This window comes from Pinus tabuliformis, chromosome 7, assembly GCF_031772625.1.
Source record: "Pinus tabuliformis cultivar Carrire ecotype Pingquan chromosome 7, CPIR1, whole genome shotgun sequence".
Classification (NCBI taxonomy): Eukaryota; Viridiplantae; Streptophyta; class Pinopsida; order Pinales; family Pinaceae; genus Pinus; species Pinus tabuliformis.
Window position 1 is genome coordinate 1554551881 of NC_142293.1, and position 144179 is coordinate 1554696059.

General features: G+C 36.1%; 1 protein-coding gene and 1 pseudogene across 1 annotated transcript; both read right to left on the minus strand.

Moving 5' to 3' along the window:
• Positions 1 to 1494: 1494 nt before the first annotated feature.
• Positions 1495 to 101755, minus strand: LOC149253873 (putative methyltransferase PMT21; annotated as a pseudogene).
• Positions 101756 to 101789: 34 nt separating this feature from the next.
• Positions 101790 to 106906, minus strand: LOC149253874 (uncharacterized). The gene is made up of 4 exons (XM_089454612.1): positions 105067 to 106906; positions 104728 to 104970; positions 104427 to 104487; positions 101790 to 103125 (listed from the first exon to the last, which is right to left on the minus strand). Exons 1-4 carry the CDS (start codon positions 106904 to 106906, stop codon positions 101790 to 101792), a joined length of 3480 nt encoding a protein of 1159 aa, XP_089310738.1.
• Between the last annotated feature and the right edge of the window lie 37273 nt (positions 106907 to 144179).

A 144179-nucleotide genomic window follows, 5' to 3' on the forward strand; every position in this document is an offset into this window, starting at 1 on the left:
AGGACTACCACTCTTGGTGGAGAGCTTATCTAACTTCACGCTCAGATGCACTTTACCTATTCTTGTATGCTACATTCTACTTATTCACCAATATGGATATTACAAACCTTGTCTTTGGTATTTTGTACTTCGACTACATGACAATGATCTCATATGCTTTCTTTGTATCGACAAGTACAATTGGTTTCTACACATGCATCTTGTTTTTACACACCATTAATTATGCTTTAGTGAATATTGAATGAAGTTACATGTTATATCCAAATTTTCCTCAAGGCTCAAATTTGCATTTGAGCATAATCAAGTGGTAGAATGCTAGATGTGTGTTCTTTGCTCTAGTGTTTAGGAAGATAGAATAGTAATTTTGTTGTGCTAGCTAGAGGAGATATCTCAGTGGATATCATGAATATCACATATTAGTTGGGCATTCGGAGTTCATAATGTCAGATATGCATATCGACATATTTGAAAACCTATAAAGACTAACAATCAATGAAATTTGAAAAACTATGAGATTAATAAATTGAAGGCATGGAGATATTTTTATGGAGTTTGTCAAGGTATTCTTGGAAAATATGGAGGATGATGCAATATATTGGAGACAACCATGTTATTTATTTAAAGGGAGTAGTTGGGGTTGATACTAATAAGAAAGTAGAGATATTTTTACTTTTTGATGCTAAAAATTGTTCTTGAAAGAGGTATAAAATTTCTTCAGATAAATGATAATTCCATGTTCATTGTAGAATGGGAAAATGGTAATTACAAGGTTACTTCTATGGCTATGAGTATATGTATTCAAGAGGTCAAAATTAAGGGCATAAGATTTGATCTTTCTAAAGAGCCTCAGACTACCAAGGAGATGAAAATATCGTGTGTGGAAGACGAAATTCATCCCTCTCGGATAACTCTCTTAGTTCTTGCCTCCCTTTACCCTGAAAATCACCTTAGGCTTCATACTCTACTCATGCAAATCCATTTCCTATAGCTATCTAGGCATTACAATGCTCCAATAAGTACTTTCATGGCCTGCTATGTTTACAGTGCATCAGTGGGAATTTTTTTGTATCATACGACACAAGGAATGAAAGTAATAAAATATTTATAAAACATCAGAGTGCAAAGGCTTTTGGCATTACAAAGTAATTCCCTCATGAAAACTAAAAATGTAAATAAAACCTAACTACCCACCTTACAACCTTAAGATAAAAAGAAAGGATTCGATTCAATATAGTAGTTCTAATATTAAGTATTATGCCTCCTAAATACTAGGGGAATAAATAACTTGGCATCCTGGGGAAATGAAGTGGATCACTAAATTTAAATGACATGATATATATTGGCTAGAAAATGCATCCTATCAAAAGATACCTTCATGTCCAAGAACTCACTCCGATGCAAGATCGATTGGCATATAATAGGAATGGGAGACTTGGAATTTTAAGGTTTTATTTATCATTCAAAAGAAGATTTTGAAGACCTCCAATCCTTTTTCTAAAAAATGAGAATTTTTTCATCCCTATTCTTAGCATCCTTAGTGTCCCTCTGGTAGCAATTGCATCTCATGTCTATGGATAGATTCTTTACAAGATTCACAAAATGGGTGATTGACACATTATGACATAACCAACAAGTCTTAATATACTATCAATTTCCAACAACACATATTTCATCTCACTTCTATTACACAAAATACACATAATCAATAATCAAGTATGTACTTTTTCCTCATTCAAGGTTATCAGGATTAAAAAACAACATTTAGCACCACTTGATAGAAAAATTTGTACCTACCTATGACTTTCTTCACCAAAAAATCCTTGAACATGTAGGAGATCATATGTTCTTGGAAAGGTTAAAAATGCCTCATAGCTTAACAACACAATCTCAAGTATTACCGAAGATAGTGGTGTTGAGCACACTTGATTTCCTAGTCAAACCATCAAGAGAAAGCACATTAATAATCATTATATGTACCAATTAGTCCTTTGTCATAAAAAACATTCAAGCAATTTAGACCATAGGAGGAAACCACATTCATGACCCACAGACGATCATCTATCAATGCTGCAGCAAAACCCCCATAAAGAGTATACATATCAATAACATTTCTTATTTTATTTGTTCCAATATCAGGTACCAATGACTTGTAATGGTTAACGCGTGCCACCCATTGAGTTGTATCCTTTCTAAAAGCACCATCACTTCCCCCAGAAAATGTATGGACCCACTTTGGGGCTACCTTCAAATGTTGTGGCCACTTTGGAGTCTGTCCTACTCCTAACTTCTTGAAGTTGGGATTTGGTTTTACTATACAAGACCACATGGGAACATACCAGGAAGCATCTGGTTCAATGTTTTCATCACATTCATAGTGTCAAGTATTTTTTCATGGGTAGTGTAGCAACCATTGTCCAGATATTTCTTCCACACAATAATGTCATATTTTTTATTGTGTAGTTTATAGCAGATCTTGTTCAAAATACCTTTAAGGGCATGATAGTTAGCCTTTTGCTTCTCTATAGTTGTGTTCCATGCATGGAATCTATTTTCATAGTTTACTGGTGGTCCAGATAGGACCCAGAAGCCTCTTGGTCACAATACTCAATCTATCTCCATAAGGTAGGCTCCACGTGCATAAGAAAAACTTCACTCAACCACTAGGTACCAAGCTCCCATAAAAACTAATGAATTAAATAGAAATAAAGGAGAATGTTGATAGAATGAAACTAATTTAAACACCTTAGTTGGATCATGTTGCCTATGTCTTCTAGGGAAATTATTTTTTCATAAAATCACTCTCTTACTAAATCAGTGAACAAACCCCACTAAAATAAACATGAATATCAATCTGAAATGATTCGTACCCATAACATTTGATTGAATTGAAATAAATACTAAAAATGAAATACATAAATGAAATTAAAACAATTGTAAGTAATTCAATTAAATATATAGTATGGGTTTAATGGCTAAGAACATGTGTTTTTTTCCATAAAAAAAATCACTACTTCAAATCCAAAGAAATAGAGTATGTACAACTTCCTAAACTATAACAATCAAATTAAAAGTGAATATGAAAATGTCCATTTATTAAATAAGGAAAAGGGAATGAAATATTTTTCTTTTGGGAAAGTATTGAAGAATAAGAAAAAGAAACTGATTGGGAGTTGCGTGGAAGTCCCCTACACTTAGTTACAGTAGCACTTATACTCTTTCCACTAGTTATTCATATTGTTTGTGTAATAAGAACGAAACTATATTTTTTTTACGGAGTAATGATTTTCAATTTTTTGTCCTCACTTTATCCATGTTAATTTGGGTACTTCTAAGCCATTACACAATCTAGAACACAATGAAAATTTAGAAGGTATCACCAAACAAACCAAATTTTGTCCATGGAATGAGACATCTACAATAGTGATCCATTTAAAATGCATTGAATGGATAAGGAAGTTGTTGTGTAGAGATGATACCCATCATTGTAGGAATACCGCGTTCAAGTGCAAATTGCACTTGCACTTCATGATTATCTCTAGGCCCCAGTGACATTGTAATAATTTCACGATCAAGCAAATCACCACCCTAACTTGCAACCAGGATAGAAAGTATTCTCTTGTATAAAGAAGAAAATTTATACTTATACATTAGATCTCACAAGTCATATTCAAATAACATAACTATGAACATTTACATTAAATAACTTATTTTAATCTTTATCATGTAAGATATAGAAATCTACATATCATAGTAAGCAATGGAAATTACAGATAGATTAATGAATACTCGATGTAGGGCTATCTGAGAATAAACTTCTAGAAAAGACTTGTAATTCTACAATTGTTCTTTGTTAAGTACCATGTTAGCATGTTCACTAAGGACTAATTGTATAAATCCACCTTGTCACAACTAGTAGGAGGGAAGAAAAATGTCTCTCTAATAGAATGTTTACTATTAAACTCATCTCAAGAGTAGGTTTAGATGTTATGAAAAGTAAAGTGATGCATAGAAAAATAAATTTAGATTAGTCACTATTAATCGTCTTGCATCTAACATGAAATTTTTTGTTAGCTTTCTTTTGATAATATGGATGTCTCATATCTGAGGTATAGTGAACATCATAAGGTGGATCAACCATGTGCATTGATGGTGTATCCCATGAGTTTAACCTGACTCTAGATTCCTTTTTGATGTTTATGGAGTACACTTCCTTCATAACTTAACTATTTCGTGTGATCGACAATATAAATTTAGAAAGGTGTCAAAGACTAGATTTGTTTTGGTAAAACTATTGACACTAGTCATAATCTTACCCACCCCACATCCAATATCAAGAATAGTTTGGACTATACCATATTTGATCCTTGGGATCCACTCTTCCATATGATCAACATATTCACCAACTCCATTGGGAAACATTGTACCTCCACCCAGGAAGAGGAATTTGTGCCCTTCTTTCCTCAATCAATGTTGATTTTATTTTTCATTATTGATCCATTCATAGGGGACATTACTATGCCAATAAAAACATGTAAGAAGCAGTTAGTCCGGAAACAATGCCAACTTATTATCATAGATCATCTACAACATTTGGATGAAATAATATGCAGTTACCATTGCTTTTGAACTTCAATACTTTTATCCTTTTTGTAATAGTGATGGAAGAAACAATAAAGACGGATCAAGTATGCAGTTGTACCAACACTCATCCTTGCTATTTGGCCATATAATAAGTATCTTGTAGCCTTCTGGTGGAGGGATTAATCATTTTAATCTTTCATAAAGTGGGGGTTAATGTCGCTCCCTAAATGAAGTATTGTGAGCATCAAACTTTCTCCATCTTTGGAAAAGTGAGAGTCAAACCATTTCAGTAGATTGAAATTGAATGACATAACTTATAAGGCATACAAAAAAAACCAAGAAAACAATTTCACTACAAAGTAACAAGGGAAAATAAGCTTAAACTTTTTTCAATAGCAAGGTTTTGCCATTTAAAAGTCATTAGGAAGATCTACCAAGCAATTCACTAGACCCTGGCTCAGAAAGAAAGGGATTAATGCCCACAAATGAGCAAAATAGGTTGATGGGACTAGAAAGTACAACACATTATAATATATAGAGTAAAATAAGTCGTGTGCATCATGTGTGCCTAGCAAGGGAAAACCTAATTAATTCATCCAATGTGGTTGATGGGTAACAAACAAGCAGTTGTGAGATCTAACAACTCACAAACATTAAGTCATTTAATAAATTCACCAAGAAGTACAAACTTTGTACTATTGCAATATCAAATTCAAAAAAAACCACGTATCCAAGGTAATGAAACGACATGAATTTACTATAACTGGGTGAGTATATTCTAGGTTGCTAGGCACTTGTGATGATTTCAAAGGCTAAGAAAAAGAAGATGCAACTAGAGGATTATTTACTAGCAAATCTGCTAATGAATCTTGTGTATGGAGAAGTTGTTTCTTGTTTACAATGTATGTAACCAATTCCATTGCATTGACTCAATACTATATGCCTACTTAAAATAATTCCAACATGCCCATTGCTCTGTGCTAAGAAATACAACAAACAAATTGTATTTCAATATGTGTTTACTTTTCCAATCTTTGTAAGTGTTCAACAACAAAGTTATCCGTAATTAGTTCACTCAGCAGCTCTGTAATATAATAGTTCTACATAGGTCTACACTGGGCACTTGCTAATGCATATTAGTGCCAACCTGTACCAAACTATTCCAAGATGATACTCACTCCACAAATTTGAAAGGACATGTTACAATCTGCAAGAACAAGTTGTGTGCTAACACTGCATTCCTTCTAAGCTCAAACCTTCAATTAGACTTGATTTTTCATCACCATGACGTAATAAATGTTGCTACATATCAAGGACCCTCTTTTCTATTGAATACGATAGCCTGATTATGAGAGAAATCTTTTATTTCCCTTTGAACCTATAATATAGGGTACAAAAGATGAATTTCGTTGCATTGCCATGTCCATTTTAACTATAAAAAGAAAAATGTTGCATTTAATACCTGTTTTCCTAGGAAACCATTACATTGGATCCTAGAGGAGTTTCTCATGTGTGATGGCATATCAATAAAATTGCGATCCTGACGTAAATCATATTTATCATCAAGGGATTCCTTCCATAGGACTCCCCTTGTATTCTAGATTCTAGAATATATATGCCAATCCATGTGCAAATTGTTATATAATTGACCCATTTCTATATGCTACATTCTCTTTCTTCACCAAGATGGAGATTACAAACCTTGTCTCTAGTATTCTCTACTTCGGCTACATAGAAATTATCTCATATGCTTTCTTTGTATTGACATGTACAATTTATTTCTACACATGCTTCTAGTTTATACGGACCATTTATGCTTCAGTGAAGATTGACTGAAGCCATATGTTGTAGCTAGAATTTGCTCAAGTCTCAAATTTTCATTTGAGCATAATCATTTGGTAGAATGCTAGATTTGTGTTATTTTCTCTAGTGTTTAGGAAAATAGAATAGAAATTTTGTTATGCTAGCAATATGATATATCTAAGTGGGTATCATGAATATCACATATTATTTGGATATCATTAGTTCATCATGTCAGATATGCATATCGAGGTATTTGAAAACCTATAAAGATGAACAACCAAAGAAATTTGAAAACCTATGAGATTGATAAATTGATGGCGTGGAGCTATTTTGATGGAGTTTATCAAAGTATCCTTGGAAAATATGGAGGAGAAGGAAATATAATTATTGGAGACAACCATGTTGTTTCGTTAAAGGTAGTATTCGAGGTTGATACTAACAACAGAATAGAGGTATTTGCACATTGTTGATGCTAAAAATTGTTGTTGAAAGAGGTGTAAAATTTCTTTGGATAAAGGATGATTCCAAGTTCATTGTAGAATGCGAAAATGGTAATTACAGAGTCACTTCTAGGGCTATGAGTAGATGTAGTCAGGAGCTCCAAATGAAGGGCATAAGATTTGATCTATCTAGAGAGCCTCAAACTACCAAGAAGATGAAAAGCTCCAGTGTGGAAGACCAAATCCATTGCTCCCATATGGTGCTCTCAGTTCTTCCTTCCTTTTACCTTGACAATCACTTCAGGCTTCATACTCTACGCATGCAAGTCCATTTCCTATAGCTCTTTAGGCATTACAATCCTCTAGTAATTAATTTCATGACCTTCTCTATTTCCAACGCATCACTGGGCATATGTTTGTACTACTCTCAATATCAGATTCATAACAAACCACAAATATGAGGTCATGAAACAAAATGAATTTAATATAACCCGGTGAGTATGTTCCAGGTTTCTAGGCACTTGTGATGATTTCAAAGGCTAAGAAAAAATATGCAACTAGAGGATTATTCATTAGAAAATCTACTAACAAATATTGTGTATAGAGAAGTTGTTGTTTGTTTAGAATGTATGTAACCACTTCCATTGCATTGTCTTAATCCTATATCCCTACTTAAAATAATGCCAACACACCCTTTCCTCTATGGTTATAAATACAACAAACAAATTTCAATTCAATATATGTTTACTTTACCAATCTTTGCAAGTTTTCAATAGCAAAGTTATCTGTAATTACTTCATTCGACATCTCTGTAATATAATAATTCTACATAGGTCTCCATTGGGCACTTGTTGATGCATATTAGTGCCAACTTGTACTACAATATTCCGTGAGGATACTCACTCCATATATCTGAAAGGACATGTTACAATCTGTAAGTACAAGATGTGTGTTAACACTGCATTCTATCTAAGATCAAACCTTCAATCACACTTGTTTTTGTCATCACCATGACATAATAAATGTTGGCACATATCAAGGACCCTTCTTCCTATTGAATATGATATCATGATTATGAGAGAAAGCTTCGATTTCCCTTTGAAACGGTAAGACAGGCTACAAAAGATGAGTTGCATTGTCTTTCCAAGGCCATTTGAACTGTAAAAATAAAAATGTTGTAGTGAATACCTTTTTTTCATTTGAAAACATCACATTGGATCCTATACAAGTTTCTCATGTGTGATGGAATATAAATAAAAGTGTAATCCTATGATTGATGTCAGCGGCAAGAAGCTCTAAAGCGAGGTTGTTTGTGCCAGATTCAAGCTTTCCCACATTAATTTGTGCTTGTATTGATTCGATCTCTTGCACCATCCCATCATAAATTCTAAATCCTAATCCTCCATACCAGAAACATAAATTCACCCTTAAGTCACAAGAAAATTACCTTCAAAGTGCCAACATAAAACATTGTTTTGAATATGTCTTGAACCATTCCATGAAAACATACAAGAAAATTGGGTTGAATGGATTTTAAATTCAAAGAATTTAATCTTGTATTGTTGAAAATAGCCATTCAAAATTCATTACACAGTTTCTTGTGTCTAGTGCTTTATGAAAATCCTAATCATAGAGATTTCGAACCCTGTTTGAATAATTATCAAATAGTGATCTCAAAATATTCAAGCCCTAATTATTGATTTTTCCCATGTACAGAAAAATTACCCGTAGTAGCTCCCTCTTGGAAGAGAAACTTATGGAACAATTAGGTTTCTCCCCAGTTGTCCCTGCCAAGCTTTGAGGGATCAACCCATATGGAGATGAATTTATCAAACATGAATATTACGAAACCCAAAGGGTTTCTCGAGCAATCAAATGTGGGATCCCAATGGTGATTTCTTTAATGTCTAGTAGAAAAATAGCCTACGCAGTTTTGAACTGTTGTACTGTTTAAACAATTTTAATGTTTAGCTTTAAAGAAAATTTGGCTCCAAACATTCATTAGCATTGCATAGAAAAACTAGAATTTTTACATGTATGCATGGTTTGATCTGTTATTTACAATAATTAGAAAATTCTATCACCAAACCTCTGAATTGGTTTTCTCAATAGAAATTTTTTGCCCGCCTCTTTTTGGAGAGAGAATGATGACTAGCTGTGGTGAACTAGTTTATTATTTTATTTTATTTATAATCAAAAAATTATAAATATATATATAGCTATATATATATATATATATATATATATATATATATATATATATATATATATATATATATATATATATATATATATATATATATATATATATATATATATATATATATATATAGATATATTTAAATTTATTATAAACAATTAAGTTATTTTGTTTTTTATTTGTAGAAATTGAATATTTATTTTTATTTTAATATAATGAAAATATTTAATTTTATAGGTTAGACTATATTTATATGGTTCATTATCTCCAAATATCTTGGTTTGTAAATTTTGGCTTCAAGTAGCCAAGAAACATGGAAGGAGGTGACCTCTTTGTAAGAGTTCAAAATGGGAAGGGCACATAAGGTCTAATATAAAGATATAAATCCAAGGACCTTCCTCATAAAAAGGGCTAGACATGTGTTGAAATAATGTAGATAATGACTCATCCATTTCTTGAAAATGACAATTAAGCATTCGTTCAGTCTCATAGTAAATTGGGCATCTAGAGATGAGATGATTCTCTAACTCTATATTGTGTATATGACAAAGCTCGTAGATTTTATTGAGATGCGGAAGATCATGATGATTATATGTTCCAACTCAACACTAATGTAAACCCACTCTGAACCCACCAAGGGTGATATGAAAGGTAGAAAACAATGTTATTGTATGTAAGTGGGTTAAGCAATAAGGCCACCTCCATTTGCAGGTATTCTTAATAATTAATCAACACTTGTCCTTGTACGTATTGTTCATAATGTATTTGACCCAACTGTAAGCCCATTCCCATTTTGGATAATGTGTCAACCTTTGAATTTAATTCCCTATGAATTTAGAGAAGTATTTAAAGAACTATAATCATAGATCCACACACTCTACTCATCCAATGGTCCATTAAAAAAATATTTAAGGAAGTATAATCTTTCAATCAATCTATAACGACCTTTGAAGCCAATATAAATAGTAATTTTAGATTGTTGAAGTGACACAACTGAAATGACTAACATAAATGACTGGTTTGTATTATTATAGTACTTGTAAGGTAGTCATATTTTTATTCCTTGACTAAATTAGTCATGTATTGTTGTATTACTTATTATCTAGTCATATATTTTAACTCGGGGCTAAATTAGTCATTTTTGTTAGTTGATTTTAGTTGATCTTTTAAGAATGCTCATTTTGGTAGTATTTCACTTGGAAAAGATGTGGTGACTAACGATTTTAGTCACCTAGTCACTAATTTCATCATTTTCTGCTAGTTCATGAGAATCCAATAATTAGAATTTAAATCTATAGTCATAAGTCTCAAGTTTCAACATATTACCTTACAATGGGAGTTAATATAAGTTTTCCTAGAGCAAGGACTATTAGCTATCAAGGCCATGGACTTACAGCTACCACTGATTTAAACTTTTCTATTCTCCTTCCCTTCTCATGTCAACAATTTTGAGTAATTATAATTGATGGTACATGTGAGGTGATCCAATACATGATTCAACTTACTCCGTCTCCATTTACCAATTAAGACTAAGGTGTGTATTTAATTGTGAAAGGGAGAAATAGAAATATAAAATCATATATCATTAGCCTGCAACCTTTCAAGTAAATATAGGGCTCTTAATAATGCAAAAGGGTTAATTATTTGATCTAATTCTCTTCTTGTCATGTCTCACCAATGATTTAGTAAGGATACTTTACATTGTTCAAGTAACTCACTTCATATGAAAGAAATTTCTTTAATTGCGTTCTATTTCTTAGGTGCAACTGTATTTTTAAATGTTTTAATTAGCAACTTAGAATATCTCTCCTAATCATATTCATTTAGCCACATATTTCAAGGTTTCATGCCTCTTGTTATCAAGCATGTTATGGTACTTATATGTGAGGAGGCTTTTGTACTATTATCAAGGAGTAACTTTTTATTTCCTTTAGACATAATGGATTCTAGATTTCCACATTAAGAGACCTAGATTGAAACTTTTGCAACAAGAAATTGATGATTTTATTAAGAATAATGAAACTCAAGTGGAGACATTACACAAGAGTTTGTTTTTGGTTGTAAACATTTATATGTATTTTCATATTGTGGCATTAAATCAAGTTAATCATCTCATATATCTCATTCTTTTCCTTATTCTCAAGTTTTATACAAGTTTACTTATATGTACATTTATATTATAACTATAGGTCTCTAAATAAGTATTTTATTCTATTACCTAAATATTGCATGAAAGAAAAGAGAGATAAAGAGATGTTGTAGTTAAAAGATGGATAGTTTTTGTTCATCATAGGGGAAGGAAGAAAGTTGTATATTTTGAAATTGAAATTTCTATGGTTTTGTTTGAGTAGTTGTTGCTCAAGCAAGAAAAGTGAAAAATAGGGCCAAGGAATCTGCTGTGACATTTCTTAGATTCCAAAGGTGAGAGGTCCGCAAAAATGGTATGTTCACTATTTTGTATTTTAGTTTGAGTGGATATGATATATATACATTGAAAAAAAAAATGACTCACTTTTCTTGCTAGAGTTGCAAGTCTTCTATGTTTCAATCATTGTGTAGATTTAATGTTGGCTATTTTATTCTATGTTGTCAATATTATAGACTTTTTTAAATTCATTTCTCCTAAACCAATAATAGGTTATATAAGGAAACATGCACTAAACATCATGCCTGATAAGTAGGTTGATATTCTATGTAACTTTTGTACAAGGTTAAATCTAGGAACAAAGTAATGAAAATGTTTGGTTGGAAGAATAAATATAATTGGTAATTTATTGTTCTTATTTATTTTATTGACTTTTCAGTTCATGTCCTGTGTAATTTTTTTATTTTATTTTCATTTTTTTTTACTAGTGACAATGCTTCCCTCATTGCATATGTTAATTTTTGTTGTCCCTAGGTTACAACTTACATTCAAGCAAAACAGAAAGGCATTCTTTAGAACTCTAGGTTATCCATCACTTGGATTCTTTAGAGGTTTGATGTTTTTCTAACATTTTTATAGTGATTGTCAACAACAATAGTTGCATGGGTTCGTTGTCAAAAAATGTATGTTTAATCCAAATTCTATAATTAGAAATGATAACTATTATTCGTTCATAGGGATATATCCTCAGCATGGTAAAATTCATAGAGAAAGTGAAGAAGGAAACAAAAAATACCCAATATGATATACCTTATTTCTCTCATAGAAGAAATTTATGACATGGAGAGCCAATCAATTTAGCAAATGGTGTCTCACCTAGTGTAATATTTAAATTTTTAATTAGTTGTCTACATATTATGTTGATTGACAATGATTTTCTATACTAAACCTATATATTTGTGTTTTTTTGTATGTATTATGTACACCGTTAAATTGTTTATCTGTTTAAAAAATACAAGTGAAAAATGTTTTTATCTAGGCTAAAAGTTATTTGTAATAAGATCAATCATAAAACAAAACAACTTGTTTTCGAACTATTGCTTTGTTTCCTAGTCATATATTGCTAAAAATATGTGGCCATTTTTTTTTCATTCAAATAACAAACTCTTCACTTCTTTTACTTTTATCAACCCAAACTTGTTTCAACCTTAAACTATACATTGAAGGTGAAATATAATACACTCTTTGATAGTGCTAAAGACAATGAAACCAAATCCTAGAGAAGGCCAAAGGACTGTGAGATACTTACTAAGCACATGGAAATTATAACTTATCTTTTTGGGTAAATGGATCAAGTATGACCTTAGGGAGTTGTATAGTGTTAAAGGTTGCAAACCTCTAGCCCCCACCTTCTCCTCTACATTTCTTGGATTTCCCTTATACATCAAAGCCCTATCATGAAATTTCAAAGTAGATTTTGTCTAGTGAATTCTTTCAAATATATGTGCTCAACATGTGTAAGATGGTTATTATTTTCTATTTTCCCAATAACTTCACATTCAAATTTAGATAAAAACTCAACATTTCCCGATATACTTTCATTCAAACATTCAAATTTGTGTAGGAATACTGAAGCCTACTAAAAACTAATGAATATTTAGTATTTACCCTTATCTTTGAAGCCATGATTCTTTTTTATATTTTCTAGGTCATTGAATCTCATGGATTTTGAATCCAGGAGTTTCTATGGGTTTCATTGCATTTTCGAGTAAAGGTCTTCACTTTTCCTAACTTTCTACTATTTCAAGTGAAGGATCACAAGCCAATTAGTTATCTACTCGTTCTAATTATTCAATCTACTCACATTATTATTGAAGTATGCTAAATACTTGTGAATATTTTCTCTCATGTTTGAAATTTTGATATAATTTTGTTTTTTGCTTGTTCATTAAATCTCTTGGATTTTGAGTCCAATAGTTTCAATTTTCCTTTTTCGTTCAAGGTATTCTCTTTCACCAACTTTCCACATTTCTAAGTTAAGGTTCTCAACCATATTAAATAACAATTATATCGTTATTTCATCTTATATACTTTTGCTTCCTCAAATCCTTATTTTATTCAATTAACATCACTTTATGAGTTGTTGAGCTACTTTCCTTAACATCCATCTATGGGTTGAAGAGTTGTGAGTTTCTTAGTCAACTAGAATTGGAAATTTCTACAAGGATGTAATCTCTATTGAAAATTGGAGCTAAAGTGGTTATGCTAAAACTTTTATCCTATGTAAGGATGGCAGCTTCTATAACTTCTCTACTAGGTTTTACACATTTTTTATGCATTAATGCAATTCAAGAAGGAAAAATCCACTTTAACCTATTTTATTTCTACATTTTCCTGATATCACCTCTTTTCAAAACAATAAAACTCCCTCTATTGGAGGGATTGAGATTCTTGTTACTCATGTTAATCATATCTTCTTGCTCTCTTTGATCTCTTTATCACTTCCATAAAGTTAAGATACCATATACAACCTAACCCCCTCATGTGTTGCATGTTCATCATGTTAGAATGATGGACAGATTCTTCATACATGTTAGATGTGTCTTGGGTAGGACTCCTGAATGATGCATGTATGAATCACATGAATAGTGTATTCTAACATACCAGACATATTTAGAATGGAGAAGTGACCTATGGACTGAAAATATTAATTAATGAGGGATCCTACCTTAAATTCAACAAAAACAAATTCAAGAAAAACTTAGCAGAGTGTGCAGACAATATCTTTGAGATTTATTGCATTATGTTCATCTATGTCTATATGAAATTCCTTCTTAAAAGCATCAAAATATGGTTCTCGAAGAGCTTGGTCTAACCCCGAGTTATTGCCTCAAATAATTGGTTGGTATGTTGTTGGGGAGTGAAGAGAATGAAGAGTCTTTTGATTTTTAGATTACGATTGAAACACTGATAATTCATAAAAGGGAGTTTTAGAAGATGTTCATTCAGGATTTTTCCAAGAAAGTTTATTATAATTGGTTATAGAGAAAACTTTGTGTTTAATACACTTTCATAGTGGTCTTGGGCAATAGCCAATAATAATAATCTTCACTTACCAGTTTCAATTGGATTGTCTTGATGAGAATCAATTTTTTGTAGAAATTGTTCTTTAGCCATGCCAACGAAATTAGGCATTTCCTTGGAAAATATATGTTTTTTTCTTCTATTTTCCTTGGAGATTCTATGATGAAGTAATAATTTATTGGTATTCCTATGCCACACCTTCTTAAACCATGTAAAATCAAAAGGCTTTTAAAGGCACCATGCGTAGAAAATTGGGAATTTCCTTGGAAATAGATGTTGTATTCTTCTAATATTCCTTGGAGATTGTACTATGAAGTCATAATATATTAGTATTCCTATGCCCCACCTTCTTAAACCATGAAAAATTACAAATTTTCTAGAAGGTCATGGGAGAGAGTTTGTTGCTAGCCTCTATTTCTGAAAAAGAATATTTTTCATTAAAAATTGCTTCATATCATATTCTCAATTACAGTGGCTTGTCCACTTTCTCTATATTGTTTTTTCCTTAAAGCTCGTTGATTTTTTTTCTTTTCAAATGGTATATGCCATTCATTGTTTTTCTTACATTTTCCATTGGAGCTATCCTTGGATGGGTTATTGTTAAAATAATCAAGACTCCAAAATATTTAAATCGCATAGTTGTTACAAACTGTTGTGGAGGCATGTGTACTTATACCTATTCCGTTGTGATGTTTTGAGCATTTATAGTATAGCTTGTGCAATTTAGAGGTATGTGTACTTATACATGTTTTGTTGTACAATTTTGAACATTTATATTATAGCTTGTGTAGTTTTGAATATTTATAGTATAGCTGATTTTAGAAGTAACATAAGGAAAGAAAATGGAGAAACTAAATGCATGTTCTGGTCATATAAAAACTAGGTTAAAAAACAGGTTGATCTTTGGTCTATTGATGCAATGCTATTTTTATTTCAAAAATAAATTGTTGTGTTATATTCATTCATCTGTGAAACAACAAATACCGTGAATCTTAACCCACATTAAGTTATCTTTGTTAATTACTTTTCAGAGATAGTTTAGTTTAAGGATAAATATGTTACATTTTTAAATTAACAATGCTAAATTTTGAAACAAAAGAAACTGCATCCTAAATAACATTGTCAAATTCTAATTGTATATAGGAAACATGGGAAATCATCTTATCATCATTGTTCCTGCATTATGTCAAGAATGGGAAAGTCCTTTTAGATATCCTAGCATTTGCAAACTAAATGGGACAACAGATGGTTTTCTTTCTATGGTGGTATGATTGTTACTATTTTTTGGAATTTAAACATAGCATTGGCAGGGCTTCTTATGATTAGTGACCCAAATATGATCATTTACATCCTCCAAATTATGTTCATATTTTGTAGATGATAAATCCAAGAAGGGTGTATCTCTTTGTTATTTTCTGATTGTTTCAAATTAGCTTTCCAAATTGGTAGTATTTTCACATGGACTCATACCTACAATCTTATAGGATCAGCAATCCCAATTAATTAATTAAAGGAATTAGAAAATGGGATTCATAAGAATATTACAAATATTGCTTATTTAAATGTTTGAGAAACATTTAAACTTTTGTAGAGAATAAAAATTTCCAATAGTGCCAAGTTCTGGAGGAGATTATCCCTTTGATCAGCCAAAGGAAAATGGCATGGTAAGGATTTCATTTCCATTCACGAATTTCAATCAAGAGGTTGGCATATGAAATCTATTTGATTCAGAATTCTTCTAGCACTTTTTGAAGTCATCTTGATGACTTTGCAACATCTTCACAATGAAGGTGGGTTGTATATCCATTGCAATCTCACCATATATTCTTATTTACAAACTCTTGATCACCTTCACATTGAGCATCTACCATGGTTTAAAATATTTTAATTTGAAAGTGCTTGTGTCCGTGAACAAAATTTACTTGAGTGAGAATTTTTTTGTTCGAGTTGAAACTTTCCTTCAATGTGAGAATGGTCCCATCACATCACTTGGAAGTTTTTCTCATGTATACAATTTTTTGAGTAAGGAGTCGTTGTACTAAGAATGGATATATGGTATTCGAGGAGGATTATCTTCGTATGTGTCATTTCCAACTTCATTGAATTCAATTAAGGAGAAAAGAAAGATGTTAACAATGGTTTGTTAGATTTTGTTGTTGATAAGAAAATATATAATCCAATAGGAATAATAGATAGTAACCTTTGTAGTTTTGACATTATGTTCTGAAGGATATTTGATTTAATATTGATTTTTTCTGGATCATATTAACTGAAATTTATTGTTTTTTTCTTGTAGGTAGTATTGTAAGCCTCTCGTGAAAATCCAAGTTGTTTTGAAGCCTTTTTCGAAAAAGGTAAACACTACATGAAGAAACTGAAAATCTAATTCTTGAGTTAAAAGAACCTCCCATCATTATTGTGGTAAGTCGTTCATATATCACACTAGTAGAAAATGATGAAATTAGTGACTAGGTGACTAAAAACATTAGTCACCACAACTTTTCCAAGTGAAATAGTACAAAAAATTAACAATATTAAGAGACCCAACTAAAAACGACTAACATAAATTACTATTTTAGTCACCAGTTAAAATATATGACTAGCTAATAAGTAATACTACTAAAAATGACTAACATAAATGACTAATTTAGTCTAGGAAGGAAAATATGACTACCTAACAAAAACTACAATAACATGAATTAGTCATTTATGTTAGTCATTTTAATTGTGTCACTTCGACAATCTAAACTTACATGTCATAGGGGATTCAAAGGTTGTTTTAGATTGGGTGAAAGGTTATACTTCCTTGTACACTTCTTTATTGTATCGAAGGATGATTAAAATTATGGAGCTTATTAGAATCTTTAGGGTCTTATCATTGGATCACATTCATAGGGAATCAAATTCAAAGGTTGACAAATTATCGAAAAGGGAAGTGGGACAACACCTCCTTTTGCAACACAAAATGACCACCTATATATGTTGCAACAACCTTTCCAACTTCTTTAGTTGGTTGCACACATATTTCACATTTCTTATTTGTCTTGCAAAGTGGTAGCGCTGAGGAGAGGGTATGCACTTTGATTAAAGAATGTTCACATAGTACCACTATCAAATCTCCTCCGTGCAACTTCCATGATGATAAATGGATGACATTTGAATGTTACAAATGTGTAAGTATTCCATATCCAACTTTTTTTTCTTCATTGTCCTTAGTAACAATGACAAGTTTGAATATTTCCTTTATTTATCATCGCAAACACATAACTCTTTGTTGTCCCAAACATAGTTAATATTGTTGGTGTATGATCTCTTAATTATGGAATGGTCTCTTGATGATGTTAAAGAACTCTCAATCTCCAATGCTCATGAATACGATGAATGAATGATCTAATGCCATACTTGTATAGACAATTTATGATACATTTTCTATTTTTTATGTGCCATTGTATATATGCTTTACTATCATCTCATGCTATATGGTTAATTGAGCAAGCTTTATCTTTCATTTTTCAAGTATAATGTGGTTGCATGAATAAGAATAGTTTTGTAATTAAAATCATTCAATGTTTGATAATAATTCATGGTTTGTTTGACTATTTGCACACTTATCCCTCACCTTTTACTTTGAGAGTGAGTAGTGTCAAATCACTAGTCCTCATTAAGGAACTTCCTTTCATTACTCAATGACCTAGCTTAGCTCGATATTTTAGGATTCCCCCTAGATAATAATATGCTTCTTGTAGTCTAAAGAGTGATAGAAGGCCACCAAGCTAGATAAGAATATACTTCTTGTAGTCTAAAGAGTAAGAGAATGCCACCAAGGTGACATTGGGTGACATGCTTGATGGGTGGGCTTAAGACTTTTTTTTCTATGAGATTGTTTGAGTGGAGATACATTTTAGAAAATGCTTCCAAGAAAATTAGTTTCCTTTATTTCCATCATCTAAACTACTTCCAATAAAATCATGTGTTTTTAATAAAATCTAATTTTAATAAATAATTAATTCAATAAAATTTAAAAAATAAGATTATTATTATTGTCGTTATTTTTTTGTAAATGAGAGAATAGACAACTATAGCATGTTTGTACTTAAGGATCGATTCTATCCACTACCACAATCACCTCCAAGTGCACCCACATTGCCTCACACGTGCCACACTGAGCTAATAAAAGTTTAAACCAATAACATCATAAGAAATGCATTAACAACCCATTCTATCATCAACTAATATACACCATGGGAAAAATTAAAAATAGCTTTTAATATTAAAGAATATAGCCAATTTATTTTATTTGAAAATCAATTTTAACATCTAATTTGAGGAAAATCCGTAAAGTAAAATTTAACGTGAAAAATGTTAAGCAAAATAAAGTTGGGGTGAATTATAAAAATTAAAATAAGTAAAGTGAAATAGAAAATTAATAATTATAATTATAATTAATAATTCAATCATATTACTCCTAATTTACCAAGTGTCGGAGGCATAAAATCTCTTCATATACAAACCTTTTTTAAAGTGAAAAGAGATTTGATCCCCTCTGCCCTTGGTAAATCCAAAATTTATAAGATCTAAAATTAAGATAGAATCAAGCTAGTTTTATATCAATTTATGTAATTGAAAGTAAATAATTATTATTTTAATAAAAAGTTACTTTCAAAAATATTTGTAATTTCCTCAATTTTAAAATAAAGCTAGCCTAGTTCCATCTTAACTCTAGATCTATCAAGTGACGAGAGGGATCACATCTCTTGAGGTACAAACCTGTTTTTTGAGTGAAAAACTTGAGGAAAGGTTTGTACATCGAGAGATTTGATCCCTCTCATTGCTTGATAGATCCAGAGTTAACATGGATCTAGGTTGGTTTCAGTCATGAGCGACCAAAGAAAATCTAACGAACATATGATTAATTTTATCAATAATATGTAACTTCATCTAATATTAATATAATCATTTTAAATATGCTAATATGTCTCAGATTAATGTGTATATTGTAATATTAAATTTTCTTAGTTGCCTTAGTTTGTTGTGATGATAATAACTTTAATGATGAAAAATGATGAAAAAAAATTTGAATGTAAAGGGACAATGTAATAGTGTTGAATGATAGAAAATGCGAATAATAAAAATATAGTTAATTACAAATAGTCTTCATTGTGGTTAATCTAAAACTATTTTCTTCTATTATTCTTATTGTCACCCTTTTTACTTTTGTCATATTTTTATATTGATTTTCATATTTTCACATCGATTATATGAAAAGCATAGGTTAAACCATAAACCATTTAAATCTTTAGCTCAATCTATTGTAGTAAATATCATTCCTTGTCTCTCCTTCTCTCCAATATTAACAGGTTGAATTACTATAACACAAAAATCAATGTAGATTGTAAGTAAATTTTTCTTCTTACATTGAAATCAATGCACAATGTTAATCCAATCGCTTTAAAATTAATGTACTATCATACATACAATTACATCAAAACAAAAATCAACATTTACATTGAAATTAATGAATCTAATGCAAGCAATTAAATAATATTAGAAAACAACATTTACACTCAAATTACTACATCTAATGAAAGAAATCAAATAAGATTAGAAATCAACATTTACACTCAAATCAATGCATCTGCTGCAGGTAAGAAAATTGGATTGTAAACCAACATCTACACTGAAATTAATGCACCTAGTGCAAGTAAGGAAATAGGATTATAAAGCAACATCTAGACTAAAATCAATGCATCTAGTGCAAGCAATCAAATAGGATTAGAAATCACCATCTACAATGAAAGCAATGCATTTAGTGCAAGCAATCAAATAAGATTAGAAATCACCATCTACATTGAAGTCAATGCATGTAGTGCAAGCAATCAAACATTATTAGAAATCAACATCTACATTGAAATAAAGGCATCTAGTGCAAGCAATCAAATAGGAATAGAAATCACCATCTACATTGAAATCAATGCATTTAGTGCAAGAAATCAAATAGCATTAGAAATCAACATATACACTAAAATAAATGCATCTAGTGCAAGAAATCAAATTGGATTAGAAATCACTATCTACACTGAAATCAATGTATCTAGTGCAAGAGATATTCTTCCCTCTCCCCCACCCCCCACATATATATATATATCTCCCTCCATCTCTCCTTATTTTTCACTCTAACTCAACCCCCCAAACACGCATGCTATTTCACTTCATATCTATCAATCGCTTTATCCCTCCCTCCCTCTCTCCATCTCTCTCTTCTTTCCTCTTTTCACTTTCCATCTATATCTCTATCTCCACTTGCCTCTCTATATCACTGCCAAAACATACACTCTATTTCTTCAATCTATCTACCTATCCCTCTCTCCTACTCTCCATCTCTCCCTCTCTCTTCCCCTTCTCTCCCTCTCCCTCATTTCTATCTCTCTTCCCTACTTATTTCCTCTCTCCCTCTCTCTCCATCCTCTTTATCACTCCCTCTCTCTCTCTCCACCTTTCTCTCTATATTTATTTCTCCTTACCTCTCTCTCTCTCTCCCCCTCCAACTCCATCTCTCTTTCCCTCCCTCACTCCACTCTCTCACATCATCTCTTCCTTCCTTTCCTTCTCTCTCTCTCTCTCTCTTACTCTTCAACCTCCAACTCTGTTACTATATCCCTCTCTCTCTCTCCTTCTCTTCCCCATTCACTCCATCTATCCTTATTTGTCTTTATCTCAACCCAAAACATACACACTCTCTCTCCATCTCTCCATTGTTACTCCCTCTCTCTCTCCACTTCTCACTCTTTATGTATTTCTTCTTCCCTACCTCTCCCCCCCTCCAACTCCATCTCCCTATCCATCCCTCTCTCCTCCTCTATCCTTCCCTCTTTCCTCCTCTCTCTCATACTTCCTCTTTATCTCTTTCTCTCCTACCTCCCTCTCTCTTCCCCCATCACTCACTCACTCAATCTCTCTCTCTCTCTCTCTCTTCCCTCTAATCCTCTCTCTTACCCCATCACTCTCCTTCTCTCTCTCAAGTATTGTGTCTCATTGTTTCTCTCTCTCACTCTCTCACTCTCTCTATCTCTCTCTACCCTCTTTCTCTACCTATGTTACTATATCCCTCCCTCTCCCCTTCGGTCTCCTTCTCTCCCCCTTCTGTCTATCTCTCCTTATTTATCTCTTCATCTCACCCCTAAACATACACTCTTTCTCTCCATCTCTCCCTTGTTAGTCCCTCTCTCTCTCCACTTCTCACTCTCTATGTCTTTCTTCTTCCCTCCCTTTCTCCCCCTCCAACTCCATATATCTATCCCTCCCTCTCTCCTCCTCTCTCTCATCCTTCCTCAATTGCCCTTTCTCTCCTACGTTTATCTCTCTTCCCCTCTATCTCTCCCCCTTTCTCTCTCTCTCCCCCTCTCTCTCTCTCTGCCCTCCAATACTTTCACTATCTCCCACCCACTCTCCTCTCTCTTCCTCATCCATATTTGTGTCTCCCTCTCCCTCGTTTACCCTTCTCTACCTCTCTCTCCTTTTATTCCTCCTCTCCCCTCTCCTTTAGTTTATCTCCATCTCTCCCTTGTCACTCCCTCTATCTCTCCACATCTATAACTTTATGTCTTTGTTATTACGTCATATATATATAGAGTTAAAATATACCATGATGTATTAATATATATTATAATATAACAAATTTAGTATTGGATTAAAACAAAGTTATTATATTTAATAATAATAATAATCTTTTAATATTAATATTATGGCTAATACTATTTTTTGCATGGTATTAATAATAATTTGGCCCATGGTATTTTTCCCATAGGGTTAACCTAAATAAAGCCTTTTTTTTTAGTGTTAGTAAGTGAAGAGGTTTATGGAGCAAATATAAAAAGAGGTTTTATTTATTTACCATACCTCTTGTTTATTTATATTTTTATTTATTTGTCATATTTCTTTTATTTACAATGGTATTTGGCCCCTATGCTTGGTATATAATTAGATGTTGATTTATAATCTTATTTGATATGTTTTTATTTATTTACCATACACCTTTATACACCTTTTATTTTTATTTGTTTATCATACCTCTTTGATAAATATGGTAATTGGCCCATGGCATTAATAATTGTGTCCCATGGGTTCCACCTAAATAAAACCTATTTTTTTTATTTTTCATAAATATAAGGAGGTTAATGGAGTAAAGATCAATGGATTAAAGATAAAAAAGAGGTTTTATTTATTTACCATCCTTCTAGTTTATTTAATTTTTTTTTTATTTACCATACCTTTGGAGTAAATATAAAAAAAAAGTCTTATTTATTTACGATACTTCTGATTTATTTATATTTTTATTTATTTACCATAGCTTCTTTTTTTTACTATTCATAAACCTCTTTATATTTTAAATTCATGTTGTGTTTATACATAATAATAATTAGATTGATTTTTAAATAGGGGCTACATTAGATTAAGAATGTTAAATGTTAAATATTACATTTACATTTACATTTAAGTTTACATGTTTACATTTTTACGCGAGATATACCCCATGGGCACAATAGTTATTTTATTTTTAATCTGGAATTACAAATAACTTTTAAAACTACATATAAATAACCAAACACAATTTTATATTAATTGAAATAAAATAAATTTCAATTAATTGAAAGTTAAAATAATATTATTTGAATGAAAAGTTTCCTTCTATTTTCAAAGAGAGTAAAGAGATTTGTAATTATTTTATTTAAACTTTGAATTACAAATAACTTAATAATTTAATAATTTAAACTGCCTTAAATTTGGGGTTTTGGTTAATTTTTCCCTAAAGTATAGGGGTTATATATCATCTTCCCTTGACAATAGGCAATGTAAAGGCATTGTTTTACATCTGGCACTGTTTTTGCCATACTAACACCTATCCAAATCTCCAAATATCTGGGAGGCTAAAACTGATCCAGATCGTGTAGCTGGATCTTCAGTGGATCCATGTGTTTGGTGCCCCTGAAAATTGACATCTCAACCATTGTGATTTTAGATTCTATCGGCATTGAACTACCGACAAGTAGTTGGGAACTAGAGAAAGAGAGGTGCAGTGGGCTGTTGAAACCTTGAAAAAAAACTAGTAGGTTTTTAGATTCGAAGTTCCTTGTAATGGAGACATGGTGGGTGCTTCAAATGTTAGTTACATGTCTGGCAGTTTGAACCTCTACCAACGGATCAATGGATGTCGAGGTTTCATCGAAATTCAATCTTTCACAAAGTTGAGGAAACCTTTGGATCCGATGCTCGATTACTCTCACATTGTTGTTGAGCTAAATCAAATATTTAGCTTGCAGAATGATTGATCTAATGGTTACACACTATGGCAAGGGTCAATTATCTTGCTTCTTGGTCAATCCCTAGATCTGGTGAATAACTCTTAACAAAGTGTGAAAAAACATTTCATAATTAATTTTAGATTTTCTCGAGTATTTCCGTATTAATTTTTATTATTATGAGATTATGATTTTCATCTATACCTGTAAGATGACATTGGATGGTTCCAAACATAGATTTGACATTTTTAAATATTTAAATCATATTTATTTTAATTTTTTTGGAGGTTATCTACATTATTTATTTCTCTTGGGAGATCAGATCTTCTATATATGTCTTCAAAACTTGGACCCAACAAACCATTATCCTTTTTCCCTTAAATGTGTTATTTTTTTTGGTTGAAATCAAATTACAGATATCGTCAGAAATGGTTGTGAATGAAACTTTAGCATCCATGGCCAAACATGCAGGAAAGCATGGCTTAAATGGTTATCAAGTTGCTTCTTCGGTAGTAAATTCCATAAAAATTCAAGAATTTTTAAAAATAATATTTGAACATTTTAATTGTAATCCCTACATTGATTGCAAACGAAACCCAATATTGTTGAAGCAATTGACCTGCATTAATACTATGGGGAATTATGGGCAGGCTTTGGACACAGCGGTTAGTTCACCAAACAGCGTAAGTTGTAACAATACTCTGTGTTTTTACTCGAAATTTTTATGAATATAAGCGGAATTTTAAAAGTTAAAAATTTACTCATGTAAATTTTACTTTGCATATAATTTCTTCATATAATCTTTGTTCAAGCAGTAGATTCGTTATTTAATCTAAAGAATTATTGATTTACCATAATTATAAAAAAAATACATAAAATGAATCATTCCAAACTAATAGTCATATTGCAGATAGCGGGGTTATCAAGATCATCTACAAAATATATGTTACAACAATTGAAGCACCTGGAAAAGATTTACGATCCATATGCATTCTACGAAGGAAAGTGAATTATGTGCAATGGAGATGAAATAGAAATTTATTGGCCTTGTATTGTTTTAAACATTTTAATGGGTAATCAAGCAGAATACATAATAATTTTTAAATATATTTGGGAAAATTTGATGCAATTCTGAAAAATTGTTTCAAGCGCTCTCTGAAGATGAAGGAAATTTCAAATTTGATGTGAAGATGAACGAGACAGTTTCAGATTTGATGTTAAGATTGAAAAAAATACAACGGAAATATTCATATTCCCTTACTTGGTGAATATCTCTTAAATGGGTGATTATGTATGAGTGGATCACAATGGTTGCAATTGCCATGAAGAAATCAATTTTAACTTCAATGGGTTCACTATTTCTGGGAGAGTGATGGGGGTTGTTGGAGCAAAAAGTTATCTAGATATAAATGGAGGTCATGCCAATGTGAACATTGAACTCATTTCCACCAGCAATGATCTCATTAATTATGTGTTTACATCACAGGGAGGCAGTTACACATTTACAAATATTACTCCAAGGAAATATAGGTTGGTTTCTTCCCATCATGAATACATAAACTTCATCAATCCTCGAGCAATATACAAATATCAGGTCATATCAAATCCCCTTACATTTTTTTCATAAAGGAAAGGTCATGATATTTTTCTCTCTTTGCCTTCATTTGATACACAGAATAAGTTTGGAGATTCATTAAAGATGAGTGTCCAGAGGACACATTAGCCCCCCATGAAATCAAATGTGAAGAAGTGGAAAGAGCGGGCTCTGGTAGCCAATTGTTAAACAGAGGAAGAAGATACAAGGTCATACCTAATGTCAATCCTAGCTAGGCTGGCGCTACGCATGAGGTACAGTGATTGAGGTTTATAGAGCATAATTTCTATAATATTCTCTTTCAAATACATGATTCTCATGTTCTCTTAACAATTTTCCAAGAGGCTCTCTAGAGATGGAGTTGGGCTTTGGAAATCTAGTAGTAGATGACATATTTTATGTCCCAAGTTATGATATGGATGGCTTATTTTTTTCTCAGGGTAACCGTGCTTTATGTGTTCATGTATACCTTTATTCAGATGATGTCCATGAGGTGAAGTTCCCTCAAAGAAGCTCCTAGGAAATATCAAGCGCTTTACCATGCAATATCTGATGCATATGGGAAATTTGCTTTTAATTTTATTCCATGTGGAAAATAAAGGTTGTTGCCATTTTACAAGGGTGAGAATACAATATTTGATGTTTCACCTCCATCTATAGACGTTTTTGTTGAGTACAATCATGTTAATATATCTCATCCATTCAGGTCACATGTTTCTTAGTTGGAGGACTTGTGGTGACTTCTAAAGGAGTCCGTTTTGAAGGTTTTAAGATATTAGTTGATGGATGAGAAAGAGCTACGACAAATGTCCAGGGATATTACAAACCTAATCATGCAACATCGTCACACTACAAAATCAAGGCTGAGAAGGATCACTTCAAGTTTAGCATTTTGGAGAATTTCATGGTTGTGCCAAACATGGCTTTAATCCCAGAGATAGAAGCAACACATTATAATATTTGTGGTTCCATAAAATTAGTGACAAATGGATATTATGGAAAGCGTTAAGTTGGCTTGACACATGTCCTAGACAATGTTAAGCCTCAACTAAGGAGGATTTATGATATGGGAAACCTTTGCTTCGAGGTTCAACCATGTTAATATTGAATATCCCCACTGACCAGAACAACATAACATGATTCTGGTCTTCAATTTTCACCACGACATATTGATGTCAGAGTAACTAGACCAATGTTTAGCATTGAATTTATAAAGGCCCTTGTTGATATCTGTGGATCGGTGATATGCAAGGAAGGATGTGACTCCTCAGTTTCTATATCACTTACTTCTCTAGTTGTTGAACTCTAGGTTCAGAGAATCTTAACTCTTTATATTTAAAAAATGAGAGCAGTGACTTCATATTTGAGAAAGTCCTACCTGGTGCATTGGGTATTGAGGTAAAACATGGACCTTCATCTAATTTGTTAGATTGGGATGATGACTGGTGTTGGGAGAGAAAAGTTGTTGATGTCAATGTTGGTGTTTCTGATCATTCAGAGTTAGTGTTTATCCAAAAAGGCTATTGGTTTCGTATTATGTCTACTCATCCTATGGCTTCTTACATTCTAAATCCAAACAAAAAACCAATCAATTTGTTGATTGAGAAAGGATGGTAGCAAATCTGCTTAGAAGCTTCTCCTATGCACATGCTTCATTTCTTGAACTTGTGCATTTTCTTTGGAGTGTTTGCGTTAGAATTCAATGTATTGAACCATAAGCCTATATATTTGACTCGTGAAAAATATATATTGAGTGGTGAAATACATGTTGATTCAAGTTCTTATCCCAAAGAAAATGAGTTGTCTCAAAGCATTATTGTCGACATATGGCAAAAGGAGGGTGCATTTATAGATATGATCAATAATGTCAAACTTGTTTCAAGTGCTAATGGACCAAGCAACATTATTGTATATTAATACACTCACTGGGTCAATCTTGAAGATGAAATGGTCTTTGTTCTAAGAGATAAAAGGAATTCTAGTGAGAAAAATAGTTATGAAAAGGTCTTGTTTTATCCAGGAAGTTGGCATGTTGTTGTTAAAACTGATGGGTTCCAACCTGATATTCCTTCTTATGTGGGGTGGCTAGGAAAGTACATTCAGGGTCAGTGTTGTTAGCAATACCAGGTGTTGACATTAAAATAATTGCTGAAAATGGCAATAGCAATGGCCTTCTGAAAACGGGTGACTTGGTCCTTCAAACTTCGATAGGATCAGATGGCCTATTTTTGTGTGGTCCTTTGTATGATGGTATTGAGTACTATGTTGAAGCTTCCAAGGGATATCCTTTAAAATCACTTGCATAGGACCCCTTTTGAATCTTAGTTGTATGCTCATCCAATTTGATCGGACGCCCCACTCGACTAGCCAAACCATAAAGAATATTTGATCATTAGTATTCGACCTTCTATGCACTCCCTATGTTTATGGTCCTCAGTAGAGGAATCACTGAATTCACGTCAAACAACTGCTAGATATGGACAAAACCTCTTCAATCACATTGCTTAAAACTACAACCATGTAAGTTTGGATTTTACTATTACTTTCAATGCTTTACAATGAAACCAGTGTAAATGCAGGTTGTATGTGGATAAAATATAAACCACTGTAAATGTATGTTGTCTCGTATGTGTATGTAGGGGCATACATGATAAAATATTTGAGAGTGAATGGGATATTGTTTCAAGAGCTTTCATGCTCTATCTTGAAACTTAATAAGCAACATGGAAGTGATTTGACTGTACTGGAAATGGACTCATATCCCTATAATGCATACAATTTATTTGTGGACATATTGATTGAGATGATGGGGAGCTTTAACTTATTAAAGGATTTGGTCATATGTGTTGTGCCTTTGCTTAAAGAAATATGTGTCTTCTCAATTTGTTCTTCGAGAGGCTTCCTAATCTCCAATGTTTGTTAATGGGTGACAACTTTATCTTGGTAAAAACATAATCTTTTATTTTATTTTACATGTTCAACGAACAACATGTTTCAATGTTTAATAATGTTTGCATTTTCTACTTAGTTGTCAGGTATAACATAAAAATAAAAATTATACAAAGAATATATTGATGTAGCTTAGGTTGACTATTATGTTTTGGTTCATTATTATGTCATGTTTGTAGATTCAATATATCTAATAGATATGAAACAAAAATAAGTAACGGCTTTGTTTCATATCTATTTGTTAATCAAAATCTACACTACCTAAATTAAAAAAGTAACCTGCTATAAGATGTGAAAAGATCATAAAATTATTCCATGTTTTCTTTCCATGATGTTCATAATGAATATTCATGTCTTTTACCTCGTAAATGAGTGCAGAGTTGGCTTATTCTAATTTTGAAATGCAAGGCAAGAACTTTCAAAATATCCCATACCTCAACGTCTCAGATCCCCACTCTCTCATCTCCATATATATAGGTTTATGTAGACATAACTGAATTCCATGATAGGGAAATCAGTGTATTAGGTTGCTTCCTTCAGAGCACCCCTACTCTAGAGATTATAGAACTTCATTTAATTGACGACTTGAATTATGACGATCCACGATATGTAAAGTTTTTGGAGGAAGTGATGTATATGAATAGAGTTTCAAAGCAAGCAAGGACATTGGTATGAGAATATTCTTTTTAAATACACGCTTCAAAATCTTTAAACCATTGACCATTAAAAAGGCTTTCGGGCTTCATTCTCTTTTATTTTTTCTTTATGGAAGGGTATGACCAATACAGGTTGTATGTGGATACGAGGATGAATTCTACCATGGATATGAGGATGTGGAAACTAGTGGAATGACCTACATGGTATTGGGTAACATCAAGTATGGAAGCGGATGGCAGTCTCATGGAGTGGGTGTGCGACATTTTGCCCCATTTTCATTTTGTTTATCATTCATTGTTTACATTGGTTCTAATAGTCAGTTTTAATTATTTATCTTTTTATTATTTATATCATTAACATTCCATGTTTACCAGGCAAGGTAACATCTTTGGTTGCTTTAGATGAGCAGCCTTTAGGATTAGGATTTTCCCAATCAGTTTTGAACATTTGTCCAATATGTCTTGTTGATTTTGGATTGTCATTGCGGGTTATCACTTTAATTTTTATATGGTTTGATGTTTGATTGACAGCGAAATTCCATGCTTTTATAAATTATTTGTATGTTAACTTTTAAAAGTATTTAAGAAATTTGTCTTCAGTAGCCACACTTCAAACAATGGATTTCACACTACTAGGTTTAAGGTTAGGGTTATGTATTTGGTTAAAATTTCCCAAGATTTATATCATATCTCAAGTGTCAGGTTTGGGTTATTTATTTGGTAAAAAGTCCCCAAGATTTGTATCATATCTCAGCCTTTTGAAATTCATACATTCATGCCATTTGAATGTAACACATCACAACAAGGATGATTCCTATTAATCTCACCAACTCTGTTACTATGCTTCATGAATCATAATTCAAAGGGACTCTGAATTTAGTTCTTTCCCTTGACTGAACAATATTAAGAAAAATCCTCTCATTCAAACTCAACCACAAGCCATACTCAAAATTTTGACATGTGAATAGCATTGGCTCGGCGGCAAGTTTGACACTGAAGTCCTTGCAAGTTAGACAACACTGTCCATTTTTTTTTAAATTTATCATATCCTTAAATTGTTATTCCTTGGACTCCTTCATTAAAGAAAAGAACATTGTATGATCTTGATAATTGGTCTATCAAAATGTGGATGGGCGAAATATGAGTTAAGGAGTAGAGAAACAAATTTTCCATGACATTACCTAGGATATTTTAAACTTTTTTGGGCACATCACGTGACACTACCATCACGACACCAACATTTTTTGGTAAAGTTCCACAGTAAGAGACATCCACTGATTCACGTTCCACAACCCGTGACCATAAGGATGATTCTTCCTGAACATTTTTCCTAGATGATGATAATGACATATAGTCCTTATCATCATATAGTATGGATTTTCTTTCTTCACCCATGCTCCACCTTCCCCCTACCAATTGTATATAAGCATCAGTTTCTCTTGCATGCTTCCGTATAATTGCAAACTTATACCCATACCTGAAATCCTCATCTTGATCTTGGTTCTTATGCTTTTCTTCTTCTTCTAAGCTAAGAAATTAGAAAAACATTACCTCCCTACCACCACAAATAGATAAACCATTTTTCCTACACTATATTTCAAGCTCCACAAGAGGAATACTAAAAAATTCTCGAGCTGTTGCTCGCTCTCCAATCACCATAGATAAATCTTGATTTGGACCATATCCATATTTTATGTCTGTAAGATTGGATTCAGAGCTATCAAGGTCCTTCAATGGTGGGGCATCTTTTCATATTGAATGAAAGGGAGGGGCACCTTAATTTCCAAACCGAAGAAAGGTAACTCTCCATCCATTCACATAATCATATGGAAAGGAGAAACCAATCTGACCAAACTTGGAGAACTTTCGTCACTCTCTCCTGTAAGGACGTCATAATATAAATGTAAAAAAATTCACAAAAAGATTCATACAATCATTACACTAATTATGATATTTTTTTTAAGAGTAAAAATGACTAGTCGCCTTGATAATTCATGACCAATAAGGTACTTGATCTTAATACATGATCTATTTTCATCATTACTATCCTCAACATGTTCTATTATTTAGAGTAAATTTTCATGAATTTGCAGGTGTTTTTTTCCACATTTCTATTTTTATATCCCATACAATTGGAATCCTGCTACATTTGGCCTCCTCTACTTCCCTAGGCTACATGTGTTAAAGAGGGTACAAAACACTAATGATATATTCTTTTGCCAAAAGTTCTTCTCATTTTTTGGATGAATTCTATGGAAATTTCGTTCATGCCAATTATGTTGCAGGGAATAATGTTGCATTATTATTTTTTATCATCTCTTGTTTATGAGTTAGCATGCTTCTATTGTACTAGTTCATTATGACTATGTCATGTAAAGATCAAGTTGAGTGGGTTTTACATTTGATTTCCACTGTAGTCAACAACTGAATATAAAAGTTTTGTTTTAGGTTGAATGATGGGACAACACACTTTTATTTCCACTAGTGCTCTCCTTTTCATATACTATCACAAGTGCACAAATACAAACTCGCTTTTCTTTTTACATGGATAAGGAAATTATGATAGCTTTGTATTTTGTAGTGACAAAAATAACTATGTATTCGAGCTAGACATTGAGCCCTTAAATTCATCATTTCCTTACCCAACATGACCATCTACTATTGGTAACAGAGTTCAATCTCTGAACCAACATTTGTCTTCAATACTATTTCATGATGAAGAAAGAACACAACCATTGTTGGATTTCCTTCGAGCACACAAATACCAAAGCCATGTAATTTTTCTTTCCTTGGTTAATATATTGCATCATTGTGTTTGATAGTTAATTCATTATTATTCTATGCCAATAAATCTCTATCAAATAGCATAGAAGGATGACCTGACTGTTTTAGAGATATATAATGTGAATTAATTAAAAATTCACAAGGTTATTTCGATTCTCATCTTTATATTTCACTTCTTTAGAGAAAAATATATATTTAAATACCAGCTCAACTCAAAACAAACTAAAATAGAGAATCCTAGTTATGAAGATGTTCCTCTCTCCATACCTTATAATGACATTATTTTTTTGAATTACACTTGAAGTTCATTGATAATAACCTGGATTTATATATTTCTTTTAGCACCAAATTGAAATCATGGTAAAAATATGAATATCGCATTAAATATGACTTAAAGATGATTAAAAGAATATCACATTTAGTTTGAGCATCTGGCTGAGTAATTTCTGAGGTGTGATGTTTTATTAGAGGCATTGTTTGTTTATTTGTTTTGGTTAGAAAATGGTTTTCTCTTGCTTTTATGTGACTCTCAATTTATCATATCTAGCACGTTGAGAAAAGGGAAAGAATAATGTGTGACATTTATCTTGAAGAAATTGACGTTGATTGAAAGGATAAAGAGTTTAACCAAGCTATAATCCACTTTGGTAAAGGTAGAGGGACATCTTAAAAAGTTACCTAAGAATACATCATATACATAGTTTGAACATAAGTAATATATGAATTTTTCATTTGCAGATATGTTCTTTTTTCTATCCAAGATATCACAACAAGACAAATATTGATATTGTAGAAATTGTTAGAGGACCTCATTGAGGTAAATTTTTCTCATGTTCTACTTGATTGATATATTCTCATGACATGAAGGCTTTAAATATCAATTACTATGTTACCAAAACAAATTATATTCAATGTTTATACATATAAAAGATAAAAACAAATGTCAATTTCTTCATTTGAATGTTACCTGACTCTTTTCTGGGCAGGTTACATGAATTGTGACTGGAAAAAGGATGGGGAGACAATATCGAGATCATGTCTTGGATATGATTCATTTTTTGTTGGAGATCCTTTTGGCACTTCATCCATCAACTTTGTAAATGTTTCTAGTAATTATTCCTATGGTTCCTAATGTTGTGATTCTTTCACCTCATGGTAATTTTGGGCAAGCAAATGTTTTAGGAATGTGTGACAATATATCAATGGAAACGTAAACAATTTTTTTATAATTGCAATGTCCATTCCATGATATCCTCTCTTTACTGTTTGACTGTATTTTGAATGTTTATTTTGATCCTTTTTTGTATTTTAACTATGAAAGTGAAATTACTTGGTATTATGTTTGTTTAAACAACAACCAAAGCTTGAAGATGAAATTAATATTACACGATATTGATTGAAATCCTTTTAACTATTTTGTATTGAAACATTTTCATGATTATTATAAAAGTTTACTTTCATGTTGTTATTTGAGAACATGTTTTTTATATACTTGACCAATTTCATGCATTAGAAAACAAATTGTTGTTGCGAATAAACTGACAAGGATTAGACATCACACCTCAAATTATTTGTTTTAACAAGTTATATACAGCTTGAGCTTTTTAGAATGTAACTTAGTTGGCATGATTGTGCATAAGCTTTCCCTGAAGGTTGAATACTAAGTTACTAAGGTGTTCTTTTCTATGGTGACATTAATTTGTTTATACAGGTCATCTATCCACACAGTGGCCACTATCACTCAACTAAGGAAAACTTGTTCGAGTTTCTTGCTCTTATGGGGGAGAATGGCTTTAACATTGTTGATGTTGAGGTATATGTAATAGAAATCCTTTATAGTCTACTTTCATTTTTATTCTATTGTACATCATGTTTAATGTCTTACACTCTGCACTCTAGGTTCTTTTGTTTTTAGGAAAAGAACTCAGTATTGATGGTAAGCAACAAGATTTGAGGAAATAGGAGAACACTAACACTCGAGTGACAAATGCAAAAAGGGAGAGAAGATAACTAGTCTAGTGGTAGCCTTAAAGCTAATATCCCGCATAAGACACACACATAGAGAATGATGTTCAGGCCTTCATAGTCGGTGAATTCACTGGCAATGACTTGACAACACAATGATAATGTTTTATAGTGATGAAACAACATTTCATGTGTAAATTGTAGTCCATCCAATGTTTAGTTGGAATGTCATATTGTAATACTCGACATTTAATATGATACAATTTATGTGGTTGAAATTATTTATAGTTGCACTTGATATTTTTTAGTATTTTAACTAATATATGTAATTTTGAATATTCATATTAGATGAACCAATTCACATTGTATGATGTTTTTTTTAATTTAGTCACAAAATCATACTAATTAATCTATGTTGGTTAATAATAAACACATAAAATCAATCTAAAACTACTAAATTAATAGTTTATATTGATTAATGACGAACACAAATAAAATGAATATACTACTAAATTAGTAGTTTATATTGATTAATGATGAACACAAATAAAATGAATATATGACTAAATTAGTTGTTTATAATGATTATTAATGAAAATAAATGAAGTGAATATAAATTACTAAATTAGTCGTTTATATAATGAATATGAAACTACCAAAAAATATAAATGACTACAGCAAATGATTAGTTTTTCATTACAAATGACAACTAAATTTTGCATATATAGAACTATTAGTAGCTAATCTACAATATCTTATAACACAACAAAAATTTAGTCATATTTCTTAGGTTATTAATTCGTTTCAAACAACGACTAAAATTTTCATATATATTACTATTAGTAGCTAATATACACTATCTTATAACAGGACCAACATTTTAGTCATATTTCTTTGGTCATTAATTGGTTTTCTTAGATGATCATATAATAATATATTTTGTTGTATATTTGGTTATTAATTGTGGCAATTAATGGCTAAATCAATAACTAAATTTATGACGAAATTTATGACTAAATATACTGCTAGATAATAAAATTGAGACAGTGAATTAATGACTAAGCCAAAAATGACTAAAAGTTGGTCGTGTTATAAGACATTATAAATTAGCTACTATTGGTCACTGACTGAAAAATAATCATTTATATTATGCAAATTTTAGTCGTTGTTTTGGTAACTAATTAGCCATTTTGTACCAGTGTCAACGTGGATGGTTTTTTCCTTACATATTTTTTGTTTTGTTTTGTGAGAACTACACATAAACTTGTAAAAGAGTTGCTTGAAAATTGACTATGTTTATCCTAAGTTGTTAGATGGAGTAACATCTCAAATAAAAGCAAGTAGACTCAAAATATGAAATGGGAATGTTGAAACCAATCTTCCACCAAATTTTCATGTTGTGAGGATGCAGGAGTGTGAAAACACATCCCGGGGATGTGTGGAAACACCTAGGAACATCATAAGGGATGTTAGGTCCCCAACATAGGGTACCTCACATAAAATATTAAATAATTAATATTTAAATATATGAAAAATTAAGAATAAATCATTGAAATCTTATCTCATAAACATGTGTCTAACCATCTTAAACCCATATGTAATAACCACCAAGAAGGATCAACATAAATAGAAACATAATTCCCTTCCTAATTGAAGGATTAGGGGCTAAGCTAGAAATATGTTGGATCTATCTGGATTTATGGACTTAAATGTTTTTTAATTTAATTTATTAAAATTATAGATGTGACACTTTCTCTCAGAATATGGATGATGTTGATGGTCCTTGCTACTCTAGGTACAATAACAATGAACAAATAACATACATCATCACATGAACCATAATAAATCATAAACTATATATATAATGATGTAACTAATTATGATTCACAGATTATCTATCACTATTTTATTTCTTATTATATTTATAAAGTTTAGAAGATGTAGATCTTTTTCTTAAGATAACTAATATATGAACATGCCCATTAAGAAATGGGCATCAATTTCTTATGATAATTCCCCAAAAGACTTCACCGTATCCACCAATTGCATGAAGAGCAACCTTAAGCATGTCACTCTCTGAATCAAAATCATTTACATTCGCTAGGATACTCATTGGCATGCCAAACAACTCATGTTGTCTCATTCAGTGCCCTCTCATTTACCTATGCATTAAATAGCATGAAGAATTAATGAAAAGCCATGGGAATGTCACTAACTAAATTAGAATCATTTTTTTCTCAAAAACGCTAACTATGCATTAGGTTTCCATTTGTTTTATTTTTTTCTATTTTTGCTTTTTTTGTGGGTGAAAAGGGAGCATTGGATTGTATTATTTTTTTATGTTGGGAAATGCCCACCTTACCACCTTTAGAGTAAAAAACCCTAGAAGCATGGGCATAATGTTACCTACCATCTAAAATGCACCCCTCTATAAAACTAGCTAAAGCAATTTTACGGGGTTGGGGGAATGCAAACTAGGGACAAGAATGCGCACTAGTCCCTACTCTTGAATCACTATTAAAAAAGAAAAAAATAGTTGATAATAAAACAAATCTAAATGATAATAAAGTAAAATGAGAATATTTTATAGACTTAAAAAATCTAGGCTACCAACAAATTAAAACACATAAAAGATGAAGGAAGCCATTATTTCACTTCTTTTTATTTGGTGACCCAATATTAAGCATTCTATTTTAAAGAAGAAATAAAGCAGGAATTTTCCCAGAGAGTATTCTTATCAATAGTGAGCAGTGTGTGAGTTTGTCAAGGAGAACCAATTTTTTCTTAAGGAGCGGGCATTTTCCAACAGTTGGTCATTTTTTTTCACTTTATTAATTTTTATCCAACATTTTCTCATAATTTCGTTTTTAATTTAAATTACCTCATGAATCAACCATGGAAGGCCTAAGGATGCAATGCAAGAATTCCATGATGATGAGAATAATGTTACTAAAAGTGGAACATCTTCCATAATCCCTTAAAGTTCAGTTCCTTCATCAAACACTAAAGGCACTTCTTCTACGAAGAGATGTTTGATAGATGCACTTGCGGATATGTTTGATATCAAGGGTTTGGTGGGTGTTCATGTTGCTATAGCAAGGTTTTTATTTGCATGCTATATCCCATTCGGTGTATCCCATTCCACATGGTATGATAAAAGGGTCTTTGTCATTGAAGATGGTTTTGTAGGGTATAAAACACATCTATGAAAGGCTTTCCATAGTCTTGATCAACAAGAACATAGCATGCATTAAAAAGTTTATGGACCCTTTGGAGGTGTCATGAATAACTAATGGATTTTCTATTGTGAAGTTTGGATAAACACCTGAAATCATCCACTTTTGAACATCATTCTATCTTTAATATATTTCCTCTATCCTTTTAGGGAAACCATTTGTTCAAGGAAAAGAAAACATTCTTTGTTCTCAAAGGACTAGTTATTTAAAACCATTGATGAGAAGGGGCCATCTGATTTTGTGAAAATGATTACAAAGAAAATGCGCCTTAGCAAAGTTGTAATGTTGATAGTCCAAAATCAATACATGCATCATTTTATTTTCTCATGTATTTAATAATGCCTAGAGGAGATCAAAAAAACAACTTGGATGTTCAAGTTAATTGAATATGGTTAAATATTCAGATGTTTATATATAAACATCACCAATAACATGTCATTTTCCAAAAAATTGATAAGGTGGGGTTGCTTAAGCTAACCTATACTAGATTGTTTCATAATAGATTATTCAACAATGGCTATGCGAGTTAAAGGGGATTTATGTATAACTGTCATCAATGAAAAGTGGGAATTTAGGCATTTTAATTAAGGTGTGGCATAATATTTTTAATGGTTATTTTTAGGATGATGTTAAATTTGTAGTTTATTTAATTGAACCACTATCTGATATCACCACTACATGGAAACAAATAGATGATATTTAGGATATATATACGAAACCATTAGTTGTTTGAGAGAATTAATTCCATCACCAATAAGATAGATCCTAACTTATACCCATGATTAGAGTGATGTATAAATGGGCATAAAAAAATTCATCACACTTCTTGTTATGGCATGTTACCTTGAATCCAAAATATCACATTGAGGAAAGAAGGTCCCCTTTCAAAAAAATAAATACGGGTAATGGAGGGATTCCTCACTATAATGAGTAAAGTTGATTGTAATGAGAGGAGACATCTATCATCCAATATTAGTTTTTAGAACTTCTATGTGGACAAGGTAAGGTTGGCACAAAGGAGGTTAAGTATAATATGTTAGTCTGCATAGATTGAATAGATTAGTGTGCACTTCGTAGAAGATATATCCCAAAATATTAAAATATTTTCTATATGATTGCTATCACAAGTAACTGGGTCCTCGGCCATATGATAGGAATTGTACTTGGTGTTTTTCACTCAATGAAGAGAAAACTATTGGATCAAAGATGCAAGAAAATCCAGTGTACAAAAACAATGCCCTTCAACTCACTTCTTGGAAAGGCCTCTGGCACTATGAAGGTGCTACTAAAAGTTGGGATTAATTTATGGTGAAACATCAATCTATTATAGCATTTGTTACCCATAGAACTTGATGTAATTGGGTTCTAGATATATAGGCTTCAAATAAAAGTTGATTCATGTATTTGTGTTCTAGTATGATATTTTATTTGTTATTATAGGATGCAGAATTTATCATTGGAGCAATCCCATGAGCAAAGGCTTAACTTGTTGGTGTATATTCTCCTCTTTATTTATTTACCAGGGCATGCATCTCTATGAGCAATCTTTAGTAGTCCATCTTATGTAATGTTTAATTTTATTTTTATAATAATAAGTGAACATTATAGCTGTTAATTGTTATTGGTCATGGTTGAATGTATGTTTTTTTAAAGCATGAGCATTCAGTTCGTGAATCAACTTACTTTTCTTTTTCCCAACTTTTTTTATAGCCTATTTGCCTCTAACTATTTTAGAATTTAGTGATATTTGGTTGTCGAGAACCAATATGAAATGCTAGAAGCAAGTATTTACATAACTAAATTTATTATTTTCTTTGTATATCTAGTGTAGATATGGAACCATCCCATGCATCACCCTTGTATTTGGACAAAATTTAGTCAAAGGGAGCCTATATTTATCTTGAAGATTTCTCTACTCATAATGTAGAATTTATGTTTAGCCTAGATGTGAAATCTTTTGATTTTACTGATCTTAATAATGTGTTATGCTTAATAGTAATATATATTCTTTTACTTTTGATTTTCAAATGATGTATAATCCAACGCATGGTTACCTTTGCAGGTTTAAATTCTTCAAATCTAGGACCCGTGATTATTGACTAGTTATCCGTGTGAAATCTTGTATTACTTCCATTGATTGGAATATTCATAGGTAATGGGGCGACAAATGCAAAAACAGAGAGAAAATAGAAATGGTCTAATGATACCCTTAAAGTAAATATCTCACATGAGACATACACATACAAATTGATCATGAAGTCTATAGAGTTGGTGAATTCACCTACAATGTTTTGGCAAACAAATGATAATGTTTTGAAGTGACGAAAAAATATTTCGCATGTAAATTTTAGTCCAAGCTATATTAAATTGGAAACTCATATTGTAATATTTGACATTTCATATAATATAGTTTGTGGTTGAACTTATTTATAGTTGTACCTGATATTGTTTAGTATTGTAATTAACATATGTAGCTTTATGTTTTCATATTAGATGAACATACACATTCTATGACATGTTTTTAATTTAGTGAAAAAATCATACTAATTAATTTATGGTGATTAAAATAAATCTAAAACTATTGAATTAGTAGTTTATATTGATTAATGATGAACACAAATAAAATGAATATATACTGACTAAATTAGTCATTTATAATGATTATTAATGAAAGTAAATAAAATGAATATAAACTATTAAATTTGTTGTTTATATAATGAATATGAAACTATAAAAAAAAAATACTATTATAAATGATAAATTTGTGATTACAAATGACAACAAATTTTGCATATATACAACCATTAATAGCTAATTTACAGTATCTTATAACATGACTGAAATTTGGACATATTTCCTTGGTCACTAATTGGTTTCTTTGGTATCTTATAACGCGACCAAAATTTTGGTCATATATATTTGGTCATTAATTGGTTTTATCGGGTGATCATGTAGTACTATATTTTGTTGTGTATTTGGTCATTAATTGTGACAATTAATGACTAAATCAATGACTAAATGTATGACAAAATATACTACTAGATGATAAAATTGAGATCACCAATTAATGATTAAACTAGATATGACTAAAAGTTGGTCGCATTCTAAGATACTGTACATTAGCGACTATTAGTCACCGATTGAAAAATGGTCGTTTATATGCAATTTTTTGTGATTTTTTAGTAACTAATAAGCCATTTTGTACTAGTGCTGGGAATATTAACCATTATGTTAATAAAACAAATGGATTGATATTATAAACCCAACGGAATAATAAGCCCAGCATATTATTCCTAAAAATGCAGGGGATTATAAGCCCAATGGACTAATATTAAACTGAGGGGATTAATATTATAATCCCAAGGTATCTAGAGCCTTAGGAAAACATTATAAACCCTAAAATAAATATGGTTGACCATGGATGGTCTTCATAATGAGACAATCTTTGTCACAATTCGATGTTGCGTCATGATTGACCATGATTAAAAACCCAATGGATTTACATTAATCCCTTGGATTAATATTTTAAACCCTATGAATAATATTATACCCTAGGAATATGAATTCAAACTGAGAGATTGATATTATAAACCCAAGGGAATAGTAAGCCCAAGGGATTAATATTAAAAACCAAAGGGATTATATACCCAAGGGAATAATATTAAACCCAAGGGATTAATATTATAAACCCAAGGTATATAAACCTTAAGAGAATGATTATAAACCATAAAATAAAAATGGTTTACCATCGTTTACCATGGTTGATGTACATATTGAGGCAATTTTACTCACAATTTGAAATTGGACCATGGTTGATCATATTTGATTTTAATAATGAGACAATATTAATCACAATGTGATACTGGACTATGGGTGACCATGGATGACCATGATTATAAACCCAAGGGATTTATATTAAACCCTAGGATTAATATTGTAAACCCTATAAATAATATTATATTCTAGGAATATGAACCCTTAAATAAATAGACCCAATGGATTGATATTATAAACCTAAGGAATAGTAAACCCAAGGGATTATAAACCTAAGGTATACAAATCCTAAGAGGAATATTAGAAACCATAAAATACACATGGTTGATATACATATTGAGACAATCTTTGCCACAATTTGACATTGGAACATGGTTGACCATGGTTGGCCATCTTTGATTTTCATATTCAGACAATATTAGTCACAATGTGACGCTAGACCATGGTTGACCATGATTATAAACCTAAGGGATTTATATTGAACCAAATAATTAATATTGTAAACCCTATGATAATATTATACCTTAGGAATATGAAACCTTAGATTTATAAACCCAAGGGATTGATATTATAAATCCAAGGGATTATTACTAAATACCTAAGGGATTAATTCTAAAAATAAAAGATATTATAAACCCACGTGAATAATATTAAGGCCAAATGATTAATATTATAAACCCAAGGTATATAAACTCTAAGATAAATATTATAAACCTAAACTAAACATGGTTGACCATAGTTGACCATGGTTGACAATGGTTGATTTTCATATTGAGACAATCTTTCTCACAACGTGATGTTAGACCATGGTTGACCATAATTAACCATGGTTGATCTTGGTTGAGCTTGGTCAACCATGGTCAATCACCGATTGAAACAAACTATTTAGATAGAAAGCTAAAAGGAATCCATGGTTGATCATTTGTTACCATGGTTGATCTTCGTTAAGCTTGGTAGATCATGGTTGATAATCATTGATCATCATTGATCTCAGTTAAGCATTCTAACTATGTTGATATTTGATGACCTTGGTTGATCATGGTCTTCATTAACCATTATGGTTGTTTATAGATGATCATGTTTGACCATTACCATAAACCTTGGTTAACCATGCTTGAACAAGGCTCACCATATCTAACCAATTTAACCATGATGATATTTCTTTAATATGGTTGACCATGGTTGATCATGTTCGACCATGGATGACCTTAATTAAGTTTGGTTTACCATTTTAACCATAATGATTTTTGATTACCTTGGTTCGCCATGGTTGAAAATCATATATTATGATTGCTCATCATTGCTCATGGGTCACCATGGTTGACCATTATGGTTCACTATGGTTAAACAACATTGACCATGGGTGACTATGGAAGGTTGACGATGATTGACCATGGAAAACCATTCTAACCATGTTCGATAAATAAGCCTTATTGATCATGGTTGACCTTGGGTGAGCATGGTTGATTATGGTTTACCATGGTTAACCATATTATGTTCTAATAATATTATAATTCGAATAATATCAACACAAATATCAATATTAACATTATATTATCTTTTTAATAGCAAAACATATGAAATGTTACTAATAATGCTATTAATAGCATCAATACTAATATGAAGTATGTAATGTAATGTTGCAACAATGTTTGTCACATTGCAACATTCATAATATTTTTGTAAAAATTGTGACATCATAATATTAGGAGTAAGGTTGACCATTAGTGACCATATTGACCATACTCTAAATATTCACAATGTTAATAGTAGGGTTGGACCATTATTGACCATTATTAAGTGTTATCAATAATGTTAATAAATGTTACTAATAGTAGGGTTGACCATTATTAACCATTATTAAATGTTACTAATAATGTTATTAACAACATCAATATAATAATATCTCATAAAATCTCATGTGACTGATGATGATGATGATGGTTAACATCCACTGAGACCAAACTTTGGTCTATCAGACCTAAAGAAATGAATTATTTAGTTTGATTTAGGATTTTATTCCTATTCTCAAAAAACTTAAAGAGAAGCCTCCCGAGCTCACTATAATTTTGACAACGTAAAAGGCTAGGAAGGTCAGTATTGCAACAAAGATTTTGAAACTAAGATCTAATGTGGTTGTACGCAGGGCACCCTAAGAGGAAGTGATTTTCATCCTCGATGTTCGTATTCTCATAGAGATGGCAGAACCTTTCCATCCATGGTGTTTTAGGAACTGCCCAATGACCCGTTTCACTGTGGAGCTCACGGGAGTTCGTTCTAATCTTGGCTACTAATTTAATGTCATAATTAAATATTAATATTATATTTAAAAAGTTAATAATATGAAGTAGAACAATAAATTATTTATTAGTAAATTAAAATTTAATTAAAATACTTATATAATAATGTTTTGATTATTACATCAATATACTAATTATTATTTCAAGTCACGAAAATATTATATTTAAAATTAAATTAAATTTATTAAAAGTTACATTTATTAAATTAAATTATTATTTATAATATATATTTAATAATTATTTCATTAAAATTAATGAAATTAAAATTTATAACCCTAATGTTGATGGGGTCTTGGATAAACTCCAGGGTGTTTTATAAAGATATTCCTTGATTTGAAGTCACCTAATCAATTCAATTCCCTGCTCTTATCCAGGTGATATATTGAACATCATGAAAACACAGTCTCACTAATCTTATAATAATAAAATAAAAAATAAAACCCAAATAACATCAGTAAATTAGAAATAATAAAATACCATATACTAATTTAATTTCTGACTATATATATATATATATATATATATATATATATATATATATATATATATATATAATTTACCTAATAATAATATAATAATTAATTAATGCATGTCGCTGTGGTTTGTTGGTGATACATGGGAGTTATGATGGGGAGGTCATGGGTTCAAACCGACTCTCTCCCATCGCATTTTCCTTTTGGAGGCTAGTTGGAAAACCCTAAAACGATCCAACTCGTAATCGAGTTCTGTCCTACTGAAAGCCGAAGGGGACCCTCGTCCTCCCCTCCCTCCTAAGATTGATGTCTTCAAACATCTAATAGCCTCCTACAAAAAGAAGAAAGCAAACCTGTTATAGCTCCAAATCTCACTCTTATGGTTTGTGATGCTGCACTCATGGCCTAGGGCAACCCCTCCTTCCAGACCTAGTCCTAAAATTTAAAAAACAGTGTTTTATCCCTTATATGCGACATTGCCCTGAGTTAAACGCGTGTATACGCGGGTCTGTGTATACCCAACCCGCGTATATGTATTAAAACACTTAAAAAAATATAAAACTCCTTATTTTCGGGTGGAGATCGCGGGTTTTACCTGCTGATTACCTGTTAGTGCCCGTGGCCGAACTGTTCCCAACCAACTCCCAACTAAAAAACTACTTTGGGAGAGGTATAAAAAGACCTCAAAGGGAAGGCCTAAGGGAGGAGAGAAGAGAGAGAAAGGTTATTATGCTGAGATTTTTCCCCTGACTAGGTCTGAAGTCCCTTGTGCCTTCTGCACTTCCCCCATTTGTACAGGAAACTCTTGTTTCCTTGTGTGTTGATGTTCATCCATTACTTGTGACATCATGGAGAGCGTCATGGAAGGAGTTTGTTAAAGGCTTGAGGCTGGAATGGATACGGAAGGAAGCTTTGCTTGGAGCCTCCTGAAGGTGACTCAGGTGAAATCATTCCTTTTTATGTACTTTATTTATCTATAATAAAAGAAACACATGTCTTGGTTCCCGAAATGAATCCTCTTTATGTTAATGATATTCATGTCTAGAATTCATATGTAGATGGTTGTTTGGATTTCATAACTAACTACCTTTATTTATAACATGAAGATGGTTTCTTTATAAGGTGTTGTCCATATACCACTGTGTTCTTTGGAATTGGTTGTTTTGCAGGACAAAAGAGAAGAAGGGAACTCCAAGAAGGGTTTGGACCCTAAGGGCCTTCTCAAACGTAGGACCTAAGGTATGTACCCTTTACAATAGAATTTGCTTATAATAGCATAATGGCTGTGTGAATGTGTGCTTCTTCGAATAGACAACTTTCAGTCTGCTAGGGTTTCAACCCAAAAAGCCCTAGGGGAGCATTTCCCTCCAACAGAATTGGCGACTCCACTGGGGACAACACTCTTGTTGTTCCTATTTTGGGTGTTTTTCAATCCAATCAGGGCTCAACTACCAGTTTGTTTGCTGTTGCTGTCTAGTCTGTTTTTGAACTTTAAGTTTTGCCAGTTTCTTCAGTTTGTTTTTTATTTTTCTTGAAACCTTTTATATACGTTGTTTTTCTTAGTTACAGAGGCGTATGTACGCATGTTTCTTTAAGTGAACTCGTGTATATGTAGGTTTCCATAGTTACAGTAGAATATACACGCACTCTGTACGTAAGTACAGTCACGTATATCTTGCAATTTTCAAGATTTGTAAATCTTTTTGTCTCTGAAGGTCTGTCTCGTAGTTTGAGTTAGTCTGAAATAGTCATTTTCCAATATCAGTTATTTGTTTTACAACGAGAATCTTGTTCCAAATTCTATCTGATTATAAGAAGTATTGCTCTTATTTTTTGTTGATTGCAAGCGTCATCATTTTTTGCTAAAGCACGCAAGATTTCTTGCTAGGAATCTTGGCTGCTCTACTTCATCAGGGTAGGAAGATTGATCTCAATCTTTGTGTTAACCTTGCTTTTGGTGACTTTTTGTTTTCCTGACAAAAACTGCTTTTTGTGACCATCCACTTCTTTGTTTCATGAAAGTTGTTGATTGACACTTTCTTGGAATTTGTCTTTTTGATCTTTTTGGTTTTCATTGCCAGAGCTTTAATTGCTGCTTTTGATTGTTAAGAACGCTTTTAAACACATTTATTTTTGTTGAGTTTTCATCCATTGAGTGGTGTCAATTCGCAAAAGTATTTGTTGCCTATTCTTCAATCACAAGTTTCAGTGTTGTTGAGAGCATTTTTGAAAAGACTCTTTTGTTGTTGCTTTTGAAGAAAATCTTTTGAAAAACTTAGTTTTGCTTTCTTGAACTTGGTTTTCATTTGGTTTCCTTTTAGTGAGTGAAAGTGATTTATGTTTGTCTTAGAACTTGCTTTTTGTGTTTAGACGAAATAAATTGTAGCATCTCATATTCCATCTAGACATTTTAAATGGCAAGATAAAGATTGATAAGCAAGCAACTTTCATTTTTTGCTTTTAGAGTAGTTTTGAATCTTGCATCGGCATATATTTGTTGCATTAGGATAGATTTGCATACCTTTTTAGGCATACATAGAGCTGTTAACTTTTGTGAGTGTGAAGCATGAATTAACGAAAAGAAAAGAAAAATTTGCTTTATTAGAAGTTCCTCTGAACCCTATAGAAATTTCTCTTCATCGAAAAAATGAAAAAGTGCATGTCCATGCAGTTAAGTTTTTATTAATTTATTTTGCGTCAAAAAACACAACTAGTTTCACTTCCATTACCTTGTGACTTAAAGAACAACATATTTTAAAATCAAGCGCTAACTAAAATTCACTAGAACTTTTTGTTTAAGTCAGTTACACCAATAAGTTTAGGATTTTAGGGCCTTGGACTAGGCGAGTGGAGAGTTAACTCTCCAAGGCCATTTAAACATCAAATGTAGGAGTCTAAATAAAGAGAGAAAATTCAATAGCGTTAGGAAGACCAGGAAAGCTTTGGATCTAGGACTTAAGCACGAGGGTCTATGAAGAAAGGGAAGAGAGATACCCCCTCTCCTACTTGTCCGAACTTACCTCACGACTGTTTCGCCTGGCTTCTGTGACGAGTTGGTATCCATAGGTTCTACTCCTAGGGATCTACACAGGTGGCTGTGGAGGGGAATCCCGTGGCACCTGAGGTCGACGTTGCATCACTCTCGATAGTACTACTGGAGGGCACCCTTGCGAAGCTTGGGGGCTTGCATCAGTGCAAGATGTTGTTAGGAGGTTAGTGTAACTTCCTCTGATACCTTCGCTGATAGGACTGGGCACTCATCATCCCAGACTATCTTCGAAAGGCCCCTTATTTCACTTTCTTGTATTTTGGCGTCCGGTCCTAATCACCCAGAGTGGAAATACTTGGAAGTTGTTTGACTGGCTGTTATCTTTAGGGACTTTATAGTGTGTGCTCTGTGCTCTTAGTTGGCCTAGCTTTCAATTTTTTGAGTCTTTAGTTACATCATAAAAAAAAATTCAAAGTGGCTAACCGATCTCCCAGACAGTCTCGAAGACTTCATGGTCTTTCACCACCAAGTTTAGAGCCTTCTCCTAGAAGGTGCAGAGGTAATACTACCGGTGGGTTTCGTCCCACGCCGGTTGACGCATCGGGGATTGATCCTCCTCTCGGGGGCATTAGTGTTCAAGCAAGGCCTGGCACTTCTGAACAAGAGAGGTACACTCCAGTTCCTTCTCGAGTTCTCTTTCAAGCGGAGAATAACATAGAGGTAGAAGAATTCTCAGAGTCGTTAGAGGCTCTGAATTCTCCACTACCATCTAGTCATATAGACGTATTACAATACGTTGGGACTTCGACGCATAGACCATCAAGTCTAGGTTACACTACGCACTTACCATCGATGACCACTACTAGAAGCATGGCTTCTACAAGTGCTACGACTATGCAAATTCCAACATCGGTGCAAGGGGGGGGAACGATTTCCATCTCCTCTGCTTCCTTGTTTGGATATTTTTCTAGCACATCTTTAGTTGGGTCTACCTCCATTCCGTCCACGAGTGGAAATGCCTAAACCAATGCTTTTGGTACAGGATTCTTTCCATTTGGCACCCACTCACAGGGTATTCCATCGGTTCCGTTTAGTGCCGCTACGTCCATGATGGGCAGATCGGCTTCATTCCAGGGTTTTCCTTTCGGAAGTGGTCATATACCACATTCCAAACTGATGATAGGATCCATGCCTTTTTCTTCTGTAGGTCAAAGCAGTAATCTTTTCAAAGGTTGGACTAACCCTAGGGTTAGTGGCACGGGAACTGGGAATCCGTTTATCGGCCAACATGGGAATAGGCCATACTCCACGGTTAGTTCGTTTCAAAGTATTCCTCCCCTAGCTTTGGCTTGGAATCCTTATCAGGGGTTATCAACTCCTTATAATCCTTTAGGAGGAAACTTTGCTGGTTATGGAGGTTTTGCGGCTAGAGTTGGTCAAACTTCGAATTTTGCTAGATCACAAGGCTTGCCTTTTGGTTCAGCCAGTTCTACGGGTTACTTCGGGCAACCTGGTGCCTCCCAAAATCCAGGACAATCTTTTTAGAACTTTGGGAGTTCTACCTAGTCTGGGTGGAATCCCCAAGGTCCTCCTAGGCTTCCATTTCTGGCAACATTGAACTTGCCAGATCTCACTAAGTTAACAAATGACCCAATCAAATATAATTCGGCCTAGCCTCCGGTCCCAACCAAACTCCCTTCGGACATTCCAAAATTCGAAGGGAAGAGTGGTGAGGACCCAGGCAACCATGTAACCACATTCCATTTGTGGTGCTCATCTAACCCCCTTATCGATGACTCGATCAGGTTGAGAATTTTTCAAAGCACCTTGACTGGTAATGTGGCAAAATGGTATATAGAGTTGCCAGGGGGTAGCTTCACATCTTTCGCTGACTTAGCCAATATTTTCTTAAATCGTTTCCAGTTGCCTGTCAGCTATGATGCCGGAACTAAACTTCTGGCAACTTTTCGTCAGGATAAGGCAACTCACATTTCTGACCATATTCAGGAATGGAGATGGAGAAAGAGGCTCATTAAATTTGAAATGCCTTTGGAGTACCGTCTCAAGTGGTTTTTGAAATCTTTACAACCCGAGATCTCCAAGGATTTATTCTTGGGAGCAAGCCATTTTTATGGCCCAGCAATTAGAATTGATCTACTCTCAGTCTCGGATCCTACAAAAATACTTGCAAGATGCTCCTGGGTCTAACGGTGACGTAGCTAAGTCGAAGCCAGGTCCGCACGCAGATGGTATCGTCGGGTCAGCAGACACAACTACCGTGAACTTGTTGAACCAATTGCAGCAGTTGTCCTTACAAACTGCTTCTAACAACGAAGTCACATCGTCTAATCCCCCCGCTTCCCAAACTTCTTCAATTAATGCTGTCCAATCTGATAACCCCAAAGGAAATCAAAATTCCAATGGGAAAAAGAAAGGACAAGGTAAGAAAAAGAACCAGGATAGGAATCCTGATGCAAATAAGTCTGGCAACAACGCTGGTGGTGGTAGAAATGAGTCTAGAAGGAAAGTTAAGTTTCCATGCAAGTTGTGCAGTGGAGACCATTTAACTCATCTCTGCCCTAAGATTGAAGACGCTCAGCGCTTGTTAGGACAGCAAGGGACTTCTAGTTCTCAGGCTGTGTTAACTAACCCTTTTCCCCAAGGGCAGCAACTTCTTGCTGGCGCAAGTTCAAATCCTAGTACCTCCGCAGGGGGCAACCAGGAAGCGGAAAAATCATCGAATGTTTTTATGATGGGTTCTAACACCCATGTGGCTACTCGGTCACGTGATTATGGTGAAGGTGAAACTTCCAAGGGTAAATTAGTTCCGAAACTAACAACCCACTTCATATTGAGCGACCTTCTGTTGAGACTATACCACAGGTACTAAAAGGTTCCGCTAAATGTGAGACTATCAACCCTAATATTAGGGCAGCCCAGAATTACTCCATTGTTGAGGATCTGGCTCAGATTCCATGTGCTATGTTCGCTTTAGAGGTTCTCCAGTCATGTCCTTCTCAAATAAGTGCTTTGCTATCGGTAATGGGGGCAGTGGATCTAAGTAATTCCTTAGCTCTCACTTTTGATATGAATAATGTCAAAAAGAGACTTCCTCATCACATGGCTTTCCAGATAAAGTCTACCTACCAGAAAAAAAAAATATTTTTCGGGTGGTTATAGATGAGGGAGCTTCCACGTGTGTCATGTCTATGTCATGCTGGAATGCCATTGGATCACCGTCAGTTGTTCCTTCACCTACCCTATTAACACCATTTGATGGTCATTCTCATAGGCCATACTGGATTATCCTGGCCTTTCCTATATGTGTTGGAGGAAAGGTCGTTAATATCGAAGTAGAGGTCATAGATGCTAAACTAGACTATAATCTCCTATTAGGAAGGAACTGGGTATACGAAATGGAAGCCGTTGTTTCGACTCTGTTTCATGTTGTTTGCTTTCCTCATGAAGGGAAAATCATTAAGGTTGACCAATTGGACTATTCTCCAGTTGATCCTCGAGCAACTTCTGACTCTACTGTTCCCTTAGTCGATAATTCTCATCTACCTATTGAGAATTTAGGAATCGGGATGTACTCTTCATTAATGGGTACGTCTGATCTCCCCCTTCCTACGGCTAGAATAGATACAATTTCATCCTCCAGGGACCCTTTACGGAGAGAGTTTGTTCAAACTCATTATTTTTCGGATCCTGGAACCTTAGTTTCATCTGTGACCACACTAGATGACGATAAGGCAGGTGAAATAGAATCTCTTGTGTCTGCAGTAGAGCTTAGATGTGAATCTATCGATAACTCTGCAGATAACCATTATACTACTTCCTCTGGGAAAGAGATAGATGGTGATGTGGCTTATTTTCGGACCCTTGATTCCACCTCTGCATCAGATTGCTCAGATATTGTTTTTCCATCGGACGAAGCAATATTCGAAGCAATGATGGCTGTAGATCAACCTTTGGATGATCTACATCGTCGGTCATGTTTTCATTCCCCTGTGCATAAAGTTGAATCTCGGTCCTCCAGTTCGACTAGCAATGTTTGTACGACCCCTTTGGCTCCAACACAGTTATTCGCCAAAGGAAGTATTTTGATTGGTTCGATAATTGTACCTATAAACATCTCTAGGAGTAAGGTGGCGGAGCCCCTTGACGGGCTCTACCTCAGGAAGTGCTTTGCTTAACTTTGCCCAAGCAATGGCTTCTTTGTACTTTATGTATATTTTTACATATATCATCGAGAGTTTTTTAATATCATCACTTTTTGGTCTGCTGTGACAAGTGTTGATGGATGACTTGATCTATTTTGGGCTCGCTGATGGTACTAGTTGGCACACTCGGAATCTTGCTTCCGCAGCTTGGGTACTCTATTATCCAACTGGTCAATTGATGGCATCAAGAGGTGTATGTATCGGTCCTGCTTCAAACAATATAGTCGAGTATACTTCCATTATTAATTTATTATTTGAGGCAATCTCTCACGGGATTGACTCGTTGGTAGTGTATCCTGATTCTCAATTGATAGTGTCTTAATTAAATAACATTTATCGGGTAAGAGATCCATCTTTATATCGCCAGTATTTAAGGGTGAGGTTGTTGCAAAGATCATTTACTTATATTAATTATTTGCATATTCCAGGATCTCATAATTGATTAGCTGATTCTATTGATAATCAAGCATTAGACTGGCACATCAATCATTCATCACAATAAAATCAAGCATCAAAAAGTCAAACTGTATATATATATATATATATATATATATATATATATATATATATCATAAAGCATCTCGAGTGTACATATGTTTGTCCAAAAATATACAAAATTTGGACTCAAATTCCCATAATCATGTTCGGCGTATCTAACACCTCGGCTCAGGATGAGCGGCTAAATAGGTAACTATAGCATTGGCCACACGCCAAAAAGTGCGAACCTAGTCACGTGGCATGCCAACCACATGACGTTGCATATCCTCAAGAAGGTCCTCTATGGCGGCCATTGGTACTCGGCAGCTCAGTCTTGCCAAGTGTCACTGGACGTTGTTTAGAGTTCGTTCTGTATCAGTAGCCACCTCTTAGGCTCCTCGGCCACGCCATCCATGCCGTGGGAACCTGTTATGAAACCAGCTCAAGAAAAGATAGAAAATATAGATCAACGCCTTAGAATTCAGCCTCTTCGATGGGGCAACCTCCTTTACATTACATAAATGAACAATTCTTGGATGATACAAATGAAAATACCTCCTTTCTATATATAGGATTCTAAGGGGTCATAACATAATCAGAGCCGACATAACAATAACAATGTAAGGGCACAATAGTAACAATAGTGGGCTTCTATGGGGAACAAGAGTAACAATATGGGCACTACATGGGTACATCAATATAATAAGCGGGTTGTACTAATAACAATAAGGGGTTACACTAGTAGTATAGGGGCCTAACATGCCCCTCTCCTTCAAAAAGCGTTGTCCTCAACGCTTGAGTAGTTCTTATTGCTTCTGTATAAAATTCTTGTCCTCCCATGTGGAATCTTTAGCAGGTAGGTTCTTCCACTTGATGAGATACTCTAAAATTGATCGATTTCATAGCTGTCGGGTTCTTGTTTCTATGACTACTCCAGGTTCCAATATGATTTTTTCCTTCTTCTTCAATTTCTGGCAATATTGTTTGAATTGGGATCTTTTGCAACTTTTGAATAAGTGGCCATACTTCTTTGTCCTTCTTCCATTCATCCCTTACTTCGTTTATCCAATCTGGTTGGATAATAGAAATAGCACAAAACAATGCTTCCACATCCTCATCCTTGAAGAGTATTCCCATTCGGTAAGGTCGCCATTTTTTAAGTGCATGTAGTATTGCCAACATTTCATTCTCATAAATAGCTTGCTTTAGATGTAGCAGTAAAAATATCCAATCGCCTACATTGAAACATTTTTCACTATGATGTTGATCTACCTGTTGTTTCATTTGATTTTGTACCAAGGTGGCGTTATCATTTAAAAGTTGGAGAACTTGTTGTTGATGCTCGATGTGATCTTTCACTGCTTGAACCTTTTTCTTCTTGATATGTCCTTCTATATTTAGAGTTTGAGGCGTGGTAATTTCTTCCAATCGTTTACAATATATGGTCGGATTCATTTCTTGATGCTCGATGTGATTTTTCACTTCTTAAACATTTTTCTTCTTGATATGTCCTTCTATCTTGATAGTTTGAGGAGTGGTAATTCTGACCAGTGAATTACAAGATATGGTTGGATTCATTTCTACTTTCTTGATGTGATCTTTCACTTCTTGCACCTTTTTCTTCTTGATATTTCCTTCTATCTTGAGTTTGAGGAGTGGTCATTCTTGCCAATAGTTTACAAGATATGTTTTGATTCATTTCTTCTTTCTCTGGGGCCGGGTCTTGGCATATATCCTTTTCTTTTGATGTTTCTTGATCCTTTTCTTCCTCCTCTTCATACTCTATGTAAAATAATTTCTTCTCTGCACACTTATGACCTTTAGTGCATTTGCTATCACAATTGTAACAAAGCCCTTTTTCTCTTTTTTCTTCCAATTGTTGTGGTGTAACCCTTATAGGTTGTGGAAGGCTAGAAGAAACAACACGTCCATCTTTATAGTTGTGAGGGGTAGACTTCCTTGGTTCCGTAATTTTACTTTCAAATATGTCACAAATCCTTTTTACTCTTTCTAATTGTTGTGGTGTTGCTTTAAAGAAGGTGTTGCTCTTTGTATCCTCATAATGTGTTATCATTTCCTCCGTGATAATTGACCACGTAACAAGTTGTTTACGAGAACAAAGCCCTTTATACCATAAAAATTGATCGGTTTCTAAATATGAAGATGCAATACATACCTTTTGTAACAGTCGTACACAATGTAGATCAAGATATTGCTCCATATGAAGTATCCAATTTACCGGATCCTTGCCATCAAACTTCCTCATCTTGATTTTTCTTGATTTTAGGACCTCGACCTTGAAATGATTGTAACTCTGTACTTTTAGATATTTAAGTTCTGAAATTTCCACCTATAGTAGCCCTTTATGTCCTCTTTCCAATGCCACCAGTCTGATCTAAATTTGATTGTCCAAGAAAGAGTTATGCACAATCTTCCAAGATGACCCGATTATAGACCTTTCCAGAAGAGAGAACTTGTATGAAGTGCCACGTGTCAATTTTTCGACCTTTGGATTTGAAACATGCATACAAGAAACTACAGTCCGTCCTCTTTCTATACCTTCTTACAAAATTTCAATCCGATCCCCAGAGTGAAAGTTATGACGATTTTCCCCAGGTCACCTGTTTTGAATGTAATTTAGGAGTCTTCAAAAATACCAAATTCCTCAGATCATATGTCCACAAATATCACATGAAAAGCTCTGAAATTTGGACCCAAGGTCCAGCACGATTTCTTCTCAAATGGGTTTTTTTTGCGACTTCTGAAACTTTATAGAAAAAAAGTTATAGCCAAAATTCCATGATGACCTGTTTGGAGCAGCGAAACCCTAGAATCCAAAGATCAGATACCAAATGTTATGAAACCAGCTCAATAAAAGATAGAAAATATAGATCAACGCCTTAAAATTCAGCCTCTTCGAGGGGGCAACCTCCTTTGCATTACATAAATGAACAATTCTTGGATGATACGAATGAAAATACCTCCTTTCTATATATAGGAGTCTAAGGGGTCATAACATAATCGGAGCCGACATAACAATAATAATATAAGGGCACAATAGTAACAATAGTGGGCTTCTATGGGGCACAAGAGTAACAATATGGGCACTACATGGGTACATCAATATAATAAGTGGGTTGTACTAATAACAATAAGGGGTTACACTAGTAGTATAGGGGCCTAATAGAACCCATCTAGTCGTACCAGCCCAATGTCTTGAACATCATCATCATATCAGTCATTTGAATCTCATCAAAAATGTTTTTCAAAATGCATCATTATATTTGAAAAATCCAAAAAAATCATAAAATCAAAAAAAAATTACCAATCTCGCCCCATGCTGCGTTCGGTGGTAACACTAGATCAGGATATCCTCGGAAATCCAACCCAGCATAGGGGTAGTCATCCACAGCAATGATCTGCTAATCCCACCAGGTGAAGAAATGATCGTCGAAGGCAGTCCTTGGGACCTCCCCAACCCCCAGACGTTTCATCAGATTGGTCCACCGGCCCATTCGTGGATCGCGTGGGGTGCTGATGGAAACTGCTACCCTGGAGCGGAGTGCGGGATAGAAGTGAGCTGGCTCTTCATATTTGCCAGAAGAGGAGTACACCAGTCAAACACAGTAGTGAGATAGTCAATTGCCACGCTCATGGTGACCCGTGACGCCTGATGCAGAGAGGATGATCCATTCACTCGAGCTATGGTAAACAGGATTATCCTAAGTGACAAACTTGCCACATGTGTGATGGAAATCTATTTCCCAACCTTCTTGGGATGTCTCGGGCAGTATATCTGTACATAGTCCTCTATCATGAGGCTAGTCCTCTATCCACTTCTACCTTGAGCGGCATCTGATCGATCATAAAGGCTTCCTCCTCGACGTCCCAATAATCAATGAGAATCTCAAGCAGACGCGTGTTCGCTTACATATTTCGCAGTTTGAAAAATTTAAGCGAACCGTATCCCCATAGGGCATCTAATGCTTCTGGAATGTTCATAACTTCATTATCTACCGCTGTGTGCTCTCTTTCAGGCCACGTGACAGGCATTCTGAAAAAAAAAATGATTTGTAACCATTAGTTTTTGTTTAAAAATGGTTTGCGGCATATACGCGGGTCCCTGTACACACAGTCGCATATAGGGCCCGCGTGTACGCGGGTTTCATATTACCAACCCACGTATATGCCGCGGGGAAATTTTTGACAAAAATTCGACGGTGAAACATTAATCAAAAATCTTAAAACCAGTCACAATCAATTGCAAGCTAAGTATAAGAGTTACCTGGAGGTCTTTGACAAATTTGAACGGTTGAATCTGGCTGTGGGAAGTTTGCTCCTTTTGCTGCAAATCCTTTGCTCTCAAACTCAAATGCTAAAAATGGTGAGTCCAAAATGCTTTTTATAAGTTTTGAAAATGCAAATTTTTTTCAAAATTCTATTTTGTTTAGCCTCATGTGAATTTTAAATTGGGAGCTTGGAATGTCGAGAATGGTTTGTTTTTCAGGACATTTTGGACGTTTTTCAGTTTCGAGACGATCCCATGACTGCTAACCCGTCATGGCAGGTATCGTTTTCTCACTGGCATATAGGTTAGGAACACCATTTTTCCGTTGCATTATGCATACTAGCCTCCATTTGACCAATACATCTGCCATAGGGTCGATCCCATCGTGTTATGGTTCATAAGCCATCTTCACTCACCGATTCTTTAAATCATGACACGATGGTAGAGCCATCATTTACATGGGCATCGTAGTTAGCACCTCACTGACATTTGTTGCCCATGCTGCTCCGATTTCAGTAGGCTCGGGAGTCCTCTGTAGTCCTGCCATGACTTATGCATTGAAGACTCATTCCTCTTAGCTTCTCCGCTTTGTTCTGGCCTTATACCCTAGAGACTCCTTTGTGTTGAGTTGTACTACTGCATTGCATGTTGACCACTTGCACCTTTTGGCCTAGAGCCCACTTCACTTGGACTCGTGTTTAAGCCAACGTTTGACCATGACGTCTGCAAAATCAACCTTGCATACCTTTGACTTCTGTAGCTTGACACACCTTGACCCATGGAAGGAACATACCTTTGAGTGTCACTGACCAGTTTTCACCTCCCTGCATTGAGCATAGGAACGTTCCATTCCCAGGAACTAGATCATCTGTTTCACTGACACTCGTTCTTTCCACTGTACCATAGCATTCTTTTATTCTTTTTCCGACTTAATAGAAAAAGACAAAAAAATTAAATATTCCAAAAAGAGCGGGAACGGGACAGTATTTCCATTTATTGTTGGCAGCTAGAGCCAGTCGTGTCGCCCTTGAACAAAGCACTCAGAACAAAGTCTCCTCCGTATGGGTGGGATTTAGTTTGACTTAGGTATGCCTTAACCTTGTTATTGAGTCAGTTCTGCCCCGATTGGTTATCTCTTGTAATCATATGGAGGGTTCGTTCGTGCCTCCTGCATGGCGAACTTATACAGAGTCATCATATGCTACCACATAGTCACATTGAGTCGTGCTTTCGTTCAAGGGGAGTTAGCCTGAGTTGGCCTCTCTGCGGTGTCTCTTGACTCATTTTTCAGTCGGCCATCCCTAGTTGTCAGTGTCATGTCTATCATCGCATCAACTATATTGGTCCCTTACTTGTGTCGGTTTGAGAAGGTCCCCATTGACTTCTTGCTGGCAGGTCTTGTCCTTATCAACGACGACATCTTGCTCCGAGGACAGGCCTAGAGCCGCACCCTGGCCCTATTTTCATTATTGATAGGTCACCTTGTGCTTAGCATCAATCAGTATCATGGGTCTTTGACTGAGTGGTTTCCCTTGTGTTCGACATCAGCTTAAATTATCACACATTGGGATTCGTCCAGTACCTTGGTTTCCATTTGACCCTATTGGTGGATACCTCGCCTCTGTGTCAGCTTTCATTATTGGTTGGTTCAGAGGGTTTCTGTCGTGCGCTAGCCACATCTTGTGTACGCCGGAAACGTACTTCAGTTGGGTTACTACATCTTTTTCGTCCGATTCCTTCCACATTATTGTCCTACGGGTTACACTCATGCTAGATTGATGAAGGATGCCTTAATGCCTTCCTTCTAGCGGATCTTTCCCTATCGACTCCGACTCATTGCTCTGGGGCAAAGATTTAGAGTCCATTTGGAAGTACCTTGGGGTTTGCAGTCATTAGTGGCAGATCCTTCGTTATCGACAGTGGGAAACCATCATTGTCTCCTGATCGATAGATTCTTACAAGTGTTCGACTCCAGCTCATCTATTCACACTTGTTAGATTGTACTGGGTACCTTGACGCTCATTATCATTATCGGTGAGTAGTCTCACGTTTGTTAACGGTATACATGAATGACCGATAATCAAACGATTTCTCACATGGTCAACTTCAGATCATTTATTCCCATGGTGTAGAAATGTACCACAGCGGTCGGTGAATACCTCAGGTTGTTTCAGCATTCATTGGTTCACTTGACAGTTGCTCCTATTGCTGCTAGTTGATACCACTCCACTTTATATGTTGCAGTCAGTCATGGCAACATTCTATATGCTGGCACCTGAGTTTGCAGTGTAGTACCATCCTATTCCATCATGTTCAGTTGGTACCTTTTGGGATTAGTCTTTGATACCAGTGATCTGTTGCATCTTTCAACATCATTGACAGTCTTATATGTGATATTTAGACATGTACTTGTTCATTATGATCAGATGATCCATTATGTATCTTTCAGTCATTTATACTTGTATACTTAGTGGATCCACTTGTACTTGATATGCAGACATGCTTTACTTTTTCTGAGCATGGGTATGCCCACCTCAGACAGTGTTTCTTTCTGATCTCCTTTGGTGGCTTGGCAGGCTGAATTCTGGTGACGTCCTCCTCAGTTTTTGATAGACTTCCTTTCCATGTACTCGCATAATATATTTCGGCCATCATGTACCCCTTCTGACCTCATATATTAGGGGGCATCTGTTATAGCTCCAAATCTCACTCTTATGGTTTGTGATGCTGCACTCATGGCCTAGGGAAATCCCTCCTTCCAGACCTAGTCCTAAAATTTAAAAAACAGTGTTTTATCCCTTATACGCGACATTGCCCTGTATACGCAGGTCTGTGTATACCCAACCCACGTATATGTATTAAAACACTTTAAAAAATATAAAACTCCTTATTTTCGTGCGGAGATCGTGGGTTTTACCTGCTGATTACCTATTAGTGCCCGTGGCCCAACTGTTCCCAACCAACTCCCTACTAAAAAACTACTTTGGGAGAGGTATAAAAAGACCTCAAAGGGAAGGCCTAAGGGAGGAGAGAAGAGAGAGAAAGGTTATTATGCTGAGATTTTTCCCCTGACCAGGTCTGAAGTCCCTTGTTCCTTCTGCACCTCCCCCATTTCTACAGGAAACTCTTGTTTCCTTTTGTGTTGATGTTCATCCAGTACTTGTGAGATCATGGAGAGAGTCATGGAAGGAGTTTGTTAAAGGCTTGAGGCTGGAATGGATCCAGAAGGAAGCTTTGCTTGGAGCCTGCTGAAAGTGACTTAAGTGAAATCATTCCTTTTTATGTACTTTATTTGTCTATAATAAAAGAAACACATGTCTTGGTTCCCGAAATGAATCCTCTTTATGTTAATGATATTCATGTTTAGAATTCATATGTAGATGGTTGTTTGGATTTCATAACTAACTACCTTTATTTATAACATGAAGATGGTTTCTTTATAAGGTTTTGTCCATATACTACTGTGTTCTTTGGATTTGGTTGTTTTGCAGGACAAAAGAGAAGAAGGGAACTCCAAGAAGGGTTTGGACCCTAAGGGCCTTCTCAAATGTAAGACCTAAGGTACGTACCCTTTACAATAGAATTTTCTTATAATAGCATAATGGCTGTGTGAATGTGTGCTTCTTTGAATAAACAACTTTCAGTCTGCTAAGGTTTCAACCCAAAAATCCCTAGGGGAGCATTTCCCTCCATCAAAACCTGAATCAATAGAATTTTGTTAAAATATTCGAAACCATCCCCTCCGTTGAACTGCCTGCAGAACGCCCATGCCGGACTGCGATGATCCTAGCAGAACGCTGGCTCATTGGTCAATTTACGGGCCTCTATCCCTCTCCCAAAGCTAGGTATGGATGGGTCCACTGAAACTAGAGGCCTCTTGTCTCTGAAGGAACCCAAAATCATCTGGTAAACAAAGGCTATTATGTCTTTGTCTTCGATTCAGTAGAAGATCGAGACCTTATTTTCCAAAACAATCCTTATTTCATGGGCCCCCAAGGGCTCTACTTGAATAAATGGATGCCGGACTTTGATCCTTCCCAGGATATTCCTTCAGCTGTTCCTATCTAGGTAAGGTTACTCCACCTCCCTCTTCATTGCTGGAACCCGGAATCTATGGAAACAATCAAGAACAAACTAGGAAAATATATTGATGGGGCTGAAAGGAGAGAAAAATATTCGTGTGCCAGAATATGTCTTGAATTCAACTTGGAGATAGGGTTGCCTGAGGTGATCAAGTTAACCCTAGCTAGCTGGTCTCACATATAGGAACTTGATTATGAACAGCTCCCCTTCAAGTGCTGACACTGTCATGGCTATGGCCATTTCACTCGAAATTGCAAGAAGAAAATGGAGGAATAACCTGGAAAAGAGAAGGGCGAACAATGGACAAAAGCCTGAAAAGCAGGCTCATCCAAGCAGACCAATAGAGCGAAAGGGAAAGGAGGGACTACAGAGACTCGAGGACCCTCTCCTGGGAAGAGACTACCTGAAGTTCAAGTCACAGCAAATGCCACCACTTCAACGAACCCTTTTACTGTTCTAAACCCTCCAGAAGATCAAAACCACCCAAAACTTGAAGAGGGAGAGGTGAAGATGTATATTGAATAGATAGCAGATGCAGACATAAACTCAGGATCTCAGGAACAAACTGGAGTAGCCACTTCAGAAATCCCTTATCTAGATGCAACCCTGCAAGAAACCCATGGCTCTCCAGTAAGTTCCATATCCCCACTTTCTTATGCAGAAATGATCAAAAAGAAAAAGTTAATAGACAACCCTCGTTCTTCTGAAGAAGACTCTTTTGAGCGATTCACAAAAAAGGAAGGAAGGAAGTCCCGTAAGGAGATGAGAGAAGAAGAGGTGTAGAGATTAAAGATGCAGGGTAGACAATCCATAATTGAAATGTCATTAGGCAGAAACACAACGGCCCGACCCATAAAGGGAGGGCCTACTCCTTCCTTCCCTAGTAAATAATGAAATTTGTCTCTTGGAATTGCAAGGGTTTGGGGAATCCATTGAAATCTGAAGCAGTAAAAGATCTATCAAGAATGGAACCCTCAGATATCCTTCTGCTCCAAGAGACAAAGATAGAAGAGGATGTTCTTTTATCCTTAAGTCGAACCAACTAGAAAAATAACTGAGGAAAAACGGTCATCCCCTGACGTACGTTAGGGGGTCTTGCAACCTTATGGTCAGAGGATATGTTTCAGCTGAGAAGCTCCTTTGCAACCCAACACTGGATATACAGAGAACTCCTACATCTTCCAAGTACAGTTTCTTTGGCTCTCTTCAATCTTTATGTCCCTATTAATTTCTTGGAAAAGAAGGATTGTTGGAATTCTCTCTCAAAATTCCTAGAAATCTACACTCCCCTAAACATCATACTGGTGGGGGATCTTAACATCACATTAGACCCGAAAGAGAAAAAAGGTGGAGTTCGTGATAAATATCCCTTCCATGTCTTGGTGGAGTCTCTGATTCTTTCTTGGGACCTCCTTGACCCCAAACCTAAGAAAGGTCGTTATACCTAGACCAACAACAGAGTTGGTAATGCTAACATTCCTGCCCGACTACATCGGTTCCTAGTTCAAAGTTCATTGATGGAGGGGAAGCATTTAATTTCTTCAAAAATTTTGCACAAGATAACATCTGACCATAACCCCATCTCGGTGCTGCTAGAAAAAGAGGAAGACTTAGGCCCTATTCCCTTGAGATTCAGTCCTCTTTGGGTAGCCAGAGAGGGCTTAATGGACATAGTAGCTCAAGCTTGGTCGTAACCAGTTGAAGGATCCCCTAGCTTTGTGTGGGAGCAGAAACTGAAGTACACAAACTATGCCTTAAAAACCTAGGCAAAAAAAAAACCTCTCCACTCCAATGAGCAATAGATAAAAGATTGTGCAGGCATTAGCCGAGATCCTACTAGGCATGGAAGAAATTGAAACCACCAAAGCTTAGCTGCTCAACGAACAGAACGCCCAGATCAACTCTTTTCTCTCCTTCTGCTAGGAAGAGGAGTACTAGCGCCTTAAGTTTTGCATCCTCTAGTTGCATGTTGGAGATAGAAACACATCATTCTTTCATAGACAATGCAGAGCTCGTCTCTCTCGGAATTACATCTTGGAAATATCCACCAGGGAGGGGGAAGTCATCAAAGGACAACCTCTTTTAAAACAGACTACCACATCTCATTTTCAGCAACTGTTTCAGGAGGATGGTTCTTCTAATGATGATCTGGCCTCTGACTTCTTGTCAAACATCCCTTCACTTGTCACTACAAATTTAAATGCTGGGTTATTGAAACCTTTTACTGAAAAGGAGATAGTTGAAGGCATATGGTCAATGGAGCCAGATAAAGCCCCTGGGCTAGATGGCTTCACCATCCATTTCTACAGAGCTTGCTGGAACGTAATAAAACTCGATCTACTCTGAATAATAAAATCCTTCCAAAAGAAAGCCAAAGTGGGAGGGTGCACCAACTCCACCTTCCTTTCCTTAATCCTAAAAGAAGTTAACCCAGAGACTTTCGACATGTTCCAGCCTATCCCTCTCTACAATGCCTCGTACAAGATTCTAGCCAAACTCTTAGCCAACAGACTCAAGCCATTGTTAGGGAATCCGATATCCCCCTTTTAGGGCGCGTTTGTCAAAGGAAGGCATCTCATCGACAATGTGATCCAAGTGCAAGAATCCCTCCACTCTAACCACAATCGAAAGGAAAAAGGCATGCTCATCAATTTGGATATGTCAAATTCTTTTGAACGAGTTAAACTTTCATTCCTCTACAAAATCCTTCTCTCTTTTGGGTTTAATTCTGAGTTTTTCAACTTGATAAAAGCCTGCACAAATAGACCTTGGATAGCGCCCCTGGTCAACGACAGACCTGTTGATTTCTTCCAAGCTTCAAGAGGGCTCCGCCAAGCGTGCCCATTGTCACCCTTTCTTTATATCCTGTTGGCAGAATCCCTAAGCAGAAAGCTTACAGTTGAAAGGGAAGTAGGCTCTATCTTAGGCATTAAGGCAGCAAGAGGTGTGGATCTTAAAAATCATGCCCTCTTTGCAGATGACTCTCTCCTCTTGGGAGGGGCCTCGATTAAGATAGCAAGGCCTTTCAATAAAATTCTTCAACATTTTTGCTTAATTACAGGAGCCCTGATCAACAAAAGAAAAAGTGTTGTCTATGGATGGAATGTAGATCATCCAACTATTCTTCGAATCGCTCGCTCCTTGGGATTCCCTGGGTATGAAAAATGGGAAAAGATCAAATACCTAGGCCTTCCCTTAACCTTGGGACCAAGCCCTCCCTTCCTCTGGATCGAAGTAATCAGCAAGATAAAAGCAAAAATAGCTTACTAGGGAGGCTAATGGACAACAAAGGCTGGGAAGCTAGTTCTGATAAAAGTAGTCCTCTCAGCCCTCCCCATCTTCCAGTCTTCGCTCCTATTAGTGCCCAAGTCTATCACAGAACAGATCTCCAAACTCCTTCGTTATTTTCTATGGAACGGGGGAAAGGGAAACTAGAGCAAGTTACAACTGGTAAGATGGGATATCCTCAAAAGACCACTCCAGGAAGGTGGCCTACAGATTTGGGATCCAGGCCTGGCAAATCTGGCTCTTGGTGAAAAAATCATATGGTAGTTGTATGCAGACAAAAAACATCCTGTCATCAAGATCCTCTTGAAGAAATACCTAAAGGGAGGCTCCATGAGAAATCGTAAGATCCTGTCATGCGGAAAGAGTCAATTTTGCGGACAAAACCGACCTCCCTAGAAGCTAAGGCTTTCTAGTGACAAACAAGACAAGTAAACACTACCTTTCTCTAAATATGCATTTAGAATACAAGTAATCAGGTGTTTATAACATACCTTTAGTCCAACGCTTTGTAGTAGTCCAGCCTCGCCGATCCGGATGAGCTCCTCCTTCTCTTTGAAACCTGCATTCACTAACAAGCCAAAAGATTACATAGCACCTGAATAACCTATAAAATAAAACATATTCATCATACAGACCAAGGAGTATATGAAACAAATCATGAATAACAATCTATTGAGAAAAATGAGTTTATTTGTATTAAGTGGAAACAAAAGAAACCATTAGAACCTGAGCCTTGGTGTTGTGCAGGTCCCTCCTAGGGTCCAGCAAGAGTTCTCCTTTACTTTGATCAGCTCACCCACTTCCAAATAAAGCTAAGAAAGGATGGGAATCTCTCCTCTCAAGCTCTATAAGGGAGTCCTAATCCTAGCAGCATCTACCCTTATGAATGTCCAGCTTTCAACCTCCTCTCCCTCTGGCCCAATGCCTGTATTTATAGTGCTTTAGAGGAAGTTAATCAGGTCCACCATCAATGGGATAAGCCCCTCTTTGAATGGGATAGCTCCCCTCTTGATGGGATAAGTTCCTCTTTCATAGGGATACATGAACCATCTGGAGGCGCTCAATACACGTCAAACAAACTTCTAGAATGCTCTAGAATCGACCACAAGTAACTTTTTTGAAGTAAAACTCGCGCCTTTTGACCTTTACAGGGGTACGCACCTAGCCCTTTACAAACAGAGCGTACAAGTATGCAGATATTGTGAACTTGGGATGCATACACGCAGGTAAGGTTAAGAGAAACTGCGTAACCAGAGTTAATTGACTTTTTAAGGACTTTCTCTCTTTCTTGGAGTTTGACATGAGGAGCAGAGGTATAAGACTTGCCAAGGAGGATAGTATGGCTGTTGATGGAGCCATACTAACTTCAAATAGTCATGGTGACAAATTTTACTTGCCAAGGAGGATAGTATGGCTGTTGATGGAGCCATACTAACTGCAAATAGTCATGGTGACAAATTTTAGTGTAACAAATTTCCCCCTAAAGTGCGAAGCCTGTAGTAGATTAGGGTTTCATATCATCTAGGAAGGGTGAAGTACTTTATCGTTTCAAGGATTATCTTGTGGAGAGCCCAGTCAGAACCTGCAAATATTCAACACAAAATACATATGTAAGATCATATCATCACTGAGGTAGGCATTCCCATACTCAGATTGAAAACTTTAACTAACAAACTAACTACTGCTCTGATACAGGAATGATTTTGTAGTACATCATAATCATAGACTTGTGTAGACACAGTATGGACGCAGCCATCTGTTTATGATTAGGCTACTGTATAATGAATACAAAACTCCTCGCAGCCTGGATGGTGGAAACTAGATCCAGGGTCTTCATCTCTACTTCCCGAAATAATACGATTCTATCCATGCGAATAAATGAGTTGATGTCGAACATGGTAGAAACCACTTGATTACCAGTCGATGATGTAAACTGTTAACAAGTGTGAGAGAGACCACCAGTGATGTCAATGGTTCTCAAAGTACCCAGTACAATCCATGAGATGTGAATGAATGAGTTGATGTCGAACATTTCACGGAATCCTTTGATCGAAAGTCAATGATGTAAACCGTCGTCAAAGGCGGGAAACCTGCCATTGATGCATGCAGATTTCAAGGTACTCACGATTTCTAGGTCATCTTTCTAGATAATGTGCTGATGTTGATAGAAAGCGACCCGTTGCAGGCAAGCCCACAACACGAAATCATAGATCAAGTTGAAGAAATGTAGCTGTAAGGACTAACTCAGGGATGGTCCAGATGGATGACGGGTATTTTGCAGATGAATGGTTTATTTACAGTGACCTCTTGAACACATAACGACACAACAGATGGCTTGGTGACATTTGACCCAAAGTTAATACCCGGTTGAAGACTTTCAATGTAGTTTGATCAACTATTAGGCAAAGGATTTCCCAACCCAGGTGAATGAAAAGTGTCATGTTCAAGAGTGGTGATAAGGTTTCTTCTGAGACAAAGGATAACAAATAGGCTCATTTTTCTCTCTTTTCCCCAACCATTTCTGGCAAGTACCTCTTTATTTTTTACAAGCTTGAGGAGGATAACATATGCTTGATTATAAGATCATCCTTCAGATGAGTCCAACTTAGTTTTAGATTCGAACTCTAAGAAGGAGTGGTCCGTTCCTGTTTGTAATCGAACAGGTCCTTTACTGTGAAATTTTAATGAGTCCAGTATAGGAGAAACTCAACGTTTTTCAATTTTAGAGAGTTGAACAAAATTAAGAAGACTCCAGAGCTGACCTTTTTCATAAATTTGTGTCTCCCAAGCCCGAAAAATTATAAAATAATACTTGAGAGAATCGCTTGATCTTTTACGACCAAAGAGTACTTTCATAATTAGTGTCTTTGACCTGAAAAGTAAAAAGCGATCAAGGACACATCGTTTTATTTCCAATATCGAATTTGAAACGACAAAAATCCGGCAATCTTTTCATGTTTTTATGGTCAGAAAAGGGCTGTAAGAGGACCGTCTTTTAATTCCGTTTTAACGAGTGTAAAAGAAACGCTCGGCAATCTTTTCATGTTTTAGGAGTCAGAAAAGGGCTTAAAGATGACTCTAAGGTTTCACTTTTTCGTAAGTTTTAACGAGTTCGAAAAAATGATAAAAATGTACTCATGGTTTTCACTTTTTCGTAAGTTTTAATGACTTTGAAAAAATGATAAAAATGTACTCATATGGCCGACTTTCAATTTAATTTACGAGCAGGAAAAGACGGAAAGAACTCGGCATTTTCATTTGTTTTACGAGAGTGAAAGATAGCAAAATAATCTCGATATTTTCATGAGTTTAACGAGTCTTGAAAATAACTAAAATTGACTCGAGATAGGTTTCATTTTTACAAAAGCTTGAAACAGAGAAAAACTATGCGTCAAAGTAGTTTCATTTTTACACAAGCTTGAAACAGAGAGAAAACTGTGCTTGATGACCCCTAAGCATAACTGCTAGAGCGCATGCCCCCGAGCTTCATTTCATTCAACCTGTTGGATGAACTGAAGGTTGAGTTACGAGATCATTTGAAAGACTCGACCTAAAACTGTAAGAAAATTATGCAAAAAACTGAAATAACTAACCTAAATATACAACTTAACATTTATGAGATCTAGTCAAACTCTCGCCTCAAGTAGAGGAGGATTTTTTTCATTTTTCAACGAGCTTAACATAGGAAAAGAACTATGCTCGGATTGAGTTTCATGTTTACGCAAGCTTGAAACAAAAACTATGCTTGTTATAAGTTCACATGCCCCCAGCACAATGACGCAAAAGGAGGGACATGCCCCCCAAGCTTCATTGCATTCAATGAGGTGGATGGAATGAAGCTTTACTTTCAAGATCTTGGAAAGACTTGTGGGAGTTGTTTCATTTTTTAGTGAGGTTGACACAAGAAAAGAACTATCCTCAAAACCCTTGTTTCATTTTTTAAACGAGCTTGACACAAGATAAGGAACTATGCTCATAACTACTCTCTACAATCTACCTAACAAAAAACTTTACTCTAAAAACCTTGATTCATTTTTTAACGAGCTTGACACAAGACAAGGAACTATGCTGATGACTCCTTGTTTCTATTTTTTAACGAGCTTGACACAAGACAAGGAACTATGCTCTAAAATCCTTGTTTCATTTTTTAATGAGCTTGACACAAGACAAGGAACTATGCTCATAACTACTCTCTACAATCTACCTACTTAACCTACCTTTGTTTCATTTTTTAACGAGCTTGACACAAGACAAGGAACTATGCTCAAGACTCCTTGTTTCATTTTTTAACGAGCTTGACACAAGACAAGGAACTATGCTCAAGACTCCTTGTTTCATTTTTTAACGAGCTTGACACAAGACAAGGAACTATGCTCCAGAAGTTCGCATGCCCCCAGCATAATGATGCAAAGCGAGGTACATGCCTCCCAAGCTTCGTTGCATTCAACCAGGTGGATGGAATGAAGGTTTACTTTCAAGATTTAACTTGAAAAGGGAGGTTTTTCATTTTTTAAGGAGGTTGACACAAGAAAAGAACTGTCCTCAAACCTGATTCATTTTTTAACGTGGTTGACTCAGTAACAGGAACTATCCTCTGACCAACTGATTCATTTTTTAACGAGGTTGACACAGGAAAAGAACTGTCCTCATACTCACTGATTCATTTTTTAACGAGGTCGACACAGTAAAAGGAACTTTCCTCACAGCAGCCTATTTCATTTTTTAACGAGGTTGATATAGGAAAAAACTATCCTCACAGTAACCTGTTTCATTTTTTAACGAGGTTGATACAGGAAAAAAACTATCCTCGCACTCACTGATTCGTTTTTTAACGAGGTTGACACAGTAAAAGGAACTTTCCTCGAAACTCACTGATCATGGCTTTCAACTGGAAGAAAGACATGTCAATGGACACACCTTGATCATGGCTTCCAAAAGGTCTTCATCAGAAGGAAGAATAGTTCTTTGGAAGGAACACATGTCAAGGTACTCAAAAGGGATAAGAACATCATGTTCAAGTAATCCCATAGAATTTTCCATGTCAATTACCGGATCTAAATCAAAGGAAGATGAGCAAATAGTGAGAGGCTCACTTACATCAGTAACTGAAAACATGGGACCAGTTGCCACATAATTAACTCGTGGCGGGGTAGATACCACTTGAGAATCAGGAACATTTAGGGCTGTCATATTAGCAAGACTAGGGAACGAAAGCTGGTCTACAGTCACAATATTTCCATTGTGAGGGAAAGACATCACGCGAAAGAGTGTCGATACGACAGCTTTCATTGCATAAACATAGTCTCGCCCAAGGAGTAAATTCAAATCCAAGGGACCTCGAACTACCATAAGGTCAATACAGACAGTTTTACCTTCCAAGGTAATGGAAAACTTAGGAAGGATCCCTAAAGGTTCATTAATGGTTCTGTTAAAAGCTTTCAGATTCTGCGTAATAGGCGCAAGCTGAGGGGAACCCAAAGCTTTCCAAACAGTTGAGGATAAAATACTAACAGAAGCACCTTCATCTACCTGAGTACGATGTATGTCCCTACCACCAGCCTTGACAATGATTTGGAAAGGGATGGAGGAAGGAAGACGAGGTTCTGTCACTCTATTCCAATCAAAGGAAAAGACCTCAGTACTTGGAGGGGGTTCTGTAGAAACAGGTGAAATGCCCCCCGCGTAGAAGAATCTGATGTAACAAAAAGAACCTGAGCGGTATGAAGTTCACTCTCTAAATGGAAAGTGGGATCAACCAAATGTGAAATTGAATCGACCACTTGATCAACTAACGGCTCATCAACCTGAGTGACATGAGTTTCACTCTCCAATGGAAGAGTGTGATCGACTGTACTTGAATTTAGATCAATCACTCCGTCAGTTGACGGTAGGTTGGGAGAAAATTTACGGTAACCAGTTGGAAATTCTTGCTGTGGAAGAGTAAGTTTTTCCAACAATGTTGAGGCTTCATCCATGTGAGGGCAAATGTGAGTTTGATGACTCCCTTTGCATAACTTACAAGGAAACCTAACTTTATCCTTTTTCCCAGGAACCTGACTATCACTGGTTGATGGATCAATAGAAAGTTGATGTGATTTTTCTGACCATACTTCCAAGACCTTTGGAATACCAGGACAATTGATAAGGAAATGGTCACCCTTATAAAGCCTGCAAGGGTATTTGGGTTTACGATGCATGTCAGACTTTTCCTCAACACAACTAACACTTACATTCGTGGTTAGTTGGTTGACTTCTTTCGTATCTTGCTTCTTCTTCTTCTTCTTCTTCTTCCCTTTCTTCTTCTTCTTAGCCTCCTGGTTACTAGCATCAAGGCTTTTACCAGGAGAAGAGGAAGAAATGGAGGAAGAAAAATTAGGCGAAGAAGGTAAAGGGTCAACAGAAGGTTGGTGATGTTGAGATGGTGAACTCTGTTGAGGTGAAGCATTCGGTTGAGGTGAAACAATTGGAGTATTTGGGGCCAACGAAGTTGAAAATAACCATATTGGTAATCCTATTGTAAATCCAGGTAATGACAAAGTAGCCATATAAGGAGGACCAACATTTCCAAAGTAAGGAAGAGTACTAGGATTCTCGTTAGGAGGGGTTCCTAGGTTGGTAAATTCCGGAACATTTGCCATTATATTCAACTTCAGTGAATTTTATTAACAATTTTTAAAACTAAAATTAACAATTCACAATTCACACCTAACAATTAAAATTCACAATTCACACCTATGGTCTCTAAAAGTAAAAACAAACAAATTAACATGCGCTATCAAATCTAGGAGTCAAACCACACACAAACAGTAGCCTTCCGAACCGAAAACACTAGTTGGTGATGAAATCCAACATCGCAGAATTCAGTACAGAAGTGGCGGGTGGAACAGTTACCCCGGCAACCTTCTTAATGAATAGACTGGACCAAGTTCCTCCACTTTAACCGTCTCGAGTGAATTGAACCCTCCAGAAAATCCAAGTGAGTCTAGCCGACGTCTGCTCCAGGTACAGTGGGATCTTCCCTCCACCATCACCTTGGGTAGAACCCTAAAGATAATGGTCACTAAGGTCACCAAAAACAACAAATATACCTGGGGGAACAGTCTACGATCCGATAGCACGCAAGGGCAGAGTATCAAGCTCAATCCCCTTGCCAGCTCCTTGACAATAATCTAAGGTTTACTGACAAGTGACCCCAGGCTCCTCGACAATGGTTAATCCAAGGTTTACCATTTGTAGTACGTGCGTATCTGGCGTCGTTCCCAATGAAGGAGGATTGATCCCCTCACTAGTTCGGACACGATCTCGTGCTTCTCCTTTAAGAGGAGCTTTCCCAGAGCATAAATGTAACAGTTGGATTTATCCTACCACAAGATGAGCTACTTGTTTGGTTTTGCTGTCTTGGAGAGTTAATTACTCTCCGACTCCAAGACACTAGCCTAAGCTATGTTGGTGTTTCAGAGCCCTAGAAATGTAGAAATTACTAGATGAATTTTAATTAAGCGCTGTGTTATTAAGGCTGTTATTACTCAAAGGGGTAAATGGATATGAAACCAATGGTGTTATGACCCGACTCAAAACTGAATGCAATCGAATATGATAATGTAATTCTTTCAACTCGATGAATCCTAACTAAAGTAAGGAGAGAGTTTCCATTCACTTCCAACAATGCAAAAAATTGATCACTAAGAGAAAATATAACAAATTCTCTAATGCACTAATTCCATCAAGAAAAACTAATGCAAATCAATTCCAAACCATTTTTTTTATTTTTATTTTTGTGTAAATTCAAATCAAAGAAAGCTGATCTAAATCTATGATTGATTTTTCAGAATGTAAACTATGCAATGGTAATCTAAGCACAATTAACTTGAAAAGTATGCAAATGTAATCTATGCACATTTTTCATTCATATTCCGAAAATGAGAATTCTAATTATGCAAATGTGATCTATGCAAGAGAATTCTCAAACACAAGACGATTCTAATGTAATCTAAGAATCAATCAAGTGCAAGTCGAGAAAATTGGGTGAGAGTTCCAAAGATCAAAAAATAAAAACACTCAAAGGCGATTAACACTCACACAATTTAGCACCCCCCCCCCGGCGAATGAGGGGGAAATTTTTTTGCAAAAACAAAAGCAAAAAGATGCAAAATTGTGAAAAGACTGATACAAACCTCCAAGTAATGACCAAAGGAAATCAAATTAAGAATTTATCAAAAAAGAGACTCAAAACACCCAATTGATAAAAGCTTAAAGCAGGAATGCCAATGAAATTAGCCAAGATGAAAGCTTCTGACAGGTGAACAGTGGATCTAGGCAGCAAAAATAAGCTATAAACAAAATCTAATAGGAGAAAAAGGAAAAAATGGAATTTTCTAAGCTTTTGACAGGGGTACGCAGGCAGCCTGTTTGCATAGGTGCGGCCACGCTCTGTGTACACAGCAAAAGTGCGTACAGTTACGCACTATGCTTAACGCAGAGGGTGCTATTGCTCTCAAAATCAAGAAAAATAAAATCTAACTTAACCCTAAGCTATTCCACCCAAATTCACAGTCAATCAGCCAAAAACCAGAAAGAAATCGACTTTTCTCAAATCAAAGTATCAATCAAAATAGAAATCAATCAAATCCATGGAATCCCCAGCGGAGTCGCCATTTTGTCATGCGGAAAGAGTCAATTTTGCGGACAAAACCGACCTCCCTAGAAGCTAAGGCTTTCTAGTGACAAACAAGAGAAGTAAACACTACCTTTCTCTAAATATGCATTTAGAATACAAGTAATCAGGTGTTTATAACATACCTTTAGTCCAACACTTTGTAGTAGTCCAGCCTCGCCGATCCGGATGAGCTCCTCCTTCTCTTTGAAACCTGCATTCACTAACAAGCCAAAAGATTACATAGCACCTGAATAACTTATAAAATAAAACATACTTATCATACAGACCAAGGAGTATATGAAACAAATCATGAATAACAATCTGTTGAGAAAAATGAGTTTATTTGTATTAAGTGGAAACAAAAGAAACCATTAGAACCTGAGCCTTGGTGTTGTGCAGGTCCCTCCTAGGGTCCAGCAAGAGTTCTCCTTTACTTTAATCAGCTCACCCACTTCCAAATAAAGCTAAGAAAGGATGGGAATCTCTCCTCTCAAGCTCTATAGGGGAGTCTTAATCCCAGCAGCATCTACCCTTAGGAATGTTCAGCTTTCAACCTCCCCTCCCTCTGGCCCAATGCCTGTATTTATATTGTTTTAGAGGAAGTTAATCAGGTTCACCATCAATGGGATAATCCCCTCTTTGAATGGGATAGCTCCCCTCTTGATGGGTTAAGTTCCTCTTTCATAGGGATACATGAACCATCTGGAAGCGCTCAATACATGTCAAACAAACTTCTAGAATGCTCTAGAATCGACCACAAGTAACTTTTTTGAAGTAAAACTCCCGCGTTTTGACCTTTACAGGGGTACGCACCCACCCCTTTACAGACAAAGCGTACAAGTACGCAGATATTGTGAACTTGGGATGCGTACATGTAGGTAAGGTTAAGAGAAACTGAGTAACCAGAGTTAATTGACTTTTTAAGGACTTTCTCTCTTTCTTGGAGTTTGACATGAGGAGCAGAGGTATAAGACTTGCCAAGGAGGATAGTATGGCTGTTGATAGAGCCATACTGACTACAAATAGTCATGGTGACAAATTTTACTTGCCAAGGAGGATAGTATGGTTGTTGATGGAGCTATACTAACTGCAAATAGTCATGGTGACAAATTTTAGTGTAACAGATCCGCTCCAACAAGAACAACAATTTGGAATTTAAGCAAAAGATGCATCGATCACCTACAGCAGCATCTATAAAGAATCTCGGGCAATGGTCAGGTAACCTTAATGTGGGAGGATTCTATTCAAGGGAATGCCCCTTTGGCCTCCCTAAATTCCTGCAACAAGCTAAAGATCTTGCTTGTGAACAAAGGACTCCTCCGTCTTGCAGACATTTGCTCTTGGGACAACAAAGGGAACTGGGCATGATGGACTATTCCAGGGGTCCCAGAACCTCTTTAGGCTAAAAAAAACTTTTTGTATACATCTCTCTCTAGTCTCACCCCTATCCACCACTCATCCAAGGACAAATGGGGTGGGGAAGAACATGTATTTACACAACAGCTCAAGGTTTCTCCTCTTTACAATCTACTCAAGCCCCTTCTCTGACACCAAAGCTTTGGAAATCAGTTTGGTCCCCCTTTATCCTTCCAAAGGTGAATATCTTCAAATGGTTACTCATGCATAAAAAAGCGCTAACAAGTAAAAATCTGAACAAATGAGGGTTCCACGGCCCCTTTAGATGCTGCTTATGCAACTCTGTTATCGAAACCTTTGATCACTTACTGGTTGACTGTGATTTCACACAAGCTGTCTGGAAGTTGGTCCTTCATAGTCTTAGTGCCCCCTCCCCCTCCCAGACAACTGTCGTTTCTCTTTACATCTCCTAGGAAGACCAAAATCCTGAAAGAAAAGGCTAAAAACGCAGTCTAGAACAATATCTGGCAAGCTTTTCCAAAATGTCTTTGGTGGAAAGTGTGGTTGGCTAGAAACGATTGCATGTGGCAGCCAAAGTGAAAGCCCTCTTGCTGGAAATTACAGGAAAATCAGCACTCTGGCTTCCACTTTACCTTCAGAAGCTTCCGCATGGTTGGGTTCCTACTCAACAAGAGAGAGGAACAATTCAATCAGCAAACTGCTGAATGCCCCTTCTTGGCGCTTGTGACTCACTGAAGGTTACTTTCACACGTGATGGTGGGGGACCTCAAAAACCATGATCTTCTTTGATGGAGCATCCAAAGGTAACCTAGGAACTATAGGTGGAGGGGGTTTGATTCTTTCCCCGAATAGATCAAGTGAAACCGGCTTTAGTTGGGGCCTAGGCACTAGCTCGAACAATCAAGTGGAGAGTTACAGTCTCTTAAAATCTTTTCATATTGCGAAGGAGATTGGTTACAAAATAATTCAAATTTTCAGAGACTCGGAGCTTTTGATTAAACTTTTGAACTCTGAAGATCATTTTCGCATCCCTGCATTAAACAAAACTCTGCAACGAATCTGAAACACTTTGAAAGATTTTGACACAGTTGACTCTTACCACATTCTATGGGACTTAAACAAGCAAGCAGACTCTCTAGGAAATAAAGGATGTATGCTACCTCAAGGAAACCTTAGTCTCAATGGAGGACCCTGCATGCATCATCTTCTTCCTTAACCAAGCTACAGCAGGCAGATATGTAGTCATTGGCCTCATCACTTAGATTGAGCGTTGTACTGGGAAACTTTAAAAAAACTCAGTCACGGAGGAGACCTTTAGTTTAGGGCTCCCTGGAGGGGTGACAATCTTCCAGCCATCTGCATTGTGCAAATCTCTAGCCTCCAACCTCTCTCACCCTCTAGCAACCATTCCCGCCTCTTCACCTTCCCCCCATCATCGCCTCTCTCCCCTATCAGCCACACTCAGAATACCAAGCAACAAGCAGAAGGAACAACAAGCAGAATGATCAGCAAGCAGTCATAGCCAATAGAAAGAACAACAAGCAGAAGGAACAATGCAACAACAAAAGGAACAACACAACAACAGATGGAACAACAACCATAAGGAACAACAAAATAATAGAAGGAACAGCCACAGCCAACAGAAGGAACAACAAGCAGAAGAAACAACAAACAATAGAAGGAACAACAACTAGAAGGAACAGTCGTAGCCAACAGAAGAAATAGCAAGCAGAAGGAACAACATAACAATAGAAGGAACATCAAGCAAAAGGAACAACACAACAACAAAAGGAACAACAATCAGAAGGAACAACCGTAGCAAGCAGAAGGAACAGCACAACAACGAAAGGAATAGCAAGAAACCTAAGGGGAAAAGGAAGGAAGTAAACCAAATGGAATTCAAGACAAGAAGAATCAACCCCCTCAGGAGTAGCGAGGCCACAAATCATGAAAAAATACGAGAGAATCAATGTTATGTAAATTTGTCTTACTAGTAGGACAATACGTTAGACAGTGTACAAGAATAGCTATAGAAATCTATGAATTTTTTAATATAAGCACAGGAGAAGGGACTGCGTTCCCAGCGCATTCTCACAGCTTAGTTTCCATTTATGCTACAGTTGATTGTAATAGAAACTTGCTCCATCACATCTCTTGGTAATATAACCACTATAGGTTCTAATAATAATTAATTGAAACTGAAATGAAAGAAAACCCTCACATTTAGTGAAAGGAAAAGCATTGACATCACAATTTTCATGGCTTCCAAATGTTCATCGAAATAGATAATCATTGGTCAAACCCTAAAACTTAAATTTTAAGATATTTTTTTTTTAAGTTCTTTTTAATCAAGTGAAAAGGCCAATGCTCCTCAATACTTAGTGTAAACTCTACATTTATCCTTTTACGCTTTTATTTCTCATCTTTTAATTATCTTCCTTCTCCGGTTTTCTTGAAAATATAATCTCCTATATAGATTTACAGTGTGAATGTAAGTGTTAAAGGTTGAGCATGTAAGAGTTAAATGTTGAGAATGCTTAACACGCAATTTATTATTTTTGGGTGTGAAAGTAAGAGTTTAATGTTGAGAATGCTTAAGACACAGTTCATTATTTTTGGAATCGCTTACAGGTAATGGGGCAATTTCTCGTCTCCCAGATCTAAATGTTTAACAGTGAGAATGATGGAGCACGAATAGGACGTGTAGTATAACCTTTGCCGAAAACAAATCAATACCCCTTCATATAAAAACTTAATAATTAAACATTGAAATTGATATTTAAATTCAATTAAAAAATTTTGTCAATCTTAAATAATTTTGGCTGTAATAACTCTTGTATTTTTAACTCAGTATTAACTCGGTATTAAAGTTAGATGATAATAAAACATTGTTTGAATTCTAAATTTGAGCTTTTATTCAAAAGTTTCAGTAACTAGTTAACATGAAGTTAAATTACATTATAATAAAATTTAGAGTATTCTTCACCGTGAATTATTTAGATAATAATACAACATTATATGCAGGTAAATAGTTTTGAAAAATTATTTATTATTGAATATAAAATTAATATACATTATAATTAATTTTTTCAAATTTATTGTGAAAGGAAATTTAATATAGTTTTCTTGAAAAAATAATCTCCAATATCAAATCACATTTGAATGTATGATTTAACATGGAGAATGTTTAAGATACAATTTATTATTTTTGGGATTGCTAACCAGTGATGGGGCAATTTCTCATAGCCCAGATGTAAATGTTTAACCGTGGATTAAGTGCGCGGTCAACTAAATTTTCTGTTTACTACGTGGATATTTGTTTATTATGCTGAACATAGAAGATATATTACAAGTGCAACTCTGTTGATGATATGTTCATGCTTTAGGCAATGCAGAACAACGTCTGACTCACACAAAAGTTGCGTGACTATTATTTTCGTAGAGGTTGAGTGTTATCTTGAATGATAGTAGTATACCCCAGGTTCCTTCATCGTTAGGAAACAGCAGAATGTTCAACCAAAAAATCAAGCATTTTATCAGGTAGCCGAATTTAAACACAGAGACAGGTTCGGGTTCATAAGAGTTGTGGTATTTTATGCATGTAATAATGTTCAGTCTTTTGAGCATAGCAATTTGGGCCATACTTTGTGGTATTTTATCCGTGTAATAATGTTCAATCATTTGAGCATAGCAAATTGGGCCATACTTTGCAGCAATCATACTCTCGTGAAATCTGCAGTAGCCGGAACTATTCCGAAGTGAGGAATTCGATGTCCACTGCTCATGCAGCGCAAGAAGCACCATGATCTAACCCCAAGCACCATGATCTAACCTGCGTTTATAGTAAGGTGGCCATTGGGCACGTGAGAAGCCTATCCATTCAAATTTATTATATGTATTGCAGTAGTGGATTGTGCTGGGAGTAACACTTACCTCCATGTAATGTGTAGCTTTCATTGTGAGTTACCAAGTGTCATAGAAGTTGTTTATTTCTATGTAATGAGTTGGAGTCATGATTTAGATGTGTAGAATGTGTTATGTTATATATATTTGTACGTGCAGTGATTAATAATTATGTCAAATGTCATTTGCTGTGTGCAATAAATGGCTCTTTCATCTCTCTCTATTTTCTAACATGTATCACAGCAATGAGTGGCTTGGTTCCCTTACCTGAAGCTGGGGAGATGTGAGAGGAGTGTTATTGATCCTCTGTTAAATTAAATTAGAATAGGAGATTTGTTCGAGAATCTAATTCCAGCCACGTTTTAGGTGTCAAAACTATCCCTCCAAGTGTCTTAGTTTAGTTTCAATTAGTCCAGTTAAGTTTTGCTGGAGTCATTTATAACTGATGTTTCCAATATAATCTTATTTAACTGATTACTAATATGAGAGGAGAACCTAAGCTCCATCATTTTGTTCTCTTCAATTTTTGTGATGATATAAGAGCTTAGACTGCGTGATACTTCTTCAAAGCAAGAGAAGAAAAGATAAGCTAGTTTGCATAAGACTGATAAGCTAATTTGCATAATACTACCTCATAGAGAAACAATGTGAGCAAACAGAGAGAAGCAAAAAGAATAGGTGAACTTGAATTAAAAATCTTTGAGAGAGCAACAAAAGTTTGAAGAAGCCTGTACCCAGAAACAGCAACTAGAGAGTCAATTCTGAAGAAAAAAGATGACATTTCACTGTAACGCTTAACACATCTGAGAAGTTAATTCACCCTCCTTATTAATGCAGCCCAGAAATTCATCAGATTTGTTAAGCATTACTAACCCCTCAGAGAAGGGTTAAGAGTCGCGTCATAGTAAAACGATCCAGTTTTTTGATTGAAAAGTCAAAGTTCACGAGTCATTTCAAAACAAAGTTTATGCATTTCTTTTAGGAAATTTTGAAGTTTTTGGAAGCGTGTGATTTAAATTCTTTTAAAAAGCCAGGTTGCTTTGTTATATTTTAAAAAGGAGGATTAGAAAAAAGGGTATGTTATATTTTGTTATATTTTTTTATAAAAGCTCTAGAAGAATAAGAGATTATTTTTTAAGAATAAGGTGTTTGATTCAATATTTTTATAAAAAGAAGGGAGCTGCATTTTTTTTTATGGTTGAAAAACGAGATTTAAAAAGTAAGGGTATTTTTCTAATAGATTCAGCGCATTGTGATGCTTTTCTAAAAGCTTGTGTGACATAAAAAAAACGAGATTTAAAAAGTAAGGGTATTTTTCTAATAGATTCAGCGCATTGTGATGCTTTTTTAAAAGCTTGTGTGAGATAGTCATTTTTGTGAAAATTTATAGACCCGTGTGTTTGTGGAAGAAAACTTTTTTTATTGCAGTTAGATGTGATGTTTACAATTTGTTTTGCTTGTTGAGTCTTAGTGAGCCAACACTCAACAAATGGGAAAAGACAAGAGGCTAAGAAGGTCAAAGGGACAACACTTGATGTTTGAGGTCTTTTTAGATATGGAAGTGAAGAGGCAAAATGATGCCCTTTTGTTGACATGCATAAAATAACTTTTAGATGATAGCATTCTTCCCTTGATTTCAAATCCCAAGATAGCCAAAGAAGCCTCGGATACCCTTAAGAGGAGTTTTGGTGTAAGGAGGAGCATTGAAGTTGAAGATGAAGGTGGAGTTTTGGTGTAAGTAGGAGAATTGAAGTTGAAGAAGAAGGTGGATCTATAGCATCACATCTACATCGAGATGAAAAGTTTGTTGAATCCCAGCTCAGTGACAAGTGGGTGATGTCTGAAGAAATCACAGAAGCAAGATAGAAGGAGCATGTGGATGCTCATGAAACCCACTGAGCACAACTGCAAGTGGATGAAAATTTGGTAAAACCAGCAAGAGATCTTACTCATGAAAGTTTGCTAAATCCTACAAGAGAGCTTGCTAATGAAGATTTCATAAAACGAGCAACAGAGCTTGTTGATCAAAGTTTGGTAAATCTAGCAACAGAGCGTGTTGATGAAGATTTTGTAAAACGAGCAACAGAGCTTGCTGATGAAAGTTTGGTGAATTTAGCAACAAAGCTCCTGAAGATAATGAAACTACCATTGAAGCAGTAAATGTTATGGTCAATCCAACAATTAATAATACTGATGTAAATTTTGGTGAAGTGTTGTTGGCTAATGATGAATGGTTGCAGGGGATGCAACAAAAACAACATATTGACATGATGTTATTTGGTGAGATAATCCCACTTGAATCTGAAGACCAAGTGGAAGACAACATGTTTGCAGCACCACAAATTACTACAGAAGTCAAAGAGATAGAGAGAGAGAGAGACACACAAACAAAGACATAGGCAGAATGAGAGAAGGAAGCACAACACAAGGAACATAACCAATGTGGTTTTGCAAATATTTGTAAACTTACTATTCGAGTGTGCAAGTACGTAGAATGATGTTGAAGAACAATTAAATTTCGTTAAAGCATGGCTTGCAACACCATGTCTAGATGAAGTCTGCATAGGAAATGCAGAAATGAATGTTGAAGACATCATGCATGATGAAGATATTAATGAAATTTTCAGTTATTGCAGTCCTGAAGAAATATTATTTTATTATAATACTATGTTGCACCATATTGATGATGAAAAGAGCACTACAGAAGATAATATGTGGCAACAACCCACATACAAGTAAATTTTTGAAGAAGTATAGGATATGCTTAAACAACCTCAAAGAATGGAAGACCTACACCAAGAAATGAAGAGAATGATGTTTGAAGGATACAACAAAGAGAAAAATTTGAAACAAGTTAGACGCTATAGAATCTGGAAGAAGAAAAAAAAATGTAGTTGAAGTCAATTTTTTTAAATTGTAAGCCTAGCTGAGAGAGACAAGCAGGCATCTTAGTCTAAATTTTTATGTGGTTGTAATTAAGGGGAGTGTTGGAGAATCTAATTGCAACCACCAGTTAGGTGTAAAAACCATCCCTCCAAGTGTTTTAATTCAATTTCACTTAGTCCAGTTTAAGTCGAATCTTACTCCAGACATTTATTACTGATGTTTCCAATGTAATCTTATTTAGCTGAATCTTAATATTGAGAAGAGAAGTCCTCTGCTCCATCTTTCTATTCTCTTCAATTTTTGTCAAGATTGTGGTGTGTGAAGTGTTCGTCTAAATAAACTTTTTTCTTGTGTGATCTATGGATTTGTGTGATTAGTTATCTACATCTGCACCTCTTCATAAATTGTTATGGTGTCCCATGGAATTAATTGGTTTGGCCTTATCATGAGAGAAAATATTCAAGTGTCGTTTCATCTGTTTAGTTTTAGAAGCATAATATCCTCTGGTCCCCTTTATTAGTGAAAGCTAGGCTCCACTTTACATTTCTGAATGATGAAACCTGACCATGGTGAAATGTGATTCCTGCGTTGTCGCCAGGAATCACAATATTCTCGATGAGGCGAAGGGGCAGAGAAGAGCGTTGTCACTGCTACATATGTTTTATTCAGATCTTGGAGAACGCAAGGTATCCATCTTCGATTCCACATGGAGATTTCATATGTGAATTGATAGCAGGGAAAACACTGTATCTAACGTAGTTCATAGAGACCATATAAAGTCATCCTCTATGATTGCGGTTGAGCTTCTCGAACAATTTGTAGATATGGATAAAACATCAACACACAATGCGACCAAGTCATTGGATTTGGTTATTTCAATTTCAAATTTTTTGCAAACACGTCCCGACTGGCACACTATTTTCATCTCCCTTTGCGAGCATGCAGTTAATCCTCATGCTTTAATTTTCATTGCCAAAGAACTCCGAATAGAAGTTTCTACCCTACACCAAAATCAAGACCAATCTTAAGTAGGGAGTATACGTTGAAGAGTTTAATGGTTGCTATGGGCTGTAGTTTGTTATAGAGAGATGGTGGATTTGTTATATATTTAGTCAGGAAGGATCGGTGAAAGAGACAAATTTTTCTCATAAGAGGGCCACTTTCTCCTTTAGAAATCAACTATCTTTCTCTGCTGATAAATTCATATCTGAATTTTATTATCATTTCTTAGAGATCTAACATCAACAGAGGAAAAGTTTCGTTCTTAGGGACCGAGTCTATTCTTATGTGTAGAAATTGTCTTTGTGAGTAAAGGGTGCCAAATTCAAATTTGCCAATTGGATCGTTTTGCTGAGATTTAAGTATTTACATTGGGCTAGAAGTTCCAAAATCCATTTCAACTGTTAAATCAAAATTGATTGGAGGTAGAGATCTCTATTTCAAGTGCTATTGCAGACTTCTATTGGAGGTCGAGATATTAATGGTGATATGAATATAAGATTGATTGTGTGTTTGTTTATAAGTTTGTCATGTAAGTTGTAGTATGTTCTGATGTTATAATGTGAAAAATCAAATGAAGAACCAATCATAGAATATACTAAAATATTTTCAAATTGGTGGTTCTGGACGCAAACAATTACATAAGAACATATCACTAATTTGATTTTTACGCCGTAAGGCGTTTCCCTCTGAGAAACACTCCCCTGAAATGCTACTCTATCACCTTTAACACCCTTTAATCAATTGTTAGACGATTAAAAAAAAATTAACGATTAGATCTCATCACCACCACAACTGCTTCAACTATCCAGCGCATAGTGCATGAACCCTAACCCCACCACCACAACTGCTTCAAATGTTAAGATCATGAACCCTAACTCCCTGAACTATGAGCCTAAAACCCCATAGACACAGCCCATTTTCTGAACGCTTCCCCTTTTTTCTGGCTAAAGCTGGCCACATGAAAAAGAATGTGGAGAAGAGATGGCAGTAGACCCAGCCCATTTTCTCAACGCTTCCCCTTTTCTCTGCATAAAGCTGGACACATGAAAAAGAATGTGGAGAAGAGATGCCATTATTGCCTGAATGGACACAACCAGTGGTGGTTGCCTTCTTTACCTGCGCAGGAATGCCGGTAGTAGCAGAATATTTTTCTTATGTAATGCCATATTTTGAAACATGCCCTTTAAAATTATTGGGAGTTTGATTTCAATGGTGGCATTCCTCCCATAGACTCGTTTTGGAAACCCATACATTTTTTCTTTTCAAACTGTAGAATGAACTTTTTGTTGATGGCATCTGTGCCCAAAGGGAATTCTACCCTTCTGATCAAGGTATCATTCCATCATTTTCCTTTCAATTTTTTCAATTGAGCATGCCCATTTCTATTTTATCAATTTCATGGAGATATGTGTGCGGTGATATTGATTGTTTTTTGTAGAGAGGGGCTGAGCAGCAAATTGAATCCCCATAGCGAACAATTGCAGTTGTGGGTCGATCCATTCATGGGGACTTGGACGAAGAGATTGATGGATTGCATCGTAAGGTTTCCCAACTCAAAAATGTAGGCCATGCATCCCATATTTGTTAACCCTCGTTTGTCTACAAACCCCAATAAAGGGATCCTATACTGAGTTCTGTGATGAAATTGCTCTGTACTTTTCGAAATAGTTTGTGAAGGTAATCTTGGCCTTTTGTATTATTTTCATCAACTTCGAGATAGCTCAGAAGATAGAGTCAGAGGCTATGTTCCAATATGGGTTTCTCAATGAGCTGGTAAGGATGAATTCTCTGAATATTTCCTTTTCTTGAAAATGATGGTCAAACTTATCAAAAATGTAATAATATCCCAAATATAGGATCACCATCTCAGGAATTTAGGGCAAACTATGAAAGAAAAAGAATGAAAAGAGAGGACAACCTCATGCTCAAAATTTTAATCGATAAACTGTCTGCAGGTTAACATATCAGAACAAAACTTACAAGGCAGTAGTTTGATGAAATATCTATTTTCTTCCTTTTTAGAAATTATTTTGATAAACACACCTTAGGGTCGAGATTTCACCACATAACACAAACTTTCTTCTGCTTAGGTGCTAGGCCTGATGGGTTTCTGTTCTACTAGAGTTGCACAGGGCTTACACTGTCCCTTACCCATTTTTGACATGCCATTCAGGTGGGGCAAACGAGAGCAAGAAATAAAATCCCAATGGATGGCTTAATTTTTACATTTGGGCTACCTATTTTTTGGTTAAATCCCATGTAAAATGGAATGTGGTGTACATTATTGTTTCAGTGATAGAAAATTGAAGCATATTTTGAGACATTATGAAAATAATGTAGGACTGTATTCATGGTCTCAACAATTAGTTTTTAATTTTGATAGAAATGTGAAACATCGTTGTTGGATTACTGCGTCAAACAAAAGCATATCATTTGAGGCTTTTCAATTTAATTTGTGTGAAATGCCAGATTTTTGTTTGGAATTTGGAATTCAGTAACTTATTTTTGTAGGGAAGAGAAGTCGCATTCAGTAACTTATTTTTGTAGGGAAGAGAATTCTCTCAAAAAATTCAAAACAAAACAGAGATCTATTTCCAAATTATGTTTGAGAGTTCGTAAATTACAAAACTAAGTATATTTTTAGTATATATTTTTTACCAGAAAGGATTGATATCAGAACCCTTTATTTACATATTATTTATATAATAATTTCATTTTTATTGCTTAAGCAATTGTCCTCTCTTTCATTATAAAAATAAATTGAAGGAAACCTGCAAATTGTCCTATGTATCTTAAGAATTTTCATGTGAAACTTGTTAGAGTCGGTCTTGAGCCCTCCATCAGCGATCAAAACTCTTTGCATTTGCATATGTAGGTGTCTCATCAGTGTCAATTTTTTTGCATCCCATTAGGCATGCAATAACCCTGATGGAGGAGCTGGTATATTTTTCCCCTCTTGGCATTGCTAGCTCAGGTCATTTCAGTCATTAAGCTCTCTCAAAGCTTGTCTTGTCTTGTCTTGAGGTCAATTTCCTAGGTCTAGGGTTTTGGTCAAAAATGTCTACAAGGTCATGTTTTGAAGGTCAATAAGTGCTCAGCAAGCCAGAGGGATGATTGTAAAGATATTTATTCGAGATTTTTTATCCTGTACAGTTAATTTTCACCTTGGATTTAAAAACTCTGTTTTTAAAGCCAAGGTCATTTTTCAAATGTTTGTAAAAAGTGATGAAATTTAAAAAGACTTCAGTGGACAATATGCAACCCTGGTCCCCTTGGCAAGATCCCTCAGATGATCTACCTGCAAAAAGAATCAAGTCAAAGCACTAAATGAGTCAATTTCAGGACAAAGGAAACCAAAAAGTCAATTTTATAAAGTGTCAAAGAGAAACATTAGAAAGTGGGTTTGAACATGAAATTTTTTCAAATGAAACTTATAAAAACTCAATCTCCCTCCTTTCACTCTCATTGTGCATCCAAGACACTTGCAAGAGAAGTTTGAGTGAGTAATAGAGTGAAAGGAGCGAAAGCAGAGCAAGTTCGGGCGAGTGACAGGCGCGCGACCCGTGAGGTGCGCGCGACCCGTCAGAGGGTTCTCTGCAGTGCAAATTTTCAATGGGCGCGACCCGTCAAGCTGTCTCCCTTCAAACGTATTTCAAATTTGCTCAAACGCCCTCCAAGCCATCAAATCGCTTGAGGTAGGTTCTCTAAGCTTGGAATGATTGCTGGTTATGGTTGATGGATATTATGAATGTGTTTTTAATGATCAAAATGTTCAAGAGCAAGACCTCCATATGGTTGTATGTTACATTGTAAAAGAGTGCTAGGGTTTAGTGCTGTTTCATGGTTTTTTTTCCCTTGTAATTATTTTCCTCATTCCCATTTCATTTTCCCTATATTTCCATGTCAATTTCCCTTATAAATTTGTAAAGAAAATAAACCCTACCCCTTTTCCCTTTAAAAAACAAAAAAAATCACATCCTAACCCTACTTCTCCTTATGCCCATGTAAACATATAAAATTTGATGATGTATATGCAATGATGTTTACAGTGTATTTCCCTAAATTCCCTGCTGTATACATTGTTTTCCATTTTCCTTGTAAAAATACCCCTCCCCTAACATTTCCCTCATGTTCCTTGTCCCCTTGAAACAGCATACAAATCAGCATTTTATAAAGCAGAAGCAGCAGTAGATTTTGTCCACTTTGCTCTTTTAAACATGTCAGAAACCGAAACCTATGAGCAAAGTGATGACCAGTCATCAGCTTCAGAGATTGAGGTACAGAGGAGGCCTCATAAGGGCGGTAAGGGTGGACATCATAAGAGAGAGGAGCCCACCTCTTTAGCAGAGTTACAGGCTTGTCCTATGGCAGTCACATGTTTTCAGTATATGTCTTGTTATGAGTTCTGCAAGAGGATCTCTCGGATTCAACACCACAGAGAGTTGGCTCGCCTTTTTGTTTTACACTTGCATGATGGACATGTCAACCTTGCAGGGGTGGACTTTACATTGACACCTGAGGTGATCTCACATGCCACAGGGATACCTAATGTTGGGGAGGTGTGGAATAAGCGCAAGGTGCTAGATAATGTTCACTTTGAGCCTTTTGTCCGGCCACCATTCATGAGACATTTGGCAGGTGTGTTTCCATTCAGGTTTCTCAGGAGCGAGTATGCTCCCATGATGAGGCTCATCATGCACTATTTTACCTGTGAGGGCAGGTTTTCACAGGTGTATTCATATCATATTCGCCTCTTGATGCACTTCACCCGAGTGAGGATGATGAACATCCCTGTTTTCTTCTATCAGAACATTCAGAGGATGGTGCCCATGTTACAGAGGAAGAGCCCGGCACAGCAGTACAAGAGCCTTTATCATTATGGTTTGATTCAGCTAGTAGTATTGCATCAGTTGACTCAGCAGGGCATCTCATGGGAGGAGTTCATCTCTCGTGAGTTTTTCACAGCACCACCTTCACCACATCATGCAGTTGTTCACGAGGAGGGAGGACCATCACAGCAACATGACATCCCTGTCACTAGACATGTCAGCTCCTCACCTCTGGTTACCTATCAGAAAGGCCCGAGGGCCTTATTTGCAGCAGCTAGGCGAGTACTATCTCCACAGCAGGTGGAAGGGGTCTCGCCTTCATCATCAGCTCAGCGAGTGTTATCTCCACATCAGGTGGAAGGGGCCTCGCTCTCTTCAGCAGCACAGGCAGCATAGAGGGGCAAGCAGCCCAAGATTGATGAGGGGCCATCAGGAGTTCCAGATATTGAGCTTGTTGATCTTTAGGCCATTTCTCCGAGCCAAGAGGCAAAGGAGGTCATTCAACATCTCAGAGCTGAAAATGATGCCTTGCAGAGGAGATTAGAGGGTGCAGAATGGACCATCACATACCTGGAGCAGCGCAACAAACAGTTGGAGGAGGCGAAAGCACTTGATGAGCTATGGAGGATTCGTAGTGACCGAATCTTGAACCGAAGAAGACCCGGTGACCCATTGCCCGCTGATCGAGAGTCCATGCTCATCCAGGTAAATGCACACTTGGAGAGGCTGTTGGCTAAGGCCAACCAAGAGAAGAAACTGCTGAGGAACATGAAGAACCACTACTGGGCAAGGATGCATATGTGCAAGACAAAAATGAAGATGTTTCGAAGGCGGTTGACCGAGGCTCTAAAACGGAGAAAGAGGCCAAATCCCCTCAGTATCTTGGCTGAGGCTTCACTTAAGGATCAAGGCACTAAATAGCCTAGCCACAGCACAAATCCCAAGAAATTTTGAGAATTTTGGGTGAATTTTGGCATTTTTTGGCAATTTGCAGGTTTTTCCCATTAACGGGTCTCACCCCCCGTGCGACCCTTCATCAGGGCAACTCCTTTTGACCAAAACTCAGCATTTCCAGATTTTTCATGCAAAGTTACATATGCTCATGGATGGACTTGAGATTTTATGAAGTTTTGGGCCTCCAGAAAGTCAAAAAACTAGCAAAAATTGACTTTCTGCCACATTTTTGAATTGTAGAAAGCAGTCTTGGGAGATTTGAGTTTTGACAGGGCCAATGAACTTCAAATTCAGGAATTTCAGTTGGGTTGGAAAGTAGGCTCACAGTCCTTTCCAACAAGCCCACTTTTGCTCAATTTGGCCACCTACAAGTTCCCCAAACATGGCTCCAAAGGCGCACGACCCGTGAGGCAGGGGCGCGCGACCTGTCAGGCAGTTTTGTCCAGAAATGCACTGTACAGCCCAAAAAACGCAGATTTGACTCAGTTTGACTTTTTGGGATGAAATTTGATTCTCTTTGATGTAATTATTGTACTTTTTAGACATTTTTACTCTTATGTAACACTTCTAGAACATTCATTCATGAAAAGGGTAAATATTAAGTCAATGAATTGGTTTCCAAGTTTATAGAGGCAAGTTGTTTTGACTGCCTAATTTGTAGTGCTTAGTTTAGAAGTGGTTGAAACAGCTCCTAGGATAGTGAGCTCGACCCATCGAGGTAGGGAAAGAGGTTAGATCATCTATATTATGTACTTTTTTGCTCATTTTCATGGTTGGACTCTTGAGGGAGAAGCTATCATTGTATTATTCATTGTATCTCTGCAATTTTTGCTAAGGAAGACCAGGGTTTTGCAGTCCTCTTTGGGATTCTTGTGGACTCATGTGTTGATGGTATGTTTCTCAATGTACTTGTAAGCTTGTTATGTGATTCATTTCCTTTCTTTTACTTCTGCACATTAAACAAATGAAGCGTTAAAGTAAGAATTCATTCTTGCCATGCTCTGCTTTTAAGTTTGTTTAATTTCAATGTTTTCTTCTGTCTAAAGAGAATTCAAAGTTATTGTTTGCTCTCTTTAGATCTTCATTTTTCATCCCTGACCATCCACCTCAGTTAAAGGCATCAACACTGTCTCCTACCTCGCCCCAAGGAACCCCCTGCAGAAACTGTGTCCAATCCCCGCACCCAAAATTGCCATCCCCTCAATTTGCCACCAAAAACCCAAAAAAACCCCAAATCAAAACTCTTTGATCAGTTTACTAGCCTAATATCAGTGTTACCTTGTTGGTCATCTCATCCATTGAAGATTTTACCGAGATAGACCGGAGAGAGCCTTCTCCTACCCCGTAGGGCTAGCTACGAGGCTAAATGGTTTGATGTTGCCTTGAGGTTTACCTTTCTCAGCTTGAGGTGAAATTTCAAGCGCTAACATACTGGCGACCATATTGGGGAGAACACACTAATCGTTTGCTCATTGACGTGTTATTTCATAAGTCTTAGACGGAGCCTGAAGTTACGCCAGGTAGCCTTCGAAAACGCTCTTGTTTTACATCAGCGTTAGTAGATAAACGCTGCTTCAGTCAATCTCCGTGAACTTGTGAACGTAGCGCTTCATTGACACTTTATCCCAGTATAATTGTTAACTCTGAACCGTGGATGATAGGTTGAGAGTTTTCATAGGCTGAATGGTTTTTCTTTCCTAGTCTTTTTGAGAAAAACAAGCTGGCTACAGATTCTAAACCCATTTTCAGATCTCATTCATGCGCAGCTATTTTTGATTATCTTGAAGATTTAGATTTTGACGAAAGCTTTGAGTTGTCTCTGTTTAAAGCCAAGTCTGAAAGTGCGCTCGATTCTCTAGTCCTTGACCCTGATTTTGCAGCTGCTATTGAATTTGAGAAACATAACAAATTGGTTGAAAATTTCATCTTGAGACATCTCCAGACACATATTAAAGCTACTACCCTTGCTGATTTTGTTGAGAATATCTCTGATCATATTGGATCCACTATCACGGCTCTCGAAGAATCTTATCCTCCTTATGTTTCAGTTTCGCCTATAATCACCTATCCCGAATCCACAGTTGGTTCTCCTTCTACATCCCATACTCCTCCTACTTCTCCTACCCCTCCGACTCCCCCGACTCCACAGCCTCCTCTTATTATAGTCCCTGCTATCACAGCTCCTCCTCTTCATACTCATCCTACTCCCCCTCCTAGAACAATGGCTGCTCGGTTTGCCCCACTTGCTTTGCCTGCAAATCTTCATGATATGCCAGCTGATTATCAAAGCAAAATTCCCATGTTTGATGGTACTCCACAAAGTATTATTGCTCAGCAACATATCGAAAAAATGACCACTTTCTTTGATCTATATGAGTTAGATGAAGAAGATGTTACCATGTGGTTGTTCGTGCAAACATTTGCAAGAGAAGTTAGAAAATGGTTCAGAGGGTTGACAGCTAACAGCATTGCCACCTTGGAAGCACTTCAGAATCAATTCTTAGACCGATGGGAAATCCGAAAGGATCCGCTTCAGATTAATGCCGAATACAACAACCTCAAGCGCAATCCGGGTGAGTCAGTTCAAGATTACATAATCAGATTCAATACAGTTTACAATGCTATTCCCGATGATTTGAGACCGTCACGAAAATCAGCACTTCTTAAGTTCCCAGATGGTTTTGATCCGGAGATGGCCTACTCATTGAGAGACAGAGATCCACCTACCTTGGAGGATATGCAGAAGATTGCTGTCAGCGTTGAGGCAAACTTGAATGACAAAAGAGCAAGGATGAAGGCAGAAAAGCGAGTCATAATCAAAGAGGAAGCATCCACTTCAAATCAGCTATTTCGTGATGTTGAACAGATAAACAGGACACTTGAAAAGGTTACTATTGACAAGCCGGAGCCTCAGATTCATAATCCCAATTTCAAAGGTCAACAGCAACAACAATATAGGATCAAGCAGCGTGAAACAAAGGCACAAGAGGCAGCAGTTCAGCAGCAAATGAAACCTCCTTTTCAGCAGAATTTTGTTAGTCAAGAATCTGATGATGAAGGTGATAATGTTGGAGAGGAAAATCACTTCTTCACTCCTGATGACTTGCCCACTTATATTACAGAAGAAGATGAGCTGGTGAGTAATTCCGTCATTCCCCAAGATGAGCATTATATTTTGTCAAACGATGCAATACTTGAAGAAGAATCCGAAGAGTATCAAAGAGGGTATTTGCATGCGTTATCAGCCTAGCAAGGCCAGCAAAGGCAATTGAGAAACCAAGCTATTCCCATAAATCCCATTCAGAAAAGGAAAGATACATCAGCAAAGAATGATTCAGCTTCCTCACACGCAAAAGGAAAAGATATAGTCGGTCCTTCAACAAGTCAATCATCACCAGCAGCTAAGACGGATCAGCCATCAAATGCACCAAAAGATAAAGCTGAAAAAAGAGATAATCCGGCTAAAGAAGGTGAGAAGGTTTTAGTTTTCAGTTTGGAGAATGAGATTGCAAAGTTGAAAGTGTCCATTCCTTTGACAGAAATCATGAAGAATAGCACCTACCGAGGTCAGCTCTCCAAGATGTTGAATTTTGATCCAATGTTAGACACGGTGAATGTACAAGATGATCAGCCGGAGTTGATTTTTGGGCCAGCTTTAAATGGTGAGTCTCTTGAAAGTGATGTTCCTCCATTTTATATCAATTTGCGATTGCATGAGTTTGTGTTGCACAATGCCATGTTTGACTCGGGAGCTTCGCATAATTTGATGCCGAAAACGATCATGGAGAAGCTGGGACTTGACATCACAAGGAAGTATCATGATTTGTATTCGTTTGATTCCAGCCGGGTAAGATGTATTGGTTTGATCAAAGACTTGGTGGTGAGTCTAGATCAAATTCCAGCAAAGAATGTTTTGATGGATGTGGTGGTGGCGGATATTCCTCCGCAGTTTGGCATGTTGTCGTCGAGATCATGGGGAGCCAAGCTCAAAGGTACACTTCAGCTTGATTTTTCTTATGCTACAATTCCAGTTTTCTGTCAAATGAGGAAGTTATATCGGGAACAAAAGATGAAATACATGATCACTAGTAAGGAAAAGCCCGTCAATCATCCTGTAAATTATGTACAAACAGATTTAGAATCCTTTGTTTTGTTTGCGGATAATTTCAATGAGGTAGATAGTCAGTTAGTGCAAGTAGAAGATATACCAAGCATTTCAGAAAATTTCAGAGAAGCTTTGACAAAGGAAAGTGAAGAAAGGTCTGCTGTCATAAGGCCAATTGCTGAAACAAGTGGGCAGCCAACAGATCATGCATCAACATCAGATTTTCAGCATTTGGAAGATGATGAGGATGGTCTTTGGACCATGGATTTTGATGGCGCAGTGGGCAGCGATGGTGCTGGTATAGGTGTGTGAATTCGAAGCCCATTTTTAGTCCAAAACCAAGTTCCAAGCAAGGTACGGGTATGTTCTTATAAATTGGCATTTGATTGTTCAAATAATGAGGCGGAATACGAAGCTCTTATTGCTGGTCTGAAAATCCTTCGGAAGTTGAAGGCAAAGAAGATAGCAGTATATGGCGACTCCGAGTTGGTTATCAAGCAAGTGAAAGGTGAATTTCAGGCCAAACATCCTCGTATGTGAGCATATCGAAATGCTGTCCTAGATATCTTAAAGCGGTTTTCAGAACATACTTTGACATGTGTGCCCCGGATTCAAAATGGTGTTGCGGATGCATTGGCAAAGGCAGCAAGTAATCTGAAAATACCCATGAATTCCAGCAATAAGTTTGAGATATATGTGAAGCATTGTCCTACAGTTTCAGATAATCAAAGGTGTTGGCAAGTTTTTCAAGATGACGAAGAAATCAAAGATTTTCTGCAAATTGAGGGTAAATTCGAAGACATTTCAATAGACACAGAAGCTGAAGGAGTTAATCATATGGATGTATTGCAGCTCAAGGACAATTACATTCCTAAAGGATTAATTCCTTTGGAAGAATTGTTCGATCAAGATGATGTGGCCCGCAAGCCAACTTTGAGGTCAACGGACGAAGGTGTTGAAGATGTCAATCTTGGGACAGCCGAAAATCCAAAGATGGTGAAGCTCTCGAAAGCATTGCCGCCAAAGGTAAAGAAAGAGTATATCAGATTATTGTCTTATTTTTCTAATGTTTTTGCATGGGACTATTCAGACTTGAAAACTTATGACACAAGTATCATTCAGCATACCATTCCCATAAAGCCAAATCAAAAGCCTTTCCGACAAAAGTTGAGAAGAATTAATCCTAAATTGCTGCCATTGACTGAGAAGGAAGTCAACAGGTTGTATAAGTCAGGAATCATAGTGCCAATCCGGTTTTCTGATTGGATTTCCAACTTGGTGCCCGTGAGAAAGAAGACCGGCGGGATTCGATTGTGCATAGACTTCAGAAATCTGAACAAGGTGTCATTAAAGGACAATTATCCGCTGCCCAAAATGGATCATATATTGCAGCGGGTAGTGGGGGCATCAAGGATGTCATTGCTTGATGGTTATTCCGGGTATAATCAGATTTTGGTACATGAAGATGACCGTGAAAAGACAACATTTACTACTCCATGGGGTACATTTCATTATGCCAAGATGCCGTTTGGCTTGAAGAACGCGGGTGCCACATTTCAGCGGGAAATGGACATGGCCTTTGCAAATGAGAAGGATGTCTTTTTAGTTGTTTATCTTGATGATCTGACCGTGTTTTCTAAATCAGATGAAGAGCATTTGTTTCATTTGACTAAGGTGTTTCAAAAGTGCAGAAAGTATGGCATCTCATTGAATCCAAAGAAGAGTCTTTTTGCTACGAGCGAAGGCAAGCTGCTTGGCCATATCATTTCTAAAGAGGGCATTCGTATCGATCCTGCACGGGTGGAAGCCATTCAACAATTAGAGCAGCCCCGAAGCAAGAAAGAAATTCAGTCCTTCAATGGTAAATTGAATTTTCTGCGTCGCTTCATCCCCAATCTTGCCAAACATCTTAGAGAGATAACCAACATGCTCAAGAAGGACAGCGAGCTCAAATGGACCGAAGAGGTGGTAAAGTCTTTTAATTTGATAAAGTTAATCTTATCTTCAGCCCCAACTTTGATCAGCCCAGATTATACACAGGATTTTATTTTATTTTCATTTGCTTCTGAGTATACATTGGCAGTTGTGTTGATGCAAAAGAGAGATGGGGTTGAGAGGCCCATCGCTTTTTTCAGTCGTATCATAAGGGATGGAGCATTGAATTATAATATTATTGAGAAGCAAGCATTGGCGCTGATAAAAGCCTTGAAAGATTTCCGGGTATACATATTGAATTCTCATATTTTAGCATATGTTCCCAATGCAGCTGTTAAGGATGTTTTAGTACAAACGGAACCGGAAGGAAGAAGGGGTAAGTGGATCGCTGCACTATTAGAGTATGATGTAGAAATTAAGCCTACCAAGTTGATTAAAGGTCAAGGTCTTGCTAAGTTGATGGCTGAAACAAATCTTCACGTCCTTGATATTAATTTGATTGCTGCCTTGTCCGATGAAGATGAAGAAAATTCAGTTCTACAGGTATCCGATATCTTTGTGTCTTCTCCTTGGTATGCTGATATAGTGTATGTGCTTCAAAATTTGTCTTCACCCCCTGGGATGCCTAGAAACAAAGCTAGAACATTGAAGCTAAAGGCTGCCAAATTTTGCATTATCAAATCAGCACTTTATTGGAAAGATCCCGGTGGCATATTGTTGAACTGTTTGGTCGAAGAAGAAGCTAAGACAACGGTAGAATATTTTCATAAAGGTGACTGTGGGGGTCACTTGTTTTGGAAGACCACGGCTAATAAGATCTTGAGAGCTGGTTTCTATTGGCCTTCTTTATTTTCTGATGTGTATAAAGCGGTAAAGAGCTGTCATGAATGTCAAATTTTTCAAGGAAAGCAAAAGTTACAGCCGTTGCCTCTCAAGCCCATTGAAATCAGCGCACCATTTCAGCAATGGGGCTTCGATTTTATTGGCGAAATCCACCCATCATCTTCCGGGCAGCATCGATGGATCTTGACCGCCACAGATTACTTCACGAAGTGGATTGAAGCCATTCCCACCCGGCAGGCCACGGATTCGGTAATTATCTCTTTTCTTGAAAGTAATATATTGTCATGTTTCGGCTGTCCACATAAGTTGATTACAGATAATGCTGCAACATTCAAATCAAAGAAAATGGTTGATTTTTGCTATAAATATAACATCAGCTTGGGGCATTCAACCACCTACCATCCGCAAAGTAATGGGCTGGCTGAATCTTCGAACAAATCTCTAGTGAACATCATAAAGAAATTGCTGGAAATAAATAAGAAGAGCTGGCACAAAAAGTTAGTAAATGCATTATGGGCTGATCGGGTAAGTCAAAAGAAGTCAATTGGTATGTCACCTTTTGAGTTGGTTTATGGAGTTGATGCAGTGTTTCCTACTTCACTTAGTGTTCCAGTAGCCAAGTTGTTTCAAGAAGCTGGTGGCGAGGAGGATCCTATGCAACGGCGGATCATTCAAATGATTCATTTACAGCAGACACAAGAGGAGGTTCATCAAAATTCCCTTAAGTTGCAGGAGCGCATAAAGAAAATCTATGACAAAAAGGCTAAATCAGAGGATTTTCAGATTGATGATGTTGTTTTGAGATGGGATGCCCGAAATGAAGACAAAGGGAAACATGGAAAATTTGACAACTTGTGGAAAGGTCCCTACAAAATTGCAGCATATCGTGGTCCAAATGCTTTTCTTCTCAAAGAAATGAACGGTGATGAATGTCTTGGTGGGTCGGTGAATGGCCGGCTGCTCAAAAGGTATTATGCTTAAGCATTTTCTGCTCTAATCAATCTCATTGTAATTACCATTTTACTTTCATTCTGCAGCAAGTGTGAACTGATCTCCCATCTTCAGTTTGGGGCCCGCGGTGAAGGCTATAATTCTGAAAATGGTGATTAGTTGGTGTGAGTTTCTGAAGTTGTTTTAGTCAGTTTATTTTCTGCATAAAGTGAGTTAGTTAGTGTCAAAGTTAGTCTAGGATTTTAGTCAATTGTCCAAGTCAAATAAAGTTGTTCAAATTTGGTCACATGTGTAAAAATTGACTCCATTGCCCAATGTTAATAAAGCACTGGTCTGCTCTCCCAGAGGTCTAAGGTTCTTGGTACCTCCAAGGAGCTACCATCCCCATTGGAGCCAATGTTAGAGTCGGTCTTGAGCCCTACATCAGCGATCAAAACTCTTTGCATTTGCATATGTAGGTGTCTCATCAGTGTCAATTTTTTTGCATCCCATTAGGCATGCCATAACCCTGATGGAGGAGCTGGTATATTTTTTCCCCTCTTGGCATTGCTGGCTCGGGTCATTTCAGTCATTAAGCTCTCTCAAAGCTTGTCTTGTCTTGTCTTGAGGTCAATTTCCTAGGTCTAGGGTTTTGGTCAAAAATGTCTAAAAGGTCATGTTTTGAAGGTCAATAAGTGCTCAGCAAGCCAGAGGGATGATTGTAAAGATATTTATTCGAGATTTTTTATCCTGTACAGTTAATTTTCACCTTGGATTTAAAAACTCTGTTTTTAAAGCCAAGGTCATTTTTCAAATGTTTGTAAAAAGTGATGAAATTTCAAAAGACTTCAGTGGACAGTATGCAACCCTGGTCCCCTTGCCAAGATCCCTCAGATGATCTACCTGCAAAAAGAATCAAGTCAAAGCACTAAATGAGTCAATTTCAGGATAGAGGAAACCAAAAAGTCAATTTTATAAAGTGTCAAAGAGAAACATTAGAAAGTGGGTTTGAACATGAAATTTTTTCAAATGAAACTTATAAAAACTCAATCTCCCTCCTTTCACTCTCATTGTGCATCCAAGACACTTGCAAGAGAAGTTTGAGTGAGTGATAGAGTGAAAGGAGCGAAAGCAGAGCAAGTTCAGGCGAGTGACAGGCGCGCGACCCGTCAGGCTAGGCGCGCGACCCATCAGGTGCGCGCGACCCGTCAGAGGATTCTCTGCAGTGCAAATTTTCAACGGGCGCGACCCGTCAGGGCCGCGCGACCTGTTGGGCGAGGTGCACGACCCGTCAAGCTGTCTCCCTTCAAACCTATTTCAAATTTGCTCAAACGCCCTCCAAGCCATCAAATCGCTTGAGGTAGGTTCTCTAAGCTTGGAATGATTGCTGGTTATGGTTGATGGATATTATGAATGTGTTTTTAATGATCAAAATGTTCAAGACCAAGACCTCCATATGGCTGTATGTTACATTGTAAGAGAGTGCTAGGGTTTAGTGCTGTTTCATGGTTTTTTTTCCCTTGTAATTATTTTCTTCATTCCCATTTCATTTTCCCTATATTTCCATGTCAATTTCCCTTAAAAATTTGTAAAGAAAATAAACCCTACCCCTTTTCCCTTTAAAAAACAAAAAAAATCACATCCTAACCCTACTCCTTATATCCATGTAAACATATGAAATTTGATGATGTATATGCAATGATGTTTACAGTGTATTTCCCTAAATTCCCTGCTGTATACATTGTTTTCCCATTTTCCTTGTAAAAATACCCCTCCCCTAACATTTCCCTCATGTTCCTTGTCCCCTTGAAACAACATACAAATCAACATTTTATAAAGCAGAAGCAGCAGTACATTTTGTCCACTTTGCTCTTTTAAACATGTCAGAAACCGAAACCTATGAGCAAAGTGATGACCAGTCATCAGCTTCAGAGATTGAGGTACAGAGGAGGCCTCATAAGGGCGGTAAGGGTGGACATCATAAGAGCGAGGAGCCCACCTCTTTAGCAGAGTTACAGGCTTGTCCTATGGCAGTCACATGTTTTCAGTATATGTCTTGTTATGAGTTCTGTGAGAGGATCTCTCGGATTCAACACCACAGAGAGTTGGCTCGCCTTTTTGTTTTACACTTGCATGATGGACATGTCAACCTTGCAGGGGTGGACTTTCATTGACACCTGAGGTGATCTCACATGCCACAGGGATACCTAATGTTGGGGAGGTGTGGAATAAGCGCAAGGTGCTAGATAATGTTCACTTTGAGCCTTTCGTCCGACCACCATTCATGAGACATTTGGCAGGTGTGTTTCCATTCAGGTTTCTCAGGAGCGAGTATGCTCCCATGATGAGGCTCATCATGCACTATTTTACCTGTGAGGGCAGGTTTTCACAGGTGTATTCATATCATATTCGCCTCTTGATGCACTTCACCCGAGTGAGGATGATGAACATCCCTGTTTTCTTCTATCTGAACATTCAGAGGATGGTGCCCATGTTACAGAGGAAGAGCCTGGCACAGCAGTACAGGAGCCTTTATCATTATGGTTTGATTCAGCTAGTAGTATTGCATCAGTTGACTCAGCAGGGCATCTCATGGGAGGAGTTCATCTCTCGTGAGTTTTTCACAGCACCACCTTCACCACATCATGCAGTTGTTCACGAGGAGGGAGGACCATCACAGCAGCATGACATCCCTGTCACTAGACATGTCAGCTCCTCACCTCTGGTTACCTATCAGAAAGGCCCGGGGGCCTTATTTGCAGCAGCTAGGCGAGTACTATCTCCATAGCAGGTGGAAGGGGTCTCGCCTTCATCATCAGCTCAGCAAGTGTTATATCCACATCAAGTGGAAGGGGCCTCGCTCTCTTCAGCAGCACAGGAAGCACAGAGGGGCAAGCAGCCCAAGATTGATGAGGGGCCATCAGGAGTTCCAGGTATTGAGCTTGTTGATCTTGAGGCCATTTCTCCGAGCCAAGAGGCAAAGGAGGTCATTCAGCATCTCAGAGCTGAAAATGATGCCTTGCAGAGGAGATTAGAGGGTGCACAATGGACCATCACATACCTGGAGCAGCGCAACAAACAGTTGGAGGAGAAAGCACTTGATGAGCTATGGAGGATTCGTAGTGACCGAATCTTGAACCGAAGAAGACCCGGTGACCCATTGCCCGCTGACCGAGAGTCCATGCTCATCCAGGTAAATGCACACTTGGAGAGGCTGTTGGCTAAGGCCAACCAAGAGAAGAAACTGCTGAGCAGCATGAAGAACCACTACTGGGAAAGGATGCATGTGTGCAAGACAAAAATGAAGATGTTTCAAAGGCAGTTGACCGAGGCTCTAAAACAGAGAAAGAGGCCAAATCCCCTCCGTATCTTGGCTGAGGCTTCACTTAAGGATCAAGGCACTAAATAGCCTAGCCACAACACAAATCCCAAGAAATTTTGAGAATTTTGGGTGAATTTTGGCATTTTCGGGCAATTTGCAGGTTTTTCCCATTAACGGGTCTCACCCCCCGCGCGACCCTTCATCAGGGCAACTCCTTTTGACCAAAACTCAGCATTTCCAGATTTTTCATGAAAAGTTACATATGCTCATGGATGGACTTGAGATTTTGTGAAGTTTTGGGCCTCCAGAAAGTCAAAAAACTAGCAAAAATTGACTTTCTGCCACATTTTTGAATTGCAGAAAGCAGTCTTGGGAGATTTCCGTTTTGACAGGGCCAATGAACTCCAAATTCAGACCGTTCCAACAAGCCCACTTTTGCTCAATTTGGCCACCTGAAAGTGCCCCAAACATGGCTCCAAAGGCGCGCGACCCGTCAGGCAGGGGCGCGTGACCTGTCAGGCAGTTTTGTCCAGAAATGCACTGTACAGCCCAGAAAACGCAGATTTTTTACTCAGTTTGACTTTTTGGGATGAAATGTGATTCTCTTTGATGTAATTATTGTAATTTTTAGACATTTTTACTCTTATGTAACACTTCTAGAACATTCATTCATGAAAAGGGTAAATATTAAGTGAATGAATTGGTTTCCAAGTTTATAGAGGCAAGTTGTTTTGACTGCCTAATTTGTAGTGCTTAGTTTAGAAGTGGTTGAAATAGCTCCTAGGATAGTGAGCTCGACCCATGGAGGCATGGAAAGAGGTTAGATCATCTATATTATGTACTTTTTTGCTCATTTTCATGGTTGGACTCTTGAGGGAGAAGCTATCATTGTATTATTCACTGTATCTCTGCAATTTTTGGCTAAGGAAGACCAGGGTTTTGCAGTCCTCTTTGGGATTCTTGTGGACTCATGTGTTGATGGTGTGTTTCTCAATTTACTTGTAAGCTTGTTATGTGATTCATTTCCTTTCTTTTACTTCTGCACATTAAACAAATGAAGCGTTAAAGTAAGAATTCATACTTGCCATGCTCTGCTTTTAAGTTTGTTTAATTTCAATGTTTTCTTCTGTCTAAAGAGAATTCAAAGTTATTGTTTGCTCTCTTTAGTTCTTCATCTTTCATCCCTGACCATCCACCTCAGTTAAAGGCATCAACACTGTCTCCTACCTCGCCCCAAGGAATCCCCTGCAGAAACTGTGTCCAATCCCCGCACCCAAAATTGCCATCCCCTCAATTTGCCACCAAAAACCCAAAAAAACCCCAAATCAAAACTCTTTGATCAGTTTACTAGCCTAATATCAGTGTTACCTTGTTGGTCATCTCATCCATTAAAGATTTTACCGAGATAGACCGGAGAGAGCCTTCTCCTGCCCCATAGGGCTAGCTACGAGGCTAAATGGTTTGATGTTTCCTTGAGGTTTACCTTTCTCAGCCCGAGGTGAAATTTCAAGCGCTAACAAAACTATTGATCAATATGATGTGAGAAGCTGGTAATGTATTAATTCTTGGTTTATGTCTAAAATACTGTCGGGGTTGTGAGTTCAAACTATTGTGCAGAAGATAAAACTTTTCACGGTTATACTTGCTAGTTATTTTTTCATGGTCCATTTAAATCAAGGATTAGGTTTCGGCGTTGGCATTCTAAATCTTTTTCAGCATTTTCTTTCATGCATTAAACATCCATTTCTGGATGTTGTTTAGTGTTGAAATCAATAATTTTTACAACATTTGGGTTTAGAAATTAGAAACAATCAAATCTATTTTAAAGTGCAAAAATAAATCAATGTTATATCAGTGACGAATTATTAATCCATGAGACCGCTGCAGTTGAAATTAACTCACTCACATGTTGATGATGTAATTGATACATATTTTTTATTTTTTTATTCTTAATATCTTCAACAAGCTGTTAGTTTAAATCAGATCAAAAGGATTCTTTGTGCTCACCTATAAGCAAAATATAGGAAAATGCTAGGTCATTTACAACATTTTCACATATAATCAAAATACAGGAAAAGTTCTAGGCCATTTACAACATTGCATAGTTATATTCTACTAAATGGTTGCTTCTTGTTCTTTTGGGTATTTGTTATTAATTTGCATCTCTAATTTGTGTAGCTTATTTTTAAAATCTGCCTTGGTTATTTGATTATGGAATGACATGGTTGTGGCAGTGAATGACAATGATCAAAGGTCAAGCTAGAGTTAACATCATGAAAAGATTAAACATAAATATAATAACGAAGGGTTCTAACAAAATGTCAAAAATATCCTGACAGTGTTACATGATAGTGTACGACAACATACATAACTAAGTGCATAATTATGTTCCCCTAGAATAATATGTACAGAAAAACCCAATGCAAACATTTTTTTCTTTTATCCATGGCAATGTTTACATATATATGACTCGAAGTTCAAGTTCACTTTCACATTACCAGTTGCATGAAAATTTCATGATGGGTAAACCTGTGTAATTTAATTGATTGATTAATAATTTAATTTAACAAAAAGTGGAGAATGTGTTTTTTATATTCTATATAAATTGATTTATTTGAATTAAGAAAATTAAAAATTAAAATGATGTATATATGTGTAAAATTATATTTTTATTGAGTGAGATCGTATGTTTTCTGTCATTTGAATTTTATTTTTGAATACATAAATGGGTTCAACACTTTAAACAATTATTTTTATTGGTTTAATATTACAAGTATTTTGTAGATTTTTAATATTGTTTTTTTTTGTGTAAGTCAGAGGTTTATATTAAGAGAGAAAAGATATAGTACAAAAAATCTGCACTAGCAGATCGAGGCTTGAAGAAAACAAGCCAGACATTCTGATTCCCATCCCTTAAAACCACAAAAAAATATCATCTGCACACCACGCAGGGTGGCTGTTCCTGCTTCCTAACAACACCTGTGAATAAAAGATACTAAAACGAGGATCGCAAACCTTCAACCCGCATAGACTATGATAATGACAAAATCCCAGATTTTGGGGAGACCAAAAAAACCGATCAGGATATCTGAACATTCGGGTAAGATGGATGAGAGAAAACACCAGAACACAAATATTAAGGTGACTGCCCGAACCTGCTCGCCGTGTCCAGGGCCTGTTCCAGCACATGACTGTCAACTCTTGCTTGCAGGGAGTGATAGCTGCGGCATTCCTCCTGCTTTCCTTGCGGCAGGCCTCCAGTTTGTCTTGCTTCTGGACTGAGCGTCTGCCTGAGGAGCTTGATGAGCACCAATACTTTCTTGGATAGAGAGTCAACCAAATCATGCACTGCATTGACTTTGAAATCCAAAGCTTCATAAATATTGTATAGACTTTTCATCTGTGCTTCCGGGATGAACTGGTCACTCTGATCCAGCCTTTTGCTATCTTCCACCTCATCCAGAGCACGCGCCAGCAGGGTTTTAACTCTCCAACTTTCCGCCTGAGTGCGCACAAACTGAGTTGCGCGCTTAGTGGCTGTACCAGGATCTTGAAGCCAGTCGACTTCCTGCGCTATATCCTCCTCCGACCGCTTGCGCTCTTCTTCCTTCACCAAGGCCTCCAGTTCAGACAATTTGCGTTTGTTCTTCGACGCGGTTCTGGTTTCATACATCTCCCTTGCTGTCTTGAGTTCCATATTTGCAGTAGCACTGCGGCAGCCGTCACCTTCCATACTTCTCCTAACACTTGCAACGTGAGACCTGGCGCTGAGAGCCGAAAGTAAATGAACTGGAGCAAAGCACTGCAAAATTCTGTTCATGGCTATGCCTCCAATCGCTGTTAAATAGTTGATCTGGAGGATATTGCTCATGACCATCCAATTCTCTTGAAACGACGTGGATATACTGACATAATTGTTGCTGCCTTGAACTGTGTTTTCCGAGTAATGTATCCAACCTTTGACATCAATGTTGCCTCCTCCTTCTCTTATCATAAATTGCCATGTGTCCTCCAACTTGCTGTGGTGACGGCGGTGATCGTTGCGGCCCATCATATTAGATTTATTTCCTTTATTCCCCTTTTGTTGCCATAAACACACCGGAATTACCTGTCCTTTTGTTTTCTGCCAACCTTTAATGTCCGTATCCACTCCATTGTGCTTCATCATGAAAAAAGCGCGGAGTCTGAGCGCCTTCCGGTTAAGCCCGATTGGCATTATCCTTGTCTTGTTCGGCCAGCTGGATGCACTTCTTTTTCAAGTCTGGGCAGTTCACCTGCTGCCAACAGCTGTCCCATTCCCTATTTTGGTTATCGATGCCATGGTTTGCTAGGTGGTCCGCAATCGCATTCGCCTTGCATCTTACCACCTGGAAGACTAACCCTTTCATGCCGCTGATCAACTCGGCGATGTTTTCCGTCACCTTTGCTAATCTCCAATGCTTCGTAGCTTTGCTTGCTTTGGTTCCGCCATAGATTCTCTTTGCCACAAAGATAACTAGGGCCGAGTCACCTTCTACCACCGCTGTATAATTCTGCATGTCTTTTAGAATCCGTAGTCCCTGTTCTAAAGCTGCAAACTCCATTTCATTGTCCGTCCCTTCTCCGAGTGCTTTGCAGTAAATATGAAGAATGTCTCCTTTGTGGTCTCTTATGATTCCTCCGATACCCGCCATCCCAGGGTTTCCTCTAGACACACCATAAAAATTCAACTTTAGCCAGCCCACTGGCGGGTAATTCCAACCATTGGACTTAGACTGCGGGCTTTGCTGGCTTCTCGATGTAGCCAAGCTCTGGTTGGTGTGCAGCTGGAAGAGTTTTAAAATCCGTAAGTCACTAGATGACGGCTTCTCATTAGTTTCCTCTTTCACTTTTACTTGAATCAACTGTTTAATATTTCTCATGAGAGTGTCTATGGCATGCTCTGTGTTTCTGTATTCATCTTGGAATATTCTCCTGTTACGCTCCTTCCATATGGTCCATGGTAAAAAACCCGACATAACTTTCCAAATGTTGTTGACCCTGGAGTTTTTTGAGTAATTTTTTTGCCAATTTTGTATAGTATCCTGAATGGATTCCATATTTCTGTTAGAATTTAGCGTAATACCCTCTGCCCAATTCCATAAATGGCCAGCCCAGTCACATGAGTTAAATAAATGATTCATTGTTTCTTCCTCTGCCAGGCACATTGGGCATCTGGACGGTCCCTGAAAGCCTTTGCTGTGTAGATTTTCCCAAGTCAAGGTTTTCTTCCTCATTAAAAGCCAGAGGAAAGTTTTGATTTTTGGCCAAAACAGGTCGTCCCACACATTATGACTCCAAGGTGAAACCTCCCTTTGCTCTGCCTTTTCTATCAGTTCCCTGGCTTCCTTGAGTGAGAAATTTCCGTTACCCTTCATACCCCATCTAAGCTGGTCCTTTTCGTCCGTATTCCTTATTTTCCTTTTGAGTAGTTGGTCAATTAGATGCTTTGAACTGTCATTTTCCCCATTGTTGTTGTCCAAGTCGAAGTTTATCCATTCTCTCCAAATGGGATCCCTGTTGTTCCAGTTCCATTATTGGTTAACTCTGTAACGACCCTCGTGTTGACATTTCTGCATGAGATGATCGAGTTCATGATTTTCCACTTTTGGTAGCTGCTGCCAAGCATCTTCCCAAAAAAGAGCTGAATGCCCATTCCGGATTTCCCAGAAACTATTTTCTTGAACCACGTTCTGATTTTTCCGAGCAAGATTCCATATGGGTGATCCCTCAGGAACCTCATGAAGCCTAATAATATCCTGACTATTTTGTTCAGGGGTATATTTCTCTTTCCAATGTCTTGCCCAAGGGAGATGGGGCTCTTTTATCCATCGCTACCATAGTTTAGCACCACAAGTCATGTTGATGATTGCAGGATCCACCAGATTTAGGCCTCCCAAAAGTTTTGGTTTGCAGAGTTTATGCCATGCTACAAGCGCCCATTTTTTCTTCTCCCCATTACCATTCCATAAAAAGGATCTTTGGATTGTTCTAATTTGTTGGAGGATGCCCTTGGGGGACGGCAGTATGGAAAGTAAGTACTGAGGAATAGCTTGCAGAATTTCCTTTGTGAGAACTAGTCTCCCCGCAAAATTAAGTGCTCTGTGCGTCCATTGCTTGAACCTTTTCTCCAGGTTAGCTAAGATTCTCTCCCAGTGCCCTTTTTGCAGGGTTTGAGAGTAAGCGGTGCTCCCAAATACCTTGAAGGTAGACACCCTTTTTTGAATCCAAGTGAATTAGAGAGGTGCTTCTGAATCGTTGGATGAGTGTGAAAGAAGTAAATCATGGATTTGGAAAAATTAATTTCCATTCCGGATCCCTTGCTGAAAAGATCAAGGATTTTCTTATAAGCTAGAGACTCTTTCACTGTGGGAGTTCCATGTAACATCGTATCATCCGCAAATTTTTGGTGCGTTGTCACTGGAATAGATTGGAGAGGCTGAAGGCCCTTGATTTTCCCCTCTCTTTTAGCTTTGGCTATGAGTTTGCTGAGACCTTCCATGAGAATAAAAAACAGGAAGGGGGAGAGAGGGTCTCCTTGTCTGATTCCACGAGTAGGTGAAAAGGGTTCAGAGGGAGATCCATTGACTAGGATTGAGAATCTGGAGGACTTAATCAGGGCTAAGATCCAATTGATCCATAGCTTGCAAAAAACGAAGGCTTTCAGAATGGCTTCTAGATACTGCCAACTAACTTTATCATAGGCTTTTGATAGATCAAGCTGCATTAGCATTCCTGCTAATTTCCTAGTTTGCAGGGTGTGAATCATTTCTTGAGCTAGAAGAATATTGTCTAAGATCTGTCTCCCTTCGACATACCCGGATTGCTCTTCTGATATGAGGCCAGGAAGAATAGGCTTTAGTCTATTAGCTACCACTTCTGATATGATTTTACAAATGAAATTACACAGAGAAATTGGTCTGAACTTCTCAGGAGAGTTTGCTTATTCCATCTTTGGGATAAGTGCTATGAAGGTTGAGTTGAGAGATTTGAGGATGGACCCAGATTTCCTAGAGTCCTCAACAACTTCCAATATCTCATGCTTCACTAGGTTCCAGCAGGCTTTGTAAAAATTAATGGTGAAACCATCTGGTCCAGGGGCCTTATAACTAGGCATACTTTTGACTGCTTCCTCCACTTCCTCTAAGGTGATTTCTCTGCTTAGAGCTGAGTTCTGATCTCCGATGATAGTTTTTGGGATGGCCAAGATGAGCTCCTTTATGGCATCCTCTCTGTTTGCTGTCCGTTCCTGGGCAATACTGCTGAAGCGCCTAGTTAGTAAAGCTGCTATGTCTTGGTGATTCTTTAAAGTTTCACCATTCTCATTTTTGAGTTCTAGAATTCTATTCTCACTTTTGTAATCTGGAGCAGATCTGTGAAAAAATTTGGTATTATGCTCACCCTCTTTAAGCCACCGAATTCTGTATTTCTACTTCCAAAGAGTTTCTTCCTGCTGACAGCGTGTATGCCACTGATTTTTTAGATCCCTTTCATGCTCTAGAGACTCCTCACTATTGTGCCCTGAAGCCCACGCTTTGTGAATCTGTTCCAGTTTGTCGTCTATCAAGGTTTTTTCCTTAAAAATGTCTCCAAACTCCGTAATGTTCCATTCTTTAATTTTGGCTTTAGTGTACCTTAGTTTCTTCTGAAGATTAAGCATTTTGGATCCCCCTTCAATCACAGGTTCAGACCACCATTTCTCTACCAGATTGAGGAAATTGGGGTGATCCAACCAAAATTTTTCGAATTTGAAAGGTTTATTCCTTGTGGGAGTTCCATGTAACATCTTATCATCCACAAATTGTTGGTGCGTTGTTGCTGGAATAGATTGGAGAGGCTGAAGGCCCTTGATTTTCCCCTCTCTTTTAGCTTTGGCTATGAGTCTGCTGAGACCTTCCATGAGAATAACAAACAGGAAGGGGGAGAGAGGGTCTCCTTGTCTGATTCCACGAGTAGGTGAAAAGGGTTCAGAGGGAGATCCATTGACTAGGATTGAGAATCTAGAGGACTTAATCAGGGCTAAGATCCAATTGATCCATAGCTTACAAAAACCGAAGGCTTTCAGAATGGCTTCTAGATACTGCCAACTAACTTTACCATAGGGTTTTGATAGATCAAGCTGCATTAGCATTCCTGCTAATTTCCTAGTTTGCAGGGTGTGAATCATTTCTTGAGCTAGAAGAATATTGTCTAAGATCTGTCTCCCTTCGACATAACCGGATTGCTCTTCTGATATGAGGCCAGGAAGAATAGGCTTTAGTCTATTAGCTACCACTTTTGATATGATTTTATAAATGACATTACACAGAGCAATTGGTCTGAACTTCGCAGGAGAGTTTGATTCTTCCATCTTTGGGATAAGTGCTATGAAGGTTGAGTTGAGATGTTTGAGGATGGACCCAGATTTCCTAGAGTCCTCAACAACTTCCCATATCTCATGCTTCACTAGGTTCCAGCAGGCTTTGTAAAAATTAATGGTGAAACCATCCGGTCCAGGGGTCTTATCACTAGGCATACTTCTGATTGCATCCTCCACTTCCTCTAAGGTGATTTCTCTGCTTAGAGCTGAGTTCTGATCTCCGGTGATAGTTTTGGGCATGGCCGAGATGAGCTCCTTTATGGCATCCTCTCTGTTTGCTATCGGTTCCTGGGCAATACTGCTGAAGTGCCTAGTTAGTAAAGCTGCTATGTCTTGGTGATTCTTTAAAGTTTCACCATTCTCATTTTTGAGTTCTAGAATTCTATTCGCACTTCTATAATCTAGAGCAGATCTGTGAAAAAAATTGGTATTCTGCTCACCCTCTTTAAGCCATCGAATTCTAGATTTCTTCTTCCAAAGAGTTTCTTCCTGCTGACAGCGTGTATGCCACTGATTAGTTAGATCCCTTTCCTGCTCTACAGACTCCTCACTGTTGGGCCCTGAAGCCCACGCTTTGTGAGTCTGTTCCAGTTTGTCTTCTATCAAGGTTTTTTCCTTAAAAATGTCTCCAAACTCCGTAATGTTCCATTCTTTAATTTTGGCTTTAGTGTACCTTAGTTTCTTCTGAAGATTAAGCATTTTGGATCCCCCTTCAATCACAGGTTCAGACCACCATTTATCTACCAGATTGAGGAAATTGGGGTGATCCAACCAAAAATTTTCGAATCTGAAAGGTTTATTCCTTGTGGGAGTTCCATGTAACATCGTATCATCCACAAATTGTTGGTGCGTTGTTGCTGGAATAGATTGGAGAGGCTGAAGGCCCTTGATTTTCCCGTCTCTTTTAGCTTTGGCTATGAGTCTTCTGAGACCTTCCATGAGAATAACAAACAGGAAGGGGGAGAGAGGGTCTCCTTGTTTGATTCCACGAGTAGGTGAAAAGGGTTCAGAGGGAGATCCATTGACTAGGATTGAGAATCTGGAGGACTTAATCAGGGCTAAGATCAAATTGATCCATACCTTGCAAAAACTGAAGGCTTTCAGAATGGCTTCTAGATACTGCCAACTAACTTTATCATAGGGTTTTGATAGATCAAGCTGCATTAGCATTCCTGCTAATTTCCTAGTTTGCAGGGTGTGAATCATTTCTTGAGCTAGAAGAATATTGTCTAAGATCTGTCTCCCTTCGACATACCCGGATTGCTATTCTGATATGAGGCCATGAAGAATAAGCATTAGTCTATTAGCTACCAATTTTGATATGATTTTATAAATGACATTACACAGAGCAATTGGTCTGAACTTCTCAGGAGAGTTTGCTTCTTCCATCTTTGGGATAAGTGCTATGAAGGTTGAGTTGAGAGATTTGAGGATGGACCCAGATTTCCTAGAGACCTCAACAACTTCCCATATCTCATGCTTCACTAGGTTCCAACAGGCTTTGTAAAAATTAATGGTGAAACCATCCGGTCCAGGGGCCTTATCACTAGGCATACTTTTGACTACTTCCTCGACTTCCTCTAAGGTGATTTCTCTGCTTAGAGCTGAGTTCTGATCTCTGGTGATAGTTTGGGGATGCCCGAGATGAGCTCCTTTATGGCATCCTCTCTGTTTGCTATCGGTTCCTGGGCAATACTGCTGAAGTGCCTAGTTAGTAAAGCCGCTATGTCTTGGTGATTCTTTAAAGTTTCACCATTCTCATTTTTGAGTTCTAGAATTCTATTCGCACTTCTGTAATCTAGAGCAGATCTGTGAAAAAATTTGGTATTCTGCTCACCCTCTTTAAGCCACCGAATTCTGGATTTCTGCTTCCAAAGAGTTTCTTCCTGCTGACAGCATGTATGCCACTCATTAGTTAGATCCCTTTCCTGCTCTACAGACTCCTCACTGTTGTGCCCTGAAGCCCACGCTTTGTGAATTTGTTCCAGTTTGTCTTCTATCAAGTTTTTTTCCTTAAAAATGTCTCCAAACTCCATAATGTTCCATTCTTTAATTTTGGCTTTAGTGTAACTTAGTTTCTTCTGAAGATTAAGCATTTTGGATCGCCCTTCAATCACAGGTTCAGACCACCATTTCTCTACCAGATTGAGGAAATTGGGGTGATCCAACCAAAATTTTTCGAATCTGAAAGGTTTATTCCTTGTGGGAGTTCCATGTAACATCGTATCATCCACAAATTATTGGTGCGTTGTTGCTGGAATAGATTAGAGAGGCTGAAGGCCATTGATTTTCCCCTCTCTTTTAGCTTTGGCTATGAGTCTTCTGAGACCTTCCATGAGAATAACAAACAGGAAGGGGGAGAGAGGGTCTCCTTGTCTGATTCCACGAGTAGGTGAAAGGGGTTCAGAGGGAGATCCATTGACTAGGATTGAGAATCTGGAGGACTTAATCAGGGCTAAGATCAAATTGATCCATAGCTTGCAAAAACCGAAGGCTTTCAGAATGGCTTCTAGATACTGCCAACTAACTTTATCATAGGCTTTTGATAGATCAAGCTGCATTAGCATTCCTGCTAATTTCCTAGTTTGCAGGGTGTGAATCATTTCTTGAGCTAGAAGAATATTGTCTAAGATCTGTCTCCCTTCGACATACCCGGATTGCTCTTCTAATATAATGCCAGGAAGAATAGGCTTTAGTCTATTAGCTACCACTTTTGATATGATTTTATAAATGACATTACACAGAGCAATTGGTCTGAACTTCTTAGGAGAGTTTGCTTCTTCCATCTTTGGGCTAAGTGCTATGAAGGTTGAGTTGAAAGATTTGAGGATGGACCCAGATTTCCTAGAGTCCTCAACAACTTCCCATATCTCATGCTTCACTAGGTTCCAGCAGGCTTTGTAAAAATTAATGGTGAAACCATCCGGTCCAGGGGCCTTATCACTAGGCATAATTCTGACTGCTTCCTCCACTTCCTCTAAGGTGATTTCTCTACTTAGAGCTGAGTTCTGATCTCCGGTGATAGTTTTGGGGATGGCCGAGATGAGCTCCTTTATGGCATCCTCTCTGTTTTCTATCGATTCCTGGGCAATACTGCTGAAGTGTCTAGTTAGTAAATCCGCTTCACCATTTTCATTTTTGAGTTCTAGAATTCTATTCGCACTTCTCTAATCTAGAGCAGATTTGTGAAAAAAATTGGTATTCTGCTCACCCTCTTTAAGCCACCGAATTCTGGATTTCTGCTTCCAAAGAGTTTCTTCCTGCTGACAACGTGTATGCCACTGATTAGTTAGATCCCTTTCCTGCTCTACAGACTCCTCACTGTTGTGCCCTGAAGCCCAGGCTTTGTGAATCTGTTCCAGTTTGTCTTCTATCAAGGTTTTTTCCTTAAAAATGTCTCCAAACTCCGTAATGTTCCATTCTTTAATTTTGGCTTTAGTGTACCTTAGTTTCTTCTGAAGATTAAACATTTTGGATCCCCCTTCAATCACAGGTTCAGACCACCATTTCTCTACCAGATTGAGGAAATTGGGGTGATCCAACCAAAATTTTTCGAATCTGAAAGGTTTATTCCTTGGGGTGCCATGGATAGTTGTTATTAAAGATATTGGCCAGTGGTCAGATCCTCCAATTGGAAGGATGTCTGACTCAACTAGAATACCATTCATGATGATGCTCTCAGAGATGATGAATCTGTCCAGACGAGAGGCAATCAGCCTATCTCCCCCTCGTCTATTATTCCATGTATAAGTGCCACTACTAGGTGGGATATCCACCAGTTTAGCATTATCAATGAAATTTCTAAATAGTTCCGCATCCCTACTGAGTTTTCTTATTCCCCCTTTCTTCTCCAGAAGAGTGGTTATCATGTTAAAGTCACCCCCCATAATGCATTTGGAGTAAGGATGTCTAGAAATTAAACTTGACAGAGAATTTAAAAAGGTTATTTTATCCTCTATCTTCTGGGGTCCATAAACATTTATACATAAGAAGGATTCAGAGTTACCTGTGGGTTGGGCTTCCACAGCTATGAATGCTCTGGTTGCTTCTGCTGAGATGACTTGAACCATTCTTGAGTCCCACATCATGACTAAACCTCCTTCTCGCCCCTGACTTTCTACTTCCATATAATAAATGTGGTTGCCAAGCTTCTTTTTGATGTTAGCCATGCTTGTATTGCTACTTTTAGTTTCCTGAATGAAAAAGATATCCGGTTTTTCTTTCTGAAATTTTCTTTTCAGAACTCTTTGCTTTGCTAGGCTGTTTAGCCCTCTTGCATTCCATGATATGATTTTCATGATTAACTAGAAGAATTATTGGTAAAATGGGAAGGCATCTAGAGCCTTCATCTTCCCTGAGTTTATCATTAATATCCCAAGCTCCTGCAGAGCTTCCCCACTTGTTCTCCTTCCTCTCTTCTTTTTTTGCTTAGATCTTGTTGAGTTGCAGAGAAGCCTCTTTGGGTGGTTCCCAGCTCCTTTTGCTATACCTAACTTTCTACTTTGTCTTTCTAACTCTGCTTTTTGCCTTGCTATGAATAGCTCATTGACCTTTCTGATTTCTTCTTCCGGCACATTTTCTATGCCTCGGGACTTCCAGTTTTCTGCCATGACTGGTAGGTTCATTCCTTCCTTTGCTAGAACCTCCTCCAGTTCTAAATCATCGCTTCCTCCATCGCTAGTGAGCATATCCGCATCCTCCTCGGGTTCTTCTGTTTGCTCCTTCATTTGGACTTCTGTGTTGATAATGGTTTCTTCTGTTTCTTTTGTGGGTTGCCCAGTTTTACCTGTTGGCCCTCCATTGGAGGTGAGAGCTTTATTCATCTCCTCTGAGTCTGTGTCTAACTCTAAGACTTCAAAAGTGTTCCTGTGGTACCCTCGTTCTGTTTCTATTCTGTTTGTTCTTCTTCGGTTGGCTCGTTGTCTTATCTTGGGTTTTACAAAGTTATCTTTGCCTCTATCTGCTTGCTCTGTATTAATAACTTCTTCTTGTTTGTTTAGAGGGCATTCCCTCATTAAATGTCCATGCTCATGACATTTTCGGCAGCGAAAAGGAATTTGTTCATAATCTATTGCTTGGAAGTAATCCTCATCCCTGTACTCTAGCCATAGACCCTCATGTAGAGCACCGGACACATCCATTTCCACGCAGATTCTTGCACATGAGGTGTATTTTCTTTGTATGGTCGCTTCTAAGGCCTTGACAAAAGTACCCAGCCGATCCCCAATTTGTTTCAGTGCTGAGATACCCCAATAGTCTATGGGAAGAGAAAACAGCCGTATCCATACTGGTACCTGAGTGAAAGTTTCTCTTTCTGGAACAAAATTTGGTTTCCATGGCCGCATGTAGAGACCTGCTGAAGCTAAGAAATACGGGCCTCCATCAAAAATTCTGTCCTTGTCTTCTAGGTTGGTGAAAACTACAGTGAAGAAGCCTTTTGCTCCTAAGTGTAGTTTCACATCACCCTTGGGTTTCCAGTGTTGTCGTATCCATTGACATAGAGCTCTTTCAGTTGGCCATAAGCCCATAAACTTGCAGATGACTGCATGCTCTGCCATGTGCTCTCGATAAGCTTGAATCTCCGGATCTACTATGACAACTCTAAGGGTCTCTGCTTTTTTAGGTTTGCAGGTTCCGTTTGCTGTTGGGTGTTTGCTGGGGTTCGAGCTGGTTTCACCTTCCGTTCCTTCTCTCCCCTGGGGGCCTTCCCTATGTTCCCCCTTCTCCTTTGACTGCTTCTCATTATGACCTATGAGTTTTTGTCTTGTTGTGGCATTTTTTCCATTATTCTCCAGTCCCTCAACTCCTTTTTCATTGACTTGAGGGTTGTTGCTGGGTTCTCTGCCTTCTTCTTGTTTTTTCTCCTTGTTTCTCCCGTTGTTCTGCTTGAGTCTTTCGTATCCTGAAATTCTGACTCCTTCCTGCGCTGTTACTTTCTGCTTCAGCATGACGATTTGTTTAAAGGAAGGGGTCCCTATGGACCCCTCATTGACCATCTGTAGGGTCAGATTTTGTCCCCTTCTGAGCAGAACCGCTAGCCTCGATCTATTCGCTTCCAGCTCTGTGTCTGTGACCGTGCACAGAAACCCTAACCTCAAGGCGCCGCCATGACTCTGTCTTGCTAAGTTCTTCCTATGATCTATCATCTTTAATATTGTTAAATTATATCTTAATTGATTGATTGATAATTTAATTTAGTAAAAAGCGGAGAAATTGGCTTTTAATTATTATATAAATTGATTTATTTGAATTAAGAAAATTAAAAATCAAAGTGGTGTGTGTGTGTATATATATATATATATATATATATATATATATATATATATATATATATATATATATATATATATATATGGAAAGTTATATTTATATTGAGTGAGATTGTATGTTTTTTTCGTTATTTGGATTGTATTTTTGAACCCTTAGACTGTGTAGATTAGATAGCTAAAAAATGATGAAAAGGTTCAATAGTTAAACTATACTAATTAAAATAGTGCAGTCTTATTATAACAAGTTTTTATTTTTTTCCAAAATTTAAGAAGACAAATCTCAATGAGATTCTAGGGATATAATTTGTAACACTACGATATCATTAAATTATAACTTAATTGATTGATTGATAATCTAATTTAGTAAAAAACAGAGAAGTTGGCCTTTATTTATTATATAAATTGGTTCATTTGAATTAAGAAAATTAAAAATCAAAGCGGTATGTATATATATATATATATATATATATATATATATATATGCAAAGTTATATTTATATTGAGTGATATTGTATGTTTTTTTTGTTATTTTAATTGTATTTTTGAGCCCTTAGATTGTGTAAATTAGATAGCTAAAAAATGATAAAAATGTTCAATAGTAAAACTATACTAATTAAAATAACGCAATCTAATTATAAAAAGTTTTTTTTTTCAAAATTTAAGAAAACAAATTTCAATGGGGTTCTAGGGATATAATTTGTAACACTACAATATGGTTAAATTATATCTTAATTGATTGATTGATAATTTAATAAATTATATCTTAATTGATCGATTGATAATTTAATTTAGTAAAAAGGGGAGAAGTTGGCTTTTATTTATTATATAAATTAATTCATTTGAATTAAAAATATTAAAAATCAAAGCGGTGTATATATATGCAAAGTTATATTTATATTGGGTGAGATTGTAAGTGTTTTTTGATATTTGAATTGTATTTTTGAACCCTTAGATTGTTAATATTAGATAGCTAAAAAATGATAAAAAGGTCTAATAGTTAAACTATACTAATTAGAATAATGCAGTCAAATTTCAATGTGATTCTAGGGATATAATTTGTAACACTACCTATCATATCACTTTTGGTTTTATGGGTTATAGGAGGTGTTACTGACATTTTAAGTCAAATTTCTCAATTATCATTCATATACCAAGTTACAAAAATGTCAAATATCTAAAACTTTGCAGAAATATCTTAAACTGACAAGATTGCAAGGATCCTAATGAAGCATAAGGGGGCTTCAACCTTCAGGCCTTTAAATACCATCCAAATCTCCCTTAGATCTGTAAAAGACCCATTGGACCCCAAGAATATGAAGGGTGTGTTGAAGAATCTAGGGCATTGAGGAATTAGTGAGAGATTCTTCTGGTTCATGATAACAATTTGTGAAGTTCTTGATCATCATATTATTATTAGTGTGTGATTCAAACTACTATCAAAACAAAACAGACAAGAACACAACATATTTAGCTTTCTTACACGCATCATCAGTGTCTCTCTTAGGGCCATACCCACCAGGGTGTTCTCTGAGTATGCCCTACTAGGAATATTCTCATCTTGGGTTCCCAGCCCTCAAGAGTATCAACCCTCTTACCCACTCTTGTCTTGGATGCCCTACCACATCCTCAAAGAGTGTCAGATGCGAGATGATTACACAATCCTCCATTCTTTCTTCCAAACTGAAGACAAGAACATCGTATCTAACTTTCCCTCTTAACCAGCGATGACTTCCAAGTTTTTTTTTACTCAGAAACTTATTCAAGATCCTTTACTCATAGGAACCTCCCAGAGCTCCCTCTCACTGAGGGACTCTATCATCAGTACTTTATAGGGTCTCCTAGTTGACTGATGATCTAAGACCTCGATGTCATCAATTTCTTCATATGTAGGGTTTGGTCATCCATCACTTTCCTCCTTCATGTCATTCCTTCTTTCTCGGAAAGTATCCTCCTTTACATCTAGGGCTTCCTTCATAGGGAGATCCTTTTTCCTTTCGATCATGCCTGATCCATGTTACATGAAACCATATGTCATGACATCACAATATTAAATACAAGTACAAGCATACATACCACATTTTTCCTTTGGCTTTCTTGATTGAAAATTAGAATATAGATTTCATGGTCTGAGAAAGTTTAAGTGGAATATATATATATATATAGTAGACATTGGGCTATTAATATAACGGTAATATACAATGATGCTTCTCCAATTTATGCTTTACGGCATTTTCTTTGCAACTTTTGGTGCAATTGCTAGTATATAATCTGTTATAAACTGGTGGCATCGTGTGGAGCTAGAAACATCAGCTTACATGTTAATTTGATAATGTGTTTAAGAGGTAACCTTGTATAATTGACTTCACGATACATTCGATACTCAGACTACCTTCCTAGATAATTGATGAACACAGTGGAATACCATGTGTTCAATAGATGGAGGTATGTCCATAGGATGGTTCAGTATCGAGACTATCCCATTGTGCTCCAGGAATTTGAGAAGCATCAATTGTGCAAAGTCCATCAATGATGGTCAGAGGTAGTTATGTTTTAAATGGAGGTCAAGTGATAACTCGGAGATGTAGCAGTGAAGAAAGAATGGTGTTTGTGAGATTACAGAGTGGATGTGAGTGTTGATGGAGACCAGTCAGACATATATCATATTTTTGTTGTAATACATGTTTTCCATGTAAGCATTAAGGGAGAGTGTTAGAAGTAATGTTTCTATGTAATGTGTAGTTGTCATTGTGAGTTACCAAGTGTCAGTCTAGAAATTGTTGATTCCTATGTAATGAGTTAGAGTCATGATATAGATGTGTCGAAATCGATGTGTTATGCACTATATATTTCTACACATGGTGATCAATAATTAAATCAAGTGTGATTTGTTGTATACAATCAATGGCTCTCTCATATCTCTCTATTTTTTAACAGACCCTAGCCATGCCATTTGAGATAACACGGGCACGACATGGGCACGTTTCTGCCCTCATCTATATGCCTTCACGACTTTTAGATCTCCTCAAGAGGGAACGTCCTGGTCGAATTCCAATTAAAAAAAACATGTAACATTTCAGATTACATGGGTACGTTTGCGCCATCATCTGAATGCCTTCATGTCTTTTAAATGTCCTCAAGCGCCACGTTATTGCGCCACGTTATTGATGGCAAGATGGAATGGCCCGACCAAATTTCAATTAAAAAAATAACATGTAACCTTTTTTTGCACACTCTCTCGTCGCAAAGTTGTCTATATAGATAACTTAGACGAATCATATTCACGGCATGGCATATTCATCTAATATTTAATCTCACTCCTGAAATTATATTTATAAAAAAGTCAACCAACCTACTTCGCGGCATATTCACCTCAGATTTGATCTTGCTCCTCGAATTGTATTTATAAAAAAAATTCAACCAACCTACTTCCACCTAAAATTGAAATATATACACCTATTCGCTAATAAACATAATTATCTCCTTTTTCCATCGATTAAAATATTATAAATAAAAACTACATTTTATTTTGTAAATGGATTTTGTCATACGAATTGGATATGGAAAGTGTTTTCATTTGACTTTAAAATGCAACGATAATCTAGGACCCTTACTATTTGTAAAAATATTCATAATATTCATAGTTGGATAATTAACTAGTTAAAAATGTCAACTTGTATTCCTTTTCTGAGGGTGGCTATTATTCCTCTTAGTAATAACGTTGTGCACAAATTGTTTATGTAAATGGAATTGGTAAAAGCAACCATGAATTCCCATAGTATATTCATTCATCTCCTTTTAATTTTGGTACCAAAATTAGGTAATGTTAATGAAACTTATCGATGGATATTGTTTGAATATTTGTTTTTGAATTTTCTTTTTTAGGGTGCGAAGTGGTTTACACCAATTTCATTTTTAATTTTAATGCCTTATGAGAATTAAAAAAAAAATTAAAAGTCTATTAAGGTTCTAGTTATTAAAAGGTATTTCATTGTGTTATTGTCATGTTAAAAATATATGTATTTATTTTTTATGACTAGTATTTATTTAGAAATAGATGGTCATGATAGTTTTTAGTGGTAGTAAGACTTCTATTACGATAATAATTTTTTTTTAAATTATTGTAATATTTAAGTATTATTGATTCCTAGTGATACTTGGTTTTTTAAAGGGTATGGATTTCAATAGAATATTTATGTTTCATAGTTTGAGAAAATATTTTCATTCTATATCATCTTTTAGTTATTTTATAATTTGAACAAAGTTAAAAATAAATTAATCTAGAATCTAAGAAGAATTAATCTAGACAGTCTAATAAAGCTTCCATTTAGATAGTTTAAAGGTTAGGATAAAACTATGCACTTATTTTTATTGACTAGTATTCTTTTGAATGCAGGTAATATTGATAACTTATTGCAGTAGTTCTATGCTATAGTTATCTATGAGATTAAGATATAGTAAAAGAAAACATAATTGTTACCAATCCTTCATTCATTCATCTTTGGTTTTTGCTTAGGTCTTAGATATGGGGGTATTGTTGTAAACATATCTATAGATATTGACCAATGATTGATTTGAGATTTCACTATTAGCTTCTACATGCATGATTATTATTTTTTTAGGAATCAAAGAGCCACAAGTTTTTTTCCGTTAGTGGCATTTCACATTTGATTTTGAAATACAAAGAGGTCTATAAGCTATACTAAAACCCTAGTTACAAAAGATATTGTGGTTCAATCATTTCATTGTTAAAATATAAATTTTACCTTCATTTTTGGTTGGGTTATTTTTCTCTAGAAATGGATAGTCTTAGCAGTAGTTATACCTCCACAATAGTAGTACCTTTGTCCAAAATAATTGGGCTTTTGAAGACTCATGTTTTCAATTAGCATTTCTTTGATGCCTTGAAAAATATAATATTCATCGTAATACTTTTGTTTGGCATGTTTCGAAATGTGATAGTCAATGTTAAGCCATATCAGTACATAAAAGAGCTAAAAACTCATGTTCATGCCTTGAGTATAGTGTTTAAATACTATGTTTGACTTTCTAAACTCTTTTGATGAGACATTTTACCAAAAGGGCCCTAATTTTATGTAGAGATGTGAATAAGATTTTTATAGGTTAATGTCTTAATCATTTTGTGTAGGGATATCCTCTAGTTTAGTAATGAGACCAATATTTCTAGATAAATATAGTGAGTTAAGTTAATGGACACCTTATGAAAATATTCTTTATTTTTTCTTGAAAATGTTTACCAATATTATATACACAAAGTGGATTATTATTTATAATGTAAATTTTATAATTATTTTTTAATATTAATTTTTTATTATTATTTGGTAAATAGTATTTTCAAAGATTTAGATAATTCTAATAACCCCAAATAAGAATTAAATATAAATTATAATGATAAATATTTCCAAAATTAATTAGGTTTTAAAGAGGCGATAAATAATCTTAGTAAATTGTATTGATACTTAATTCTCCATTATTTCTTTTGTATTTTTTCTCATATTTAACGTTTTGTAAATTTATTTTATGAGTAGTGATAGTGCGAAGGATGATTAAATAAAAACAAACCTGATTAATTCATTTTTCCGTGGATTAAAATAATGAAAATAAAAAACTATATTTGATTTTCTAAATGACTTTTGTCATGCGAATTGATGATGGAAAGAGTTTTAATTCGACTCTAGAATGCAGCGATAATCTAGAAGCCTTACTGCATTTCTGTTTGTAAAAGTAGACATTTCTGTTTGTAGAAGTATTCATAGTTGCATCATTGACCCATTAAAAATTTTAGCTTCTCTACTTTTTCGCAGGGTGGGTATAATTCTTCTCTGTAATAGCATTTTGCACAAAGTGTTTATGTGTGTGGAGTTGGTAAAAGCAACGATAAATTCCCATAGCATATTCATTCGTCTTTTTTTTAAATTCCCAAATTAGATAATGTTAATGGAATTCCTTTTGTTTTTTTTTTTTTAATTTTCATTATTAAGGTATGAGGTGGTTTACATAAGTTTCATTTTTAATTTTAATAACACTTTTAAGAGAGTAGTGGTTTATATAGATTTTAATTTTAATTTTAAAGTTTTATTAGAATTAAAAGAGTTTTAAAAGGCCGTTAAGATTTTTATTATTAAAGGGTATTTTGTTGTGCTATTTTTATTTTAAAAATATAAAAATTTAATTTATATTTTTGAGGGCTAATATTCATCTAGAAATAGATAGTCATCGTGTTAGGTTTTCTGCACCAAAATCCTCAAGTATTAGTAAACTTTCAAACCATTATCATTACTTTTTTAAGTGGTCCTAGGGCTCTAATACCATGTTAGGCTTTCCATTACACCAAAACCCGCAGGAATTAGTAAAATTCCAAACCATTATCATTACCTTTTTAAGTGGTCCCAGGTGGATCTTGGAGAGGCAGTTAGTCCACGTGATTGATTCTGATGAGGTGAGTGTAAAAATTCAACACATGATAGCTTATAGTGGTATTTAGGCTTCTAATATGATAATAAATTCACTTAAATTGTTGTAATGTTTAAGAGTTAGTGGTTCCCAAGTATACTTTGATTCCTTAAATAGTATGGAATTCAATAGAATATTTATGTTTCATAGATCGGGAATTGAAATTATTTCCATATATTATTTTATCTATTTTATAAAATTCAACAAATATAATAATTAATTAATCTAGAATCTAAGGAAAAATAACCTAGATAATCTAAGATTTTACAATATTACATGATCCACTCTCGTAAACTATTTGAGTGGAATATCCATAATAGTTTAAAGGTTAGGATAAAACTATAAACTTATTTTCTATTGGCTAATATTCCTTTAAAGGTAGGTAATATTGATAACTTATTGCAATAGTTCTATGCTATAGTTATCTATGGAATTAAGGTATAGTAAAAGAAAACATAATTATTACCAATCCTTCATTCATTCATCTTTGTTTTCTCTTATGTCTTAGATAAGGGGGCATTTTAGTAAACATATCCATGAATATTAACTAATGATTGATTTGGATGTTTCACTATTAGTTTCTACATCCCTGATTGTTATTTTTTTAGGAATAAAAGAGATACAAGTTTGTTTTGATTAGTGACATTTCACATTTGATTTTGAAATATTAAGAGATCTTTAAATCTATACTAGAACCCTAGTTATAAAAGAGATTGTGATTGCATCATTTTGTTGTTAAACTATAAATTTGACCTTCATTTTTAGGTGGATAGTTTTCCTATAGAAATAGATAGTTGCGTTAACTTATAATGGTAATTGTACTTGCACAATAGAAGTAGCTTAGTCCAAAATAATTGGGCTTTTGAAGCCCCATGTTTTCAAGTAGTTTTTCTTTGATGCCTTGAAAAATATAGGATTCGTCATAATAATTGTGTTGGGGAACTTTCAAAATGTGATTGTGAATGTTAAGCAATATTAGTATAATAAAGAGCTAAAATGTTATGTTCATACCTTAATGGAATATAGATGTTTAGATACTATGTTTGGTTTTCTAAACTCTTTTTGATGCACAATTCTACTAAAATGCCATAATTTGAAGTAGAGGTGTGAATGAGATTTTGATATGTTAATGTCCTAATCATTTTGGATAGGCATGTACCTTATCTTAGTGATGCTAGCACTATCTGTAGATCAATGTATTGATTATGTCCAATGGAAACCTTATGACAATATTCTTGGGTCTTTCATGGAAATCTTTACCAATTTTATATGCACAAATTGAAATATTTTCTGTAATTTGAATTTGGTAATTTAATTTTTTCTCTGGTTAATAAATTTGTTGAATTAACCATTAAGATATTTTTGTGGATTTTAAATAAAATTGTTATTTATATTTAAAAATGAGAATTTATTTCTTATTACTTAGTAGATGGTGTTTTCACAGACGTGCATAATTTTAGTAACATCAAATAAAAACTAAATATAAACTATAATAATAAATACTTCCAAAATTAGTTCGTGTTAAAAAAAAAATTACTAATGATTTTATAATATCTCTGATGTAGGGAGGTAAATAGTCCTAGTAAATTGTATTGATAGTTAATTATTCATTATTGTAACATTTTTCGTACTTTTTCGTCTGTAGGAAGATGCGACATTCAAGGCCATAGTATTCGATATATTGGAAATGTGATAACTTATAAATATGATAGTGGAAAGGACGATTATATAAAAATGAACCTAATTAATTTCCTTTTTCCATGGATTAAATTAATGAAAATAAAAAATAATATTTGATTTTATAATTGAATTTTGTGAAGATGGAAATTGTTTTAATTTGACTCTAAAATGCAGCAATAATCTAGAATCTTTACTATATTTATATTTGTAAAAGTATTCATAGTTGGTTTATTGACTGGTTAGAATTGTCAACTTTGTAGAAATTATGGTGTAGATTTGCAATTGCTCATGAAGTTTTGATAAAAATCACAAGACACAAACTTACCCTATTGCTCATTGGAAGTTAATTCATAATTTAGAGCAAAAATATTAGGCATGAAATAAGAAATCACACACATGAAAATAGTATTTTTCCTTCGAAAAAGGAACATGCTAAAAACCCTAGTGCATGTTTGCATTAATCTAATGAATATAGATATATTACAATTGCTTTGCTAAACTAAGCACAACCTACAAGTGAATAACCTATCCCTCTTCTCACTCAAAAGGTCTATCCTAGACTTGGTCAATTTTTTCCTTTTTTTGAGCTCCTATTTACTTGCGCACTTCCTTCAGAACTTACACCCCTATTATTTAAGAGTTCCTCCAAAATGGATTGCACAATTCTGAAGGTTTATCATCTAACTACATGCAACACCTATACACTCAAGACTGGTCTAGAACTGATGTTACACTACCTTTGGATCGCCACTATAGCTGTGGAACTCGAATTGTCTACATGCACTAGCTATTTTGGATTGATTGATTAGTTATTGCATGGTCACTGAGTTTGACTGAAGTCCCTCTACACAACTGACCTTCCACTATTTCCTCCTAAAGTTGGAACTAGTTTAACTGAAAAAAGCTTGAGTCGATTGACTTTGATTGGTACAAATTAGAAATCACACATGCTTAACTGAAATCTAACTCCTCCAACTTGAATTTACTGAGTAAACTGGGAGTCACACAAGTTATCTGCATCCAAGTTGTCTATCGATGTGGAAATTAAAATTTTCTCAATTTAATCAAGGCAAAATCAAATTGAGAATTTCTTGTTGCATTTTTCAACACTCCTTCTCAGCACAAAATGGATTATCATCTACCTTTATCATTCATCTATGGAATTTGAACTTCCCTCTTCACAAGGCCTTTGTCAAAAAGTCAACATCTTATTCCTTTGTCAAAATGTATTGTAACAACATTATCCGCCTCTACACACAATTCCGTAAATGGTGATACTGAATATTTATATTCTTGGATCGATCATGAAAACTAGGATTCTTAGGGAGCTTGATTCAACTCTGATTATCATAGTATATCATAGTTGGATCCATCATCTGACCAATAATCCAACACGTATCTTTCTCATCTAGACAGCCTCACATTTTGCTTGACTTTCATTCATGTATTTTGCTTCTGCCATGCTGAGCATCGCATATCTTTGCTTCTTGTTGTACGAGGAAATAATTGGGGACTCAACACTGAAAATTGCACCTGATGTACTCTTTTGGTCTCAAGGGCTTCCAGCCCAATCTGCGTATGTGAAACTATGCTACTTTACCCCCTATGTTCATCTATACTATAGTCTAAACTAGGTAGTTCCTATGAGGTACTGTAAAACATGCTTAGTTTCCTTCCAAAATAATTTGGTTGAGCTAACCATAACTTGGCTCAGCTAGTTGACTACATAGCACATATCTAATCATGTGTTCATAAGATACATCAGTGAACCCACTAGCTTCCAATAAAGAGTAGCATCCTCTTCCTCACTTGAACTGGCATCCTCCTGTCTCCATTTGGTCACTCGAGGTGTCTTCATGAATTTTCAACTCTCCATGTAGAATATTTGTAGTATCTCATTTGCATACTTTTCTTCAAAGACAAATAGTTCCCCATCACCTTGAAATACTTCCAAGTTGAGGAGGTAGGGCATGAGACCCATGTCTTTCATTTCAAACTCCCTTGCAAGGTCCTACTTATAAGATCTGATCAGCTGCCGATAACCAATTAAGATTAAATAATCAACATATAAGACAATAATGATAAACCTCTTACAAATATATGATAGAGGTTTTCATCTGCCTCACTTTTATTGAAGCCTAAAACGGTGAGATTACTATCGATCCTAGTGTACCAAGAACGATGATCCAGGTGGATGTTGGTGGCCACCCACCTATCCCATTTGGACCCCCACAACTGTCTCTTTCAGTTTTTTTTCAGTTTCCTAAATTGTAGCACAGTTTACTATTTTTAGCAATTTTTCGGGTCCTGAACTTCCGGAGCCATTTTGAGGCCCTAAACGACGTTTTTTTGGAATCTAGGGCAACATGGGTCCATGGATCGATGTTGCCTCCCAAAGTGGTAGTACTCGGATAGATCTTTCTAACGAGCTATCGTACGCGTCAAACGGAGATCGTATGCCAAAGTTACGACCCTGGGAAATTGATGTACCAATTTACCCAAACAGGGCCCACAATTTGGCGTTTCATCTTCTAGGGTTAGGTTTTGGGATGTGAAGGGTTTTCCATTGTTTCTCAACAATAAATAGGCCTTCAAGCCTCATTGTAACACAGTTTTAGAACAGTTCAGAGGCATGTAGCCGCCACATCTCTCCTCAGAGATAAGCTACCATCGCCCTAGCTGGTTTCTTTCCATTTCTGTTTGTAAGAATATTTCAATATTTTACAGTAATGAAATGAAGTATTATTTCCATTGCATATCTGTATTTATGGTTATCTCTGTATTTTATTGCGTTCCTATTTAAATCTGGATCAGTGGTATCAAAGCGGTCTGCTTTTTCTCTGTTTTTCTTTGCATGTCCCCAACGAGGTCGCGATATAAGGAGTTAGGGCTTGAATTGGTCGAACCTTTACAAGACCAGCATCGAAAATCCCGACGGCCTCCCATGGCGGATGAGAAGAAAGACGAGGGGGTAGGAGATCCCATCAAAATCTTGCTCGAAGAAGCGCTCGAGAGGCAAAGGAATGCGATGATGGAAAGCTTTGCACAGATCCTTCAGCGGCTACCCAGAGGCAACGCGTCGGCTTCCAACAGCTACTCTGGAAACGCCACACCATTTAAAGTACAAGTTAATTTTGAAATCCCCATCTTCGAGGGTCAAATAGACGCAGATGCTGTAGATAAATGGTTAAATTTGCTAGATGGGTATTTTTCTGTTCATGAATTTTCAAATCGGGAAAAGATTATTTTCGCTCTTCTCAAAGCAGCCCCCCACGTTAAGGACTATTGGGAAACCTACTGGGAGCAGAAGGATGAAAGTACAGGCTCACTATTTTCAGCCGCACCCACTTGGAATGACTTCTGGGATGCCATCAAGGAGCAGTACTACCTTGTCGGAAGCTATGAGGACAAATACATCAAATGGACCACACTGTAGCAGGGACGAGACCAAGATGTTCCGGAGTTCACAAACATTTTTCATACCCTTCACACACAGTTGGGTATCAAAGATACTGAGCGGTATCTGGTACTCAAATACCGCGGCTGCCTACACAGGTACATCCAGGAAGAGATGGGGTTCTTGAACATCTCCTCACTCGGCACATCATACTGATACGCTGTCAAAATCGAGCAAAAGTTCAAACAGAAGAAGCGAGACTTTGGATCTAGAAATCCGAAGCCCAAAGGACAAATCCAAGGTGGGGTGACCCAAGACAACCCGTCGAAGCCGCAAGAAAAGAACAACACCACTAAGTCGAAGAAGGACATAGGAAAGTGGTGTGAGTTCCACAAGAGTCCCACTCATAACACAAGTGAGTGTCGGACCAAGCAGTCGCTAGTGGCTGAGTTGAAGGCTTCTAAATCAGATGCATGTTCCAACCTTGAGCCAGAACCCAACAAGGGGAATGGCAAAGGGAAGCAGATCATTGATTCGGATCCCAACGCCACTATTGCCACCGCCAAGATCCAGAAAGATGATCCCGAAAATCCAGAGGAAGGGGAGCGCCTTTGCCACTCACAGATGTGGGTGAAGGGTTCACCGCTACAATTCATTGTCGACAGTGGCAGCCAAAAGAACCTTGTTTCAGAAGAGGTCATGAAGTGGTTGGGCCTACCGACTACACCGCACCCGCAGCCGTACAGTATCGGGTGGCTTCACGAAGGACGAGATCTGAAAGTTCGCCAGCAATGCCGCCTTTCCTACAGCATCAAACCCTTCACAGACGAGGTATTGTGTGATGTTACACCTCTGGATGTTTGTGATGTATTATTAGGCCAGCCATACTTGTGGAGGCGACATGCTGTGTATGAGTCCAGGCCTCGTGCTGTCATTATTTCTTTGAATAATTCATTATACAGGATACTGGAGGTAGCCCCACCTACCACCACATCTTTGATCACTACCAAGAAAGGCAGCAAGCTCATATCACAGACCAGGAAATTCATCTGTCTGGTTCACTCCCAAAGTAAGGCGAAGATCGTTGCTACATCCATGACCCCTACAAAGGGTTCCTCTACCCAGCAACAACAGCAAAGGGATACGGTCATGACAGAACACAGGAACAACTTCTCCTCACCCACAGAGATACCACACAAGTTTCAAGTGGGCAACAAAGTCTAGTTGCATCTACAGAGAGAACGCCTTACCAGAACCCATCAGAAGCTCAGACCACTCCGACATGGTCCTTACACCAGTACCAAGGCTATGGGAAACAATGCTCTGAAGCACAGCATTCCTCCATTCCTTTGCTTGCACCAAGTGTTCAATATGGACTGTCGTCGACCATGCTTCCCACCATTTCTAGACACATCAGAGATTGCAGAACAGCTCACCAGAGAACCAGCTCAGCAAAAGCTTCCTCATCTCAGGGAGGAACTCAACGCAATGGGGACCATTGCTTCCTAAGGGGGGAGGAATGATCCAAGTGGATGTTGGTGGACACCCACCTATCCCATTTGGACCCCCACAACTGTCTCTTTCAGTTTTTTTTAGTTTCCTAAATTGTAGCACAGTTTACTATTTTTAGCAGTTTTTCGGGTCTTGAACTTCTGAAGCCGTTTTGAAGCCCTAAACGATGTTTTTTTTGGAATCAGGGGCAACATGGGTCCATGGACCGATGTTTCCTCCCAAAGTGGTAGTACTCAGATAGATCTTTCTAACGAGCTATCGTACGCGTCAAACGGAGATTGTATGCCAAAGTTACGACCCCAGGAAATTGATGTACCAATTTACCCAAAGGGGGCCCACAATTTGGCGTTTCATCTTCTAGGGTTAGGTTTTGGGATGTGAAGGGTTTTCCATTGTTTCTCAACAATAAATAGGCCTTCGAGCCTCATTGTAACACAGTTTTAGAACAGTTCAGAGGCATGTAGCCGCCACATCTCTCCTCAGAGATAAGCTACCATCGCCCTAGCTGGTTTCTTTCCATTTCTGTTTGTAAGAATATTTCAGTATTTTACAGTAATGAAATGAGGTATTATTTCCATTGCATATCTTTATTTATGGTTTTCTCTGTATTTTATTGCATTCCTATTTAAATCCGGATCAAACGAGGTGCTTGTTTGAGACCGTACAATTATTGCTTGAGTCTACACACATGAGACTCTCGATTAAAAGCCTAAAATCTTTCTGGTTGCTCGATGTACACCTCATCCTTAATAAATCCATTGAGGAATGTTATTTTAACATCCATCTCATGGGCCTTCGACCCCATGTGTGGATCCATAGCAAGAATTGATTTAATGGATGAGAACCTTGCTACAAGAAAAAAAATCTCCTCATAGTCAATTCCCTCAACTTGAGAATACCCCTTGGAAACAAATATGGCCTTATACTTCTCTATGCTTCCGACTGCTTCCTACTTGACCTTGAAGACCCATCTCAAACCCACAAATAATGTATCTGTTGGTCATGGGAAAAATTACCAAACAATTTTATTTACAATGGATTCATATTCCTCCATCATTACATCAACCCATACAGGTTTCTCTACTTCGTCCTCAAAAGAGGATCGCTCAATCTCTATAAGCTTAGTCATTAGATCCATGTAGCTAGTGTACCAATCAGGTGACCTTCTCTACCTGTGCTGATTTGAAGGAGCACCCACTTTCTCCCTCACATCCTGCACAAGTCGCTTAACTTCCCTCATTCGTTTTTTACCTTCTATGGATGGTTTTGCTTGAGTGGTTGTGTCCACTCTCTGCTCCTAATTTTTTTTGCTGCTCCACAACTTCTTGGGTTCCTCCTTTAGATCTAAAAGCTCTTTTTTTGGTGGGATTTGAATCTCCCTCTCAAGAGAGCACAACATCTCTTTCTCCTCATCAAATTTTACATCCCTTTACAGACCTGTCATTCTAAGGGATGGAAAGTACACACAATAGTTGTGGGGAGTTTTTTGTAGCCCACAAATACCCCCAATTATGTTATTGGCTTTAAATTTTTCCTTTATTCTTTGGAGACATGGCAGTAAACATACGTTTCAAAAATCCTGAAGTGCGATACATCCGATTTTCCCCCCAAGAAAGCTGCCAATGGTGTAGTCATGCCCAGAATCTGATGAAGACTTCGGTTCTACAAATAGAAAGTTGTGTTGCATGTCTCAGACCAAAAGTGTAGAGGTAGGCCTTGGTCATGAAACTTCACCCTCGCTACTGCCACAATGCTATGGTTCTTTCTCTCAACCACCTCCTTCTATTGTGAGCTATGGGGTGTTGTCAACTCTTGTCAAATGCCTTATTTTGCACAATTGTTTTTAAATTCATTCAACACATACTCACCTCCATTATCGTTCCTGAGATATTTCACCTTCCTTTGTGTTTCTTTCTTAAACGATGCCTTGAATTCTACAACCTTGGAGAATGTCTCATTTGTCTTCCATATGAATAAGATTCAGCACTTTCGTGAGAATTCATCAAAAAAAATGACAAAATATTTGTGTCTAGCAGTGGAGGTTGTCGAGAAAGGTCCATAGACATCAAAGTGGCTCATGTCAAGGATTTCATGTGCTTTGTTGTATCGATCCTGTATTGTGGATTTTGTGTACTTCCATAAAGTAAATCCTTCGCATCCATCCTGCTGCTCGAATTCCCCTCTGTGAAGACTTGTGGTTATCTTTTGAATAATCTTCAAGGCACCATGATGCAAATGGCCAAGTATTTTGTGCCAAGTTTCATGAACATCATGGCTCTTCACCTTCTCTACCTTTGTGCTTAATGCATCACATTCTTCCACACCTAGCTTATATAGGTTCTTCACGTGAACTCTAATCTACTTCACCTATTGTTAGTCTAATTTATGGAGTTGAATTAGAGCATTTGTTTTAATATCAATCAGTGTTAATTAACTTAGAAGCACGCCAAAGTATATGGAACTTAGGTTTAACTAATGTATGAAGTATTTTTTTATATGAAAATAATGGAAATACATATTACAAAAGTAAATTATTGATTGTAAAAAGGCATTGAAATTTTGATCTAAGAGAAAATGTTCAAAGATTTTATGTGGAGTATATTCAACAAGGAAGAGGCTCTAACTTATAGGTCCTTTTTTTCCTTCCTCGTCATTTCTATTCCAACAAAACCAATTCCACCATAAAGCATAACACAATTAAATTAAGAAAGAAGTAAATATTAAATGCATAAACACAATTTCCAATTAAATTCTTAGCTCACAAAGAAGATGATCTAACTTAACTTAGATGTCTAGGTTGTCCTTCCTTACTTAAACCAATTAATGAAAGTAAATCACTTCAAAAATATAAATGGCTATGACATGAATTGACTTGAAAAATATTCACAAGAAATTATAACAAAATATTCAACAAACTATGATATTAACAATTATGCACAACAATTACAATGCAATGTACTTAGCTTAGAATGGGGGCCCTCCACCTTTGCTTGGTACACCTAAAGACTACTATCTACAATAGATCATAAATCACACCCCACATCAATCATAACAAGAAATATAAGGCAAGTTCTTCATATATATATATATATATATATATATATATATATATATATATATATATATATATATATATATATATATATATATATGTCCATAGTTGTTTAATTGTTGTTCTTAAATAGGCTAAAAGTATAACTAAATTAGCTATAATGGTTGTAACAACCAAAGAGAGTCCTATTCCACCTACTAGGGTCTAATTCATTCCTTTTTTGTACAAAATATTAGAAGTTCCCACAAAATCGCAAAACTGCCCTAAATCAAGAGATTTCCTTAGTGACTCGTCAAATTTGACCAGCTTTGATCAAGCCTGTTCTTACTCATTTGGAGTATTCCAATAGGATTTTTTCAACCTTGTTTCCTGTACTTCTTTTATCTATCTTCATATTGTTCCCAGGTGACCTGCACATACGACTTCAATGGAGCCATTACAGGAAATTATGTTTTACCCAAAATTAATTTTTAATACCCATTTTTTTACTAAAAATTCTAAAAATTAAAAGACATGATTATTTTACCTTGATGTGATAAAAGTGGCAAAAATATGAAAAATATGATCATGATATGGAGGTAAGGAATGATATAATGGTGGAATGTGCAAGGTGAAAAAGGTGAAAATTAGGGGCCAACATCTCCCCCTTACTCGTCTACAAGCATTTCCTCATGCTTTTCTTTCTCTTTTGGATCTCCTGCCTCTGCATGATAATCTCCATGATGTTCTACCTGTGGACCTTTCTCCTGATGTATATGCCTCTATCTAAGATTCTTGTAAAAGGATGTAAGTACCTTTTTTCTCTCTTTCCTTTTCTTTGTAGATTTCACTCTTCACTATCTTCTTTTCATATTTCTACTACCATTCTTTTTTTTCTTTTAGCCACTTGTATGCCTATTTTTGAAATGAGGATGTTTTGTGTTTCTAATTTCTTCAGTTTCTTCTTCAACCTCTTGTTTTCTTTAACAACCTTTTTATTTTTGTCCTTGTACATTTCATTTTCTTTGTCGATATGTTTTTCCATAATTTTAGTTACCTTGAGCTTTCTGGCTTATTCCTCCAATTTTTTGACATTTTTTTCTTTATGATTTTCCATTGGTTCACCATGAACCTCTTTGGAAATCCTTTCAATCCTCTTTAAGTATGTGGAGAAAGAAGTTTATTCTTCTCTCTCAACTTCCTCATTCCAAGAATCTTTTTCCATCTCCCTAAGTTTTTCTTGTGCTTCTCTTTCTAACCTCTCAATAAGTTATTGGTGTGGTTATTGAAGTATGCCAAGACGTATCTCTTCCAGAATTTATGCCTCAATGTCTTGGTCTTTCTTAGAAGATTCCTTGTTCATATTTTTCTTTGACTGCTTTGGAAAAGATATGAAAGATATTTCTTTGTCTATGCTTATGCCCTCTTGTTTTTTATTAGATCCGGTTCTTCGGTATAATGGTGAATGCATGACATCTATAGAAAGATGTAACTGCTCAAGTGCTTCCTCATTTCCAACTAGCTCATGTTCCTTCTTAAATTCTACAAAATGATTCTTATATAAGAAGTTTTTCCATGTCTCTCCTCTGTTTTTCAATTGATATTCAATAAGGATTTTTATTAATCCTTGATGGGAGTATCTATTTTCCTTTCCTCCAGCTTTTCTTTTCACTCCTTCAACCATTTTCACTAAACTTCTAGAAAGCAAATAAGGGAGGTTTAATTTACATTCACATTTTATATGCTGGAGGGATTTAATATGATATAGGTGTACTATCTTATACCTTCCACAAGTGAAGTATTTTTTAATAATAAGAACTAGCTCTGCCTATGGTTCTCTTAACCATTCCCTTGGAATCCCTTTGGTTTTATCAAATGTTCCTTTCCTTTGCTTTTATAAAAAGTAAGTCCATCCCTTCTCTTTAAAATGTTTCCCTTTATAATATTCCTCCCATGCCATTGATAGATTTGTTGCTTGAGAAAGGTACTCTAGTGTGATTGGAACAAGGATGCCTCCTACCATGGTTTTATCATTATCATAGTTAGATACAAACATATCTATCACTTTTCCATTATACCCATTAAATCTCCTAACAAAATCTAATAAGCCTGCTTGATAGAGCTTCTCTATAGTCTCTTTATTCCAATTTTTGATTTGAAATCCTATGGGCTCAATTCTTCTTCCCATAATGAAGTCTGGATGGCTCTTTTATTTCTTGTTTTGGTCTTTGTACCAATTTAAATAACCTTCAATAGTGAATAATATCATGGGAAAAATCGATGAATGTGTTTTAAAGAGGAGAACTTCTTTTGTAGTCTTAAATAACATAGAAAATTATTTTGCTGTATGCAGAAAGATTTAGCTTGTAGATGTATTTGAAGAAAAAAAAATAATAACACAAAGGTTTACTTACCAGAGCTCTGATCTGAATTTTGTCTACAAGATAAGGAGAAACCCTTGACTTTTGAATACCCAGGAAGATGAGGAGAAACCCTTTGCTGGAATATCAAATTTTAAGTCTGAAATACTAACTATGTAACTGCTGCTTGTTCACAAAGATAAGGCTCTCTATTTTTGAAATCAATTTTTATAAAAATTATGTCACCTACAGTCTTATGTTCGTTGTAAATTTCTAGTTATCTTTGCCACCAATAGTATAACTCCAGCACTGAAATCGATTTATGGAAAAGATGGTGTTGCTTATAGTCTTCTGGGCATGGAAATTACATTTTGTTTTTACCACAAATTGTTTAACTCCATCACTGAAATTGATTTCCGGAAGCGCTCATACATCTCATAGCGTTAACACCAACTTCGCTCACCAACAATGAAACTTGAGTTCTGTTTTGGCTCACACTATGTTCATAACTTTTAGAGCTCGTCCTTTCCGCTATCAACACTGTAAATTGGAGTCTCAAACTCGATTTTAGGCTGCCAATGATGCTCTTAAAACTCGTATTTGTTATCTATGGTGACAGCCAATTTTTTTTTTAAACAACTTAACTGACCTCCACTCCTATTCAAACTCGAACACTGATAATTTCAGTTGATTCTGGGGATTTGTATCTCACAGATCAATCTCACAGTTTTGGTTAATGAAAATCATAGTTTTTCACGTAACTCATTAGGATTTCCTCAACACTCCATACCGTAAAAAATTTCACCTTGGTTTGAATCAATTCCATTATTGACTGCACTTATAAAATGGATTTCAATTATGGGCTTTACACTTCCTACCTGAGATTTTTAGCTGTACTGTTGTGCTGCATTTCTCCTTCATTTCTCTTTCTGCTTCTCAGTTGTAGAACTGGGCTTCCTTCTACTCTTTTTATGAACCTTTGTTGCCTCACGGAGCTTCTACGTTTATTAAATGGCACTCTTGAACTAAGTCCAGGTCCCTCTGTAAATACTACAAATTCAGGTCCCTTCGTAAATATTACAAATTTAGGTCCCTTTGTGACTTTTCATGAAGTCTCCTCTTATAGCTTTGAATGTTGAAGTTGAAGTATATTCATATTCCGTATTAAGTATCTACATGCTTGAATATCTTCATGCTGAAATAAGAAGGATAAAAATGCTTCAAATGAAAATGATAATAAGACATTTTAGTAATGAAACCAACACATTTGTTTCCCCCTTTCTTATTCTAAGACTTTTCCCCAAGTCTTTGAACTAGATGATTCCTCTTTCAAAGAATGAGATGACATAGTTTATTGTCATAGTAAAATAGAGAATCTATTTGAAATAATGAAATCAACTAGAACCATTTTTTTAGATTTATTTTAGCAATTTATCTTGGTTTTCTAATATGAATTTAGGTTTTCATTGTGCGAGGAAATTGGATTTTCACAACAAAACCTCTTTATTATTTTTGACATTTTTTTTTTATGGAGGTGATGTATAATGGAGTAGGGAAGTATGGAAAGCTTATGAAAATAAGATAGGTCGAAGTCATGATCTAGTAGTAGATGGATAGATAGATAGATAATAGATCTGGACTTCAACATGCATGATCATGGAGCTTAACATACAATATGGATAATGGATGATATCATGAACAATATAGCTTATGAAATGATTCTTTGGAAATGGATGTGACTTGAGATGGTATATAGAGTGACTTATTCTTATTCTAATTGTCTTCATGTCGTTTTCCTTGATCTCAATCCATCTTGTAGGTTTGTTGGTGTTGCTGGTTAGCAAATGAAAGCAAGCTTCATGAGTGTTGGGTTTCACTGGATGAATTCAACATCAGGTGAATCCACTTTTCTTTGAATTGAATATTTTCATTTCATATTCTTATATATCAATTTTTAAATATTTTCTTTGAAAACCCTTCATCCATGGAGTTAAATCCTCAAATCTTCCTTGGACCTCCAAAAAAATAGCACTTCCCTGCAATTAAATACTATATGATGGAGAAAGGGAGGAGTAGAGCCTCTCTTAATCCAAGAAATATGTAAAATAATTACAATAAGGGCTTAAAAACGATTCCAAAGATGATATACAAAGAAAATTCATTTCTTTACCCCTTGAGGAATTATGGCTAACCTAAACATTCTAGCGGTATTTTGTTCAGAAAATATTTTTTTATGTCCAATTAGAGTCATTCAAAAGCTAGTTTAAGTGAATTCATATGGCTACTTCTAGTATAAATAGGTTTTCAAAATGGTTTAAAATGATATGCTAAAAATGGTGAGGAGTACCATGTTTGATAGAGTTGCTTGTGTATATTTTACTAGACCAACAGTCATTATTTGGAGTGTAACATTTTTTTTAAGTTCAAATTGATGTGATTCCACTTGGAGATTAAATTACATTTATTTTTTCTTTCTATTAGAATCAATTTTTTAAAATACCTAGGTTTTCTATCACAAAATTGCTGATGAACAGACCTGTGAGGCAAAGTTTCACTATGTTGATTTTAAGACATGTAGATACTAAATGTGGCATAAAGTTTTCACCTGGCCTTCAAATGGGATGGTTAAAATTTTTTCATAAATCATATTTTCATATATATCTCCCTTAGAAATATGTTTTGAAAAGGATATTATTTGATATGTGAGATATGCCAATGAATAAAAAGGGCCTAAATTTGTCACCATGCAGCGTTGTCGACAAGTAATTAGTATTTTGAGCATAACCCTTCATATGATGCTGGATTGAGGTGATTTAAATTAATTTGGAAAATATATTCCAAGGGCTATATTCTCTATACATATCGTGTAAAAATGTTTTCATTACACCCCTTAAATCTATGTTGTACTAACTCTGTCCCAAAAATTTCTCTTGAAATTTAGTGTTTATTCTGATCATATCATTTTGATTTGTGATCCAAATTGAAAATTTGAAAATGGATTTAAAAACTAGATTTCAAGAGACACCTTGTTTAAAAACATTCTTTAAAAATGATCCTATATCTGTACCCAAAATAGCATTTTTCTTACTGCATTTTTCCATGAAATCCTTTCAAATGAATATTGAACAATTATTTTGAGAATTGTTCATGAGAGTTTGAACCAAAAGTGTTTTTGTGAATTCATTCTACCTATTCATTCATTTATTCTATTCTATTCTACTCTATTTTAGAAAAATAAGTCATTCTCTCAAGTATAAGAGAATTTCTGATGCAACCATTTGTGTAACAAGATCATAAGTAGACTCACATCTAAGTTTGAAAAATATACTTTAATGATTTATTGGACTTGAAAAATTAGTTGATCATAAAGATTTGATGCTAAGGAATTTTTAAAAATGGAGTGATGTTGTAGCATAATGACTAGTTTAAAACAATTTTGAGTGTGATCTTTAATTCTTTTATTCTCGTTAATTATCACAACAAAAAGTTATTCTTGTGGAACTTGTTCAAAATCATTAATGCACAAGGGATCTTGTGATACATATTCTATATTTCCTTCAATTGTTAGCCCTATTGTTTGAATTTCATTGCACGTCATCCATAACTCATTGATATCATTACAAATATAACAAGAAGAAGCTTATAGATTCTCTTCTTGTGGATCCTCTTCATGGATGCTTTGTTCCTCTTCTATCTTTTGAAATGAAGATTCATCCCTAGTGACCACTCTAAATTGTGCACAAGGATTTGAGAAGATCCTTGTGGTGGCATACCCTCCTTCTCTAAACGTATTCTTTAGCATCATGTTTTGAAGATATTTGTTTTGCAAACGGATTTTGTAGTTAATGAGTTTTGTTAGTGATTGCAGTTTTGTTTTGGGGATCTATATTTCTAATTTCTATGTCTAAGCATGAAGAACCATAATGAAAAGTGTTTTTTTTTACTTTTTTTGGTTTTTTTTATTTTTTTTTATATGTTTTCTAAACAATCTTCCTAACTAGCTCTATCTACGTGTGCTTCCCCAGCAACGATGGCAAAAATGTCAATCTAATTTATGCAGTTGAATTAGAGCATCTGTTTTAATATCAATATGGGTTGGTAAACTTAGAAGCACGACAAGGTATATGGAACTTATATTTAACTAATATAGGAAGTATTTGTTTAAATGAAATATTGGAAATGCATACTACAAATGTAAATTATTGATTGTAAAGAAAGCATTGAAATTCTAATTTAAAAGAAAATGTGAAAATATTTTATGTGGATTATAGACAAAAAGGAAGAGGATCTAAATTATAGGTCCTGGCTGTCCTTCCTCATCATTCATATTCCAGCAAAACCAATTCCACCATAAAGCATAACACAGTTAAATTAACAAAGTAGTAAAGATTAAATGCATAAATACAAATTCCAATTCAATTCTTAGCTCACAAGGAAGAGGATCTAACTTAGATGTCTGGGTTGTCCTTCCTTACTTAATCCAATTACTGAAAGGAAATCAATTAAAAATATAAATGGATATAACATAAAATCAATTGAATAAAAAATTATTGACAAGAAATTGTAATGGAAATATTCAGCAATCTAAGATATTAACAATTATGCACAACAATTACAATGCAGTGTAATTAGATTAGAATGGGGGCCCTCCATATTTTCTTGGTACACCTAAAGACTACTAGGTACAGTAGATCATAAATCACAACAAGAAATAGAAGGAAAGTTCTTCAAATTATATTTAGGAATAGAGAAGTCACAATAATAATAATATATATGTCCATAATTATTTATTTATTTTGCTTAAATAGGTTAAAGCTGTAACTAAATCAACTATAATGGTTGTAACAACCAATGAGATTTTTATGCCACCTACTAGGGTAGAATTCAGCCGTTTGTTACACAAAATATGAGAAGTTTCCAAAAAATCACAAAACTGCCCCTAAATCAGGGGATTGCATGACTGACTCGTCAAGTTTGACCAACTTTGATTGGGCATGTTCTGACTCATTTGGAGTGTGCCAATAGGATTATGTTCATCCTTGGTTCCTATACTTCTTGAATCTATATTCAGTTTGTGTCCAGGTGTCCTACACATACGACTTCAATGGATCCATTATGGAAAATTATGATTCTGCCAAAAATAATTTTTAATACCCTATTTTTCCTAAAAATTCTAAAAATTAAAAGACATAATTATTTTACCTTAATGTGAAAAAATACGCCAAAATATGATGAATATGATGATGATATGGAGGTAAGGGATGATAGAATGGTGGAATGTGCATGGTGAAAAAGGTCAAAATTAGGGGCCAACACCTATCCCATGGCTATGTGCCTCAAGAATGCCTTTCCTTTTACAAAGATTATATCATAACAATAGTCTTCCAAAACTACAACAGAGATGCGACCTTTCTTTAGGCTCAAAATGAACATGAGATCCTTGAGCCTATGGGGGGAGCCTGACTCCCTCTGAAAGGTGACTATACCAATCCTCGTAACGTTATACCTTTCGTTGACCCCCATCTCAATGTGCATATGCAAGTATTTTTCCTCTAGGTCAGCAAAACAATATCTTCACATTGTCACGTGGAACAATGAACCTAAGTCAAAGTGCCACACACTCACCATCATTATGATGGCCAAGCATGTAATGAGGGTAAATTCAAGCTTGAACAATGATGTCAACACTTCACATGTTGCTCCTTATGAGGTCGTATACCTTACCTTTTTGTGTGGACACTTTGTGGCATAGTTCTTGAATTCATGGTAATGGAAACATTTAATTTTGGACAAATATTTCTTCTTGCCCCTTTGACTAGATTCTAGTTTGGATTGTTATTTATTCCCTTTTCCCTTATTTTCCTTTCTATCCAATGCAAATTTTGCTTTATCGTCACCCTTGGATGTGTTCTCATTTCTTGTATTCTGCCTTATTTCCTCCTATACCAAATGAGACCATAAGAGCTCCCAATTCAGTAGTTTCTCCTACCCATTCACTGAATCTTAATAGTTATGCCAACTCTCGGGAACATCCAAAAGGGCTAGGCTTACCAAGTTTTCTTCAGAAACATTAACACCAACCCTCTCGAGTTCATCACAACATTGTGTGAACTTGCTCAAATATTGTGGAATAGTGTCATTTTTCTACATCTTGATACTTCAAATTTTATCCATGAGCGCTAGCTTCCTGTGGTCATTATTATTCTTGAACAATTCTCTATGTTCTTTCCACATTGTGAACATAGTTTATTTTTTGTGGATATTTGAGACAATGTGATATCGTACTTTGTCTGAGATTATTCCCCTCAAATTGTCTACATATTTCATCCACTAAGCAAGGTTTTGTCTTGAAGTATCCTAGTAATCCATTTTCATCCAATATGACCTCCATGTCATCCTTCTATGCAACATAATTAGAGGCTCCTTCCAAGGAATAATCTAGCCTTAGTCCATTGAAGGCCATCTTCTTAGCTCTCAAGAGATCATGTTGCAATGAACTCCAAATTCAAACCTGCTGAGAAAAAACTTCAAAATTCATGTTCTAATCTGAATCTTTTTCTGATACCATGTATAAATTATAGTATATATTTACAACTAGTCATGAATTTTTAATCAAAATCATGAGACACAAACCTACTCTACTACTCTGTAGAAGTTAATTCACAATTTAAAACAAAAATCTCAGACATGCAAAAAGAAATCACACACATGTAAAGAGTATTTTTCCCGGTGAAAGCAAACTGCTAAAAACCCAATTCCCTCTTGCATTAATATGATGAATAGAGATGTATTACAATTTCTTCACTCAACTGAACAAAAATTGCAAGTCAATAACCTATCTCTCTGCTCACTGAGAAGATATGACCCAAAATTAGGCGATTTCGTCCTTTGCTTGAGTTCCTATTTCCTTGTGAAATTAGTTAAGGAATTAGGCCCATATTATTTAGGAATTTCTCCAAAATTGATTGTGCAATTCCCAAGGTTGATCATTTGACTACATGCAACACCTATACACTCAATACTAGTCTGCAACTTATGTTGCAATGCCTTTGAATCTGCACCATGGCTGGGGAACTCGAATTCTATCAATGTAGTAGCTAGTTTGGGATTATTGATCAAATAATTGGATGATCACTCAGTTTGACTAAAGTTCGATTGCACAACTGATCTTCCACTAGTTCCTCCAAAAGTTGAAACTATTTTAACTAAAAACAACTTGAGATAATTGAATTTGATTGCTACAAATTAATATTCATACATTTTTAATTGAACTCTAACTCCAACTCAAATTTATTGAGTAAAATGGGTGACACAGGCCATGTCACAGAGGTTAACTACATCCAAGTTGTCTACTGATGTGGAAATTCGAATTTTCCCAATTTATTTAAGGAAAAATTAAATTGAGAATTTCTTGTTGCATTTTCAACAAACTTGTACTCCTTTTCTCAAGGTGGCTATTATTCCTCTTAGTAATAACAGTTGCACAAATTGTGTGTGTATGTGGAATTCATAAAAGAAACAATAAATTCCCATATCAAATTCTTTCATCCCTTTTTAAATTTGGTTCCCAAGTTATGTAATGTTAATTTAAACTTATCCATGGATATTGTTTGAATAATTTGATTTTTTGAATTTTCACTATTATGGTGTGAGGTGGTTTACATAAGTTACATTTTTAATTTTAAAGTTTTTTTTTTTTAATTAAAAGAGTAGTCATTTATATATGTCTTACTTTTAAATTTAAAGATTTACTAGAATTAAAAGAGTTTTAAAATTTTGTCAAGGTTCTAGATATTAAAGGGTAGTTTGTCATCTTATTGTCATGTTAAAAATATATGAATTCATTTTACAGTTTTGTATTACTAGTATTCGTTTAGAAATAGATGGTCATGGTAACTTATAGTAGTACTTTGTCTTCCACTATGATAATAAATTTGTCTAAAATTATTGTAATATTTAAGAGTTAGTGGTTCCTAGTGATACTTTGATTCCTCAAAGAGTATGCAGTTCAACAGAATATTTTTGTTTCATAGCTTGAGAAACCATGTTCTTTCCATATCTTATTTTAATTATTTTATAAATTTGAACAAAGTTAATAATTAATTAATATGAAAAGTATTAAAAATTAATCCAAATAATTTAATATTTTATAGTATTACACGATCCATTACGATGAACTATTCAAGTGGAATATCCATATACAAAATGACCTTCATTTTGGCACGGATAGTTCTCCTCTAGAAATAGATAGTGGCATTAACTTACAATAGTAGTAACTTAGTCCACAATAATTCAGTTTTTGAAGACTCTTCTTTTCGAGTAGTGTTTCTTTGATGCCTTGACAAATATAGGTTTCATCATAATACTTGTGTTGGACAACTTTCAAAATGTGATAGTCAATGTTAAGCAATATTACTACAATAAAGAGCTAAAAACGCATGTTCATGCCTTAATGGAATATAGATGTTTAAACATTATGTTTATATTTCTAAACTCTTTTTGATGCAATATTTTGCTAAAGTACCATAGTTTGAAGTATAAGCATGAATAAGATTTTGATATATTCTTCTCCTAATCATTTTGTGTGAGTATATATTTTAGCTTGGTGGTGCTAGCACTATCCTGTGTCAGTATATATTTTAGCTTGGTGGTGCTAGCACTATCCTTAGATCAAGAAAGTAAGCTAATTTTAATGGACACCTTATCACAATACTCCTTGGTCTTACTTGGAAATATTTGCCAATATTATTACACAAATTAAAGTGTTGTCTATAATTTGAATTTCATAGTCTATTTTTTTTCTTATCTAATAAATTTCTTGAACTACCAATTAAATATTTTTTTTATGGATTTTAAATTAAATCTATATTTATATTTAAAAATGTTAATTTACCTTTTATTATTTTGTGTATGATATTATCACAAAAGTAGATAATTGTAATGAGTTGTGGAAAGGAGTGTGTGTTGGAAATGGAGGCAAAGAGCCAGAACAACCTACCTCAGACATGGAATTCACTATTTGGGAAAATAAGAATTGCAAGGCTTATGCATTGATTGCAGCATCAATAAATGAAGAGGTGATTCGCCATATTTCGCTATTTTCAAATGATTTCGAAGCCTTACAAAAATTGAAGGAACTCTATGAATCACACTCTGCACTTGAAGTTGTTCAACTCATGATTAAATTGTTCACCCTTGAATTACAAAATGATGATCCTCTTGCTCTTGCAATAGAATTAAAATCTATTATGCGTGATATCAAAGCCATTAATGTTGAACTGGATATTCCTCTGATAGCTTTTCTCAAGGCACTTTATCCCACTTACTCAAACTATCTTGAGTCACTGCAAGCAAATGGAAACCTTAAAGATATTACCTTTGACTCCCTTGCGAAAAAAATTGTTGAAAGAGAGAAAGCTTTTGAGAAGAAGACAACTCCTCAGTGTTCTGAAGAGGCTATGTGCCTTGCACATAGAGAAAATAATCTTGCTCAAGATTCTTACAGAGGAAGAGGTGGTCGAAGAGGAAGAGGAAGAAATTTCAGAGGCGGGGGGGACACTCTCAAGGAGAAAAGTCAGATTTTCAAAGCATAAGCTGCAGAAGAGATGGATCACATGATGCATCCACATGGAAGTTGCCTTGGGACAGAATTGAGCAGGAAAGAAACCAACCCAAAGGTAAAACTAATGACAAAGACAAAGGTAAAGCACCTGAATCTATTCACTATGTTGTCGCACACTGTAATATTAGAGTAAATGAAGACTTATTTAATGCTTCACTTGCTTCCTCAAAAAATGATTGGTTGCTTGATTTAGGAGCAACTTGCCACATGACTTTTCAAAAATATTTTTTGAAGAATTTACTGACAATGTTGATGGAGTAGTATACTTTCCAAACAAATCAAAACTCAAGCCATCAGGGCTTGGCACAATCAGGCTTAAATTGCCAGGTCTTCCAGACTTTCTTATGCATCACCATTTATATCTACCATAGCTGAGGAGAAACTTGTTGTCCTTGGTCCACATCCACCAGCAAGGACACTCCATTCATATGTTTGATTGCAAGCTTGAGGTGAGAAAAGCATCAGACCACTCACTTTTCATGATGGGGATAGAAGAAGAAAGACTTCTCAAGCTGCAAGGTACCTCTGCTCGTGCACAAAATTTCTCATACAATTATCATTATGAAGAAGGTACATTTCCATCAAGTTTATTATGGCATGCTAGATTTGGACACTTGAACTATGACAACCTCTGCTTGTTGAAGAAAAATGATGTTACTGGTTTGCCTAAAATTCCCAGGAAACTTAAGTAATGTGATGCTTGCATTCTAGGAAAGCATAGCAAACAATCTTTTCATGATTCACATTCCAGAGCACATAGAAAACTTGAACTCATTCATTCAGATTTATGTGTTTCAATGCTTGTTCCTTCTGCAAATGGAAATAAATATATGATGACATTTATTGATGACTACACCAGAATGTGTTGGGTTTATTTATTGAAGAAAAAATTTGATGCTTTTCAAACATTCAAGAACTTTCATACATGGATTGAAAATGATGCGCAATCTCATACTATTCGGACTAACAATGGAAAAGACTACACTTCAAATGAATTTGAAAACTGTCTTCACCAACATGGGATCAAACATCAAACAATTGTGCCTTATAATCCCCAACAGAACGGAGTAGCTGAAAGAATGAATTGGACAATCTTAAATATGATGCACTCCATGATGTTTTTCAAAAATGTAAAATTGATGTTTTGGGCTGATGCAGTTCTATGTGTTGTATATGTAGAGAATAGATGTCCATCTAATGCTATTCAAAACAAGACTCCTTACGAAATGTGGTATGGGTACATTCCTTCCGTAAAGCATCTCAAGGTCATTGGTTCCGCATGTTATGCCTTGATACCAAAGGTACTTAGAAATAAACTTGGTGCAAGAAGTTGTAAGTGTATCTTCTTGGGGTATTCAAACACCTCAAGAGCATACCATCTCTATGATGAAGTCAATAAAAGCTTTCTTGTATCTAGAGATGTAATCTTTCTTGAATCATCCAAAACTGACAATGTTCTTGAGTGGTAACTTCATCGCTTGGATAGATTCACAAAAGCAAAATCATTTCAAGAATTTGATAATCAGATTCCACATCTTGAAGGGGGGATTCCTATACTAGATCAACCTGTGGAATCTTCTTCTGAAGCACTCTCTCCCCCACATGAAACTCCAACAATGGATGATACTTTGAGTGATGTGATTGACAGGATTGGGAGACTCAATCTTGATTCAATCCCAACTCAATCAACGAAGCAGCTTGGACCATCTCAGAAAGGTCCCCCAAAGTGGATGACAAAGGCACTTGAAAGTGTTCATCCTGATGAGGTCGGAAAGACAGTAACTAGAAATTCAAACCGGAAAAATCGAGGTGATGTAGATGACTCTAATTCACCTGTTGATATGGATGTTTCTTATGATTGTGAATTGAATTTGTTTGCAGATTTTGAACCAACTTCCTTCAAAGAAGCTGCTTCTCACGATGAATGAAAAGAATCAATTCAAAAGGAGTATGATTCCTTGATAAAGAATGGCACTTGGAAGCTGGTTGATCCTCCATTGGGAACCAAACCAAGTGGGTCTGCAAGAACAAGTATAAAGCTTATGGCTCACTTGACAAGCGCAAAGCCAGGCTTGTGGCAAAAGGTTTTGCATAGAAGGAAGTGGTCGATTATGAGGAGACTTTTGCCCCCACAGCAAAATGGGCTACCATTCAGACATTCTTTTCCCTAGTAGCTCAGAACGGTTGGAAAGTCCATCAAATGGATGTAAAAACTTATTTCTTTAATGGAGATCTAAAAGAGAATGTTTTTATGTCCCAACCTAAAGGATTTGTTGTAAAAGGACATGAACATAAAGAATGCAAACTTGTGAAATCCTTATATGGCCTCAAACAAGCACCGCGAGCCTGGTATGAAAAACTAACTGAGCATCTTCTGAAACTCAATTTCAAACATTATGATCTTGATGATGCAACTTTGTTTGTCAAGAAGGTTGGAAAAACATTTGTATATCTTGTGGTATATGTAGATGATCTTTTGGTGATAGGCAACAATGAGAGCTACATTGCATCCATAAAGAAGGAATTGAGGAAAGGTTTTGAAATGACTGATTTGGGCTATGTTCATTACTATCTTGGTATTAAAGTAACTCAACATCCAAAGTCCATATTCCTTTCTCAAAAGAAGTACACTGGAGATCTGTTGACAAGATTTTGCATGACTGAATGCAATCCTCTGACTACTCCAATGGAACAAAACTTAAAGCTCACATCCATTGAAGGAAAATAATTTGATGGTGCAACAAAGTATAGACAGCATGTAGGAAGTCTCAACTACCTAACTACTACCAAACCAGACATTTCGTTTGCTGTTGGAATCCTCTCTAGGTTTATGAAAAAGCCTTGTGAGGGACATTGTTCTACTACAAAAAGAGTTCTAAAGTACTTGAAGGGAACTCAAGACTTTGGAATCAAGTATATACAAGTGGGCGACTTCAGCTTAATTAAATACTTTGATTCAGACTTCGATGGAGATAAAGAAATTGGGATATCTACTTCGGGTTATGCTATGAGTCTTGGATCAAGAGATGTCTCCTGGAGATCACGCAAACAATTAGTTCTAGTAGATTCCACAACAGAGGCAAAATATCTAGCAACAGGTGAGGCAACAAAAGAAATTGTGTGGCTGAGGAAAATTCTTGAAGATTTGTAGGTAAAACAAGTACAATCGAATCCACTCATGATTGACAATACCTCGGCAATAAAGTTGGCAAAGAACCTAACATTCCATGATCGAACAAAGTACATCAATACAAAATATCATCTCATTTGACATCATGTTGAAGCCAAAACAATCTATCTTCACCATTGTTCCACTAATGAGGACACTGTAGACATCTTCACCAAAGCTCTTGGAAGTGAAAAGCTTGAAAGATTTAAAATGATGCTTGGACTCACCAACATCCCTTCAGATTAAGGGGGGAATGTTGATACCTAATCATAGGGATTGGGTGAATAACTATAATTAAGTGTAAATAAATAATAGAGGAAATGGAGAGTCATCAGGAGATGAACTAAACAGTCACTCCCTCTTATATATAATAATAAACAACCTGAATGAATAACACAATTACATTTGAGGAGTTACCTCCTGGCCTGACAAACAAAAAATAACAACTAAATATAAAATATAATAATAAATATTTCCAAAATTTATTAGGTTTTAAGAAGTTTTCTTACTAACAATTTTATAATATCTTTAGTAATAAAATGTATTGATAATTAATTCTCCATTACCATAACAATTTTTGTTTTTTTCCCAAATTTAAAGCTTTGGCCTTTCATGCGTAGGAAGAGGTGGTATTCAAGACCATGCTTCTATTTGATATATTAGAAATGTGATGAGCTTACAAATGTGATAGTTTGAAAGCT

Excerpts from the sequence above, each read along its gene's own strand:
- LOC149253874 (XM_089454612.1), bottom strand. The coding sequence starts at position 106,906 with ATGGAAGGTCTCAGAAGACTCATAGCCAAAGCTAAAAGAGACGGGAAA. Across the intron at positions 104,971-105,066 it reads AAATCAGTGGCATACACGCT|ATTACAAAAGTGAGAATAGA; the intron begins GTCAGCAGGAAG and ends GATCTGCTCCAG. Across the intron at positions 104,488-104,727 it reads AGTGGAGGAAGCAGTCAAAA|AAGTGGTAGCTAATAGACTA; the intron begins GTATGCCTAGTT and ends AAATCATATCAG.